This window comes from Telmatherina bonti, assembly GCF_933228915.1.
Source record: "Telmatherina bonti genome assembly, chromosome: 8".
In the NCBI taxonomy this organism is placed as follows: Eukaryota; Metazoa; Chordata; class Actinopteri; order Atheriniformes; family Telmatherinidae; genus Telmatherina; species Telmatherina bonti.
The window spans coordinates 27557389-27682558 of record NC_136626.1 but is presented as its reverse complement, the minus strand read 5'-3'; the positions used below and the strand labels follow the sequence as shown (position 1 = coordinate 27682558).

Genomic DNA, 125170 nt, shown 5'->3' with positions numbered 1-125170 from the left:
TGATAGCTGTGGTTATAACTTTTCACCAAATCTTGCAGGACGTCTATGTAACGTTTGGTGTTGTTGGCGGTGAAATATTTCCACATTCTTCCTTTCAAAGTGCGATTGAATCGTTCAACCACCGATGCTTTGAGGTCGCTAGCTGTGGCAAAATGTGTAATTCCGTGTTTCTTCAACAAAACTCTGAAACTTTTGTTGAAAAATTCTTTACCAGAATCCGTCTGTAACTTTTTAGGTACGCCGCTTTCTTCAAATACGGATTCGAAAGCTCTCACCACCTCCACCGCTGTTTTCTTCTTCAAGACACGTACGAAAGCCTTTTTTGAAAACACATCTATGACCGTTAATAAATAATTAAAATTGTCGTTATGTTCGGCTAAGGCACGCATATCGCAAAGATCTGCTTGAAATTGGTTCAAAGCCCGTGGGACAAAAACGATATTTCTGGTAAAATGGATTCTGGCAGGTTTATGCAGAGTGTAAGCGTCTTGTTCGGATAGAAAATCTCTGACATTATCAATTCCGACTTTTTCGCCCGTTTCATCTTGCACGCCCCGTCTAAGTCGATCTATTCCTCCGAAGCTGCCTGGATGCTCAGAGTTGTAATACACTTTTTTCATGATCCTTTTCTCCTTAACCATCCTGTCCTCTAAGTTTTTACTGAATAAAAGAAAAAGCCATGAGAGCTCTTCTTTTATGCCATTTCTTTATTTTATTTTATTTTTTTTTTCATTCAACATCATAATAATAAAAACCTAAGAATAAATGATGGTGAAGACTTGCTCTATAATGGCGTCTTCCAAGTGACTATGAATAATACGTTGCAAACTTTTCAATTCAGACGTGATATTTACCCTCAGATTGTTTTTCACACAGTAACACATCACATCGACAAACAGAGCATAAAGTGTAAATAAATGAATAGGTGATACAACAACACAAACTCTTGTCCATTCCCTGACAATGTTTTCAAATGTCTCTGACATCCCAGATGCATCGATACACGCGGTACATTGTACAATCGTCTCCCAGGGTGTCAGGATCGAGTGAGAACGGACTTGGTGTAAAATGTTTTCCAGTCTTTGAGTTTCTAACTTTACGGTAAACTTCTCCGCACCTTTTTGAGTTAAAACTCTGTTTTCGATGACTCGCTCCAAAACATCCATCAGCCAGTAGTCAATGACACACTCCTCCGCATATTTAGTTAGTTTCCTCCAGTAATTTCCCATAATTTTTTTCCGCCTTCTTTATTAACTTTTCCAATACTCACTCAGCATTAAGAGCTGTCCTATTTTAACAGGATCCTGCTCAATCAGATCGTCTAACATGCTGTAAAGGTCCTCAATCTTCTTCACCGATCTCAGTTCGTATAAAATAGTCTCCGCTGCAGTTTTTACTCTGCCGTCATCAGAATTAATGTTGCGAAGGGTCAACAGATGCTGGATGGCTGGAATAAAACGAGGAGTGCATAGCCCTCGTATGATGCCGTGAAAGTTGTCTCGGTAGTAGTCGTCCTCCACCGCCTCTAGACAAGGATGCTCTCTCTGGCTAGGATGATTGATCTCGCAACCGTAGCAGTTAGCTCATCGAAACTTGTGAAGGGTCATCGTGAGCAGATGGAGTACCGCTGTTTTCACAACTTTAATGAAGGATGAAAACACCCATCCGTCCGGCTCATCATCGTTGCCATCCGTGCTCCCCTCGGACGGGGTCGGGGAAGTCGGCGGTGTGAGTACTGACTCGCTCAGCCACGTAGCCAGAGACCCCGCCTGCTGGGAGTCCTCATACCCCTCATCCGTGGAGACTGAATCCTCCAATGCGCCCCTCGACTCCTCCGCGGAGGAGGGCTGGTGCGGCTGCTGGTGCTCCATCTCGCTCGACAGGACCGCCTCTGGAGGACTCTCCACCCCATCACCGATGTCATTCGCGGTGGCTGCAGAGGTCGGCTTCAAGAGCATGGTTGTCAGACGTCTCTGGCGCAGGGTTGGCATCTTGGTTCAACAGTGTTGACGTACATTCATGCGGTCTACTTATATCATGCTAAGGGGGGGCTTCCTCCAGCACACATCGAAGGTCCAATGAGAAAAGATTGGAAAAGCAAAAAGGGGCGTGGTCTACAAAAATAAGGTTTTTTTCACCGCTAACGTGTCTTTCCAATTTCGACACTCGCGGAAAAGGGAGTCAAACTTGTCCTTCATTTCTTCCACCCTGCTCACCCAGGATTCGCTCGGCAAAACTAACACCGGTCTAAAAACACCGCATTCTGAATTAAAAGACTCCAAAACAAAGTCCTCTTGACCCATGCGCTCCCCGGAGGAGCGGAAGCTGGCTCGGAAGAACCACCGACTTGAGGCGCTGGTTTTTGACTGCCATATAGCGCTGTAACGAGGGATTCTTTGGCTCTCTGTAAATAATTCCCTTCTCGATCGTTTGGCTGGAGTAGCGAATGCCTGATCAGCCTCTTCTTTTTCTTCTGCTTCTTCCCCACCTTCTTGTTCTTCTTCTTCTTCTTCTTCTTCTTCTACCAGAGAATCCCGCTCAATCTCTGAGCTGCTGCGCGGCACCACCATTTTTAAGACAGCCCAGTCTCCTGATGTCAGTGAAGCGACATTCGCTAAAGGCCCAAAACTTTCTCCATCGCACGCCTGGTACAGGCAGAGCTCACCGGTTTCATACTTGAAATAATACCCCCAGCTTCCACGCACTCCGTATGCAGCAAGAGACCATTCATCCCGCAGAGATTTGAATGAACGCTGCTGGACCCGCTGGACATACACAGTACTTTTTGCAGGAGCTCGAGGAATTAAACCGTTGTCCTCATAGACGGTCACTGCCGTTTCGCTAATCACAGACGGCGGCGGTGTAGCATTCAGCCTGATTCGATTCTCTTCATTTGCCATATTGCAGGTCCAAAGAGCTGATTCTCTTCTCTGCTGCTCCATGTCTTTTTTCTTTTCCTTTTCTACCCCAGTAAGTAAGTAAGGGTTCTTTTTTTCCCCCCAGACCCCTCTTTATACCTCTAGACTCGTTCGGACATGCCCCTAACATGTCCAGGCACACCGCCCAGGCATGACGTACGTCCAGAAGACATGTCCGGGCATGTCCAGGCACACCGTCCAGGCATGCCGTACGTCCAGAAGACATGTCCGGACATGCCGCCCAGGTATGACGTACGGACATACGTCATTTCCGGACATCACGTGGTCCAGGGACCGCCACCGGATGACGTCACTTCCGGACATCACGTGGTCCAGGGACCGCCCACGGATGACGTCACTTTTAGAGCCACGCCTGGGAGGAGGGACGTCACTTCCGGACGTCACGTGGTCCAGGGACCGCCCACGGATGACGTCACTTTAGAGCCACGCCTGGGAGGAGGGACGTCACTTCCGGACGTCACGTGGTCCAGGGACCGCCCCTCACCCAAGTTACGCCCACTTATGACGTGGCACACGCTGATTGGGTCACAGAGGGGGAGGGACTTCCGGTTCATTAAGATACGCCCACTTATGACGTGGCACACGCTGATTGGACCACAAAGGGGAGGGACTTCCGGTTCATTAAGCCACGCCCACTTGTGACGTGGCAGCTTCTCATTGGATGACAGGGGTCATAAATCACTCTTTGGTATAATTTGACATAAAGTGGGTCCCTTCTTCTCTTTTGTCATTTAAGGACGCATTGTCTCACTTTAATTCCACATTATGTCAACAGCAGTATGTTTCCCTGAGTTATTGTCTGGCACGTGTATAGTCTCATAGACCAGAATGCATTCAGTGTTCTGTTGTGTTGTGTTGCTGATGATTCACTGCTGTTATAACACCCTCAGCATATCTCTTTGACACCCACGGAGACCCGCTATGCATTTGTTTGTGTGCACATTTTACCATCGTAATACTATGTGTGTGTTGAAATCCAGAGGTTCTGCTCTAACGTTAACACAAAGCTGGAAATTGTCGTGTGCGAATAAGGATTGAAATGGCTGTTTTTTGAAAGAGACTAATACGAGAGTATGTGGCAACAGTGAAGCAAATGCTAGAAAGGTTTCAGGCCATGAAGCTGCGACTGTGCACCGTATCACTTCCAAAGCAGTAACTTAGGGAGCTTTTCAAACACGAGATCAAAGAACTTTACCTCGCTGATTAGAATGCAGGGCAGCTCAACTTTCTGATGCCGCTGCTCCAGTATAAGAGGATTAGTGAACAGACTTGTTAAACTGCACAACAAAACCACAATAACTAAGGATCAGAATGTGGAAACCAAGTTTGAAGCATGGAAAGAGGCATCCATGTATGAAACAAATAGATTGGGAAAGCTTAAAAGGATTCTTGACACTTATTTCAGAACGTTGGAGGTCTGCACTTTGAATATTTAGATGTAAAACTGCAGGATTAAATCACATTTCTTTCATTTATCTTCAAATGAAATACCTGTAAACATTTCAGTTTTCTCATCCACTCATTAGATCCAATTTCAACTTAAATTTCCCTCATCATCATCGGTCAGTGACCTTGCCCTTTGGGGTCAGTGGCTTCTACCAGCCGGCACCCCATTTCCACCATGTCTGCAGCCCCTCTGTCACCCTGTGCTCTCGCCAAAGGCCGGTGGCGATGGTCAAGAACCATTGATCAGCCAGAGGTGATAGTTCACATGGGGGCAGCATTTCCAGGGATCAGGGGTCAAAACTGAGCAGGTCAAGTGAAATTGAATGTGCACTTCTTGTCGCCAGGAGCCATGAAGGTCGACCGGGTCCAGTTCATTCTGCGACCCCAACTGGTCAATAGCTCCTCACGTCCATCAATTGAACTCTGATTCATCATTAAAGTTTTAATTCTCAGCCTGTGCATATTATTTCCTTGAAGACAGAGGAACGGCCATCCAGATGCACAGAATATTCCCCAGGATTGATTTCTGATGGTAATCATCTCGGCTTTCGGGCAGGGGTCTGGCTAGGGATTGGTCTTCATCAATAGTGAACAATGGTTGTTGATTGGATGTTGTTTGAGAGTTTTCTCTGTCCAGCTAAACTACGCAGCTCATCAGCTGGGTCAGGAGGCCAAATGCAGATTTTGCATGGATAGACAGTTTTCATCAAATACTTAAGCTTCGCAATCAGTCAGAGGGCAGAAAGAAATGATCCTTTAACGAATGTTTTTCTTCTTTCATATGATCAGTACGACAAATATTATGCTAAGTGATCTGATCCCAGATGCCTTTGTGTTCATTTAGTTCAGTTCAGATCAGCTTTTCTGGATCTACATTTAGGGATCCATTCCCCAGACCACCACAAAACCCACAGACAGTCACACACATATCAATAAAAGATGCTGACATAAAGATGTTAGCTTTGATCCAGAAAGACAACACAGTTAGCATAGTATGGGGATGTGAAGAAGTATAATTGTGGATTTAAAAAAATAAAAAGCTACATGCAGATTACTAGAAAAAGAATGAAACATTTATTCGGCGTTGTGCACACAGATATCCCAGAGGAGCATATTACATGTGTTTGGTAACAGAAAAATTTGCTTCTTGTTAACATATTTATATTAAAAAGAAAGAAAATCAAAATCACATATTGTGATTATATTTATAAATTTCAGTTGCACGTTTTCCTGCCGACGTTTCTCCAGATTTTTACCCCAGTATTCTTTCCTTCAAATCTTTGTTCATTTCTCCTCCTGCCCCCCCACCTCTCTCCTCGTTCACCCGCTCTGCCTGTCACTGCGAGGTGTGTGTAGGCAGCATTGTGATAGGAATAGATGTTCCCCCTAAGCGAGACCTGCAAGAGCCATTTGAAAAAATCAGCTTAATGGAGAACAGTAGGTAAGGAGTGGGCAGCTTGTACTTTTTTTCCCTCAGCCTTTTTCTTCTATTTTTTTTTCTCTGCTGCTCCCACTGTCTGTCATTTGCTGGAGATCTGTGTCTTTTGTGCTCTCCCCTCCCTCTCTCTGTTTTGTTTCCCTCTCTGTGCCCTCATTTTCACCCCCGTCTTTGACTTGAGCTTGTCTTCCTCCACTCCAAATGTTTCTCTCTCAGGTGGCTCGTCTCCCCTATCTTCCCTCTACCTCATCCTCACCTGCCACACTCCCAGCCTGCCCTCTCTCTGTCTATATCTGTGTCTATCTTGCGCTCTCTCCACCCCCTCTCTTTGCTCTGTTTTTCTTTCACTTTTCTTTCTTTTATCCGGGCGCACATTCCTCTCCTCCCACACTCGAAATTCTCACTAAATGATTTCAAGTGTCTGGGCCCCGTGCCTCCCTGAGCTGGCAGCACAGCAACCACATACACAAGTACAGTTACACCCACCAAAAAGATGTACGTAAGCACAAACTAGTTTCATCGATGGGGGCCGCAGAAAGGGGCTAACAATGTAAACAAAAGACGGACATATGGGAGGTCTATTTTGTTGAATTCTGTGTTGAGAAGCCCAGTTATTCATCTTTGTTGGGTTTCTACAGGTTATGAGTCTGCAGTTTATTCGTAGTTGCTTTTTTTTTTAAAGACATACCTGCAGCATGTACATTTGAGTCTTCAGTTGATGTCTGACGTTGAGTCACACAGTTTTTTTTTTGTTTTTTTTGTTTGTTTGTTTTTTTACCAGAAAAAGAAGCAAATCAATTAAACAGAAACAGTGGTTATATTGTACAGCTACAAACTTTCTCACCTTTGTTCGGTTGGTCATTCAAGCTGTGAAAGTCAGATTGTTGCTTTCAGAAGGTTACAGAAACTAATTACATTTAATGCCAAAATACCATAAGGGGAGGGAGTTCCCAAAAATGCTCGACCTTTAGTTGAACAGTCCTTGTAGAGTAGCGGTCTCCCTCTGCAACGTTAACCTCTTCATTACCGCCAAGCCGCCAGCGATCCACTAGTGCACATTATCACCACGGTGGTAATGAAGAGGTCAAGAGAATAGAGTCATGTGCCGCTCTGCGATCCTGTAATATGTCATTTTTAAACAAAATAATGCAGAGTTAAAATGCTGACACCATTCAAATTTACTATTTAACATGTTCTTCATGCTAGAAACTCATCCAGCATCTGTTCTGCCAACAGATTCCTTTCTTTATTTTACTATTTAAAGGCAGGCTATGTCTGCTGTACTTTTGTAATGTGCATGACATTTTAATGTATATGGGTTTTATATATTTATTTATTTTTCCTAAAGCATATTTCATCTAAATGTTATATTTTCATTACAAACGTCTCTGGTTTCAACTTCTTACTTGTTTAAACAGGTAAATGTATTCAGTGAGAATGATCAAATAAGCTCTTTTTTTTAGCACTGAGTACCAATGCCACAGTAGCATTTGAAAACTGCAAGTCATCTTCACATGACAGATAAGAAGGAAGCTCAAATGCCAGCCTGTGTTTGAAACAATAAAGAATATGGGTATTTTCTTGATTAGAAACTCAAGGTTACAATCTCTAACTTCTGCATTTATCTCATTCCTAGAGAAATGACATAAAATCCAATAGCTCAACAATTCATTCTTTTAAACACAAGCAAAAGACGGTTAAATGAACAATTTAAATTTGTTGCTCTTTAAATATAAAATGTGTCTAAATATAAAAATATAAAACAATGTGTCTATAACTACTTAGTACGACCAGAGGTTTAAAAATGATTTGTTTCCAAATGGCGACTTGCCACCGAAAATGTTCATCATGCGCGCAATCAGTAACATGTATGAAAGTCAACCACATATATGTGGACAGGAAGATTCAACACAGCATATTCTCTTATCATAGGTATTCTATACAAATCAAATTAGGTGAAACCCAGCAACTTTTGCATGGGAGTCGATTAAAAATTTTTTTGAAAAGCTTGAATTGATTTAATCGCAATTAATCGTGTTTTAATCACCAAAAAAATTTGCACCAAAAGTAACATTTTATTTAATTTAAATGGATTTTAAGAGATTTTTTAATCAAATGTTAGTAAGAAATTAATATTGTAAGCTTAAACTCTATTAATGTCTGGATAAATGCATTTAACTTTTAAAACAGTAAAAAAGAAATAGAAAACATCCCTGACCAAAACTAAATAAACACAAAGTTAAAATGTCATTTTAAATACTTTAACTAACAGCTGCAGCTCCAGTTATTCTCTACTCAAGAGTCTACAACATGTTACAGTAAATTTAACTTCATAAAAGTTTCATCCACAATCTTCATTAATAGACTTTAATATCTGATAGGAAGCCAAAACGGGATCGCTTCATGGCAACTTCATTCTGATCATGCAGCAGATGTGATCCCCTCCTGCTCCGACTGCAGCTTGATGACGGATGCTGCGTGAGGACCAATCTACATGTGTGTTCTTCTGGATGTGGGAGGGGGGAGGGAGAGAGAGAGATTCCCAGCTGCTGCTAACAGAGAGAAAACTACATGTTATTTTAATGTTATTCACTAAAAGTCCTCCATACCACCAGAAAAAGACGCAAGACCTGTTGAAACTTGCTTTGTTTTTAAACAGACTCACTGAAGGGTCTGAAATAGCACTAAATAGAGCAGAAATGGAGTTAAGTCAGTAGCGGAGGTACTCTGTGCATGAGTGTAATTGGCGTACCAGGAAATTGTGCTCTGATGAATGTTTCACGATTAAAATGTGTCATTTTTTAGCAGGTCAGTGTTTCTGTAATTGAATAATTGTAATTACCACGTTTAAATTCCCACCGCAAATTTAAATGCATGATGACAGCGTCTTTCAAAGGGCTTTATTTTACTTTTATATTTAACATACATTTCACTTTCAGTTAGGTAAACTATCTAAACCGGTGAAGCAGCTTTGATCTGTAGGCTGTAGGGGCTTCTTGTGAAATTGTGTTTTGTAAATTCCTTGTTTTTACAGCTGAAAGCAGAATGGCTTCATTACCTGTAGTGTCAGCTCATTTCCAAACCCTTTGCAAGGATGATTTCTCTTTATCATAAACTCAGGTGATTTTTGAGCTAGACTTTTAAAAGATACTTAGACTTTGACCAAAAATCACTTTGGCCAACAGACAAATGCTGTAAATGTGCTTTAATGTTGATATTGTTACATATTATGAACTATATCGACTAAAAGAATCATGGAGAATATAATGTATATTTCAAAACCTACATCAGAAAGACTATCTGAGGGTGGGTTGGAGCAGCAGTTTAGGCCCAGACTTCACTCTTCCTGGCCACTTCTTCTGCTCATATGAGGGGATTCCAAGGCATTCCCAGACCAGCCATACCTTTTCAGCGTGTCTGGGTTTCTACCTGGTTCCTCCTGATGTGACATGCCTGGAACACCTCACCATGCAGGCATCCATGAGGCATCCTAACCATATGCATGAGCCATCTCATCAGGCTCCTCTCAATTTCTCCTCTGTAAATTACCACCTAAATGTGCTGGAAGAGTTTCAGTGCCTCCATTAACCTGAGGGCTGTTTTCTCACGCGCATCAGCCCCTGGTAGGGTCTTCCAAGGCAAAGTGGTCTCTTGGGAGGGGCCAAGCATTAAGCCTCATTTATGCTCCCTCAGAATTCACTTCCAAGTTACAACATCACTTACCTCAGCGGCTGCCAAAGACATCTGCTATAACACTGGCTGGGAGCCAATTAGTTAAAGACTATGGCATGGCAGCAATGGACTGGATAATGACAATGCACATTCTTGATGGCAATAAAAAAAAAATGTGAGTAGCTAAACTGCGCAACACTACTCGTGTAGTTTCTGGCAAAACTACTCTATTTGCCAAACTTAGGTACATTTCTCCCAAGCTTTCTGAAAACAGACTCAAATATTCACATAAAGGCTGCAGAAGAAGGACCGGAGGTTCCATCTACATGCATAAGTGTGTTTAACACACGGCGTAAATTATACGTAAGAATGATTCAAATACTATGATTGATGACCAGCAAGGTGAATTAGACACTTTGCCTTGACAAGCAAAGTGGAACACCTTCCTAAAGTTTGCTGGGAAATGCCTGATGATCAAGCTGTAGTACCGGGGGCTTGGTAGGGCCACAGGTGACCACCTCCACATGGGCTCACCTTTTGTTCTGAGAGTATGTTCATTATAACTTGGTGAACCTAATTTATCTCCAAATTACAGCTGTCTATAGGTCATAAGGACAACTCGTGTTCATCAACAAGTAGAAATTACAATGAAAAGAGACTGAAGATTTGATAAAATGAGTCAAAATAGTCAAGTAACACAAGAATATTAAAAAGTCGTGAAAAAAGGATCTATTATGATTAGTTTGCATCTGTTGTGCCAGTGTCATATTTTTGTTATTATCCAGATGCACAAGCTTCCCAATGCATTAAACTTATTTTCACATTTTGTTTTGTTTTCTAGATTAAATTTGCTCAATTATATTGCTCGAAACTTTATTGGTTTGAAAATGAGAGTCAGCTAATCGCAAGATATATTAAACTGCAAGTTTTCTTTTCATGGCAGTAATCCGTTTTTATCTGATTAAACGTCACATTTTTCATTTGGTGACAAACTCATGTTGGAATGAAACAGTAAATAATGATGAAATCATAATTCTTTTCTCCATCTTGCATCATGTTCCCTCCTTTCACACTGCTGTTTTCTGCTGGCTGTTTCTGTAATCTTTCAGACATCAATAATTCAGGCATGAAGTTGAGGATGAATTATTCACATGCTGATGTCAGACATAAATGCACCGTGCTCACGGTGTGGGCCTGCATCCCATTTTAAAATGAACCAAGTAGCAGGAGGCTACCTGTGCAGCATGGTGTCAGCTCACATTCAAACTATACCATCCCTCCCTCCTTCGTCTATCCTTCCAGCCCAGATGCATTCTTCTCCCTGTCAGCCATCCCATTTTCACTCCCTTCATACACATTCAATTCTCTTTTCATTCTTTCTTGTCACCTAGATTACATGCATGTAGAGAGAGGCGCTTCTGTTTGAAAGAGACAACACAGGGACAAGGATAAGTAGTTGTGGCTGAAAAAGGGATTTCACTGCCTATCCTCTCAGCACACAATGCAAGCCAACAATCCTACAAACTAATCCCATCGCTGCTTAAAACTGGAGGTGTAAAAAACATTGGAGGAACTAGGCAGGAAGGAAGGGACTCAAACGCACAGCAAGTGCAAAACATTACGTTGCCCCCACTTTTCTGTCCCTTTTCTTACTTTCCATTTGTCTGATATTTTCTTTTTTTTCTCTCTCTCTCTCTCTCTTTCTCTCTCTCTCTCTGTCCCTTTTTTGTCTTTTTCTCATTAAAATGGTGCTAGTGTGAGTCATAGGCTATTACTGTATTATCTAGCCCCTGGCTCTATTTAGACACACACACTGCCTCCTTAACAACTGTTCACATTAATCATTTGATTCAGCATGACACTAATTAGGATTTGTCAATACCATTAATCTGCTCTTCCAGCCCTCATGTGGATCTGAATATCTCTGCAATTGTTTACAGTAGTCTAGCATATGATAGAATATTACCTGTTTCCAGGCCAACATTAACAAATGGTGAGCATCAAGGAGAAAACAGTGAACCTCCCCAAAATGCAAGACGCCACCATTTGTATTGTAGATCAAGATTTAACAGAAATTATGATCAGACGAAGGTGAAATTACAAACGTTGCAATGCAAACATTTTAACACTGTGATTTTTATATGTCTGCACTTTTAAAATGGTTGCAATACAGAGAGTAAACTGCATTCAAATAAATACTTGACCACTATCTTAGAAAAAAAATAAACAATTTAAACATTATTTTTCACTTAAAACTAAAGAAAACATCACATACGTGTAGCTTTCACAAGTAAGTGACAGAGATGTCCCAAACTAAATGGTTTTGTTCCAAAAACTTGAGTTATTTAAGATTCAACACAATGGTTCAGCCCATTGCATTTTCTCTGTACAAAATGTGTTGTAGGTGAGGGGCTAGTAGGATCCAAAGAGCGGACACTTTGAGTATAGAGAGAGATTTATTGATTTCCCACAGATTCCTGTGAATTCTTCCAGCGGAACCTTCAGAGACTGGCAGACCGGCGAGCATCAGGAGGCAGGCAGGCAGGGGAGCAAACGAACGAGCAGGCAGGCAGGCTTTCACTGGCAGGAGGAAGACAGGACAGGTTACGAATCAAGGTCAAGCACAAACAACGTAAGCTGAGGCCGAGAGCTGTTTTACCGCAGGGCAATCAACAATCTGGCGCTGGATAGCAGGCAGAGCTGGTCTTAAATAGGTGGTGCGTTGATTGCTGAAATGTGGATCAGCTGTGCCTCCAGGTCCCAGCTGACCACGCCCACCAGGGAACAGGAATCACCACAAAATGACAAATAACACACTTATGTTAAAACTGTTGAAATATGTATTTTCATAAGCTAAATAACCATGTAAGATGACATAAATTCAACAATCTTACAATATGAAAAATACATTTTCACTTATTATTTAACCATAAAAGCTGAGCTTCCTCTTTCTTGAAAAATAATTTAACATCTCTAAGTTAAGATAACAAGGATTATTTTCTCGTAATTAAGGTTTTTGTATGTATTATCAGTTAATATTTAGGCAGCTACTTAAACCGTGTCTCTCCATGTTGGTAAGTTAATTAGCATATGGCTAATTAACACTACAGTTCAGTATCATGAACCCAATATTGATTATTTTGAACAACGGTTTATTTGAAACTCAATCTAAAACTTTAGTAACATTAAGAGATGAAACATTTTGCTGGGAAAACGATGATGTGGTTGCTATTGTAAAACATTTGAACACATAGTGAGCCAAGAAATTAGGAAATGACATAAAGTTGGTCAAAAAAAGAGAAAAAGATTAAATAAATAGATAAATAAATAAACCAGAAGTCAGCCTTTACACTCAGATTTACATCAAGTATAATCAAGTATACGCATAGGCAGGATTTCAAGTGCGAATCTCAGAAATGTTCCTAATTTCTTCATGATTCCCATGATTTGGAGTTATCAAAATATTAAATCGTAAAACATTTGGCGTCATTTATCTTCTTTCCAACCAACAGAAAAGTATACACTGTCATCAAGCTAGTGGTTAAAAACACACATATATGTTCTTAGGTGAGATGGACCAGGACTGTTCTTTAGTCTCTCCACCTCAAATGATTTTAGGACATTAAAGATGAGGACATGTGGTGTAAATATGGGAAAAATAAGACATTTAAAACAAACTATGCATTAAGCAAAATGCTGCTGTGAGAAGTACCAACAAAACTGTATGTTTGATATTAGGATATAGTGAATGGAAAGTCTTTCCAAATCTGCTCCAGTTTTAGCACATTTATAGACAATATTGTGAATTTAAACAAGCCAAGCACGTCATGATTTTTGCAACTGCTTGCTGAAAAAAACTAAAGCTCACATTGAGTTTGATAGCAGCCAAACATCTAAAAGATATTGGAACAAAGCCAACAAAAGACTTGGGAAAAATCACTGGTACAAATGAAAAACCATTAAAAGCAGAATTAACTTCCAATTAGGTTGATTAACAACAGGTCAGTACAGTGACTGGGTATAAAAGTAATATTCTTTGGAGAGGCAGATTCTCAAAGATGAAGATATGCAGAAGTTCATCAGTTTGCAGCAATCTGTGTCTAAAAATGGGAAATAATTTCAGAAAAAAAAATGTCCTTCAATGTAAAATTGCAGACTTTGAAGGTCGCCCCACTGTACATGGTATAATATCATCAAAAGACTCAGAATCAGGAGGAATCTCTGTGCACACAGGAGAAAACCCAAGGTCTAAGTTAGATACCTGTGATCTTTGAGCCCTCAGGCAGCACTACATTTAAACAGATAGGATTCTCTACTGGAAATCAATGCGTAGACTCAGGAAAACATCCAAAAATCCCTGTCTGTGAAGACAGTTCACCGACCAATCCACAAATGCAGGTTAAAGCTCTATCATGCAAAGAAGAAGCCAAATGTGAATCTATTCCAAAAAGCCATATACAATATTTCATTCATGGATAACAAAGTCAACCTAGTAATTAAAAGATGTGTCATGAAACAACAAAAACACTCAGCAGAACTCAGAAATTTTCATCATAATTGTAAACTGTAATAGTTACTTATTACACTATGTAAGGATGAGTGGGACTGAGTTTGATCCAGAAGGCAGGACATGTGCACCTGTGGTTGCTGCAGCAGTTGCTGTCTTCCTAGGTCTCAATCCAATCGCTGGAAACACCCAAACTGCTGGAAGTGGCTGATTACTGCATGATACCTGACACATGTTCCATTCTTGATGTTATAATTGGACCACTTTCTCATGTCCATTGTTCACATGCATTATTCTGAACGTGAAGCTAACCAGTTATGTGCAATAACCTAAAGGACACATTATCGTCTTTGATTTAAGACACAATTTGGTGATTATATACACATATAGACTAAATATACAAGTACACACACACAATAATGATTTAGTGCAACTGGAAATGATCCTGTTAGATCATCATAAATTAAAATAATATTTAAAAGTATATAAGGAAAATAAAACTGTTGGATGGGAAGGCTGGATTTGTAAGTGGATCAGCCTCACTGGGACCACACATTGCAGAGGGTCTGGGTTTATGAGACAAAGCATTTCATTCTGTTTTATTTACTTTAATAACTTTGTGTGTTTTGTAATTTGGGCTCTTCTTAAGATTAGAAATAGATAAATAAAAACAAGAATTAGAGTTCATCTTCATCAACACATGTACACATTACATGTTCAACAACATAGCATAAAGCAGGTTTTGTCTCTGTAAGCAAAGGATTAATGCTGCGACTTTTCCTGTTTGGTTTCTCATGTCGAGATGTCAGACAGCAAGAGAAAGATGGAAAAGATGGAATAAATCTGTTGCTTTTCACCTCCTGCTCACCATCTACACTATTTTCCATCACAGAAAATGAACAAAATATTGGGGTGAGCCATCCAGCCATAATGTTTAACGTCAGATTAATTTCATCTGATAAAAGTCAGTTTAATAGGATGAAATTGGGAGGACACCTTCATGACGTTGGTAGACAATGGAAGGAGCCGAACCAAAAAGCTATTAGCAAATGTTAGTTCTGCTAAAAGTTGCTGTGAAAACCTCAAAACCACCCAGATAAGTAGCCAAATAAAAATGACTTGAGAGATAAAAGACCCCCCCCCCCCCACAAAAAAAAAAAAAAAAAAAAAAAAAAAAAGAAAAAAAAATCCACACTGGTGTTAAAAATGTACTTCACTTCACAGACGTGCGATCTCCAGGGAGTGGGCCGAGGTGTGACATAGCCAGACATTAAACAGAAGCTAGGCCAGGTTAGAGGGGTTAGGCGTGGGAGACAGGAGAGAGCCTGTGGGATAGAGCCCTGTGTAGGCACCAACTTAACCTGCCCCCTCCCCCTCATCTCTGGTCCTATCTGCTCACCCACACACTCTCCTCCATCCCCACTCCCCCTCTCTGCTCTCCTCTGTTTTCTCTCCATTGTATTCATCACCCTCTGCCCACACTGCAAACTCCACGCAGAGACAGAGAATGAGAGCTGGGCCTGTGTTTTGCTACAAAGTGACACGTAAGAATGTGCTGCAGCACTCCCCCTGATTGCTGCCGCTTTCATTCCACACTGAGGACAATTTGAAGTGGTCTGTACTCCTCTAAACATCAGCAGACATATACAGAGACAGCCAAAGCTCAGACGGGAAGGTAATCAGTCCCAGGCCAGTGTTTAGTAAATTCGTACAGGCAGAGGTTAGAGGAGGCTGCCCTGTCAACTCCAGCGCCGAGATAAAACTCCTCACAAAGGCGCTCTGCAACGTGGGAGTGGCTGGAAATATGTGTTAACTTGTTCATCCAGAACAATTTTCATTAGGATTGAACTTTATAATTTTATAGAATTATAATAACTAATGTGAGGTGGGGGTATTTTTATTCTTTCATTTTCTACACCTGCTTCATCCAAACCGGGGATCTAGACCCTTTTCTAGCTGCTATCAGGCATGAGGGAGGAAACACACTGGACAGCTCACCAGTCCATCAAAGGGCCAAATATAAAGATCACTTAATCTACAGTTAAGATGGTTTCAAAATAATACTCTAACTTTAATAATATGCATGTAATGGACCACTGTGGGACTTTTAAAACATGTATGTCACAAGCTGAGATGTTTATTTCTGCATTAAATGTGAAGCTGTTGATAGTCTGTTTGGGTTAGTTATGCTACTGTAGGCTTATACTTTTAAAGGTCCATTACTTCTCAGCAAGTACTACTGGATTGGAGGCATAGTGTTTGTTGAGCCCTCTTTCCGGTCCCCTCCATCCCTGTCTAGTCAAGGCAGATGACTCTCCTGAAGGTTGATGCCCTTCCTTTTAACAGGTTTTCCTTCCTGTTAAAAGGACATTTTCCTCTCCACTGTCCCCGGCCCGTCCATGGATTGGATTGAGACTGAAGTGAAGAGAAGATTTGCAACAATCCAGTGGTTTTCTTTAGGCAATTATATTTTTAAGTGACCACCTCATTCTAGTGGACACAGTCATAAAATGGACTAATGGAGATCATGTGATGGATCTGGTGTGAGTGAACTGAACTGCGTCTGTAAAAATGCATAGGAATGAATATTTCTCATAAATTGGCACCTTACACAAAAAGCTGGGGGGGGGGGGGGGGGGGGGGGGGCGGGGGGTTTCTGTGTATGTGTCTAACTATGCATATAACCACAGAGGACCATGGTACAACATGATGTAATAAAGTGACTGTTGTGTCATATTTATCAGGTAAAAAGTCCACATTTTGATCTCAGAGAATGTGTACAACTACGATGTGAAAGAAGCACAATCAAATCCCATCTGAGTGCCTGGCAGTTTCAAATAACTTTTCTTAGAAATACTAGCTGTTTCCTGTGATTTTCACTTTCTGTTTTTACCCACTTCAAACCCTTTGTTGTGTATAATTGACCTTTTAAAAGACCAAACCGTAAAGGAGTAAAAGACAGCTTTCAGAGAAAGGTTGCTGAATCGTATTAAATATTTTCTGTCCATGTCTCACACTCTGAAATGTACAGCCTTAGTCAAGTCCGTCTTCTTTTCTTTTAAACTAAACTCCAGACACCAGTTTGAAGTGGCTTTAATGTGAAGGTCATGCAGAAAATGTTTGCACCGTAAGCTAAAGGCCTGTGGTTGATGTGGTCAGCAGTTACTCCACCTCCTCCAAACCAAACACAAAGGGCAGTGAGCGCTCTTCACCAAAGGGGACAGCACCTCTCTTCTCTTTCTGCCCTGCTGCTTTTACAACACGACCGTCAACCTCAGAAAGCTTTGTTCAGCTTGACGCTCCTCCTTCCTTTTCTGTTTTCACTCTTTATCTTTTCTGCTTTCGACTACCGGTTCATTCATGTGCACTCACTGGTCAGTGATTAATAAAGTCTTTGCTCTATCTGCATTTTCTCTGGCTATGTGTCAGCAAAGTTTGTACACTGTAGACGAACGTATCTGTCAGAAAGATAAAGGAAAGCAGAGCAGCAGAAAAGGTCAACGTCAATAGGAAATTGCCCTGAGCCACAGGTTGATTGAGCTGGATGAAACACTTGATCGTCACCATGTCCAAATTTAGCACAAAGCTCAGGAAATAACCTAAAGAGAAAATGTTTATCTTTTTTTTTTTTTTTTCTTATCTCAGAAAAGCCTCTCTGTCTTGTGTGATTACGCACTGGATTCGTAATAGTGTGTCACACTTGCTCCCAGCACCCCTTTCCTTTGACAGGCAGCTACTTGTGTGGTGTAATCACAAGTGTTTTGGCCCACGGCTGTTCAGGTTGTGTGCAGGTTACTTCTGCTTGGTTTAAAATATGAAATGTGCATGAGTGTGAATTTTGAGAGCTGTAACTTCATCTTGTGTCGTCAACAAAACAATTTCTGAGAACTTGCCGTGTGAAAAAAGGGAGGATAAGGTTATGATTGCCATTTGTCTTAGCAGGCACATTTTCCATATTGCATGTGTGTGTCTCAGTCTGAGTGTTGCATGCCACTCTGATCACGGACAGGGCCTTAAGCCAAGCCCGCAGCAGGTCCTGCAGCTAAATTCATAGAACTAGAAGTCTTTCCCAGCAACTGGACACGGACTGACACAGAGAGGAAGGACGTTTTGGCAGTGCTCGCAGGCTCACAGGTACATTAACATATTTCTATGGTGAAGAGGCAACAGGTTTGCTGTCATCACAGGACTCACATTTCCTTTAAAATCTGCATCCATGAAAATTTATATATTCAAAATTCCGTGAATGAGAATGAAACCATGTGGAATTGCATCACCAGAAATACACACAGCTGTTACACACAACTCTCCGGACATACTTTCTAACACATGACCTGCAGCCAAACCACATGCACAAACACCCATGTCCAAGCCATCATCGCAGAGTAGAAGAGCAGGCTTTTGCTCTGTTTTTGCTCCCTCGAGTGAGGAATAATGATGGAGTGGAAACATAAACAGCAAAATCAACCAAAAGGAGGGAGGATGAGAAAACTAAGAGAGGACGGAATATAACTAGCTTTGTTATGACACAAAACAACAGGCGGGGTGAAGAGAAAACATACAAAACTTAGGAATGAGAGACAGGAAAATGTTCAAATGAAAGGCAAACAAAGCCTGACAGCTAGACAAACACCCACAGCAGTTCTTTGACCGTACTTGCGCTCCTTGGGCAAGAGTCTGCAATATCAATTTACGTTTGCAATCAGAAGCTCATACGTAGAGAAGGAAATGGTGTTTCCTGAAAAATGACCAAAACAGTGATTAAAAGAATAGATTGACCTTTTGGGAGTATGCTTATTAGCTTTGTTCGTGAAAAGATACCCCTGCCTTATCTGTTTATTAAATATAATTACGGAGTTGATTAGCTTTGCATAGCATGCTCAAAAAGAAGAAACAGCTAGCTCCAGGAAAGCTGGTAAAATCTAGCAAAGCAACAAACAGAGAGTAACATGCTCTTTACTGGGCTTTAATGGCATATTAGGCAGATTTTGTTAACTTTGGATAGAGTTACATTGTTATAGCTTCCAGCCTAACAGCCCCATTTAGGCTAACAATTATTTGGCTAAACTGATTTATCTTCAGTGTTGCTTCCCAAAACACAACACAATTAAAAAAAAAAAAAGGTTGTTTTGTGTTGAATCGTAGTTGGACTGATTGTTTTTAATGATGTAGATGGTAATTTTTGTTTAACACAGACCCAGTTTGTCCAGTTTGAGTTGAGATATGAATGACAGCTGCGCCTCACATGGCGCTTTGGCAAACATGCAGATGCTTCCCATTGTTTGAACACTCACAGGACCTCCCCAGCCAATCTGCCTAGCAACAATTAATGCTGAAATGTATGCTATTGCACACAGGCTATGTCATTTACCATGCATTGCAATCTCTCTGAATTGATTGGAACAAAATCAATGTTGTTCTGGGACTGACTGCCAGCATTTATAGAGTTGTCAGCTAGCCTTCCTGCGTGAGGGGAGTGGCATAGTGTACAATGGCTGTGCTGGAGATTTGTTTAAGGCGAGAGGCCTGTGGATGTTGATACAGCTGCCAGGGGAGAAGAGATGAAATGATGGAGACAGAAAACTTTGTATAAAAGTAATTCAAGCGTCTGCGTCACAACTTTGAGATGATGAACTGTGAGAGGAAGTAAGTAAGATCATATGACTAAGTTTCGAATGGAAAATGCATTAGATTCTTAGAACATGAGTTTTAGTCCTGAAATGCATTGACCATAATTTATGTGCTGAGCAGATAAAGACTTTCTATGTGTGGCATCCATATGTCTGTGTGTTTATTTATCTGGGTCTATGTTGAGAAACTGTTTTTGTCATTATCAGCAGTCATACCTCGAGGTGACCCCTGGCTCTATCATCAGCCAACTTTTGATGTGTGTTTTACTGAATGTGCGTTCATGTGTGTGTGTCAGCAAGTTGTTTGTCCTCATCAGGATTAAGGGACTTTTCAGTGAGAGGAAGTGTTCACGCTACTTAACCCATGGTGCCTTAACCCTGCAGCCAGTGACCTTTGTTCTCCAATTCTGGTACTTCCGGTCTCACACAACACAAATCTTCCAAGAAGATATGAAAGTGTCCCAGAAAACTTGGAACAGACTTTAACTTTTCATGTGACAATGACCCAGCTATGAAAACACACTGTGACTGCGCCTTTAACAGGAAACACACTTAATCCACACAGACGGAGCAACACTTGTTTTGACTTAAGGGCTGCAGGCAAAGAGGGAGGATTGTATCTTTTTCTTCGATGAAGTAACTGCTCTTTTGTTATGCCCTTAGATCAGCCACCCTCCACACACTCAACACATACACACATGACAACATACAACAAAAAAGAAGGCAGTCACAGGAGTCAAACATTTGTTGCACCAAGTACCAGGGGCTACAACCTCCACCAGTGAAAACACTAGACAAACCCAACACACTTACATAACAGCACTCCCAGACTGTAATGCATCTTCTACTACAACTCATAAACCGATGTTATGAAACTGCAGCCAAAATAGTCTCATTATAGTGCAGCCTGGAAACACGAAAAAGTCAAATTATTTGCTATCAATAAATATACAATACTTTATAGGATGTTAATAGAGTGATATTTCTGTAATTACAACGTCATTAAAGAGACATACGAGACCTGGCAAAGTCATTAATTACAATGTTGCTGTAGTTCTCTGGTTAACAGCTCTTAAGGAGGATGCAGTGGCTGTTTAAGGCTCGCGGTATATCATTAAACAGACATAAAAACTCTGCAAGCCTCGTAACGCTTGTTGTTTTCCTGACAGATAATAATGAATGAATCTGTAACACTCGTGTAAAATAATGCGTAAGATCAAAACATTCACAATACCACAACAAGCTATTTAATAAGTATAATTGCTTTTTTTTTTTTTTTTTTTAACACTCTTGTCCTTGTGTGTTTATGGTTACTGACTTTTCTACCTCCTTAGGCACATATTTTAAGACTTAATCATTTGCCAAACAAGACAATAGAAATAAACTGCAAAAGATACAGTAAAGATACATTTGACTGCTTAAAAAAACTTTTTTTTTCTTTTTTTTCAGAGGTTTTTTTTTTAGCTTATGTAGCAGTAATCTTAAATCATGACAGGCAAGTACACACCCTTCATTTCTCCTTTTTTGCGGGTTAGATGACAGGAGAAGTACATTTGAGGGTTTGCAAATTACTCAAAAATATAGTTGCTGCGACTGTTTTCCCTGTTAAATACCAAGGACCTCAGATAATTGCAGATTTTAATATCTGCTGATGACAGACATCACCCATGGCATCATTAACCCTGCAGGTACTCCACACTACAAAGTCTTGATTATCACCCCGTGAACCTGTGGATAATTTTCATTTACTGGTTTACCAATACAAAAGTATGAAAACAGCTATGGTGAAATGGGACCAGAAGTACAGCTCTCAGTCAAATTAGCCTCTGGAAACTAATGTAATTATTTAGCACTTCAGTGGGTCGTGGAGGTGTGCAGATGAGGGGGAGTGAGGGGGAGGGGGAGGTAAGCTCGAGCTGACATGATTTCATGCAGAAAATTTATTCAGCTGTCAATATCATTTAGATCTGTGCCGGTGAGCACCGGAGGTTATGGAGTTGGGGGAGGACTGCAGTTTGTGAGGGGGGGGGGGGCATATTGCAGCTCAATTATAATGACATTGTCTTCAATCTTTACTCCAATGATGCCAAGGCCATGTCCGTGCAATCTGAACATATCTTCATGGATGTGCATGAGTAGGGAATATTTTGTGATGGGTCGGCAAGAAGACGGAGGGTCTTAGACATAAATGGTCTTTGGTGTGATTCACACAACAGAACTCAGTAAATCTTTGTCAGGTTCTCTGAAAAACGGTTGTCAGCATTTCCTGATGATGACGGAATGATCAAACCACTTATACACCCACAATCTCACCATTTCATCTCTGAATGGCCGGTGTCACTCCCATCACACCACCCAAGATAACATCCCCTCAGATCTTTTCCATTCCAACGGTGAACTCTGTCTGAACCAACGCCTTTGCAGAAACAAAGATATGACATCAGAGGGAAAGAAAGCGAAGGGATGAAGAAGATTTTCATTCAGAGCATTCAGGCACCAGGTCAGCAATCGGACTTGTGTTCTAAGTTCTCACAGTATGAGAGGCATCGATACGAGATGGAAGAACCGACTTGCATTCAAAATGCTGTCGATGAAGGACTTCCGAGACATGAAGAAGACAGAAAGGAAGAGTCAATGTACAGACAGTGGCAGGAACAGTCAACAAAGCAACGCCCTGCTAGAGAATGGATTCTTTGTATTATTTGCATGCTTAAGCATGAAGCGTTAAAATCCACAAAGAAAGATATTTGCATTTTCTTTCCAGCAATTTGCAAAGGCAATTCAGGAATGACAAGAGTGACTGTAGCTGAAGAGGATGCCTCGTGTCCACTGTCAAAGAAGTTTGTCTCAAAGCTGTCTCGTCATTAGACTGGCTGCTTTACAAGTGGAGACTGGTGTCAGTTTGCCTCTGATAGGACATTTTGCAAAATTAAAATACTTGTCAGGTAGTTACAAAAACTAGTGATGAATGCGTCTGCGAGTACTTTGCATGTGCATGTGTTAGCTTTTTCCTTCAGGCTCTGTGAGGGTCCTGACAATTATATCCGTCTGTGAGGCCTGAAGATTACAAGGAGGGGAAGCAACGCAGACAAGAAGGCACAGGGTGAAAGAATGGAGGAGAAGATATGATACTGTTGAAAGAGTGAGCCCACAGGATCGCCCATAAACCGACAGGAATCTGCTTGTTGTATGACTGTGAGAGCGCAGAGACAAACACTGTCAGGTACATTTACAGAGGGATGATCCGAGGGGGTTCGAATGGGTGGGGAATTTTGAAAAATATTATACCTTCATTTAGTTTGTTTTGCTTTCACACTGCTCAAGTAGACCAAACTGCTCACTTTGGGAAATACTCCCCGAAGAAGGAAGAATCGGGCTCTTTGACTGGCAAGGAGCAAAAAAGGCTAGTTTAGCACAAGTAAACAATTAAGCAACACCAAGTTTAAGCAGTCTTGGGGTTTCCGTTTGGTGTTTAAACCTAATGGTGATTTCACCAGAATGTGTCCAGTATGAGCAGCAGGAGGGCCAGTCAGTTCATTCATTATCCTAAGCGCATAGTCGGATGAAGGGTCACAGGGAAGCTGTAGCCTATCCCAGCAATCTTTGGGCAACACCCTGAACACCTACACCCTGAACAGCTCGCCAGTTCATCGCAGGGTGACACAGAGACAACAAACCAGTCACACTCATGGGCAATTTAGATTAACCAATTAATCAACATGCATGCCTTTGGATGGTACACTGGCTTCCTCCCAGAGAACCACAGAGAACACACACAGGGAGAACATGCAAACTCCAAATCCAAACTTACCCCTGCCAAGGATCGAACCAGTGACCTTCTTGCTGTAAGGCCACAGTGCAAACCACTAGCTAGTGAGTTTTCCAGCACAATTATATGTGCTTTATTATATCTTACTTCCTCACTTTGGTCCATCGGATGTCCTGTTTACTTTCACACTCCGAGGGAAATGCACCAGAGTTCACTTGCAAATGAGCCAAGACACCCGGTTTTCACAAGGACCAGACACAAAAACAGAAGAACATGTTTGGTCGATGTTTTCTTTGTAAAAACAATGCTTGAGCATGAAGACTGTATCAATAAAGAACCCCATATTGCTTCTGCCAATACCAAACAGCTTGTTCTGCTATTGATTCTTGTTTGGTGTCATTTACTGGACTGGATGATTGAAGTTATAATGAACTAGACTTATTGGCAATATAGACATCTATTCATTTAACAAACGAGGGCGTCAGTCGTATGTAGAAGAATCATACAGAGCCACTCGGCCTTGCACCCCCCCCCCATGCTAGTCACCAGCATGGTCACACACTCATGTGGGATTGCTTCTGATTCTTCAAGCTAGCTAAATGGTTGTAAAGTGCTGGTCACACTAGTATGAATAAATGGAGAAAATTAACTCTATATGTTTGCAAAATGTTTAAACTAATGCAACAGTGTAAAGAGTGTAAATTAATTTGCATATTACTTTTGTGGGTATTGATGTGTGTGTAATATACATAAACATACATATAAATACTCACATCCATCCCCGTAAAAAAAAATCTTTGGGCATTGTTGTCTTGGAGGATAGAGCTCATCTCGATATCTCTTTATTGAAATTGCCTCCAGTGATGGCAAGCCTTGTTTTTCCCATGAGAGAACAACAAAGCCTGTCATCTACATTCCCACAGTGTCACACTGCCTCCACCAAAAGCTGTTACCCTACCTCTGCAGCAGTCAGTGTGGTATTTTACACACCTTTTCCACACTTTTACACTAATTGCAGTTGGCAGTATCTGGAAGCATAACACTGCTTCACATGTCCAGGTTCCTGTGCACACCAGCATAAATGGGGCATTCACTGCAGTCCATAGCAAAATAGGTTGTTTGGCATCAGAATAAAAGATTTGGCAAATTTTCCATCAATGCAGCCAACATACTCAACTCTGCTGCTCATTAAACAAATTTGCTGCCATTTAAAATAGAAACAAACAGGCTTTCCAATAAGATTTACTGACAACCAGTACATTTACAAGAAAGAAATAATGGACCAAACAATATGGCATTCTATAGCTTGATAAGTTGTCACTACACATTTAGCACTTCAAACAGCAGACCGAAATTTCTTTTAAATTTAACTAAGTATAAGTTTTCCTGTTTCTCAACAGGGCTATGGTTGTGAAAGATTCATCAGCCCACCAAAGATTGTATACAGTCTATGACGCATACCTGATGCAACAGCAGACAGACAGACTGGATATGGTTCAGAGTGAATGAATCAATCTGCACCATTGTTCAACTTGTCCCTTTAAAGAATTCTCAACCAAGTAAAATGTATAAACAACTTGAATTGTTCCTTGATATGAACAAGTAGGTAAAAATGTCCTTTTTTCATCTTTGGAATGTCACCCCCTCTATCGGGAGCCAACCTTTGTGAGCATCCTTTCCTGATTATGTCAGGTCTGACTTTTAATCTAATCTTGGTTTTACTTTAAATAAAATTAATCATGAAATCTGGACTTTGAAACCCAAATATATATACTTTGCATTGAAGAGTGAAAACCCTGACATCATCAAGATCCCATCTCTTCTTTCCTCCTCCTCTTCTTTACAGTCAATTTCTTTCACTCAACACTGTTACATGTCTAACTTCCACCCACACATATTCTATTTTATGAAAGACATACTGTGAAATATATATAAAAAAAAAAAAAAGAAATTGCAGGATTGCTGACAGTTTTTCCAAGTATCTTTTTTGTGGCCTAATTTGGAGTTTAGTGGTTCATTGTCCACTCAGCTTCGGCCACCATCTGTCACCCACCTGAGACCATTGTGGGCACTATCAGCGACTGCGGCCAGGCTTGCGTCACTCGAAAGCTGAAAAAAACTGCGTAAATGTCAGAGGAATTAGCTGCTTTGCTGGCGCCCACAGAGCCCGGCATGACAATGGGTAGGAGAGGAGAAAGGACAGTGGTTGCAGAGGCTGCAGCGCATCAGTAAGCCATACAAACCTGTTCTGCTCACAATTCACCTCCACAACCCCCCAAGTCCTCTTATTTTCCCTTTCTTTCTCTATTTCATCTCTGTTGCCAACTCTTTCTTTTTTAACTTGTCCCCCCACCATCCCCCCCAAAACTCTCTCCTTCCCTTGCTCTCTCTCTCTCTGTATCACTGTCTCGCCCACCTCGCCTCTGCCCGCAAGCAGTTTGGAGCAGATTATAGCCCTACCACCCCCACTCGCCCATATACACAAACATTCACCGGCTCTGACGCGCACACATACACTCACACACACATATAAATGTATGTAAACACACTTTGAGACTTTGTGTATCTCTACCACCTACAGTGGCACTACATCATCCTCTCCCAGCGGTGCTCAACCGTGAACTTGTTTAGAACATGCTGTCCACTTCAAATGTGGCCAGCGTGTGATGAAATGACCCAGCAAGCCAAATCACTAAACATAACCCACTATCGAAGTCAAACACACACCTCTTCTTATAGTTATGATGAAGGAAAGTGATATCAGGGTGAACCGCAGTGCAACCAGTGATTAGATGTCCAACCAAATCAAGTTGTTTTTGTAATCACATGTTTACTGTGTGTTGTGGTAAAGGAAACCCCCAATTAAGACCCATAGACCTTAATACAGCTGCACCTGGCCATTTGTCAGGGGAAAAAATGTGCTGTTTTTAATGACAGAGAGGATCCTGTTTCGAGATTGAGTTATCACACCTTTGAGTGGACCTTTTGGGAGAGCTTAAAGTGTAAATCAGAACCTTTTCTTTTCCACTTCTTGCATTTAGATCAGGCTATAATAGACTAGAGAATAGAGGCTATAATATAGACTACAATATACTTTTTTCATGGTGCAAAAAGGATCATGTGTCTGACTGAAAGGGGGCAGTAATGCAGAGGAGATGCAGGTTACAAGAACCTTGCTTGTGTGTGCAAGCTTTGCTTCCTTTGTGTGTGCATGCGTGCGCTCCTGTTTGCTCTGTCTGCCGTCCTGGCCAGCGTGTAGCCGGTGCATGCTGCACACAGTACAGCTGAAGGGGGGAACTGCGTGGGCCTGACCTGCGATCTCACCACCCACTATACATATACACACGCAGCTCAAGGAACTGCTTTGGTTTTAGCCTGAAAGAAAGAGCGTGCACTTATTTGTGTGTATTTGCGGGGTAAACATAAACCTCTGTTTCATTTTCCCCTTGGCCTCACTCTTTCCCTCTTTCTCTGTGTACGTCTCTATCCCTTATTATAAGTATTTCTGCACCCTCCTCAAGGGACACTAATGATTGCAGCCATCCCTATGACAACCTTGGTGTAACTGTCAATCACCAGGGTTGCCTTATCCTCCTTGGCTTACACTCTATACATGCAGCTACTTCAGCTTTGACAGGTGTGTAGATGGCATGTCAAGACAACTGTATGGCTCAAATCAACAAATTCATGCCACATTACTGCCACAGTGATATTAACCGATTCATGCTTTGCATCTGTAAATGTTTGCCATGACTGATCTCATTTTTAAACTCAGTAATGCACACTTTAAGTGATTGTATGTGCAGCATTAAATGTTCTTGTTAGATTTAATTGTTTAATTCACTTAACTGAAAAAAGTATTTCACAAATAAAGACACAGATCAATGATTTGTAATGTGTAACAGTTGCTGTTGATGCATTAAAAAACTGGTGAAGATGCGAATGCATGTGTTAGTGTGTTGTCTGTGTGCATACCCTAAACTCTACAGTCTGCTGGTAATGAGTGCCCTGAGTGCTCCCTACTACACCTAACTGATCCAGTAATTGCTTTTCCTCCTCTGCATTTATCATCATCTGCCTGACTTGTCATGTTAGCCTGGCGGAGCTGAGCTGAGGAGGGCGAGATGTAGAACTTTATGGTGGAGATATTAGTGAGCCAGCCTGAATGTAGCAAAAAAAACAGTCCAATGCCTTGGATAGGGAGGTGGGAAAGAGATGAGAAGGGAAGCTAAGTTTTTATGATAGTTTTTTGCAAAATAAAAGCAAGAGTTGTAAGTTTTGACAAACAACAATTGCTATTTGCAGGTGTTTCCATTGAACAGTATTAAAGCAGTTCTCATAAAATCTCATCCGATTGATGAGATTTTATGAGGATTGTGGCTTATGCAAGGTAGTCGTGAAGTGTTATTTTGAGGGTTTTCCAGATGATGCAGATAATTTACCACAGCTTTTTGAAGCCTTTCTCCTTACTTTCCTAATTCATTTCATTGTAAAACTTTCGCTGTTGTTTGTTCCATAATGCGCCATCTTTACTGCACGTGAATTGGTCACATGACCGCCTACGTCATGTCCGGGGACACTTGAATGCAAAAAAGATGTTTCCATTACACTTGTGTGATATAGGTCAATATCAAAACGTCTAAGAAACCACTGCAAAAAGTTTCTTGAGATGTTTGAGGTTTTTTTTTTTTTTTTTCAAAATGTAGGCATTTCCATTTGTGTTTTTTTATTGCATTATTGAGGTTTCGCCCAATTCCAGGTGCAATAGAAACACAGCTAGAGAAAGTAGAGGTAAAATAGGAAAAACTGTGACCTGCATCTGGTCATTGCTGTGAGCCTGTAAAATAAAACTCAATAACAAATAATTATATTCCCTTTGTAATGTTTGTTTATATGTTTTTTCTGGAAAATTGTCTTAGTTTCTCTTTCAATCATTTAAAAATGACACACACTGAAATATATGTCCGAACAAATAATGTTTTTAAGGAAGAAAACTTATCAGCTCATTGTCAGAAATGGGGTTGATGATATGAGCAGATATTTTTACTACAAGCACAAAATACATGTACAGTATATGCTCTAACTCAAAAGAGACTGCCCAGAAAATTTAAATATCTTCATTTTCCAAGGCCTGCAACTGTGTGTATGTGTGTATTTACATGTGTGAGACAGAGGGAGCTTACTGTATGTGAGGGGAGGGTGTGCCACTCCTGCTGCTAGTGGGGATTTGACGCTGATGAGGTCTGTAATGGGAGTGAACAGGGAGCGTGAGGAGAATAGATTGGGACTTCATTGGTGAGCCCACTCTCCCCATGCACTGCAGCATGCTTGCCTATTTATTCCTGTATTTCAATGCGCCTTTGCTGTGACCTTTCTCCAGCCAATGACAGTAAAACCCCATTGCCACTAGAGAGCTACACATCAACTGCTAAGCACCTCTCCTCTTCATGACTTCCTCCCCCCCCCCCCCATTATTCCTCACAGTCAGTCTTAACCAAGAGAGGAACCGAAATTAATTGCATCTTTACTATCATGTAAATGATCACTGGTTTGACAATGTAAATTTAGGAGTGTGTAGAGGATGAGACACAGTTGGAAGATGGTGTGATTATATATTCAGGTCGACTTTGTGATGTTTATGATGCTTTGTACAGACAAGGACATGACAAGAAGTATTTTAAACACAGGAAATTAACATTTTTTTTAAACCATTTTTATTTGATTATTTTCATGACCCTCCCTGGATTCAGAATGTTTGATTTACATAACTAAAATATCAAATTTATTGAAAGTTGTATGTCCAACAGTCAACATTTAAAGGTGAGTTTGTTTATTTAATATTGTCCACGACACAAATCTCCAGCAATGGATAAAAATGTTCCCACAAATATTAGCTTCACATCAGCGAGCAATTCTATCTGTTGCATGAATGTCATTTATGTTGGAGCCTGAATGCTGTAGTGTATTTTAAGTCAGTCCTACGTGTACAGCTCTGGTACCAACTATAAATCAGTGGCATCTATCAGCTGCTGAAAGTAGACCTCATACACAGTTTCATTAACCTTTGCTGCAAGAGGCAACCATGTTTCAAAAGTCATTTCTATACATGCAACAAAAGATTCCATATTTCCATAATTGATCATTTGAAGTCCAAACTTCCAACGTTAAAACCTTTTGCTTTTCTGGCAGACTTACATTAGTTGTGCAATGGTATCGTTGCCCTGCAGCATCCTGGAGCTGAGAAGTCCTACTAAGTTTATGTTCTAGCATTACATGAGTGGTGTGTTTTGTGTTAACTTCAAACACCAGCAACTGGATATCAACATGTAGCCATTGGCTGATTCACAAAAGAAGAGTAGATTATCATGGAAAGTAAGAATAAGAAAGTGACAGACAGAGTAACAGAGAAAACAGCAGTCAACATCAGACTGATTTTTATCAGCTGGAGAGAGCTCAGAGAAGAGATAAGATGTAAGATGGATCTTGAATTCATGCAAAATTCTGGACTAATGCTTATAACTTCATGCAGTTGAAATAATGTGTTTTTATCAATGTTATTTTTGTTTGTGATAAGCTGGATATCAGGAGCAACGCAAACTAAAACTTTGCATGCTGGATTCCTAATAAAAATTTCCTGTTTAAATACAGCAAAGCTATCGTTTGGATCCAACTCTTCCAGACGGCGTTTCTTCCTGAATTAAAGATGATTATGCATTCAAGCCCAATGTGAAATGCTATATGGATGTTGTTAGATGGACACAATTACGCAAATGGAGTGTAAATGAAGACAAAGAAAATATTCTGTAATAGGTAATAATCCAGATGGTAACACAACCAGATTCAAAAACAAAACATGCTGCCTGGCATGAAAGCCGCAGACAAAAAGAATACATTCAGCCAAAAAAACAGATGGAAAACACTCCTTCTGTCTCTTCTCCTCCCTCATTTTCTTTCCTGCTGTCTTTCCTCGCCTCTTCCTGATCTCCCTCACTAACATACACGCACACACACACACACACACACACTGCCACCATGCTTCCTTTTGGTTCTCCCATGCGGTTCTGTGGAACAGATGCAGGCAGCACAACAGAAATAGATAAAGGTTAAGCAGCATTCAGTCAGTAAGAAAGGACAGGAAGCACTAAAAGACACTAAAAATAGATTAAATTCTGGCTGAGGGGGAAAAAAAAACAAAAAGTCCTGAAATAGCTGGTCAAACAAAGGTGTGAATAAATGTAGGGAGTGTGAGGGCTTTTATTATTTTCAAGAGGAAGCCCCTCTACTTGCTTTGTGTGTGTGTGTTGTATTTGTGTGTGCACACTTGCTCAGCGACTTCCTGGTTGCTAGGTAACGGCACTTGTGGCCACCATCCATAGTCTGAAGGTGCTTTCATGCATGGGCAAAAGCCAGTCCTCCTTTTTTGCCCATCATTTGAAATTTAAAAGCGCAGGAATGGAAACATGTGCGTTGTCAATTAGGGGAACACCAGGCACAGCATGAGGGACATCAGACAGTTCAATTTGTATAAAGACGGCTTGTGCTTTAGATGAACCCTGCAAAAAAGAGACGACTTTAAATTACCTCCACTAACAGCCACACCAGGGAGGCATTGAGGAAAAGTGGAACAGTGCAAATCCACCTTGTGAGTTTCTGTGTTCGTTATTAATAGTTAATATCATTGCCAATTTTGACCTGTTACCCACCAAATATTTTATGACATGAAGCCGTAATACCTTATTACCAACTGTGCATTTGCAGAAATCTTGCACCCTGAGGCATATACCTCAAAGCATTTGTGCATCTTCTGCCTTGTTATACGACTGCCACAAACTAGCAGGCTGTTTACCAGCAGCTCGGGGAAAGTCCTCAAAGACGCGGATTAAACTACATTAAATAAAGACTGCCTTACACACTTTTGCCAGCAAGATAGCGCTTTAAATCCTCACAAAATGTCACAGTTCAAGTGCATGTACACAGCTGATTCAGACAGAATAAATCCTCCCTTATCTTTGAATGAAAAGCTGCTCATAAGTTAAGCAAAGGTCACTGCTTTGCTGACAGATCATGTGCCAAGTATCATGTTGAATATGAATGCACAGAGTAACTCGTGTTACACACAGGTCATCTCCAAGCACATGTATCAGAGCACCAATGAGGCCTGTGTAAACATATCTCATAACCCCTCTCAGCCTCTGCTAACTTACTGAACGTAACTCTGCTCGTAGACTCATAATGGCATAGATTCATAATTAACACATCAGAGAACTAAATTGACAAAAATTCCCTGAAATGCCATCACTGCTCTGCCAAAACCAGTATAATAGTAAATGTACAGCGTATTCTCATTTGTAGAGTGAGTATGAAACCTAAACTGCTCTGGAACAAATTACTTTGGTGAAGCAGAACAACAATCAAAACATGTATTCCAGTAAGAGAGTCATTGTTTCATACATAAGTGTATTTTTTTTTTAACTCCCCAGAGTTACACAAAAATGTGCTTAACACAATGGCACCATTTAGGTTAAAAAAAGAAAAAAAAGATACACACCCTTGCCCATTAGAGACTCGAGTTCAAACAAAGCTAAACCACAGGGCAAAGCCCATATTTCATTAGGAGAGGAGGGTCAGAGTTTAAGTCCCAAGGACATGCCGTTTCCTCTCCCTCCCAGGGTTGCAGATTGTGAGGCGGACATTGTTTACTGGACGCCAAGTCTCCCTGGTTTCCCTCTGGGCAGGAAGGAGTTGGCTCACTTTTAGAGCACAGCGAGTCAAGGTGATTTAAACCAGCCAAAGTCCGAGTGTTGCGGACCAGGCCTGGCTCCTCATTCTTCCAGTTCCTGTCTTTCATTCGTCCCCTAGTAAAAAGATCACAGTGCTTTTTTATTTCTGTGTTTTCAGGAGGTTGTTATCGTGTCCTTGGGAGCTGATTTATATGGTAACCTTGTGTGCTGGGAGCTGCTTTCACTGGTATGCTCTTCTGTCTTTAATTGTGGGCTGCAGTACAGTGGCCCTGAGATGCGAAACACATTGCAGAAGAGGAAAAGTCTGGAAATGCAAAAACACAAAATTATGAAATTATGGAGAAACCAGAAAAGATAGATTATTTTTTTATAGGATGCATGTGATATATGGTGCAGAGGGCTGAAGCAATAAGTCCAGTATCCTTTGAGTTATTTCTACTAAATTTTTTGCACACCTCAACACGTGATTCACCCCGGCATGCCCCTTTTTGTTCGTTTGCGAGGTAATGCAAGGCAGAAGTGCTGCTAAAACACAAAATCATGAGCAGGAAATTAGAGAAAGACACAAAAACCAGTTGTTATAGTGCTGCACTTTGAAATATGTATTGAACCTTTAATCATACCCCTTTCAATAATTAATATTGCAAAAAGCTATTTACTGTATTCATTTATTTATCAATCTTCAATTATATCACATTTTCCTGTGAGCTGCTGCTCTGTAGCTCAGTTTGCAGGAGCATGGCAGTATACTGTACGAGGTACAGTAACCTCCAGCTCAGACAAACAGACTGAAAGTAGCAAGCTTCTTGTTGCCCCTCATGGGCCCGACGCCTGTGGGCACGAGGCACTGAGGCGTTCATTTACATTCTCCAGCTGGGCAGTTATTTTCTTCCACTACCCCGGTGCATGACAAAGTAGTTCATCTCCGTTGCACCATTTCTCCTATTCAAGTCTTAGCTTGCTCGTTTAAATTGTGTCATTTATATCCTTGAAAAAAAAAACCTGATAACTTTCATCCTTACATTTTGCAGAAAGTCATCTGAAAGGATATTTTGTATCGCTTAAAAGCATCAAGGCCACCGTAGAACTGACACCAAAGTGCACGTACAGTACAGAGGGAAGAGGGAAGCTTTGCCGCCGGCGTGTAGGGCAGGTAATGCAAGAGATGAAACGTCTTAATAAGACGCGAATGGGAACCAGACGGGCCTGGGCTGAGCCAGGTCTTATATTAACCTGTCCTTCCAAGGGAAAGGCTCGTAAAACAAGGCCAAGATGGCAGGATGTGGCGGGGAGTGAAGGAGGAGGTCGGCGAGATGTGGAGGTAAAGGGGAGGCCTTTGTGAGGCGCAGAGAAGGTCAGTGCGAAGGAGGGGCTGCCACGGGGACAGCACTTGCTCCTTCAAAGGAAAGAGGAGAGAGCATTGATCTGTGTGATCCCTCTGATGTTGAGGGCATAAACACAAAAAGGTACAAACACATAGAGACAATCTGGATGACAAGCTGTCACACTCTTTTAAGTCTCTGCTTTGTGAGACGTATTGTTTGGGGGAGCGGAGACGAAGCCATCCTATTAGCCCGTGGCGAGGACTTTTAAGACCAATAAAAATCACACCGACAATCTTATGATTGATTCCAATCAAGTGGAAACAGCAGTAGTTCTACCCACCGCTCTGTATAATCCATCCAGCTCCTATCTTTTCTTCACAAATATGCCAACTCATACCCAACCACAAACACACACACACACACACACACACACACACACACACACACACACACACACACATATGAACATTAAGCCATTTCTCCAAAATGCACCATAGCTTGAGAAACTGTTTTTTTTTTTTTCTTTACTTAACTCCCAACAGCATGAGCAAACATGCAGCTAAACAAACAGACGTGGACATCACCAAGGCTGCTGAATGCCAGGTCAAGGCTTCTGGGTCATTTGTGGTACTTGTGCAGATGAAGAGAACAAACATGGCAGAGTCCAGAAATTTTGATGGAGTGTACGTACTGTGAGCTGGGAGGAAAATCAGGACACTGATGGAGCAAAATGGAAAACAAAGGTCTTCTCCTCTCCTCTCGCCCCCGCAGCCTCCTGAGCACAGCTGTCTACATGGCTGGGCTGTTTTCACTGACAGCCTGTGAGAGCCATGAAACAGGAGGGCACCAGGGACCTGGGCCACCTCGACAACACGCGCCCCCACAATCTGCTGTTCACAGAGCACCCCAACCCTCTCTCTCGCTCTCTCTCTCTCTCTCTACCTCCCCCCCACTCAACAATCTCCTTCACTATTTCAACTATTCCATCCCTCAGGCTCTCTGTTGCTTTGCCTCTCTGCTGCACCGTACTTTTCTCCCCCCTCTGCTCTATCAGATTTTCTGTTTGTGCCTGTCATTTTCCCTCCCTGATTCTCCCTCCTTATTTCTGCCCTCCAGTGGCCCTCTCACACTGTCACATCTCCGTGTTTTCGTCGCTTGGCTGTCATGTCCCATGTTTTTGCCTCAGCCGCACATCGTTTCTCACAAAGATGAAAGGAAGGAGGGGGAGCACGAGATGGGAAAAAATAAAAACAGAAAGTCCGGGCTGATCCGGAGGAGGTTAAGAAAGCATGTGGGATAAGAGGGAGGCAGAGTGAACAAACCAACAACAAACAATTTCTTATTTTGACTGGCTGCGCAGTGCAATTGCAAGGCTGCCTGGGATTTAATAAGCACTTCTTTGGCATTAGGGGTCTGCTTGTTTTCCTCGTTGCAGAGGCAGAGGCGCTGGTTTCTCCCATTTTCAGCTGCAGACAAATGTGTGTGTCTGTGCGTGCGTGTGTGTGTGTGTGTGTGTGTGTGTGTGTGTGTGAGCGTGTCTCATGCAGCCAAGGTTTAAGGTTTATGAAAGAGGGAGAGTCTTTTAGCCCCCAACCCCCTTCTCTTTTCTGTCGACTCTAACTGAGCGAGCTTAACTGTGAGGTTTATGACTGGAGGGAAGGTGCAGAAGCTGAGGTAGTGATGATGATGGGGACAAGCTCCCCTGGAAAGCCCTGGAGGGAGACAGCTACTTTACTGTAAAAAAACAACCTTGCCTTCATGCATTTTAAACCCTGAAGGACAGCCACACATCGCCGCTGTACCCCTTTCCTCTCTATACTTCTTTCAATGTCCTCTCTCGTTTGCTTTTCCTGCATTCCCCCCCCCCCCCACTTTCTGTCATGACACACTCAAGCAAACATTGTCACCCCCCCCCATACACATACACCAACTCACCAAAAAACCTTCTCTTAACACGCCAGATCAAAGGAGATGAAAATGAGATCTTTGTAATTCCATTTTTTTCCCATCTCAGCCCACATCATTGTGGTATTTTTCATCTGCCTTATTTTTCTTTTTTTCTCAGAGAAGCAAACAACAATGAACAATATGGGGATCTGTCGCATTCTTCCCGCGAGAGAAGACTTCTAAAGGCATCTTCTATTAGGTATAGAGAGGAGAGAAGAGAGGAAGAAAGGAACACCCCCACTGTGCAAACAAAATCAAAGTGAGAGCCGTAACTCGGCACTTAACCTCCCCGTGGTATCAGATTTGCAGCGAGTTTACTGTTAAACTAATTTTTAATCCAGTAAAAAAAAAAAAAATCCCTCATGCATGCTTCAGCATGATAAGTCTGCAGGTCATAATATTAATCCTTATTTAGGTGTGAGGTTACAAAAATCCAGATTCAAGATGAATTGGCAAACTCCTTATTTGTTATTGTGATGCTCCACCCTCAACCCCTTCCCTTGTCCTTCTGAAACGTGTCTAAATCAGGCCATGTGTGACAAGTTGCCAATTGCTGCAGCATGAAAGTGAGACTGAAGGTCAAAGGCAGATTTCGCACATATCCTGTGTGCAGCCCTGCTTTCACCCGATACACATAACACATCTGATTAGCTTGCTGCTCAGTCCACCCACATGCAGCAAGCGTGCACGCTGCACACGCTGTGTGTTTCTAGAGGAAACTGTTCCATGCAACGGTGCCTGTGATTCACAGAGGCCTCTGCTCCTCCTTCTTCTCCCTGCCTCTCATAGACCTGCCGCTGCTTGACTTTCACCGTTCTGCGCTGTGGGATTGACCCACTTCTTACACTAGTGGGCTCAAGTGAAGGTCCCCAGGAGAACCAATGAAAACACAGAGACACACACACACTGGCATAACGACGTCAGAGTTTATATGACTGTGGATATAAGATAACATACAGCGATGAATGCCTAATAATTCCATCACTGGAGCGTGAGATGCGCCCACTGCATATGGAACACAGTCACAAATATGTACACTCCCACTCCAACGACAGTCGACGTTTACATTTCAACTGAGCAGATTTCTCCCACATCTTATCTATTGGTTTGGTCAGTGTGACTTTATTATGACTCATGAAAATGAACCAGAACTGCATCAATCAAAGAAAAAAGAAAAAAGAAATGGACTATGGAATAAAGGACAAGGATAAAGATTACTCATCTGCATCTCTGTCCTGACCCTGGAAGAGCATGAGAATAAATGGTTGGACAAGAGAAAAAAAAACATGCATCCTTTCAAATGATGCCGTATAACCTCTCTCATGCTAAAAAATAAAAATAAAAAAAAAACATTGGGCCTTTTGTCTTCAGTGGAAAAGTTTCTAATCAGCATACAGATCTGTGTCAGATGACTGCAGCTTCAAACTTGCAGTGATGGAAACATCAGCAGCCGGAGAATACGTTCAAGTCTGCTGCATTTGTAGCTGCAGGAGAACGCAAGCCCGAAAAACATTTTCCAAAGCATGTTTACTAAAGTGTATCACATAGAAACTCTGGAACTTGCAGCTCACACACACTTTTAAGTTGTTTCCACACCTCCCAGTCCAGACTCGGTATCAATCGGAATTTAGTTGGAATTGCGACAGTTTGCTTTCACACAGGAATCTGTCAAAAAAAAAACAAAAAAAACAAACCTTTGAAAATAATAAACTCCCTTCTTTGTCTGAGATGGTGCCATGTCTGCAGGAGAAGAATGGTTAAACATAATAAGAATAAGAAACAAGAATAAGAAACCTTGGTTGAAGGAGGGCAGCGTCCTTTTCACCACATAAGCTGTAGTCCACTTCCTGCATTTAGGTCAGCTGAAGTGGACTGTGACCCGTGTTTTCACTGGATCCACTTTAAAGGGGTGCTATTATGGTATTTTAAGTTTTCTGAGCTTACTACAGTGTTACAGTGTTGAATCCTCATCAGACATGTGCACTGTTTTTTATCACCTGAATGCATGTTTGAGTTTGAGTTTGAGTTCCAGCACGCTCTCCGTTCGGTTTCCATGGCGACGAAAAATGTGTCGTTTTAGAGAATTTTTTCTACTTGGAAATCCTTGTGACGTCCCGGGGGATAAGGTTCGGTGATTGGTTACCTTCTACTGGTTAACAAGGGCATGTACAAACACATCAGGCAGGTGGAAAACGTCGGATAAAGTTATTTCCAACGATGGCTGGTGAGTTTACCAAAGAGAGACATCCTGCTGCATTCGTTGCTGTGAGTTGCTGTTTTCCACTTCGTTTTCAGGGTCTGATTCAGGTTCCAACATGTAGGGCTGTATGCTATGTGTTGACATTGTAGTTTTTGGTTTTTTTTATTGAGTTCATATTAGCCTAATCCTTCTGTTTATGAGATGTTACAATGACAGCGAAAGCAGGTGCGGTGCGCGCTCCCGATGTAGTGCAGTGGTGGGAGGCGGGGCTTAATGCGGAAGAGTCTCAATCCACTCGTTTTGCCCACAGGCTGATCTGACAGCCTACGGAGAGGGTTGGTCTGAAGTAAATAAAGCAATTTGTGACAATAACTCGATCAATCCCAGCCCTTCTGGGCTCAGAAATAAAAATAAATTAGCCTGAAATGCACAGAATAGTTCCACTTTGAATGAAGTCCAGTCCCTAATAAAAGTCATTTGGATTAGCGTGAAGGCTCTTTTGCACTCAACCAAACAACAGAACTCTGGTCTGTTTGGAAACCAGAGCACTTCCAAGAGCACTGAGATTCAGTTTGCTTGCAATCTGAAGGCAAACTGATTACAAGCAAATCAAAGAAAGAAAGTGATGTGAGCCCATCGTCCACTGCATCTCCAGCCACATGTTAAAACCATATTAGGGTTAAACATTCAGGTTTTCTTCTTTCCCCTGCCTTTTTCATCTCGGTCAGAATCATTTCAGGCAATATCTCCAAAAGCACTATCACTTTGCTGAAGCAGCTGATTTGGAGACATATCTTCTGTGGGTGTAGTTCCTATATTAGTTTGTTGAACAGTTGCATAGCTGTGTGTGCCTCCACCCTTTTTCTAACCAACTTTTGTGTTTAAATGACTCCACCTATCCATTAGCTTAATGACACAGAGGTCTGGCTGCACAAGATTAGGACTGGACAGGAGACACTCTATTTCCTGACCAGAGGCTACTACATCTTCTACTCCAAATGGATGTCAGCGTGCATGCACACGCTCATTAAATGAAAAAAAGTCTGATGTTACCTCTGGCAACTGGACATGTGAAGAGGCCATGATACGTATCTGGGCAGCCCAGTTGAAGAAAAAATAATGAGAGCATTCCTAGAGCATAAGCGAACACAAAGGCAGCAGTCGGGGTTCAGATTTAAACAGATATTCGAGCCTTACAGTCCTCCCTGGTTTAACATTCATCAGATGTCTTCACTTGGAACACACAAAGCCATCAATAGTGATTCAGAAGAGGAATGCTGTTGTGAGGGGGCGTGCCGTGGTACACTGTAGATTTTTGGATCAAAAGAAACATATGGCTTCCACATGTTGGTGTCTTATATTCTGTCTCAGTGATGCAGTCATGACAACAAATCTCTTTTAGTTTCTAACATTTCGTCTTACTGGATAGAATTTTGTGACTGAAGTGTCTATCCGCCACTGGATAGCAAATATTACTTGTGGCTTTAATGTTTCATTCTTAAGATAACCCTCTGCTCTTATTAAACTTGCTGTATTTTACCCAAATAAACAGCAAGGCGGCTGTAGCTGGTAGTAAACATGAGTAACCCAGTGATAGATGATGCTTTCCATCCATGTTAAAAGATGTTTTTAATTAGAGAAACGTTTAATTAAAAATGATCAGATGTAAGATGTTGCTCTTTTTTAAAACATAATGTTATGTAATGTAAAACATGATGGTAATAGTGAATGTAAATCACAAGTTTGGTGATGATACAATATTGATTCAGTGGGTAGTAATTTCATGTTTCACAAATTCTGCCACAGTATTATATTGATAGAATTTGGTTCAGGAGTCAGCAGTCATGAAACGACCATATCTGATGCAGATGTAATGATACTATTTATTTGTATCAAATCGCAAAATAGAACAAAAATGTCAAAATATAATTACATCACTTTACCCGATCTCATTGTACAAATCTGATATTCTGTAAATACAGTGTTATTTGAATTCCTTTGTTAATGCAGTTAAATGTTATTCTAGTACTTTTAACCTTTTATCGGCATAGTTTACCACTGAGTGGAGCAAAGAAGTCACTATAATTAATCTAATTAAAACTAATTTTGGAAGTAAACCTTCTTGATCCACGACTGTTACTTGGCTTGTTTATGTAAAAGTAAGTGTTTGTTATGTTATTACTGCTTTGATCATTTACACATTGATCCAATATAGCTATTATCTCAACCATAAGTTAACAAACATTGATTCAAATTTTTGCCCAATGGCAAAACAGAAACTATTTCCATCCCAGTCTTCTTGCTGAGGGTTTTTGAGGGGTTACATTGTTGCAGTATTTACATACCAAGTTCATACAAATCTCTGTGTTTGTCTATATGCCTCATTTAAATAAACTTATCAATTTTCCATTGTCAGAATAAACCACTCATCAAGGCCTAATGCTTACCTGAATTTAGAAAGGTAATAACTAGTAAAACCCAGTCCAGATCAATGTCTGCTAGCTAGAGATTTTCAACTATATATATATATATATATATATATATATATATATATATATATATATATATATATATATATATATATATATATATATAGTTGAAAATCTCTAAAGAAAGAGACAGTGAGCTTTGTGATATGATAAACACTTTGATCATGGTATAGACTTATAATAATATTGACATTATATATGTAATCGGTTGATATTATTGCCATTAGCCTGGGAATATAGCCAATATTTCTGTTATTGCTACCAAACATATGCTACACACAGAGGAACAAGCACTTAACACTCACTATCAAACACCTGTTCAGTAATTCCTAAATTTCCCACAACAATAACTTTGAAACCCATTTTTGATTTAGAGTTTTACAATCATCAAAAATTAGAGCTCATTAGTGCCAATACACTGAGGAATCTGGCTAAGCTAAAACATTATAAGTAATGAATAACATTGATCTGCTCATCGGGCATCAAAGAGTCCAGGAAAAGACAAGGAATATGAGGAAACATTGTTGCCAATGACATAACTACTGGTGTGATGAGAAGAGAAATTCTATAAATACAGACGCAGGCGCACATCACGTGCAGATGATTGAAAAGTAAAGGACAAGTTGCAAGTTGTCTAACCTTGGAACGCATAGCGTACTCTGAAAAATGATACAATAAGGGAAGCTGCGTGTTCAATAAGAATTTTTAGAAGAGTTTCACAAAATGCACCTTTGAAACAGTTCTAGCATGGAAAACATAAAACACAAGACATTTCAACTGACTGTTTTTGAGAATTTGCCATTTTGTCCTTGACACAGAGCTGCGAATTTAAATTATCTGAAGTATCTGAAAATATTTTAGAGCTTGGTTACAACTTAAGCTGTGTTGTAGATTCTGATAATAGTTTTGACTTCTGTTAAACATACACACCTGAAGGTGTGACTGTTTCTGCACCATGTATATGTCGTCTATATGCTGTGGTAGCTGCAGATTTCCCAGGTCTTGGGTCCTTTTCTTTCTGAGTATTCATCATCAAACACAACTCAGTCCTCATATTTTGCACTCACACATACATTCATGAATGCACATGCTTACACAGCGACTGTATTGTTTATAATAAGTTAATTATACCTTTTGCTGATGTTTACTTTCTGAACAGTGCCCTTGATGATTATTTGCTTCGTTAAAACGTTCTCTGTTAAGTTTCCTTACAGGTATTGTAATTTCAATAAAATAAAATAAAATAAAATTGCAGTGTATAAAGCACTGCACTTGTTTGTGCTCTTGAGAGATAAGAAAACACTGAGGGGTAAACTGCCGGAGGTATTCTTATGCCAACTTTATGCAAATGCAAACTTCAACCAAATGTTCCTTAGTATCCAGCAGCAAAGCAAGATTTTCTAAGCAAAGGTGTTATTTAGTTGCACAGTCTCATATTAGAGTCATTAAAATTACTTTGCTGATTTAAAAACATTTTATAAACCAATAATTGGATCTAGTAAATGATTTAGTTGAAATTGTAACTTATTGTGCGTTGGTTGTAGAACGCACACAGCTGCAGGGATGGTCAGACAATGGTTATATTAAAAACAAACTGCCTATCAGTGTGCCTGTCAAAACTCCCTGCAGCTTTGCCCAGCATGTTGTTATTAGTATGTGGAAGTGAAACCTCGCTGTTTTCCCTGAACCTTAAAGTGAGACAACTACTACAGCTCCATGTGGTGGCCCAGGCAACATGTTCACGTGAGACACAAACACCCACGGTTCATGACTAACTCTAGCCAGCATGATTCCTCATGCAGCTTAGCAATGCTACAAGTAAAAAATGCTTATAAGGGTCAAACAAAAAAGACAGAAGTGGGAGAACAGGAGAAGGAGCAGAGGAGTGGGAGGAATGGAGGATGTAGGAAATGGAGTGAAAAACACAGTGCATCACTAAAAAAAATAATGACTTCCACTAATTGTGTTTCCTATGGCCAGTGTGAGTGTGGTGACATTTCAGTTCTGTGTTTGTCGGTCAAAAGATGAGCTAATTAATATGGTAATTCAGCTCCAACGCCTCCACTGACAACCACACCCCCTCATTAGCAGCTACAAGGACAAGGGTCGGATGCACCAGGAGACAGAGAAACAAAAAAAAAAAAAAAAAAAAAGATGACAGAGAGGTCTTTTTCTGGGTTTGCCTTCTCAGCAGCCCCGGAGTCACACAACACTCTAACGGGAACAAGTGATTATTTCTTAAAAATGAGGAACTTTGTCAAAACATATACCACCCACTCTCTTCCTGGCTTTGTCTCTCTCTCTCTCTCTCACTGACACACACACGCGCATGCACACACATACACACGCACAAACTTTCATGTTGAGCATGCGTGGGCATACACATGCATTGGTGGATATAAACACACACAGCTGTGCAAATATGCAAACACGTAGTTGGAAGCACACACACACACACACAGACATGTGCGCAACGCGTAGACAAATACAGGACTTACACTTCGGGGGAACTTTATTCTAAAAAGCCAAGGGCATCTTTGTGTGTTGTGAGTCACGTGACATTCATCATTACTCTACTAACTAACAAACATCCACGATGATGAATTAAAAGAATATCCAGCTAGGCTTTCCTGGATTGTTGCAATGTTGTACCATAAGAGGGAATTGTTATTTGTTCTTATCTGTAGTCATGTGCAATAGCTGTGAAAATGTGTAAATGCATTGAGTTCCACTGGTGCAATGAGGAATATTTGGCAATTTATTATGTAAATGTTCTGAAGTTTGGACAAACAAACTTGTCACAGAAAACATCCCCTACAATGGCTCAGAGATGTTGCATGCCATCAAACCTGAATATCCGGTGTACAGTTTAAAGTCTCAGTTGGGTTCTTATACAAGTTGCAAGAAAGACAAGTAGAAGCCTGACTGCTACCAAAAACCACTCACGTTTTCACTACTGCAAACAGTTCTGGAAATCTGAGGAAGCACATAAATGTTTGCATGAATACCTTACAAACAAACAGAACTGCAAGGCGGGTTGTCCATTTAGAAATGTTATCTAAATGTCACATGAGGTAAAACTTTGTTTTGGAATCATGTCAGAAAGAGACAGTCAAAACTCAATATTTCATTCAGATAGATTCCCAGCGCACAAACTTATTTCCTTTCATTTTAACACAGCTGTGTTTTTGTTTCTGATTTCTTCTGCACGTTTTCTCTTATATCCCTATTTATATTATGTATTGATAATAGTATAGTTCTTTTGGGTGCAAAAGTGGAACAGCTAAGAGGGTTCACTTTAACATTCTCTGCGGCTTGAAGGCTTTAAACTGGAACAAATAGAGTATCTGTTACTGTGCAACCGGGTTCTGCAGAAATGAGGTTCAATTATATGATAAGGCAACTGGATTACTGTAAGATTTTCTAAATCACGATATATTGCCAAGGTACAAGCATGCATGTGGCCAAACAACAGAAATACCCAATACTAGCTGTCAGTAGCTGTTTCCATAACAGTTCTTTGCTAAATCAAAGTGACATTTGTAAGTTTCAATGGTTTCAACAAATAAGTTGATGTTTGCAGGTGTTTCAGCTTTTCAAGCCTTTCTCACTCATTTCCTTTTCTAATTCATTGTAAAACTATATAACTCGCTGTCCTTTGTTCATTACTGTGCCATTTTTTACCAGAAATTAACTGGTTACATTACCCTCTATGTCTTATCTCAGAACACGTAAATGCAAATAAAGTGTTTCCATTCTACTTTTGCTTTATATTTCTGCATCGAAACATCTGAAAAACTACCACATAAGTGTCTAAAAACCATATATATATATATATATATATATATATATATATATATATATATATATATATATATATATATATATATATATATAGATAGATAGATAGATAGATAGATAGATAGATAGATAGATAGATAGATAATTAAATATATATATAGAATTAAACAGGATTTAAAACTCCCAGGTAAACGTAGCAAATGTTTCGAAGGTCCGACTCATTTGAGAAGTGCAGAGTGAAGGTAAGCTCTATCTGGAGGACAACAATGGAGCCAGTCTCAAATTAGACTAAGTCTTGCAGATTCTAAATATGAATGGACCCTAAGCAGATGAGTTGGAGTGTATATCATTGTAGGAAAATCGCAACAAGCACAGACTTTTCTCTCTAAGAAAGTTTATTCTTTCTATCCTTTCAATTTCCTTTAGTAAGAACTTACTGATCAAATGGCTCAACAACTGCAGAAGGCTATTGATTTCATTTAACGAGTTAAATTTGTTAAATGAAACTGATAGATGTGTATTTTTTTTCCTTGCTATGTCTGTTTAATTCCTTGTGAAGCACATACTTTCCAACACCACAGAGGGCTCCAGATGTTTCCAAGTAACAAACCACCTGGCACACCAATATGTTTGATCACATGATCGTTATATAAAAGGTATCTGTTAGTGTTGAATTCACACAGAATTTATTTGCTGTCTTTGCAACATCCCTCAGCTCTGTGAAGCTTTGCATCACCATTTTAGGTACTAAGAACCTACCAACAAGTCTTCCAATCAAAACAGCTGTATAGGCTAATTAAATATGATGCATAATGATGCCTTTTGGGAGAGAAAAAAGACCTATATGAGCCTTTTTACACTGGATCATATATCATTCTCAAGTATTTCCCGTGACTTTTAAGGAGGGTGGAAGGACTTTGTTGGCACAGTTGTACTTATTGTTTTCAATCATGCACTTTCAAAGGGCTGAAATACAGAATTACATGACAGCTACAACAAAACTTCGCTAAAATAACCTTGCCATACAAAAGTTTGGACACCCTTCTGCATCAGATTTAACAGAAAAAGGTGTTCACACTCTAACATATTTAGGATTACAAAAACAAAACTACTTTGTTTGGGTTAGAAAACGAAAACGCTTCAGGCTAACCGTGGCAGGCTAACCGTCGCAGGCTAACCGTGGCAGGCTAACCGTCGCAGGCTAAACGTTGTAGGCTAAACGTTGCAGGCTAACTTAACCGTCAGACGTCGATGTAATTTTCACAGGGCAGTGGTTCTTATGGCCACTAGAGGGCACAAATTCTTCGAATAAATGTAATTTAGCACCAACATGAATGGATGACAATCGGGCACATTTTGGATTGTATGGCAGAGATTCAAACGCATTAACATGCTTATGCAGCCAGAGAAATTGCAACAACACAAGACTCAAAAAGACAGAAATACAGAGGGAGAGAGAATGTGCTCTTTTGTGGGGATTCACTGACTTCACCATGTTGTCATGGTTGTTTACTGTTGTATTAATGTCAGTAATATCCATATTTGACCTTGAAATTATGTAAAGTTTTATCAATATTTACAAAAATGGGTCTAAACTTAATAAGCAGCTGGTAAACGATTTCATTGCAGATAAATACTGAGAGATCAATGTCTGTATCCACAAAGGAGAGCTACTACCCTAAAGAGCTCTACCCACACAGCATAAGTCAAAGTGTAAAGTCTAATAGAACAAAAGACGGTGCCTCCCTGATCATTTTAATAGGCAAGCCCCTTCCTTTACCACCCACCACATCATTCCTCTTTACATCCTCTGTTCTTTCACTCAACCATAACCCACCTATAGCACACACACACACACACACACACACACACACACACACACACACACACACAAACATTTGCTTGGTTCATTAATTAACAACACAAACAATTTATGGAGGCCAGCTCTTCCAGCTTCCAGAGCTCTTTTTTTCTATCTATTTGTGAAGGAATGTGTGGCGTTCTAAGCCTTCTTGTTAATGTAAATAATTTACCTTCACCTTTATCCTGATGGAATCTTAATTGTGCCTCTCCAGCTCGCCTTGCGGCAATTCATCAATGTCCTCCTTGGCTGGAAAAAGATGCGCTGCCTGTCGCTGGGAGAGGAAGGGGAAAAAAATCTAGCACTTTGAAACAAAATGAGGGTGGATGCACAGACAATGGAAAGTGCACACGGTATGAAAGAAACTCACACAGATTAATGACAACTCCTCACCAATTAAACGAGTGGGTTTTTTTGGGGTTTTTTGTTATCTTAAGCTTCTGGTCATCCATTGTCTCTGGATATTGATCTATATTTCAATGGGACAAATACAACAGAGAACAATAAGGGCATTATGGACTGAGGCTGTGTTGGTTGGAATGGTATTAGTGAATCCATTCATTCCATTCCTTCCAATGCAAGGTATTCTTTATTCTGAGACTGACTAATGCAAAGATGAGATGGGACTAGGAGGCATTCAGTAGGCAAGACACAGAACTGTGTGCATGTGTGTGTTTTTGTGCCTGTTTGTTTGATTGCATGCAATGGGGAGAGTCAGAGTAGTGGAGGAAGTAAAGGGAGGGAGGAGTTTTATTTTTCATTCTTGGCATATCAGCCTTGGAGGGCCTCAATGGCGCAGTAAAAGGCCATGCATCTCAGTCATGTGACCTACAGAGCGTAATTGCAAGTTTCTCCTCTCAAAATGAAAGCAGCGTTTGGCCATTTCTCAACACTGAGGCTAAAACGAGACCGCAAAAACCTACCACTTCCCTTAGCACGAAATGTCCCTGCACTCCCACAGCCTGTGTGTTTTACCAGAAGCAGCAGCAGCTGACAAGGCAGCAGTGGCTCTGTTTGAGTGTATGTGTGTGTGTGTGTGTGTGTGTGTGTGTGTGTGTGTGCTTGTATTCACAAGCAAGGCCTACGCTGGTCTCTGCTGATTTATCTACGCTTAATTATTGTTGCGCTGTGGAGTCACAAGCCCATTATTTGCCCTTTCAGAGCTTTTGAGCATACAGTACTCAGAAAGACAAGTGCAAGAAGAGGAATATTTTTAGCATGCTTGTATTGTACAGATGTGCTGTCACAGAAATATATTTGGCTCCAATGAAAGCACATGTACCATTTCACTCATCTAGTGATTTTGTAAGTATGAATGGTTTGGTACTAAATTTGGGCACACATTGCAGTCAGATATAAAAACTCTGTTTCCTCCTTCCTCTGGACACACATCAGTGCAACATAAGAAAGATGAACGTAAAAAAGAAATAAAAGGTGTGGGTTAATAAGCTGTACTTGACATTAGACCATGCGCATGTGTGTGTAGGGGGCAAATGACATGCTTTGCGTGTCATGTTGATGAAGGGTCAGCTAAGGGGCACAGTGATCCACTTATGCTCACCTCTCCTCTCCATTGATTCCACTGATTCCTCTGATACACTGCAGTTTCTATATTGACATCTAAACATACAGACAAATGCTGGAAGGCATACAGTCTTCCAGTGTCTGAGCTCTTTATTGAGCCACGCGAGAGACGCTAATGACCAAGATAGCTTCCAGTAAGACTTGCAAGGCGTTCTCCTCCACCTACTGTGACCTCTGTTTTCATCTCAGCAGTATATTTCTGTCTTTCAGTCTTTTTATCAATACTCACCCCTGTCTTTCTGCATTTTGTCTTTTCATTCCTATTATAGTCTCCATTTCCCTGTCTGTCTCTCGCTCTCTCCCCCTCCTCCCGCCTTTCCTCTGTTTCCCCACCCAGCACACCTGCTTAGGGACCCAACCCTGTGCCTCCCAGCTCAGGCTGGGTGGAGAACAGACGGCCCCTGTGTTTTCTGATAATCATCACATAGCTTGCATGCCTGCTCCTCTTCTGTCTCTTTCTGTTCTTTATCCTCTGCTCTGTGCCCCGCCTGCCAGCTTACCTCAGCCCCCCTCCCATGGCTGCATCTGTCCTGCCATACATCAGCTGTCTGACAGGCTCACTCAGCACCCACAATGCCTCGGTTTCATTCTTTTCACCTTCCGTCATCAATTTAATCAATTGCAGCTGTCATTTGCAAAACACATATGCAGGAGGAGAGCAAGTGGGAACAAGAAAATGATGTGCACTTGAAGGATTAGCTCAGATAACTCGATATTAGCTCGATAACTTTACTTACTTATTTCCAAAGTCCTCTTCAGACATTCACCTTTGCATGCATTTCATTAATCCGACAGGAACTGAATGTGTTTTTAGGACGGTTTTTTTATTCATTTGCAGCAACCATCAGATGTACTTCCACCCAGTGTTAATTATGGCTTTCAACGAGGAACAAGTCTGAACACAGAGTTACATAAACAGATAGGCATCCAGAGAGGAGTCTAGCAGATTGCATCATCAAATGCATGACAATGAGCTGCACAAACTTTCCTACTTGGTGGTTTTACTTACCATCGTTAGGTTCACCAACTAAGCCCTTTTCCACAGCCAAACAAACTATAAAACTGAACTGTAAAAACTAAGCTGGTTGTTCCATTCTGAGTTTAAGCTGTTGAGGAGCCCTTTGTTTAGCACTGTTATGAGTTATGAGCTATAGTTCATATCAAATAATTCTTTTTTTTTATTATTTGAAGATGATTGTACTTTAGTGGATTTATGACACTTTGTCCTTTTAGATAAAGTGATTAGTTGTTGCCAAATAATGCAACTCATTTAAATCTGCTCATTTTTCCATGCATATCTGAGTGACTAAATATCTTTACAATAATAGATTAATAAAGTTGTAAATGATACATCGCACAACTCTGAAAAGTTTAATAAAAGTATGACTAAACTTAACATTATAGCGTAGTATTATAAGGTCTTGAGTTTAACTTTCTCGTATGTGTTTTGTACTTAGACATGTAAATAATCCATTACAGGAGCACAGCCTGTTAAACTCGTATGGACAAAAAGCCCAGTTTATGCATATTTACCATTTTCTGAACTCCCAGAAACAGCAGAGGATGAAAAAAAAATAGTGAGTGTATATTTCTTTGCTATTTTACAGACAGCAATCGTTTTGAATTCTTTCAAATTCTCAAGCAACATCACATCTTTCACTAGAAATGACTTTTCTCACAGAAAGGAGCAATGCAATCCATGACCTAAAGTGTGGAATTGTGTTTCGTGATTTACGGCTGTCATAACAGACTTGAGCTTTGATGATAACTTCTACCTGACAATCAGAATATGTGTTTTCATGCACGCTGATGCAAATGAACAACAATGTACGTGATCATTTTCGAATTTTCCAAACAGTCTGTTTTCATGAAACATTTTTATTTTGATCAGGCATTAATCTAAACACTTGTGTCCATGGAAACATCGCTGTTGGGATATTATTTCTATAAAAGCCAAGGCTGTGTTTAATAGAAACATTTTTCAGTCAAAAGTGCTGAGGGTCTCTCTAGACATATTACAAACTGAATTTTCAAAAGCAGATTTTTATGGTAAATGATGACTTATTATTGAGTTTTGATAACATTAATTGATTCGCTTTCCCCACCTCCAACCTTTTAGCATGGTAGTTAACATGACATAACTTGTTTACGTAACCTGTTACATATAGGAATAAAATGTTTTGAACTTATGGGTTTAAAAAGCTGCCTGTCAACCAATGAACTCCAGTTTGCCGACCACCTCCTAGCCTTAATATTTAAGAATGAAATGTGTCTGTTAGAAAATTTTCCTGACCAACTCTTGGCAAGAAAGCACATGCCTCCTTTTGTTCTCCTTATTCCCACCCCCTTCTTCACCTGTCTCCACCTCTGAACCCTGACAATCCCCTTCCTCTGTCCCTCCGATCCTCCCACTGTGCTGTATCTTGACGCAGGTGTTCCCATTGCCGGCGGTTTGAAAAGCAAAGATGCAAGAAGAGGCTGAGCTCCACTTCATTCAGCTATTGAGCTAATGGTTCCTCATCCACCGCCCACGCTTCTTATTAGCCCCGCTCTAAATAACCGAGAAAAAAAAGAAGCAGAGAAGCTGCAGTCGTTGCCTCCCAAATGCTATTCACAGATTCCACTCTGCGTATTACTCTGATGGTTACATGAGCGAGGAGACCAACTCTTGGTTGGTCATTATGTGATCAAGTGGTTCTCAGTCATCCAGTGGTCTGTGTAGTTAGTACTTGAGGGAATGAACACCCCTGTGGGCCCCTCTAAGTATCTATTGTGTCTCTGTAAAGAAACCCAGATGGAACAGGGGCCCCTGTTGTAGGCAAAATTGTTCATTTATTAATTCATGCTATCAGGTTGCTGGGTTTCATGTTTTACAAAAAGCGCCAGCAATGAGCAGATTAGCTATCAACACCAGCTGTCCAGGCTAGACAGGCTAGACTGTCTCTGTCCCCTCCCACAGCTCCTGATGTACCAACCTATCTGCTTTCGTATCTGTTTATTTTTGCTTTGCTGTTCTTTTCCGCCCTCCTTGTCGCTTCCTCCTGCGTATTTTGCAGCATTAAAGTCCGGATCGGGCAGATGGACTGAGAACTTGGATCAATCAGAGAGATCAATATTTCCCAGACAGGCTGAGAAGATCTGTCCAGACTGACAGACATCTGACAGCTCCAATCAGATCCAGCCTGGGCAGGTTTCTTTAACTCTGGATCAACTTAGTTTCGCTTGGTTTGGTTTAAATCCTGTCTGATCTCGTTCCTGTTTGACATGTTTAGATTTAAACTGAAAGTGTCGTGAAAATTTCCATGAATGTTTCCAATTCATGGATATATATTCCAAAAACAAATAATATCATTCTTGTTTGGAAGCAGCTATAACATTTTGTATTTTCTGTCTTACCTCCATTAAAGTGATTACTTTATTCTAGACAAGAGCACGGCAAACAGAAACCAGCAACGAAATGACAAGCGGATTGGTTTGGTGCAGCTACAATCAGACATATTGCCTCTCTCTTCTTTTCATTCGCAAGTCATTAAATAAAAAAAAAGAAGACAGCTCTGTTAAATGTCAGAAAGCTGCAGGGGAAAAACAGACACAACCTGGTTTCATTGTTATGCTCTTTGATTATACACAGGTCAAGTGGAAGTCTATCTTCATCCACTGAAAGTAACCTTTTCTCTTGGAAAATTGGCACGTGCAGCATTTTTGTAATTGCCCTGCACTGAGAGAGAGAGCTGCAGATGAATGAGAATATTGTTGCTCCTTGACATCTAGCCTGATATTCTCATTTTCGCTTCTTTTTATCTCTCCTTCCAGACAAAGCTGAACATAGCAGCCTGTTGACAAAAAGCAGTCTGCATGTGGCCTACATCCCTCCCCACCTGCCTGACACCACCATCTATGCAAAGCTGCTTATTCTAAGGCTTTTTTCTCTCTCTCTCTCTCTCTCTTGACGATAGACAGTCACAGAGTTTAGCAGAGCTTCATGGTTCCTGCCCGTCTTCCGGCTGCAGCGTCTGGTATACGTTTGATGTAGTCCAGGCTCACCACCGGCCCCGTCTCTGACTGTTGGCCCATGACACCAAACTCGAAGAGAGCTGAACTTCTGAAGGGGAGGAAGGAAGGAAGCATACTTCCAAGACAGTCAACTCAAAGAGCAAAATAACAGGCAGTTGTCGTCAGTATATGATGTGATGTTGTTTAAGAGCTTTGCTCAGACGTTGTTCATTGATGCTAAAAAAGGCAAAGAAGCAAAAGTTAATCCTTTCAATCCTTTCATTTCACTCAAACTAAAAAGTAATGGTACTGCTCTGATTAACACATTAGTTATCACTAAATTGATATAAACACAATGACTCGAAACATTTTTAAACATCTCCTGGAGTTTTTTGGGCTATTTTAAATTTTTCTTTGGTAAATACAGATCATAAAATTCATCCTGTAAAAAATCCCAGCATCACTTATATCATCTGGATTTTCGCACAACAACTCAACTCTATTTATGTACCAGTGTGTCCTCTGTTGTGCATACATGTCTGCTTTTTATTTTAAACAAAAAAGTTTTAACTGTGGAAAGACTTTCTGCCTCAAGGAAAGTAAATGTATTGGAAAAAGCTCTGGTCTGTGTCAGCTGTGAGGGAATTGGGACAAACTATATGCAGTCTGGGAAGCTGTTTCAGTGGAGGGAGTAAGGAAATATGCAAAAAGGGTGCCTCATTTTTGCAATATTCAAAAAAGTCTTAATGAGCACAAATATGAATGAATAGTTGTAGTTTACAACTCCTAAACATTTAGGATACTGTATCAAATGTCACTGAAAGCAAAATGCAAGGATTTACAGATATCATAAGACCACATTTTATTCCCAAAGGAACATAAAGAAGTCAGATGTTTAAACTGAGGATTTTTTTACATTTCATGAGAAAACATTTGCTCATTTTGAAAAATGACAGCAGCAACAGATTTTAGAACACTTTGAACATGGTGATATTTACCATTGTGTAGCATTCTCCCCTCTTCTAACAATTTTCTGTAAAATTCATGTAACCCATTCTTGTCTGTTCATCTAGGCCTCATTTCTGCACTTTTTGTTTCATTATTTGCTAAAATGTTTCTATCGGTAAAAGCTCTGAAAGCCGCATCGGGACCTGGACTCTTTTTGCTGCAAAGCCATGCTGTTGTGATGGATGCAGTCTGTGTTTATCACTGTCATGCTGAAACATACAAGGCCTTCACTGAAAGAGCTGTTGTCTGGATGAGAGCAGATGTTTCCCTGAAACTTTGTTTATTTGTCAGTATTTATGGTGCCTTCACAGATATATAAGCTGCCAACACCATGTCAAGCTGAAACCATTAGAAATGGTTTTTGAACTGTTCCTGACAGAACGCTGGACGAACCTTCAGTGTCCATCTTCAAGATTCAAACTCCATAATTTCCAAAAGGACTTTTCAAGTTTAATCCATGTGAATACCGAACCATTTTTCCTAATTTCTGGATCATTTTCACACATAGCTACTACTTTGCATGTATATGTTGATACCAGGGTGAAGTGTGTTCACAGACAGTGATTTCTGGAAGTGTTCTGGAAGAACCCGTGGAATGACTTACAGTAGAGAAACCTGTTTTACCAACTGAAGACGCAAAGATCTCAATCATCCAGTTTAAACCTCCTGATTTGTTCTTTGCTCACAAAGACTACGGCCCAAAAATATCGATGATATTATATAGAATTCAAAGACTTGTAATTTTACACCAAGTAACAGTCATTCACTCATTCATTTTCTATTCGCCGTGGTCCAATAAGGCTGACAGGGAAGCTGGACCTCCCAGCAGTCACAAGGCCAGAGGCACATCAAGAAACATTTTTCTGGAACTGAAGCGCAAGTTTTAGATGGAGTTTGTTGCAAATGATAAAACTGAGCCTATCTTTGCATCTTAGAGGCTCTGCCGCCCTAAAACGCCTCCATTGTACCCATTCATATTACTGACATCTTGTCAATTTACCGAATCAGTTGTCAAAAACTACTTCAGTTCTGGTGGCCCGTTTTCAAAATTACAGAATATTTGAAGTGAAATGGTGAAATCTTTCAGTTCCAGCATCATATATGTTCTTTATTCTCCAGTAGGTTTGTGAGATTTGTGAATTGTTGATTAAACTGCAAAATATTTTTATTTACATTTTATTTACACTCCGGTTCAATTTTTGGGAACTTGAAGTTGTGTAAGATGCTGAGAGTCAACATTTAATTTATTTTATATAGGTAAGCGGGTCCAGACCTACCTGCTCGCCGCCCGTAATATTTTCCCATAGCAGAGGGGTTTGGAAAATTGTATTAGATGAACAAAAAGTGAGAAAAGTTTTAAATCTTCTAAGTCACTTTAGTGCTGGTGTGAAACAGCAGTTCAGGTGTTTCATCAAAGCCTTTTGACAAAAAAAGAAGAATTTCTAAACTCATGTGTGTCATCATTTCAGTCGAATAACCTTGAACAGACAGTAAAGGACGCAGAATTATTTTATTATTTACGAAAGCTGTGTCAGCTTCACGTTGCTACAATCGGAAGCAAACAAGGAAAAGTAATATTTTAAGAAGTGCAACTAATTACCCCTCGCTAGGACTAATGATATTTCTTTAAAGTGAAATGGGTAAGAAATGATGTTTAAATGCTTCCCAGCGGCCTGAGAATCTACATATGCGGATATTAGACACAGACTGCAGAGGTTTTTCATTATGTTCGTAATTAGCTGCATACATCTGACTAGCCTGTAGCAGTAACCTTTATACGCAAGCTCGGGCTTTGTGGTGTTTTATGTCGTGGTTCTAGTCACTTTGTTCATAGTCACATTTCAGCTACTTAAAAATAATCTGCTGAGCAGATACTTGTCTCATATTGTCTGTTGTTCTTGTTGTTTTGCTGTTGTATGAACATGAATATTTTGCTAAATGGGTGCAGGTTTTATCCATCTAGCTCCATATTCACATACTCCTGTGCTGTGCGTAGAATATTTGTATATAAGTACACCTTTAAATATAAACACAAAAAGAGTTATGGGGTAGGCTATTCCTTTGGTGAAAACACATGGAAATTTAAATTCCAAGTTTTTGTTTTCTTGCGTATTCTGCTTCTTGTTTTTCTTCTCTTCTGATTTTCCTTCACTTCCTTTTATTGTGTTAGGTGTTAGAAAAAACTAAGATTCATGTAGAAAGTATTTTGCTAGTCAACAGAAAGCTCTGTTAAATTCTGATGAATGCTAAATGTTTAGCACAACAAGTCCGGTAGGCAGTTTATTTTGTTAGCTTGTTAGTTGTTCTGTTATTTCACATTTGGACAGAAACAGGCTGTCCATTTCCTCCTGTAAAAAGATAACCAACAGCTGGTTGTTGTAGTTTTTTTTTTTGTTGGTTTTTGGGTTTTTTTTTGCAATTCAAACTTAGAACCTCTTGAATCTGTATAAAAAATTTTAAAAGATAAAAAATCTTTGCACTGAGATTTCATCTTACACTGACTTATTAAGTGGTCACTGTAAAATAAGATAAAGAATAATTAGATAAGGAATAAAGAAAACTCAGATTGTAATTTTCAATTATTCAGCATCACTTTTAGATGAGCCAGTAATGTGACAAGTCTCCATCATGGTAAACACTGAAGCTCTTTGCACTGACATATATCTATATAATGTCTCCCCTTGAGTAATCTAAGCATTTTACTTCTACTAAGTACAAAAATATATACATAGAGAATTAATGGCACATCAAAGATGAACTGCACAGTACATAAAACTGGTAGAAGCACTTTTATAAGGAGGTAGGAAGGGATTATTGGTGACACCAGTCAGCAGATCATCACCTTTCCAGCTTTGCTGTCACTTTAAGTTTCACTTTTTAAAATTGGTTAAAGTTTAAAAATCTAAATGATATAATCGGGGTTCGCTGATATGTTATGGGCATGATGGGTTACAGAACCATAGGCAAAGTAAAATGTCTCACAGTTTTAGACATTTCTACAGTAAATATCAAAATATAAAACAATGACATGTTATGGAGTGAGACTGGCTTTACTTGTTTATTTCCATTTGACTGTAAATTTTAAACATGCCTTAATCTATTTGCAATGCAGTACATGCTCATTCACTGTGCATACATTTTAAATTGAGTAGATCATTTTTCATTTTTATGTTGTTATTTATCAGCATGCAAGTTTTCAATGTTTCCAGACTCCAAAACACCTGACTCAACTTGAGTCATTGTGCAGACCATAAACTTTTGGATCCATTTAATATGAGACTTAGTGTATTAGTGGAGCAGAATCACCAAATCCTGTCCTTGAGGGTCGGTATACTGAGGGTATGAGATGTTTCCCTGCAGCAACACACTTGATTCACATGAATGGATCATAAACAGACTTGTGCAGAACTTCACAACAAGCTGTGGAGATCACTTTGGTGTGAATCAGGTGTGTTTCAGTAGGGAAACATTCATTACCTGCAGGACACCAGCCCTCAAAGACCAGATTTGGAGATCCCTGAAGTAGCAACACATAAAACCTGCAGGACTTCAGCCCGAAAGGTTGGGAACTGGTGATCTCTGTTGTAGGAAATATAAAAGCCTGCCTAGTTCTGCTATTACTACTACCTCTGTTTCTGGTCCATGAAACGCTGCAAAGTTTTCCTCAATGAAATAACTAGAAAAGGAGTGTGTGATATTACTGTTTGTTATATTTTCACTCGGCTAAATTCACACTGCAGTAACGTGGTATTGTTCTTCACAAATAAAAACTATGAAGTGCAACCCTCAAACAAAATAAAATCAACTTTCAGCATGTTTTGGCACATTATACTTCCTCTTGGGTACTTCCACATTCTAAAACAGTCGAGTGGTGGAGGTTTGGCTGGAGGTTATGGTGAGTCACCAAGCAGAGCAAGTTTCATGTTTCCTGCCAGAGGAGTCACAGAGTGTTTCATGCTTCTTTGCTGGGACAGGAAGTGGAAGGGTAAACAGAGGGAATCCCACACGACTAGGAAACTCCAACAGTGCCGTCCCACACTCAGCCAGCAGGGACTCGTGTGGCTACCCCCCGGTCTTCTTTCCTCTCTGCTGAGCGCATCCACGCATGGTTGCATTGCTGTTATCTTAAGAACAGATGTGCACGCACATCTTATCCTGACTTTTGTACCAAAGCATTCAGTGTCAGGTTTAGTAGGGATAAGAAGTAAAATCGCATTTGCTCTTCAAGGACTGCTGCTTTGTTTCACTCAGTAACTTCAACAGAAATCCACTTTTGGAGCTTTGTTTCAGTATGCTCAGCATGAAGCGCGGTAATTTAGATATATGTTTGCTGAGACGACGGCTGCTTCACGGACAAAGAACATTACTTGGTCCAGGAGCAAATGAGCTGCAGAGGGAGTTAAAAAGAGTGATATGCTTTGAACACGATCACCATCGTGATGCAATAATGTGCAACTTGCCCTTTCTAAATTTTCTGGGGAATTAGCCTAGTTTGTGAAATGTCATAGCCATTGCTCACCTTGGCATGGCGCTTTCTCCCCAGTTAGCGCATGACCTTATTTCTGTTATCTGCGGCAGCCATGCAAGACCTCTGCTCATCTATTTTTGTGTCAGCTGTTTGTGATGCAGCAAAGTATATTTGATAGAATCGAGGTTTCAGAGCTCATGTTCATTCCTGTGCTGCCATTTTCCTGTTTTGGGGGCTCCAAGCTGAAAACGCAGTGTTGTTTTGACAACACTGTAAAACCATGATCTACCTAATGGGAAAGTGATCGAGCCTCCTGAATATTTGATGTAAATGTAATAGGAAAGTCATAAAAGCTTTGCAGATCTCAATTTATCCAGTCGGAGCAGTCATTGATTCAACCTGCAAATTTATGGACGGCACCTTCCCCCTTTTTCTCAGTTCATGACAGTGAATGTTATGCTCGTAAATTGCACATCCAAATCACAATGAGGACACCCCCCCCCCCCCCCCCCCCCCCCCCCCCCTTCAACCACCTATAATTTATATTCCAAGGGGTTTAACTATCTCATTTGAATTATTTACTTGTGGGTTTGATGGAGAGGCTGGGGAGCAACTATTGATCTGAAAGATTTAGAGTCTGTTGGCTAAGCTAAATGGCAACATGAAATGGTCAGTGGAAGAACTGGGGGGTCTGGTTATCCTTTCTCAGTACAAAATACACTACATAAAGGAGAAAGCGGCCATTCTGCAAGATATGCTTTTTGTAATACACAGAAGAGGCTTCAGTCATTCCAACGGTCATTTCCTTTTGATTGTTGTTGTGTTTTTCATAAGAGAGCTTTTGAGTATTGACAACCCCTCCTGACAGATATTGTGTCAGGTGCTGTGTGGAGGATCTTTGGCAGCAGATGTAACAGAGGGTCACCAGTAAAAGCCTAAGGCCACCAACTCTAATACTGGCTCAGACGGCCACTCTTCTGCGATGATGATGATGATCCAAGGAATCGCGCATGTGGGTCAATAAGCTTCACTGCCAGGGCTTCACAGTGGGGTTGGGAGGGGGACAGGACGGAGCACGGGGATCAATACATAATATCTTACAAATTGAATTCGACCTGGATCGACCCAGAGGGCGTGTGTGACCGGCTGAGAACTGTGGACGACTGCGCGGTAAATCCTACTGATCAGTACATAGAGGTAGACGGGAGGGGGGTGGCTGGAGGGTGGGGTGACCTCTCATAGGGGTGTCTGCTCAGAGGAAGGAGGCGTGAAGAGTTGGGGTGATGGAGAACAGTGAATATGGAGAAGGAGACCTGATGTAGCGAGGGGGAAAAGACAGAAGTAGTATCGGTTTATCACCTCCAGTCAGGGGGTCGCTCACTTGTCCCGGTCATTATCTTCAAGATGCTTCACCCCCATCTATCTCTATAATGGTGCGCTTGTTTGGACAAAGTCAATTTTATGGTCTCATCCATGTTCTTCAAATGTCTATTTGAGTGTGTGAGTGTGTGCGTGTGTGTGTGTGTGTGTGTCTGTGTGCATCCATGCATGTCGCCTTTGTTCAGATACAGTGGAGCGGTAACGTTTTGAACTGTAGCTTCAAAGGGAAGCACTTTGGGAATCAACCAGACTTGCTTTCTGGGAAGAACGAGATGAACACTGAAAACATACCTGCCCTGCAAATATCACCTGTAAACTATGTACAAAGACAAATTCCCACAAACTCTAAGTGGCGCGGTCAAGTTTTAGGAATACTTGGTTATATTTCATGTGCTGCACAAGTTTCTCACCCTGGCCTGCAAATTGTTTCCTTGTTACAAGATTGCCTGTTTCTGTTCTTTATGTTTTGCCCTCCCACACACACACTGACACACATGCTTATACAGGCATCATGTTGTCTTGCAGGTCTTGTTTTTGTGCATGCATTTCTGATGAGTCTGATTCTGTTCTTTGTTTTCTTATCTGATAAAGAAAAATGGTGTGACACAACGGAGCAACTCACCAATCTGTTCGCCGTGATGTCGGAGAGAACAAGGTAAACCTAATGAAATTAAAGCTAAAAACCAAATTCTTAAAAAAGAAAGGGATGCAACTTGCTGGATTATTATAATCTGAACATGAGTTTTCTTAAAGTGGAACTATTATGTGCATTTCAGGCTAATTTATTTTTATTTCTGAGACCAGAAGGGCTGGGATTGATCGAGTTATTGTCACAAATTGCTTTTACTTCAGACCGACCCTCTCTGTAGGCTGTCAGATCAGCCTGTGGGCAAAACGAGTGGATTGAGACTCTTCCGCATTAAGCCCCGCCTCCCGCCACTGCACTACATCGGGAGCGCGCACCGCACCTGCTTTTGCCGTCATTGTAACATCTCATAAACAGAAATATTATGCTAATATGAACTCAATAAAAAAACAAAATACAATGTCAACACATAGCATACAGCCCTACATGTTGGAACCTGAATCAGACCCTGAAAACGAAGTGGAAAACAGCAACCCACAGCAAGGAATGCAGCAGGATGTCTCTCTTTGGTAAACTCACCAGCCATCGTTGGAAATAACTTTATCCGACGTTTTCCACCCGCCTGATGTATTTGTACATGCCCTTGTTAACCAGTAGAAGGTAACCAATCACCGAACCTTATCCCCCGGGACGTCACAAGTATTTTGAAGTAGAACAAACTCTCTAAAATGACACGTTTTCCGTCGCCATGGAAACCGAACAGAGAGCGTGCTGGAACTCAAACTCAAACTCAAACATGCGTTTAGGTGATAAAAAAAACAGTGTCATTCACATGTCTGATGAGGATTCAACACTGTAACACTGTAGAAAGCTCAGAAAACTCGAAATACCATAATAGCACCACTTTAAGCACAACCAAATAGGTTTGTATCCTAAACCAGAATAAAATAAAAACACGGAAAGAAAATGCTACAAGGTGTGTTGTGCTCTGTCCGCACCAACAACGTGGATGTAAACTGTGACGTGATTACAAGCTGAATAAGTGTTGTATTTACAAACTGTGCATTTTAATGGTTTGTCTGGTTGGTTGCGCAATTATATAAACATTAATGCGAACAATGATAATTGGATGACGGTGTGAATCTTATCATCCAAGGACCAGAGTACGTTTGAGGACATCATTATGTTTTAAATGTTTTCGTTATGAATTTTCTATTTAAGTAAAGATCTTGGTTTCACAAAGTTAACAAGCTCCACTTTCAATACTTCAGCATTGCTAAGATGATAAGCCCTGTTCCAGTAACATTAATAACATGTTCTGTGTTTTTTAAGATACTATAATTTTGGCTGTGGTTAAAAAGTATTCTGCATCTAACTGTGTGACTGCCTCGATGATGCTTCATGGCTGTGTTGCTATTATTAGAAACTATTTCAGCTTATCTGCAGGGTTTTACCCTTTAAATGTTTTATCCTTCTTTTTTAGGAAAGCATTAAATAATAAACTTGAGGCCTTTCTTCTTCTTGCTAATTGTATCTCATCTCTTTTTGTAAAACATCAGTGAAACTCATTTTCACAAAAACTGACAGCACTGGTTTCCTAATCTTATTATCACTCTTAAAAAGAAAAACAACCTGCCCTGCTTTCACTTTTGTAAATGGCAGATGTTTTTCTTTGAAACCAAAGCCAAAGTGAGAGCCATAAAAGGTAAATCACCTACATGATAACTGCAGCGTCACAGACATTGTCTGACTTCTCACACGCAAAAGCCGGGGTCAAAGTGAAAAACAATCTGTGCTGCAGAAAAGCTCTCTGTCAATTCGAACTCACAGGGCCTTTTGGTATGGCCCAGGCTCCGATGACACGGGGGTTGATGTGTGGGTGTCGTTTACATGGGAAGCTCTGCGCACGGCCAGCTTGCTGAGGTTGAGGGCACATTTATTTGAGTCAGTCTAATTGACATGTTGGGATCGATGGGGAGAACAGAAAGCCTCTCTACAGAGTCCACCAATACAGAGTCAGTCCCCTGGGTCCTTGCACACCAGGACCCACCACCCTATCAGTCACAACTATAGCACTAAACTAAAGAGAAACCCACCCCCTTCTTCTCCTGCCTGCATCACTTAAATGCACACACAGATGGAAACACGGCACTGCAGGCTGGAAAACAGAAACCGACCACTCCAGACACACATATGCACACAGACAAAAACACAAAATATCCATTGATCATTACCCCCCATGTCTTGCACCAGAAGCCCCCCTGTTGTTTTGGGAGAGGGAGGCGGTATGGCAGCATAGCAGGAGGTTCCCAGATGATCCACTGATCCCACCGTGGACAATCGGATCACACTCAGTGGTATCTACCGGAAGGCTGATGATGTGTCACTCATGCTTCTTTTGTTACTTGAAAACCCTGAAAATCTAAATTATATCAAAATTCTTACATTTTTACATTCACACTCAGCCAAGATAGATCAGTAAATCATACATATAAGTGTCTGTTGAACCAATACTTTTTGCAAGGATAGTTCTATTATCACGCATTTTTCATTTAATCCTTTTAAAACCAACCAGTTATAAAGTGCATTTAAAAAGGTGCAACTTTAAACCTGCTATCAAAAAGTATGGAAGCCTTTTTTTTGTTTTACTTGATGAGACCGGAAACACTACAATGTGAATTAAGTTGGTGTAATACTGATAAGGTTTTCATATAAAGTCATTTTGGGGGGTTTTTTTGGGGTTTTTTTCTTACTGTATATGAATACCTCTCTGGGTTTTTATGTTTTTTTTTTTCCGTGAGTATGCGTGTGTGTGCGTGTGTATAAATATATAAAGATATATATATATATATATATATATAATATATATATATATATAAATATATATATATATATATATATATATATATATATATAAAATAAATAAATATATATATAAATATATATATTTATATATATATAATATATATTATATATTATATATATATAATATATATAAAATAAATAAATATATATATAAATATATATATTTATATATATATATTATATATATATATATATTTATATATATTTATATATATATTATATATATATAATATATATATATATATATATATATATATATAAATATATATATATATATATATATATATATATATATATATATATATATATATATATATAAATATATAATATATATATATATATATATATATATATATATATATATATATATATAAATATATATAAATATATATATATATATATATATATATATAAATATATATATATATATATATATAAATATATATATACATATATAAAATAAATATATATATATATATAAATATATATAAATATATATATACATATATATATATATATATATATATAAAATAAATATATATATATATATATATATATATATATATATATATATATATATATAAATATATATAAATATATATATATATATATATACATATATATAAAATAAATAAATATACATATAAATATATATATTATATATATATATATATATATATATATATATATATATATATATATATATATATATATATATATATATATATATATATATATATATATATATATATATACACTACTCACAAAATGTTAGGGATATTTGGCTTTCAGGTGAAATTTATGGAAAATGCAATATGTTCATGCTACAGTGATTTGAACGTCTCAATATCTCATGTGCCCTTGAGCATCAATTACAGCTTGACAACAACGTCTCATGCTGTTCACAAGGCAACTTATTGCCTGCTGAGGCATGGCATCCCACTGTTCTTGAAGGGCAGCCCTCAGGTCATTGAGGTTCTGGGGTGCAGGGTTTCGAGCCTCTACACGACGGCTCAGCTGATCCCACAGGTTTTCAATGGGATTCAGGTCTGGAGAGAGTGCAGCCCATTCCATTTGAGGTACACCAGTCTCCAACAGCCGTTCCCTGATGATGCGGCCTCGATGAGCAGGAGCATTGTCGTCCATGAAGATGAAATTAGGCCTGTGCTGTTCATGTAGGGGCACAATCACTGGATTAATGATGTTATTCAGGTAGTATGGGCTTGTCACTGTACCATTCACAAAGTGTCGGGCAGTTCTGTACCAAGTGGACACCCCTGCCCACACTGTAACACCGCCACCACCAAAAGCTCGCCTGGTTACAACAGTGGCTGATGCATAGCGCTCTCCCTGACGTCTCCAACATCGTTGCCGGCCATCATTTCTGCTCAGTGTGAATCGACTTTCATCAGAGAACAGCACTGAGGCCCGCTGGTTCCTCGTCCAGCGTAAATGCTCCCTGGCCCATGCAAGACGATGTTGCCTGTGCCTGGTGGTGTGGTCAGGTACCCGTGCAGGTCGTCTAGCACGCAGACCACGCTGATGGAAACGGTTTCGAATGGTCTGACGTGACACTTGGGTGCCTCTCACCTCTCTTAAATGTGCCTGGAGTTGAGTGGCATTCATCATCCGGTTTCTCAGGGCAGTGTTCACAATGTAGCGGTCATCAGCACGGGATGTGGCCAAAGGACGTCCACTTCTAGGCCTTTCTGTGACTCTTCCAGTCTCTCGATATCTCTGTTGCAACCTGCTGATGACACTCTGTGACACTCCAAGCTCAGTGGCCACTTCTGTCTGAGAACGTCCTGTTTGAAGCATCGCAATGGCAAGGGACTGTTGTTCCATTGTTAGGTGTCGTCTTGGTCTCATGATGTCAAAATGTGAACAGCATGATGAGGACAACTGTTTAAACACAAGCTCTAATTGAACCAGGACATTTATTGGTCAATTCAAGGATCACACACCTGCCGTGATTTTTGCCCGTTAAGCTCCTTGTTAGAGAACAGCAACTTGTGCAAAATTTATTGAAACATTTAACAGTTGGACATGTGCATTTAAAAGCTTAGAGAAGATCACTGTGGTGATTCCTGTTCCCTGGTGGGCGCGGTCAGCTGGGAACTGGAGGCGCAGCTGATCCACATCTCAGCAATCAACGAACCACCTATTTAAGACCAGCTCTGCCTGCTATCCAGCGCCAGATTGTTGATTGCCCTGCGGTAAACCAGCTCTCGGCCTCAGCTTACCTTGCTTGTGCTTGACCCTGATTTGTAACTGTCCTGTCTTCCCCCTGCCAGAGAAAGCCTGCCTGCCTGCTCGTTCGTTTGCTCCCCTGCCTGCCTGCCTCCTGATGCTCGCCAGTCTGCCAGTCTCTGAAAGTTCCGCTGGAAGAATTCACAGGAATCTGTGGGAAATCAATAAACCTCTCTCTGTACTCAAAGTGTCCGCTCTTTGGATCCTACTAGCCCCTCACCCACAACAATCACATTAAGTTCACCTGTACAGGTTTGAATGCATTTTAGGCTTGTTGTGAAATTTCACCCAAAAGCTGAATATCCCTAACTTTTTGTGAAAAGTGTGTATATATATATATATATATATATATATATATATATATATATATATATATAAAATCTATCTTTGGGTTCTCTACCAGAGTCCTGGGAGCTTGAGGGTCCTACACAGTATCTTAGCTGCTCCTAGGACAGCGCTTTTCTGGACAGAGATGTCTAATGTCTTACCAGGTATCTGTCCAGTGTGGGGGACACGGACCCCAGTGCGCCGATCACTATGGGTACTACTGTTGCTTTCACCCTCCAGGCCTTCCCCGGTTCTTCCTTAAGGCCTTGGTACTTCTCCAGTTTCTCATGCTCCTTTTTCCAGATCTTTCCATCATTGGGGATGGATACATCTATCACTACAGCTATACTCTGCTGCTTATCCATGATCACTATATATTGGTGATCATGTATATATATGCTTTTACATAAATATACATATATGTATGTATGTATGTATATATGTGTGTGTATATATATATATATATATGTAAAAGCATTTTTAAGACCTGGTAAAGCAGAATTGAGAGGATTGCAAGTTTAGTACATAAATGCACGTCCTCATTTTGTTCTTATTCAACTTGTTCTGAGTGTAACAGCCCTTAATTTCATGTGAACTGGGTTTATTTATTTTAACATTTTAAAGATCTTTATCTTAAAGAAAATTTGTCTTTTGATCACTAAGATCTTTACAAATTGGTTAAAATGGATTTGACAAAACCATGCCTCAGAAACCTTCATAATGCTGCAGATACACATGTTTAATGGTGTTTCTGAGCTTGATCACAAATTATAACCACTGATAAACATATAACACTCCTGTATTTTCACCCTTGCGTCTGTACATGTATTCATTGGTTGTATAAGAGACCAATGACGCATTCTGCAGACCTAAAAGCTCATGAGGCACCAGCACCTGTTCTTCGTCTTTCAGGGGGTTCTAGCAAGAGGGGGTGGGAGATAAAGGGGGGAGTGGGGGTTGATTATTGGTCCAAAATGGCAGATCTTTGTCACTACATATGTGTGTGTGTGTGTGTGTTTGAAATTAGAGCCAGGCCTCTCATCATACGAGCCAAACAAGGTCAGTGTGGGTGGCGTTATGCTTGGGGTTTACCCCATTTGCATTCATACACACCCCCTCTTAAGCCTCCCTGTTGCACGTGTCTCATTGTCTATAACCACCCCCCACCACCACAACTCACAGACAAACTATTGAAACCCCTCCCCTTCCACTATTTAAACGAGGTTTGTTGGGAGGATTTGCCTTGAGGGTGAAGCAAAAACCGATCCCCACCTTTTCTTTAAATCTCTGTGCAGTACGCAGCATAAGCAACAGCTTATTAGAGAGGATAAAGGGCTGTTGTGCTTAGTTGTTGGACACAGAGTTGGATAAATCTGTATGAATTTTTTAATTGGATGACAAAGGGAGAAAGGCGAAATAAAGATGTGCTAGGAGCACACTGAATCATGCTCTTAGCACTCTAATTATCTTATTTGGGAGATGGAATGCCATGTTGGTTAGCATGAAACTTTTTGGAAGTTAATTCTTTAGTTTTATATGTGTGTTTTGTGGCGAAATGGATTGGGAGAATGAGTAATAAAATCTAAACTTGTCAAAGCTGAAACAAAGTGCACTTTTGAGGTAGTTACAGCTATAGATCATTTCAAAGAAGCTCTTTTGCAAACGACAAATGCAGGAATAAGTTCAATGTTTCTGCCTGTGGGGTATCAAGGGCTATGACAGCCTTTTGAGCCATGACCTAAAAATCTAATGGTATGACACTTTTGCCCCTGGCAAAATCTCTTTTTTTTTGTCAAACCCCATCTTCTCCAACCATCCCTAATGCGCGCCCATAGTGCTCTTCCATTTCATTGTTGCAGTGCTTCCAGCTGGTGTTGACATTTGTTTTCTTCCTTTGTTTTGTTTGATAACGTTTTTTTATGTTATCTGAAGCCACGCAACATCATTTCACAAAAATTAGCAAAGGCGTTTTTGGCACCTTCTTATCTTTTAAAATGGAGGCGTAACTTTGGATATGTAATTAGTGAAGGTGTGTCTAATGGAAGAAAAACACTTGAAAGTAATTTTTGAACAGTCACTCTTTTTTTTTTAAGTGGCTGAAATAACCAATGAAACTGGTCTAGATTAGCGGTAAATTTTAGTTGAGGGTTGTTTTGGCAAACAAAACTGAAAAAATTAACTAGACTTCATCGTTAAGGTCTGTCAATGTGTGGTTTTGTAGTTGCGATTCACAGCCTCAGCCTATTGACCTAAAAGAAATAATTTTTTTGATCATTTTTGATTGTCTCATAAAAACGTAGACACTAAATACTTTAATATAGTCAAAGAACATTAATTTGAATAGCATTATGACAATAACAATTTACTTGCCCTTGACTGTTTGCATTTGTTGTGCAATGTTTTGTTGGCTCAGTAGGCTAAGAAAAAGTTCTTAATTATGGCAAAAACATCAAATTCATAGCTTATTTTAAACTGCTAAAGTTAGTAAGTCCAACAACTCATTCATGTTCATCGTTACGGACATTAAGCCTCCAGTTGGTCCTCCGCATTCATTTAGCATAAAGCTAACTACAATGTGTTGTTTATAGCTGGGGGAGGTAATCTTGCTCTGAGACATTTTTTTATACTCTAGATGAAGTGGTTCCTCATCCTGATGGCAGTCCGTACATTTTGTAATCATGAACAATAAGAAATATAGTTAGACCCCTCAGTTTACCGTAAATCTGTAAAAATAAAAAAAAATAAAAATAAAAAAAACTCTGACCAATCAAAACGTTTGGGTCGAAATGAAGTTGTCCATTTCTTATATTTCAAGCTTCTTCTCCAGGGTCCCTCCTCCCTTTCCCGCATTGCACACCCTGCATATAAATAGTGTATTAAGATGAAAATACAAAGTACTGAAGAATAAACTTGGAAGGCAAACACGGCTGAGAAAATGCAGGAAGGATTTCCCGACCCGGCTCGGTTTATTTGCCTCATCCCTCTAAACAGCCGAGAAAGAGAAAATCGTTGGTGGAAAGAGCCGCTAACTAGAAAAGCACTAGAAAAGCACTAGAAAAGAGCGCTAACCTCCTCTAAGGCCTTTAAAAAGTTCCTGGATCCAGACCACCTAAATTAAATCAATTCTTCTTTTTCACAATTCCAACAACTCCTGAAAATGTCATAAAATCCGTCCATAACTTTTTGAGATATCTCGAACACAAACAGACAAACGTCGGTAAAACACAACCTCCTTGGCGGAGGTAAGAAAAAAGCCTTGGATCACAGAAGGAGCAAAACCAGAGGGGGAGGAGCCAAGACAGGGCGCCACTTTCACATCTTGCTTTCTCTCTAACATTACCTACCCCAGCTTTAACAACCATGCCGACATGATATATGTACGAGGTTATGTGGGCCGTGACATTTGACAACATTTGGCAACATTAGAAAAGAGCAAACTTATTTACGTAGGAAACATTAGCCCTGCCAGGTTCAATATTTCTTTTGTTTTGTTGTCAGTAGATGATATCATTTAAAGCTATTTTCTGCATGTAACTATAGAAACTTCTTAAATGTTGCCCATGAACATTATTGTGTCGTAAAATTAAAGAACTTGAACCCTAATCATGATTGTTTTTTTAACCGAACAGATGTGATCTTTATAATAAACCGAACCAGAGGCCTGTAACTACAAATCTAGATTTTCTCTTAGTGAGGAAATTTCAGGGTTAACACTAACAAACCTCTTGCCAGGGTAACTCAGCATGGTAACTTAACCTGCACAGCTAACCTGCTTTGAAGCAAATTATGTTCTAGATAAGAGAGTATAAAAACAGCACATCCTGACCAATCAGTTGTCTTGGAAAATGGCCTTTTCATTCTTAAAACATCTTGTCAACACTGGTACACCGATCCTGACAGGAGTGCTTGTGAGAGAGTTTCTAGGGAAAGAAGCGATTACATTAATGTTGATCCCAATGGCATCCTATATGAAAAGCATATATAATATTTGATGGACTGCAGCTACATTTGTCCATATAACAGAGACAGCAAAGAAAAAAGCTTTGCTACTGACTACTTTGAATGTTTTTTACTTGCTGTTCTCAGGTCTGTTCAGCTTCACTAGGGTTGCATCTGAAATATTGACATGTATAATAATTGGTCACAAATGGCCTAGCTATAACCATGGAATGTACAACAGCTCACCCCATCATAATGAGGAATTAATATTTAACACTAAACATGCTCACATGGGTGCACTGACCTTCAATGGAAAATATTCTATTCTATCATCATTTGACAGAAGCTTTTATCCATGAATTGGCCAAAAAAACTTGTATGTCATAAGTGATTAATTGAGCTTAGAAATTAACCTAACATGCATGTATAGTGGGTGGGAGGAAGCCAGAGTACCCGGAGAGGACCCTCACATGCACAGGGACAACATGTCCCCCCTCCAGCCGAGGCTCGACCCAGCGACCTTTTGCTGTGAGACCACCTGCGCCGTGATAAAGTTAAATGAAATGACCACAGTTTTATCTGTTTATATTGTCCAATGAAATTAATATTCCATAATCTCACAAATTATGTCATCATAACAATCGGCAATTCCTCTCTGGCCGTTGCTGCGGCAACAGTATTGCTCTTGCCTGGGTTGATTTGTTTAAATTCTCTGTATCTTTGAACAATTGTCTGCTTCTCCATGATGAGGTAGCTGCTCTGCAGGGTTTCTTCATGTTTGCAATTGCACGGCAGAGATGTATAAAGTAGAAATAGAAGTAAACTAGAAGTCCTGCCATGTTTTTGGATGCATTTAGAACTGGTGTTTTCACTAACAGGCTCATGTACCTTGCAGTGGAGCTGAGCTACTTAAATTTAACCGAAAGAGCTGCCGGACAGGACTTCTACTTTCTGTTTCTACTTTATACGCCTCTGTTGATTAGACATTACAAACACCATCCGTTTTATGTGAGTGGGCACTAATCAAGGTTTAAAAAACCTGGGTTTTAATTGACGACCAAGTTGATAATCAGTTTCAGTGTCACTTATCAGGATTGTGAATGTCTGGGTAAGTCAACCCTGGGTATGTGACTCCTGTTTTAAAATACAGACATCAGGAAGTGGTAGAAGTGTTTTGATAAAGTATTGTAAAACAACTTTTGTTGGTTTCAATCTCCTGTCAAACAACAGCCAATCATTAAAAGACCCTTCATTTTAGTGCTCCATCCATCCCCCTCTTTTTTTCATGAGGTCAACATTAAAATAGATTAGGAATACTTAAATATGATAACAGCATATTATCATAGTGTTTTAAGCTGTATGGTGTGTGAGTAAAACCATAGAGGTTGCCATCCCTTTTCTTGTTACAGAATGTTGTTGCATGCGCTAAATATTTTAAAAAAATGTGCTGTGACCATATTGTTAGCTTGCCACTTGCATACTCATCAGCCACACTTTCCATAATCTGTTTGCTTTACGATTAATGCTAGCTGTGTTTCTTTTAAGCCATTGTCTGACTGTGTTGAGCATATGGGGATTTTCCAGTACACTACACAATTCTTATGAAAGTGTGAAGCTGCACAAAAATATTTATTCAGCTTCTTCGTTATTTTTCTTCACGCAATCACAAGTTCCCTGTATCTTTCTTTGTTCTGTGAGTGCTCTGCAGCTGCTGCCCTTTAGTCATAGTGTACTTGAAATGACGTCAAGGCAGTGAGAAAGGCGAGTCTCCCTCGCTGCTTCAGGTTTCAGTTTGTTACCATAGCAGCAGCAGCAGCAGCCACTTCCTGCCAGAGTGAGTCTTCCTGTGTTCATTCAGTTTTGTGTGCACGCTCCAGAGGAGTTACGAAGCACTGTGTTTACATTACCATATATGGGGTTTTATGAACAATGGGCACAGGGCTTTCCCCGAAGTTAAATAAACAACATTAAAAGTATCTACACACACAGACAACACATATGCATGTAAAAGTCTGTGCACGTGCACATCTGTAGGCCTGTGCATGCTCCTTATCAGTCATTCGAAACTGCACCCATTTGCACACAATTATCTCCATTTGCAGTAAAAGGGAATGTAAACGCCAGCAACTGCGGGACAAACACAGAAGAATCACGAGGCAGATTAAGCAAGGTTGGAATTTGCTATTTGATCGTAATGTTAACAAAGCAGGGGGATTTGTAACCTGCCCTGCATGATTCGATAACAACCGCTTTTTTTTTTCACATGCTAACAAGATAGCACTTAGCAAGCACCCATAATTGAAGTTCATATACCTCACTCTGCCTTTTTTTTTTCAGTTGCATGTTTCTGGTGGGGGGGAAGTAAGAAATTCATTCATTTTCAGTGGAACCTATGATATAAGCCCACGCATGCAAGCGGTGTTTCCTTTGCTATGTGCACTGCAAAGATAAAAGAAAGGGGAAAAAAGAGAGTTTAATGAAAACATAAATGAGGTAACTGTAAAAAAACAAAAAACAAAAAAAAACACTGTTCATAGAAAAGAAGGCAGCATCGCTTCTGAGGAAGGATTTCTGTGTTCCTGCATTATTAATGTTCATTTCTTACTACTCTCACATATAGAACTTGACTTTGGGCTGGTTGGCAGTTCTTGGCAGGGTTAGCCAAGAACAGGTACACCGCCTACCTGGAGGAAGGCCAACTCATTGACATTCAGGACACAATGCTCCATGTACTCTGTCTGTACCCGTGACCTGAACTGTTTCAGCACACCGTAAAACCACTCCTTAGCTCACAGCATCACATTCACTAATAGGGGCCAAGGGTGGATAGATGGAAAGGTGGTTGAGCATGTGGGCCGAGAGGGATCGCGGAGGTGAGGGTGGATGGCAAAGAGGAAGAAGCAAATACGCCCTGCTGAGTCCAGCAGTCAAGAATACCCGTTGGAGGGCATCCAAGCTGCTGGCCTGCCCTTTCGATTGTGTGATTAGCATGAGGAGTCATATTGTTTGGGCAGGAGGAATGGTCAGCACAGAACAGCAAAAAAGGCACCTTTCACAATTAACTCAGACAGGTTTAATTTAGCAACTGCACTCAAGTGTCTGTCTCTGCTAGAGGTAAGGCTCTAAAAGTGTGCCAGCCCATGAAGGAGACCCAGCATACACTTAGTAAATACTGCAGTGTATCGACATGGTTCACCATGCTAATATGTACTCTGTAACAATACAGCAAGGATTATTGTCACAGTGAACTTTTTTTTATGTAAATAATGTGCAATGATGTTGTGTATCACACTAAATAGAGGCTGTGAAAAGTAACTCAATTCACACTGTAAATGATTAGCATGGCCAAAAAAAAAAAAAAAAAAGAAGGAAAGAAAAAGTAGAAGCTCAGCCAATTTCACCTCCACAACTGCTAAAGGTCACTGGAGCAACTGTTGAAAGGTACCTGATCTTCCTCTCAGAGGAAAAAGAAGTGGAGGACTCCAACTACAAGAACATTTGACATATAACAGCTGCCAGAAACCACCCAAGTGCTAAATGCATAACGGCGGCATTTAAGGTGCAGAGACCGCGTTGTGTTGATGCTCAGCTCAAATTTTTCACAATTTCCTTTAAAAGAGTGCTTTAAACATCAGCTGCTGAAGATTGTTTGACAGGATTGAACATGTAAATGTCATATAAACAAAACATTTGGCTTCCTTTAATCATAGACATAAATAAGTCTGAACTGACTTTGTTCCGAGTCAGTGACTCGTTGCCCACACATCTCTGATTCATTCAGTGATTCACCACATATTTAATCAGTATTTATTGATGATTATTTCCCTGCATTTGGAGACAAAACTAATCAATCGCTTTGAAAATAAGACAAGGAAAGGTGACATCACCTTCATAAACAGTGCCAAGATTGGATTATTGAATAAATAGCATGGGTACAAGGAAAGGATTCTACTTGTCACCCTAACAAAAGTAGAAGAAGTGTTAGAAGGCATATGAGTGATGGCAGAAGTGCTTGCGCCATTTCATTAACAGTATATCATGGACTTCTGTGATTGGCTACAAGAGAACTCCACTCTCTAAAAGTAATACCTTGACATTTCTAATTCACTCCCACAATTACTGTGTTAGTCTTAAAATAAACTACAGTACATTTGATCAAAGAAAATCCTCTCTGAGCTCCAGGAGCTGGTTTTGTTGCTAAGCAGCTTGATCCATCATAACAGTACATTTGTGCTAATACTTTGTGGCTTCCACAGAGATGATTTCCACTTCTATCCCTCCCAGAACAGTGGGTTTTGATTAGTGAGTGCCATGTGCTCGGGAGGGTGCACACGTCCTGTTTACCCAGTCCTGAGTGTTTATTTTAACCATGACCTCTGTGCTATTTCCCACAGGGTCTAACTCCAAGGTCAACTCCACATTGATAGGGATAGACAGGTGTACACCTTTTGAGTGTAGCTTGTTCTTGTGTGCATTGTCCTGCAATCAAGGCTTCTTCATCTTTTTTGCTTAAAGATTGTGTGCATGCATGTGTGTGTTAAAAAAAAACATATCAAAGGTTCTCTTCACAGCCTCACAGCCGCATAAATATCCACCAGGTAATGTTCCAAACAGAAAGCCATTCTTCTTCTCTTTCAAGCATACAGGGAACAAACAAAAGTAGACAAAAGACAACGAGGTCCCTGCTGACCATGCAAATGGCCTGAGGTCTTGCAGAGGAGACGTGAGGACATGTTGTGATGTCTATGCCCTGACCTGATGTGAAGAAAATGCATCTTCTGTGTTCGCTCCATTACTTTTGTGTGCAGAGGGAGCTTTCATCAGAGCAAAGAGGTTGTTTGTTGTCCCTATGTAAAATGCTGAAAGCAGGCACTAAAACAAACAAGCAAAATGGATAGAAAACACAACGCAGGAAGAGGGAGGAGGGGAAGGTTAATCTAGAGGATAAAAATATACATGAACCCAAATCACCTACTGCTTTTTTGTCCTGCAGTTGGTGATTTGTGCAAATACTGTGGTTTAAAAACATTATACAAGAAAAGAGATGCAGACTTTCATGTATTCAGACTTTCTTAGGGGAGAAATTTGCAGACAGTTTGGGCTCCTGCAGGCTTGAACAGTTAGATAGAGCCCAGCTAGCTACTTGCATGTTGCAGTATTCTTTCTATTTCCTGTAATGTTTGTGTCATTGCTTGTTCTACCCAAACAGTTAGTGTCGCTACAGGAAATAAAACCCCTGCTAATTCACAGGAACAGAACCAGGGGAGGTCATTATAGGAAGTACTTTATTTATGAATTATGTGCTTTGCATATTTGATGCCTTAGTTGCACTTATCATAGACCGTATAAGAAAGATAGACAGAGCCTTCGGCGGTTAAGTGAAGCCTACGTGGAAGTGCATAAAACTGCAGTCCCCCCTTCATCCGCTAGGGGCTGCAAAACAGAGCAAATCCCCATAGACTCCCATGTTAAAAAGACCAACTTCACAGCAGAAATAAACATGTTTACAGCCTGGTTCAAAAATCCATTTTCAGTTTAATAGGTCAGGTTTACCTAAATTAGAACTGTGGGGGGAGTGAATTTTTTTCTATCTCGCCAGTTTAGAAGTAATTTAATCTTGAAGTTCGGCATATTTAGGGGCGTGTCCTTTTGTTTGACAAGTACCAATCTCCCACTTCAAGTCAGAAGAACGTAAAACAGTCGCGGTTTTTAGCTGGTTAACAACGTGACTTCGATTTAGCCCGCTTACCTCCGTTAACTGGTTAGCTCTGGTTATCTCCAGGCTAGCTTGGTTAGCTTTTAGCTACAGAAAACTTGGAGTTCGCTCGATGTCAATCATCCACCATGATCCACCAATCATCTCACAACCCACCTCTCAGCACCAAGTCACATAACTGAAAAGGTGCAAAACTTGGGAAAATATGCATGCCACAGGCGGTTCTAACATGAATTTAGGCGCGTCTTATGGTTGAAAAAAAAAAAAAAAAAAAAACTTTAAAAGAGCTTCCAGAATTAATTAAATATGAGAGCAATATAAGTTGAAAAGGCAAGTTTTGGACAGTGTGATGCAAATGATAAAGTGACAAATATCTTGTCCTCAGCAGCAGTTAAAATCTGCAATCTTTTGGCCTGATATTCAACACACGCAGTCAGCTAAATTATGCTCATGGGTTGTAGTTTTAATGTTTTGGGGAATTCAGTAGTAGTTTTTTTTTTCTGGTGAAGACAATAGTTTTCTTTGGCTGATGTTTCTCTGCAGACCATTTGCGAACAGACATGTATGACACCACCGTTAGTGGTTTGAGCCAAAAAGCATAATATGTCCTCTTTAGATATGCCTATCATGTGCAAGTGCCTCACAACAGGTTTTGCACATACATGCACAAATGCACACAAATGGAGATGAATATATTTATACATGCACTATGAACTTTTGGGGTATATGTCACTTGTTATCTTGCAGCATGGCATCCTGGAATATTTTCCGTTATGTTCGTGTGTCTATGTGTTTTAAGTGAAGGAGGGTGGGGGTTACAGCTGAGACTGTCTTATCTATGATCACACAACAACGTGTGAAACCCCAACTCTGCGGAACTCCTTTCAATCCTGGAGCCACAGGGTTTCAGTTTGCGGTGGCAGCTGAGTACTTCTCTGTCTCTGAAGACTGTTACATCCACAGAGAGCAAGCTTGCAGAGACGTGTGGAGGCTGAGACTTGACAGTCAGACGCAGTCAGAAATAGGCAGCGACTTCTCAGAAGAGGCTCGGGGTAGTTGCAGTATGACTGGAAACCATGAGAATTTATCAGCTAGGCACTGCTCTTGTTGTATCCAGTAAAATGTAAAACAGTAAACACGGAACAGTCAGAAAGGACAGAACCGGTATGAGGAGTCTGTTAGATGCACCTGCAGTAGTCACTGTAAATGTGTGTCAACATTCTCACTTGTGGTTTGTTGTGTTTGTGTCTTACCTAACTGACAGATGGAGGGGTAGCCCACTCTTCAAAGCAAGCAGCTTCTGGATTAAACTGGTACCTTTTATTTTCAGCCTTGTTTTGTCAGGATTGTTTTATACTGTGCATCCATGCAAAAAGAAGTGTCAATTAAAACCAAGTTGATCATGTGCACGCATGGCCACAAAACATTTTGTTACATGTTGCTCTTTATATAACACAGAGATAATCCATAACATAACATCAAAACTAAAGCTCCGTTTTCATTTAATATTTCCATCGTTTAACAAAAAAAATCTGGCTCATTGTCTGTTTGTCGAATCTTAAAACAGAACTGCAAATTACCACCTATGATACATAGCAATAAGTAACCCAGATGGTAGAGGTCATCTTTCAACCGGAAGGTTGACGGCTGGAGCTCCATGTGTCTCAGGGAATGAAAGTCATCATCGTGAGGAAGGAGGGGGATGATGGAGCAGTTTTTGGAGACATGATAGGCATGCAACATGATAACATTCTTTCATTCCTACTTTTTTTTTTTTATATATAATTAAAGGGTAATGGTGTTTTGGGTTCAAATAGACAAAAGATAATAAATAAATGGATGCCATTTAACACATTGCCATGGTAGCATGCAAACACAAAATGTTAGATGAAAATGTCAGCGTTTCCTGGTTCAATTTAGGCTGCAACACAACCTGGTTTGCTTTGAAAATGATCCGTAGTAGAGCTATAATACATTCTTTTTACAATGCAACCATCATTTATGTCTTTTTTTTTTTTACCTTTGACATGCAGTGGTGCACATAACTACTAGAGACAACATGTCTTTCAAATGTAAGTCATGGTTGTACCATGTAGTGAACTGCAAAACTACATATAAATCTATATACAGATTTATATCACAGCTGAAAATGGTCCCAAGCAAACGAGAATTATGCAAGAAAATGGGGTGGGGGTGGGGTGCATTGGCAGTGGTTTCAAACTGGATTTTGGTTTATTAGAGCAGAAACACAATCAAAATCAGAAGCACTGTGGTTCTACTAACACATCCACCATGAGGTTGGCTGTGTTGCACATTGGGTATTCTCTTCCCACCTCTCTCATCCACAAGGCATTTACACTCACTGAGCCTGTTTTGTTTCTCGCACCATTCTGAGTAAACTGAGACTGTTCAGCAGCTTCTGAGCTACTCAAACCAGCTCATTTTACACCAAGTCATTCACCAAAGCTTCTCATGTGTGTCTGCATAATTTCATATAAAGAATTTCTGCCATGATTGGTTGATTAAAAGTATAAATAAAACATGGTTTGATAATCAAGTGCTCAGGGATTGAGAGCCATTTTTTACAGCATCAGATCTCAAATCCAAACCATTGATGAGAAACTGTAAGGGGCTTGTTGGTTTTGGGTTTTTATGTTTTGTTTTTGTCACTGGGTTTGTTCCAAGCCAGTCGGTCGCAGAACCGCACCAACCTTGTCCTCTCAAAACAGTTGGAGGTTTGCGAGGGGATTAACCCAGCTAATAAGTTAAACATCAGTACATGGATATGTTTAGTTTGGAAATGTCCTATATTATCAGCATACCATTATTATTGGCTGATATCAGTTATTTAATTATCAGTATCAGTTTTTACTTTTTTAATGGCATAACCTTTATACAACATGCATGTATTATATATTTATATATATATATATATATATATATATATATATATATATATATATATATATATATATATATAATTATTTAGCTAATCAATGAATCAATCTTTATTTTTAAAGCACTTTTCATACAATAAAAAAATGTAGTGCAAAGTACTTAACATTAAAAGCAAAAGGAAAAAAAAAACTATATTACATATCATATCCTTCCACATAAACACCACCCAGCAAACACGTAAATCATGTCTCAAGAGACACTGTCCCAACCCTATTAATTGTATGGGGACACTAAGAAAATGGAAAAGATGTAAAGTCAAAATAAAGATTTAGAAGAGTAAAAAAAAAAAAAAAACCATACAAAAAAAAGATATAGTAAAGAATAAAAAAGTTAAGATGAGAGTACAAATTTCAGACAATAAAAACATCGTACATGAAAGTTAACATATACTAAAATAATAAACTAAACTTATAATAAAATGAAAACAATACAGGTGAAAAAGCAAATATCAACGATCCCTAGGACGGTTCCACAGATACCCTAGATATCCTTTTACAGTCCAGGTTTATATATGACTGCTCATTTCATTTGTACAATTGAAATTCTCTGTTTAAATGTGATCCTATGGTCAGACAATTAATTTTATTTAGCCATCAAAATTTAGTCAAATTTCAATCGTGGCAACCAAGCAGTGGCTCCTCAACCCACTCCAATAACAAACATTTGAATCAAACCTTTTTAGCCTCATCTTCATTAAACTGGTTCCTTTGCTTCATATTTGTCCATAGATTTTTATTCCTCTCTTCCTGTTGTTTCAGAAAATGGCCATTGCCTATGCATAAGCTAGTTTATGGATCCACTTTGTCTCGCAAAAGTCTTTTATTTAAAAAAAAAAAAAAAAAAAAAAAAAAACTGGTGGTGCCAGCATAGGCCATAGACAGAATCATACAGAAAGAAGAACGGAGGCCAATATTGAGAAGAGGCTTGTTCTTAGCTCTTATCATGAGTAGAACTATCTATAACAGAGATATTCTCATAAATGCAAAGTTTATATATATATATATATATATATATATATATATATATATATATATATATATATATATATATATATATAATACACACACTTACATAATTTCTAGTGTAAGGTTCAATGAGTCCAAGGCAAGGAGCTACAGGAGCTGACTGAAAACATCTTTCGCTCTTATCCACACATCATGAAGCAGACTTCACACAAGGCTCAGCTTCTTCTTTTCACATGCCTGCCACTACACTTCCATATTCCGTCTCATCTCCAGACAGGCTGTCTCACACATGAAGGATTTTTCTGTTGGTTCCCTCAATGAACTGCCTTCTGCTCTTTCAACCTGCTTATCCAAACACAGAAATGTCTTGATCCCAGTGACTTCTCATCCTGACTTGGAGGCTAATCAAATAGAAAAGTTTTTTTTTTTTTTTTTTTTTTTTTTTTAATATTGTAAACTGCATGCGGACTATCCACCTCAACACAAAGAAATTTGAGTCCAAACATTGGTTCTATTGGCTTTTGATGCAGGCCAAGGCTATATTTCATCAATGCAGTTCCAAGCTTCACCACTTTTTCACACGCCACTCATATTAGGTTACTCCATGAAATGGATCTCACATGAAATAATAGACCTAATAGCAACTTTAACTCCATGTTATTGAACGAGTCGGTAAATAATACACTTGGAGGCAAAGCAATGTACTCATTTCAGATTTTTTTTTATTCATTTATTACCTAAAAAAAGAAAATGTTCTATCACAAGTCACACTGAAATGTATTGCTTAAGAAAAAAAAATATATTCATATATTTTTTCAGTTTTTTTTCCTTACTTTTTCTTTTTTTTTTTTTTTAAACATTTTTCAGAAACTCGTTTTGGTTTCCATTATATTCCACCAAAAAACAAAAAGAAAAAAAAAAAAAAAGTTTGTTTTCAGACATGAGCAGCAGCTGCTGCCGCATCCCGACAACCGTCTCCCCTGCCTTATTTGTTTTGTTTTTTTTCGCTTTTTAAAAAAAAAAAAAAAAAAGATAAAAAAACAAATGCACAAAGAAATACATAATTCACAGTTACCATTTTGGTTTCATAAATTAATACAGTCACACATGTGCTACACCGGTCTAGAGCTAGAACATTGTAAATTGTATTCTTGAATCCTGTTATTTTCAATAGTTGGCTACAAGAAAGAACAGGCAACTTAAATGACGTGATCAGAAGTCCACCAACGTACTGGTTTTTTTTAAATCCCCTCTGTAATGCTCATCTTTTTGTTTTCTTACTTCTTTTTGAGTTTCACACAGAAGTGAGGCACACACAGAGTATAGTTCATACATATACAAAGAAAAAAAATTAAATAAAATTTGGGAGGGGCAGAAGGTTCAATTCAGTCTGTGTTGTATCCAAGGAAACAGGAAGTGCTTGTAGTCTGAAGTCCTCAGAGGACTTCTCATTTGTGACAGAAACGGTTTCTTTCCAAGTACTGTGGTGTAAACTTCCTCAGTTACAAGTTTTTTTTTTAGCTTTTTTGCAGCTTGTTGGTGGGGAGACTGAGTCAAGAGGGACGTGAGGTTCAAATAACAGACCAACATGCATGGCAACACAATGAAGAAATGGGACAAAGACATCATTTGAGGACCAACACCTACTTTTAAGATTAGCATTTGATTCACTCAAACAAGCTTTAACCCCTAAAATCTACAACTCTACAGTTGTGTGTATCAATCAACAGAAACAAGCTCAAATCTGACACTGACAATGCAAGGGCAACATTTTTAAGGCACAGAAGCCTTGACATAATAGAGACTCCACCAGCTAAAAGCACTAAACGACAGATGCCCATTGTCCTCAGTGACAAAAGTGGCGCCTTGATGACAAGTCCGACATCGATACACAAAAAATTTAAAAAACAGAAACGGAGGAAAACAAAAGGCAAAAAAACCACAAAAAAACAAAGAAATCCCACCCCCATTGTCCCCAAGTGTCTCATTTTTTTAGTGAAAGGTAAGGCCACTTAAAAAAAAGATGAGGTTCACCAAAAAGGTAATCTCTCACTGCAATCTCTGGGAGTGCAATCGTGGTAGGGTGGTCAGTCAGACAGACAGATAAAGAGACAGACCAGACGCTTCTCTCGGGTAGGTTACACGGAAAGTTCTGGAAATCCACTGGTCTGTTGGGTCCGAGGTGCGAGCCTCTGTCGGTGTTCAGGCTGGGAGGAGGAGGGATAGCTAAAAAAGTTAGTTGGCTGGCTGGGTCCTTGTGAGCCACTGGGGGGTAAAACCAGCATTTAATAAGCTGAGCGAGAGAAAGAGAGTCATTTTTGCTCTTTGCTCATCATCATCCTCAACTGTCACACAACAGGAATGTTCAGTGCTGAGCAACAACGCGAGTCCACACTTAAACTTCATCCGTTTTGGTTTTGCATTATAATACTTTAGCAGGACACTGTTGTCTTAACATTGAAAAGTAAAAGATACAAAAACCTCACCAACAAAAGCAGCATTATTTTCTTCACAATTTCATGCACGTTGTTAACCTTCATTCCTAAAGCTCCAGTTTCTTTTTTTTTTTTTCTTTCTTCCATCAATGTAATTTCAAACTTCTGCATGCAAAGAAAAGTCACTTTTTTTTCCCTCCTGCTTTCTCTTTTTTTTCATTTTTAGCTCCCATGTGTAGCAGCGAAACCATGAAAGGCCTAACCTGATATGTCAATGGATGTACTGGTGGAGGCACTATATAATGCTGGAAAAAAGATCCCACTGCTCCTCGCTCTATGCCATAAAACACAGATTAACTACCATCAGGGGTTACACATCAAAAGGACCTAAATCTGGGTGTTTAGAATTCACCGTCTTAGCCTGTTGCGGTATAAAGTAATGACTCATGCCTTCACTGTAGCTGATCGTCGAGATTTTACAAAACTATGGGGTCGTTTGGGAGAAGACAAGTGGACATAAAACATGGGATATTCTAAATCAATTTTACAGTAAAGTCAAACAAACACACCCTCATAAACGTTCACACATTTATGTACATAAACTCCGAATCCCTCAAACATGTCCACTTGGGTCTGCAAGACATCAGGCGGGCGGGATGACGATCACCTTTCCATATCATTTCCTTGTGGCTAGATGAAATAATTCACAAATGAGCTAACGGATGATTGAATGGATGCATGTATTCGTTGGTAGTCAACAACTTGACTAAAGCCACAGAGGGCTGCTGTTTTTAGAAAACAGCAGATAGGAAGAGAAACAAAAATAGATTTTTTTTTTCCATATATATTTTAAACATTTTAAAATCCTCTAAAGCACTTTTTGTTAATATTAATTCATTTTGTTTATTTATTAATCATTCCTATCAATACCCTACGTCACTGAGGTTGATATCAATAATTCCATATTCTTCTTTTTTCCATCTCATTTCAGGCCCCACCTCGTCCTCCTTGCACATTTTGAACCAGCTGTTATAAAACAAGAAAATGTGCAAATAAACAACTACTTTGAAGTTTTTATATGAAAACCTGAATGCTTTGTGAACAATGCTACATTTTTTTGTTTGTTTGCTTGTTTATAAAATATAATATGTTTAAAAGTGGAAAAAGAAAAAAAGGTTAAATCGCCCCGTAACAGGTAAAAACTGGACTCTGGTTGGTAAGTTATGAGATCAGTAAGAATGCCCATTGGAATATATCCCGCAGTCTCCGGTGCTCCTGTCAACTTTTAGTAAGTCCAGTGTGGATCTCTTCATTTCTGCCCAGAGTATGCTTGGAAAAAAAAAAAAAAAGAAAAAGAAAAACTAAAAAAATCAAAAGAAAAAAAATGAAAATACCACCACCCACTAAATTCTGGTATGCTCAAGTACAGGTATGATCTTGGTTATCACCCCCCAACAAAAAAAAAAAAAAAAAAAAAAAAAGAGTCTTGTACACATTAAAGTCCAGTTGCTGCCTGTTCAAATCCAAGCTTTACACCAAATGTCTTTTGCTATTGTTGCTGCTTTTCGCAATGTCAGCTGTGAAGGTCAGAATGGGATTAAAGTCTGCAGGGAGCCAGCTTTTTTTTCTTTTTTTTTTTTCTCTTCTCTTTCATGTGACAGATAACAGTCACAAGGACGCTGATTTCCTCTTGGGGTTGTATCTCACCTCCTGCCAATCCACTCCATCCACACATATCTGTAAGGAAATCCCAAGCGATGATTTTCACATCTCTGGAATTCGATGAGGGTTCAGGCCATGACGAATTCGGACTTCAAGTCAGCCTTAACGTCAGGTTTCCACACCGAGTCGTCAAAGTCCAGGTCCAGGGAGCCTTCGCTGGACATGCTGCTGTTGCTGTTGCTGCGCCCGGCCTTGCGGTTGGGTAGCCACTGATATGGAGCGCGTTGGTCCCGCCTGGCCTTCCTGCGCAGACGCTTCTGCTGCATCAACAGCTGCAGCCGTTCCACCTTACAGCGAGTTGCACGGTTCTCGGTCTGACGCATACGGTCGCCTGGAGAGAAGCAGACAAACACAGCGAAGGGATGATCAGCCGAGCTTTTCTCTCTGAGAAGCGGGGAATTTTTTTTAGTTGAAAGAAGTTTGAGAAGCATGTTCATGTGTGTGTGTGTAGGCAGCAGATAAAGCCCTAAAGGATTAATGGTGATGCAAGGACACGCTGGGATCATTCCCTTGGCACTGACACACACACACTCCGTGCACACAATGTTCTACTTGAATGTGCTGGTTAACCTCCTTCGCTGAGCTTCATTAGCCTCCTCATCCCCTTATCACTGAGCAAGGAGACCTTCTCAGACCTGAATCTCCTTGAAAACCAAGAGCAGGGTCATAAAACAGAAAACACAACAGCGACACATTATGACAGCTGACTGCCATATCTGCAAACACAATTAAGCCCGTCATGTCTCACTGACTAGATGTGCACTTAAGAGCATTTCTAGTTGTTGATGTGCCTATAGGGGAGTCCGTCCTCAAGGGAAGGGCCTCGCATTGCACTGTGAATGCTTTCCAACAACGGCCAAGTAAAGTCTAATTCCATTTATACATATATTCGAAGGCTTGGAAGGAAGGGAAAGCAACCGCAATCTATTAGCTAGCTCCATTAGTATCTGTCTGGGAATGAAATAATTAAATAATGGGCTAGAATGTCAATAAACCGAAGCAGAGAGGCCATCTCTGGCTCGGCTGCACACCAGAACACACACAAACACACTCCAGTCCGCATTCAACTACATCATGTATTCACACAACACACGTGCACAATGTGTATGTTCATGCACGTACGGGCATGCAAGTGCTCACTCCAAAGTGCGTGCGCACATGTACACACGCGCACGTGCGCGTGCATGCAGCGACAGCATCAACAGCCGCAGTAGCTTTTAACGTGGATCGATGGCAAATTAAAAAGACCTATTGATTAAACCTTAGCTCTAGTGCAGCCATCCATCTCAGGCCCAGGACAACGCTATTGGCTTTCAATAGAAAATGCAAGCGAATGGAAATTGTAAGCTGAGAGAAAGAGAGAGGGGGGGAAGGGGGGGGCAGAAACTGGGTTTTTATTCCATTTCTTTCCCTTTTTTTTTTTTTTTTTTTTTATGGCTCTAGCCTCCAACTTTCAGCTCAATGAACACTCCACCCTGCTTCCCCCACTATTCCACCCTTCTCACCCCTCTCATACACAGTGAAGCCCCCCCCTCCCCTCCCAGCTCTTGCCACTCCCCAGAGACAGCTAGGTAGGTCCGGTGCAAAGGAGGGGAAAGAGTGGGCAAGAGGAGGGAGGGGGGGGGGGGATGGCATTATGGGTTAAGGAATTCCTCCCCCAGGGCAAAGGGGGACGGGGGAAAGGATGGAGGAAAAGGGTGGAGGGTAAAGGATCAGCCGTAGGTGTCAGTTTGCAGAATCGATCGTGCACTCCCCCCCCCCCCACCCCGCTATCGGAATGAATTCCAGACTCCGTGTGGGCTTAATTTACCTTTTCCCCTCATTTACTTATCGGAGTGCAGAGCCTTTTCTCCAGCTAGAAATATTCCCTCCTGTCTGGCAGTGCAAACGGAACTGTTGTCTTTCTCCCCCCCCAACATATTCTGCTCTCATACAAATGTGCACTGTGTCCAGATGCCATGTGCACTTTGTGTGAGGGTAGTGTGTCATCACTAGAGAACAGGGAGGGGGTACACTAGTAGAGGGTTCACCAACATTAGAGCCATTGTTCTGCTGCCTCGGCTCCATGTGACATCCATACACGCCGTTTCAAGGCTTTGTTCCCCGTCTGGTCCTGCCTTTCTCGTCTCTTTTATACCCCGCTCCGATGAGCCAAAAAAGAAGGGGGAGGCCATATAGAATGAAACAGCAACAAGCCAGCACATGCCTACGAACAAAATCTGTTTGTGTTGTCGGCTTTTCTTTGGAGTCCCTCTTCATTTCGTCAGGAGAGTTCCTCAGTCATGACCGTGGTTTCTAGAGTGGCTCATCTACACTCAACTCAGCATTATACAAGAACAAACACACACACACACACACACATACACACACACACAGTAAAGGGCAGTTTGGTGGTGCGGCAGGAGGTCCTGGCCTTTGGCTTGGCAAGAGCTCTCGGAATGTGCTTGGAGCTCCACCAAACTTACGAGCACAGTGACTGGTGTCAAGTGTGTGTGTGTGTGTGTGTGTGTGTGTGTGTGTGTATAGCCATTCATCAGCGTCACTACCGGAGCCCTGGGCGGCTAGGCCGGACACAGCTGGCCACAGGGATCTCCAGACTATGTTTATGACAGTAGAGCTATTATTAGGGCTGGCTAAGAAGAACAGACTATACACAGCACATGCACACATAAACGCACACAAGCTGGCCCAGAGCCTGACTGGAGAGGCTTGGGTTTGACGTTAGCACAATAACCTTGGAGGACCCAGAGAGAGGTAACTAAGAGATGTAGGGAATGAATGAGCGGAAAAATAGAGAGAACCCATTCTCAGAGATCCTCTAGAGAAAATAAAAAGACCAATGAGGATGCAATAACTGCTCTTTTCTTGGAAACCAACAGGGAAAGATATCAAACAGAAGACAGGTCAAGGGCACACAGAGGAAGGAAATGCTAGTCTCCTTTATCATTTTACCACTCCCCTTCCTGTCACAGCGACCAAAACTCCTGAACTGTTCCTTTTAATTCTCCTTTCCTACATGCTCCTCTCCAAAGGCTCTGAAGCAGGCCTTGTAGATATTGCTGGGCATTGCAGAGAAAGCTGGTGGAAAAACAGGCAGAGAAAAAAGGGGCTGATCTATGAATAATCGATGCGTCAGTCAGTTTTCCTCGCCTTTGAGCCCAGCCCAGCAACACAGCAAGGACTGAGATAGGGAGCACACAGGAGGGAGGGAGAGAAGGGGTGGTTGGGTGGGAGGATTGGGTGGGTGGGTGGGGGAGGAGAGCCAGAGAATGGAGGGAGAGAAAAAGGGAGGAGGGCTGCAGTGTGCAGGACGCGGGGGGAGATTAAAGGAGCTTCTCCTTCTATTGATTGTACAAAGATTGGCCTTCATTTGCAGTTGTCTTATTGCTGTTGTTTGTTTGTTTGTCTTGATAAATCTTGTGATCTTGGAGAGAGAACATTGTGTTTGCTCAGCATCCAGGGAACCAGGGGGAAGAGGGAGGGGTGGACAGGGGCAGAAAGATAGAGAAGGGAGGGAAGAGTAAGAGGAATGAAAATCACATTGCAGCAAAGTCAGCCTCAGTTCGCTTTGAGTGTTACCGTCGCTAATATTGGAGCTAAATTAAAGGGTGAAACTACAGCGGGATTTAAAACTCATTAAACAAATCATCATTTTTATTGTAGAGATAGTCAAAAAGTTCACTTAGTTTATAAAGATGATAAAACATCATATGTAATTACTGTAGTGCACAAACTGTTAAATGAAATAAATTTCCAAATTTAAAACAAAAACAAAAACAGAAAGCATGCTCTCCCTATTCTTATACTGGCTCGGTGAGGTGAAAATGAATGGCTTCGAGACATCAAATTAGCTCAAACACTATGGCAAATAGAACAAGTTTCAACTGCTCGGGAGCACAGCCCAGCCGTTTAGTCACGCGGCCCAGAAAAACCTAGCTATTTGAAAACAAATCGCATAAACAAATCCAGACATGAACATCAACAATTAACCTGACTAATTAGACACATACAGAAAGAACCAATCAAATCAATATGAGCTAATATGAGCTCTGTGACAGCCAGTGAAAGGGCACCGACAGCCCTGCAGGGACACAAGCTCTTCAATGACTTTTAGAGTTCATTTGCATTCTCTCTCCTCCTCTTACTTTCCTTGTTGACAATGAAAGGGCACCTGATGTGCTTGACTGGCTTTCCTGGATACCTCGGCAGTCGTAGAGCATCGCCAGGGCATTCGCTGAGTTAAAGGTGCACGTGTATCCTAGCGTGCATATCGATGAGCGACGAGAGAGGAGTTAAGTCTACTAGTGGATCAAGTGCCGAGTCTTGGCCAGGCAGGTCAGGGTTTAAATACAGGACTCAATGAGGTTAAGGGCAAAAGATCTTTCTCACCGTCTCCCTCATTCGCTGTGCCCTCCCCCTTTCCCATTTGCTGGTCCAGTTTTAGCCTGCACAAAGCTAACGCGACCTGACAAATCAAAAGGAGGCAGGGGGTGCTGCACGGGATGTGGGAGAGACAAGAAAAGAAGAGGGGGTTCTGGAGATGCTTTCAGAGCTAAATTTTGCCTCTGCTTTGCTTCTCTCTATGTGGCTTCGTTGAACTAAAGCAGCTGTGGTGAGAGTCGGGCTAAAAGGCAGCCTTATAATCCCCTCCTCAACCCCATAATAGTCCAGCATGGAGCCCTGTATGCAGTCCCTGTCCCCAGTCTCCGCACAATGCAAGCCTGTCAGGGGGCAGTATGGGGGGGTGGGGGGACCACCTTCCCTCTGGGTAAAGGAATGCAGCTAACAATCGCTTTTTCCCGACAATCCTAAACCCTCCACACAAGTCCTGTGTGGACAAGCCTCCCCTCGACTCAGCAAATAATATTCAACAAAACCAGGAAACCAATCTAGCCGTACAAGCTTTTCACTGAGCATCTGTGGTTAAGTGTGTGTGTGTGCGTGTGCTTCAGCTTTTTGTTTACGCTTGTCATCCCTACCCTGCGCATGAACTTGAAGTGGAAAAGGTAAAGGCTCTTGGGAAACAGCCAAGCAATGTGACATTTTCAAGAGGCTGTCTCAGCTTGAGTTTCACTGTGCTCACACTTTTCACGCAGATGAGAGGTGCAATCTTTCCCTCTTTTTATTCTTTTCTTTTTTTAGGTGCAGAAAAGGTGAATGACGGCATCTTTCTGTGAAGTAGTTAAGCCGTAGTTTTAAGTCCAGTAAGTAAGTCTTCCATCAGGTGTCGGCTGATAAGACCGACTGAGAGCGCTTAGTCATGGGCTTCCTTAGACCCCATGTTGAACAGGATACAAATAGACACATGGCCTATGTCCACACCAGTACATCCATTGTCTCACAGATGTAAACTCTTCTATAAGTTCACATTGTAAGTGGGAAGATGGATCAAGGCGGTTAAATGGGGAACCGTCATTAGACAGGCTTCACCCTTTGCCCTTGGTTAAGAGGTGAACAGTTGGTCGACTGATGGCCAGGATATAAACAACCATATGATGAATGGAGGCTTAGTGTTGTAGTTTTAACAACCCCCGTCTTCCGCGTCTTCCTCCTCCTCTCGCTGCCCTCGACTCCACAAAGCAAATTCTTTTCAGAGCAGCATTTTGGAATAAATCTATTTAAAGGCCAAATGAACACAGACAATGTATTGATGCACAACACAGACATGGAAAAGGACGGGGGTGATTAGGAGGAAGACAGAGAGATGGATTTTACAGACAAGGCTGTTTTTGGACAGCAAATGGGGGGGGGGGAAACATTGGCGTGAGTTGTTGAGTGCAGATGAAGAGAAATGGCAAGAGTGGGAGAGGAGGAGGAGGAGGAGGAGGAGAAGGAGCAGGAGGAAGCATGTAGGTGGGACCAGAGACGGAATGGTCTTCCCTGAGTTTGGAAAATAAACTTGTGTTGTTCCAACTGTCCACTGAGCCCTCAGGATGATGTGGGGGATAGTGTCCATTGCTGGTGAGCCCGTGCTTATTTCTTGCAAATAAAAAAGGCTCTGTCATGCTTGCAACATGGGACGAAACCCAAACTACAACAATAGAAAACAATGAACTCCTTTTATCAAACAAATTGAAAAACATTAAAGATCAAGCACTACCCCGCAGGACCCTATCAAGATGTCCATTGTGCAAAAAGTGGCAACATTTTCCACTAACTTTTCCAAAGACTTGTTTGACTTCCTCAGCACCAGACTAGCAGAGTCAGTCTAACCATACAACCTTAACTGAATGTTCTGGACATCTGTCTGACGATGTCACTACAAAGACTCAGCACTACACCTGAGTCAAATCAAGTTGACCCAAAAGCTTGTTTTTAAGTTCTGCAATGATCCTTTTATTTGTCAGGTGTTGAGGTGGGGGTTTATCTGAAACCGTCAGTAAAGCAGCCACAGAGGACCTAGAGTTTGACACCTCTGCTCTAAATGTCATCATCTGAATTTTGGCACCTACTCCCGACCCAGCACCTCGGGGATGGGTATGCCAAAATGTGTCCAGCCCTTACATGCCCCAACTTCAGCTCATATGTAGGGACATAGACCAAATCACCCAAAGCTTAATCTAATCTAATCTAAACATAGCCCAGCCCAGGCTTGGAGGGGCAAACCTATCTCCTTGATGTAAAAAAAGCAAAGCCAACTCGGCTCACTGATAAATGAAGCCTGACTGAACAGGCCTGGAGAGGCCTGTATTGCCTTCCTAAAGAGATTCCTCTCCTCCTTCTTTTCTCATCTGCTTCAAAACCCAAGAGACATGTGTGCATGACTGTTTTTGTTCTTTAATCTGACTTTTCTGTTTTTACTTTGTCGGTATTTTAAAGATGAAAATAAGCCCTTGCAGACAGTGATGTAAAATGATCCCAACAGAGCTGAGCTACTCATGATGTGCTACGAGAACAGATACAAAAAGACAAAGATGGCAATGAATTTTTCAGTATTTTGCAAAGAGCTGAACTCACCGAAATGGTGGGTTCTATTGTCATTTGACACAAACATGCACATGTAGGCACGTATGCACACATCTCACTCATTCAAAGCTGTGGCAGCTGCTTCATAAAGGCATAACAGCTTCAAGGGATGCACATTGACTTTGTGTTCAAGGGAGTTGATTCTGTTTGCGTTCATCACATGCTTACATGAGGGGAGGGTGTGTGGAATAGACTAACTCACCAGGGGGTCTGCACATGCGGATCTGGCTCTGGCACTGCACCAGTGGATGAAGAGTTGGAGGAGGGCTGTTATGGCTGCCAGCAGGCACAGAGGTAGCTTTGGCAGAGAGGCCTGTTGTGCCAGCAACTGAGGGCGAAGGAGGCGGCGAGGGGGATGGGGAGGTGGGTGAGCCACACTGGGTTTGGTAGCGGAGCTGAGTAAGGGAGGGGGGCATGCCCTGGTAGTGGCGTGTGGCGCTCAGGAGGTCGTTGAGGATCTGCAGGATGGTACCAATATCCCGTCGTGGACGACCGTTGCTGTCCTGGCAGTTAGGGTGCAAAGTGCCTGTTAGAGGAAGCAATAAGATCATAAAAATATTAGTTTATAAATGTTCAGATTTAGTTAGAAAAAGGCACACAAACACAATAATGTATTAAAACAAAACCTGAAACCAAACAGAGGAGCAAAGTGTTTAATGTTCTCTTTAATCATTTTTTCAAGCAATCATATTTCAATGAAAGAAGTTTATAGCTAGAGCTAACGGTGTGTGTTAAGCTACAGAACAGCATTAAATCAGCGTCTTCTCACCTGAAAATGTCCCTGAGAAGACTCCGGGAGCGTGGTTAACAAAGCTCTCAATTATGGCACCAGGTTTACGGGAGCGTGGCGAGGAACTGGTGCCACTGTTGGGGCTGTTGGTACTGCAGTTAGCCTGCAGGAACAATTTTTGGACACATAAGCAAGAAAGACAACAAATTTATGTTTACATAGGATATAAACTTGAAATCCTACCCTGACCCCTGACCCATATGCATTTAAACAAATATCTATAAAAAGCCTTATGAGTTCTGAAAGTGACCTTTACTTCAGAGTGTTGCAGCCACCAATTGCAGTGTGTGATTAACCTTTGTAGATAAGGCTAATGGCTATGTTTCCCAAGAAAACAAGAACGCCTGAACGCCATGCCATGCACCTAAAGACGCAGTGTATCAAGTTGCTTTAAGCTGTGAATGGAGAAATCAAGACCCTCCTGTGAAGTCAACTGAGCTAAACTAAAGTTTATCAACTGACAATGAGAGCAAAACCAAAAACCAGACAAACATCTGTTTGTGTTCGAATGGCAGCCTCATAAGGAATTGCCATTTCCGTTTTCCAACTACTAAGTTTCCCCGTCTGTTTTTTTTTTTTTTTGTTGTGAACCCTCTCTCCCACAAACTCCACCGACATTTGGTTCTTTTTTTCTGCTCTATCCACAAACAGGAACTCAGGGAGGGAGATAAAATGTAAGAGTTGCTCCTGGCGTTATCCATGGTTAAATAAATACTTATGAAGTTTTATTACACAGTTAATGAGTGGCAGAGAAAAAAAAAATGCTCTGATTCACTCAATCTTTCATGCTCTTTATCACAACTCCAATTTATTCAGTACATCGAATGTTTCTAAGTGTGAAAATACCCTAATGATGACTAAATTTATTGTGATTAGCGAACACACGTACACACTCATGTGCAAGCCCTCTACAGATCAGACTAAACAACAAATTTATCCTTCATTAGGCTGATTAATATAATGGAGAATGATTTTGTTGCGAGTATGCAGGTTAAATGATCGTAATACATCTATCATCCATTCATTAGAGGACTCAGAGCCTGTGATACCATCACTTGCTGAAATAATGAAACAGGACAATATTTGTTGACATTAAGAGGTAAGAATCTCTTTAGTCCTTACCTCAGGGCAGAGGACCGGGGCTACAGGGCTGACCTGGCCAACGTCGTGGCTGGGTTGGCCCGTGGAGGGCTGGTGGTAGTGGTGGTGGTGGTGATGGTGGTGGTGGTGATGATGATGGTGAGCTGGAGAGCGGAAAAGACCCCCAGGGATGTGAGAAGGGCGAGGGGAATGGGGTGGAGGAGTAGGGGGGCTACAGTGAGTGGAAGAGGGCGACTGGTGATACAAGGGAGGGAGCGGCTGATGGTGCGTGGAGGGCAGGGGGAAGGAGGGGGAGCCTGGGGAAGAGGGGGAAGAAGGGATGGATGGAGGTTGGGACAAGTGAGGACTGGGGTGATTGTGTGAATGGTGCGGGTGGTGGTGGGAGTGCGGGAGAGTATGGGGAACACAGGGCTGTCCTGTGGGCTGTGCCGTGGCAGCCTCGGTGTTGCCCCGGGTGATGAGGTGCCTGTGCTGAAGCTGGGGACCTCCAGACTGCTGCGCCGCCAACTGAAGCTGGACGAACATCATGTGATCACCTACACGCAGCGCCAAGGTGAGGGGGGAGCGGCCAGATAGGAAGTCACTGACCTGTGCAAACAAAAAGAAGGGGACGTTTAAGCATATCAGGTCATTTTCTAATATACAAATCACAAATGCAGCTTCGATAGATGGGATGATGCAGTCTGAAAACAAGCTCTACGTGTTTTAGATGCATTTTGGTTCTTTAAATAAAATTATGGAAAGAAACTTACATGCATACAGTCTTATTAAATAAATAGTCTGCGCCATGGATAGCAGCTCAGAAAGACACGACACTGCTTTGAGTTTCCCCTCACAGAGACATGGACAGACAACATTAGACCATCACGCAGCCATTCACTATTCTGTAACAGTGGTCCATTTACTTCTGGATAAGAGCCCTATTGGAAAACGCACACACAAATAGAGCCCACTCTTGCTTGCTTTCAACTGCCCAGCAGTCTGCTCTTAGTCAGCAGTGTCATTCAGCTCAGAGACAAAGGCCACCCTTCTGTCTGGCCCGTAGCCTGAAAAATCAGTCCCACGTTCAGGAAATACACCCGCCCTGCATTTTAAAACACACAACACGCAATTGTCTGTGGATCTGCAGCGGATCTGGAAGGGCTGCCCATTTTTGGAGCTCTGGCAACGCTAACAAGGGCCAAGTGTGGAGGCCTTCACTGACCCACCCATGGCCCGGATGGACACACACAAATACACACAAGACAGCAGAGTTGTCACGACTTGGCTGGAAGATTCACACTAAATGACAAACATTCTTTTGTTTTACTCCTGCATGCTCCACAGTTTCACTCGTGTGTATTGCCGCTTGCAACTAACGATTGTGCATTTGTATTTGTGTGCCTTTGTTTGTATGAGTGTGTGTGGTGGTGGTGATGGTGGTAGTGTCACTCAGGGGTCAGAAAGCTTCTTTGACTCTTGAAGACTCAGCAGTAACAACGTCTAAAGTTAGAACAGGCAGTAACAGCCAGCAGCGGCAAACAGAAAGGGACGCCTCTATCCAAAAACATTTTTAACAAGCACTTCTTCCTGTGTGCTTTCAGTCCCCAGAGAGGGAGGGAGGATGAAACAGGAAGACAGGGAGTACCTTAAATCTACATGAGGGCAATGGCAAGCACAAAAAAACCCAGCAGAAGATTAAGAGAATAATGGCAAAGCAGAAAAAAACAAAAAAACAAATAAAGATCCAGATACAAAGCCAGCAAACAAAAGCAGAGGCCCCACTCTCCCCCAAACAGTTTTTGGAGCGTGCTTCTAAAATGCTGGCCCGTAGTTAACCCTGAAAATCACCCTGCCATCACTCCTCTCCCCTTTTTTCTGCTTATTTATTTCTATATCGACCACTGCCTCTCTGTTGCCAGGGTGACCTTTGCCCATTGGTATTGACATGGTGTGGAAAAGAAGATGGAAGGAGAGGAGAGGGGCAGGTGAAAGGACGGTGGGGGCTGGGATGATCTGATGTCTGCAGTTGAAAATGTAAATAATCAAAACACTAAAGCAACCAAAACAGCATGCAGAAGGTTGACAAATAAACAGAAACTCAGCTTTTTCAGAAGAAACTCAACCATTAACAGCTTGTTGATACAGTCCACACCTGCCAGGATTAGCCATCATGGTGAGGTAATGAACCCAGCAGGCATGAGGTGGGGTGTGAAGTGAGGAGGAAAGGACAGCACACTGCTCTGTGAGATGGTCTAAGGAAACCCCACATTCAAAAGGTTGCATGATAGGGAGGAGGTGTGTAATGTCTCCAAAGGTGGGTGGGGGGAGAGAGAAAGAAGAGAAAACTAGAGGGGGAGGAGGAGACAATGACTGTGCCGGTGACTGACAGCTGTCAGGAGGATGAGTCGGCAGTTTGCCAGCCCACAACACACAAACACATATGCATACAAATTCAAAGACCCTCCCCCCACCACGGGAGATCATCAACCCAGTGTTTAGAGAAGTGAGTGGAGCAGGTATCGAGTGAGTATCTGTCTGTCTGGACTACTAGACCTACTGGTCGTGTATTTACATAAATCCAGTCTGAGTCAAAGTCCAGTTGACATGGGCTCCATTTCCCATGAGGCATCCGAGTGTGTCTCTAGTAACCATTTGGGATCAGGTTTTACTGACATTTACAAATATGGTTTTATCTTCGGAGAGGCAGCAACGGCTCCTAAAGAGAAAGTCATACATCAGGAAGCAGGAACAATGTGTGTGTGTGTGTGTGTGTGTGTGTGTTTTTACGATATAAACTTTCCAAAAAGGATCTTATAAACGCCTTTGCTTTACTCTGTTTTTTGTTTGTTTTGTGTGTATGTGTATGTGTGTGTGTGTGTGTGTGTGTACACATCTGTGCAAAAGAAAGTGTGAGAAAAAACGATGACAGTGAGTGGCAGCAGGAGAAACAAAGAGGAGGCTTGATTACCCTTATAATGACTAGTGTGGATTATTCAAAACCACCAAGATGAAATTCATGCACTCCTACTGAGCTCCCAACACCACATGGCAGGCTTCAAATTAGCCCGAGAGAGAGGCAAGCATTCTTCCTCACACCTCATTTTTGGTGGGTTTTTTTTGGTTTTTTTTTTTCTTCTTTCCTCCTCCACTTGATTTTTTGTCACTCCAGGTCTCGGGCTCGCTGTCGTTGACTCATAAAGTCAATTTATAAAGTTGCTCACACAAGTCGTGTTAAGTCTCACATGCATGAGAGCTAAAAATTTGTGTAAGCCTCGCATGTGACTCATATGGGGTCTCCAGAAATACATACACACACACACACACACACACACACACACACACACACACAATGTTGACTTTAGGCTAGAAATTAAAAAGGCCAAAAACCCACATAAACATTAGCAGTGAAAATTACAGGGGGGGGGGGGGGGGGGGGGGGGGGGGGCATTTAAACGATGAACTGATCACTTGCTTTCACACCCGTTTGTGGTTAACGTTTATTCCACCCCAAGAAAAAAAAAAAAAAAAAAAAACTTCAAGTGTGAAATTTATCTTTTTCTAACATGCTGCTTCAATTTTGAACATAGAAAGAGAAAAATACAGCAAAAAGGGGGTAAGTAAAAGAAAAAAAAAAAGAAAAAGTGAACAGCTTGTGTAGCTGGAAGCTGTGGAGTGGAACACCTGAAATAGTGCCTGTTTCCTGAGGGAAGGGAGGAGGTGGAGGATGATACAGTAGGGCCTGCCTGCCAGAGGCTAGATTGGCTAGTGATCGTGTAACAACAAGCCTCTTCCAGACGGACAGAGCCTGTGAGAGAAACAAGGGGAGGAAATGCATTGGAGAGTATGTGTACATGTGTGTCTAAAGGGGGGGCTGAGGAGAGGGAGCGGCTCTGTGGTGCTGGAGAGCTGGCTAGCAAGCGGATGATTCCCAGAGGTCTCGGCTAGCAGCTCAGCTCCAGTCCAAACATGCCTGTCTGCTCTCAAGAGCACAGCCAAGACAGCCGATGTAGCTGGCTACCATTGACGTCAGGACAAACACCACATAGTGCTTTCTGGAACATCACAGACAAACAAAAGGAGGGCTTTGTGGCTTTTTTTTTTTTTTTTTTTTTTAAATTCTCCAACCCTTCTCTATTCATGTTTAAACCTTATTCTCTGCAGCACACTCAGCGAATGGTAGCCTGTATTGGCTTGTTAAAGAGGACCACAAGACAAGAAGGGTGGAGGGTCCCACTTTGGTTGTGAAATGGGGAGAGGGAACCCGGGTCGTCATTGTTCTCTTTCTAATACAGCATCAGTGACATGCAAAGACAGGAGGAACTGATGCCTGAAGAGCCAGGTGTGTCTATCTTGATAACACAAACAGTGGATTATATTCAGCAGAAACTGCATGGGCGAGTTCATTCTGCAGCAAACACCCACATTGAAACAGTGTCCTGGTGCTGACAAAGAGCTCAGAGGATGTTACTACCACTATTTTAACAAGTGACCCCAGAGCTAATGCCATCAAGCCCTTTGTTTTAGTCGCTGTTGTCCAGGAGGTGGTATGTTGTTTAGCAGGAGGCTGTGGTTGCTATGCAATAATGGGGAAGAATATGATAAGGGGCAGCCACGGGGGGGTATAGTGGTGGAGAGGAGATGTACAGAGAGGGAGAAGAGGGGGAGGATGGCATGAGAGATGAGTGAATGAGGATAGTGGGGGTAGCTGGGGGATGCGGGCAATGGGGGTAGGGTGTCAGAGGGGTAGTGGTGTTGGTGGGTGATGAAATATTCAGCGAGAGTGTGCCTCTGGCTCCTTCCTCCTTCTTTTCTTTCGACATCTCTGGCTGACAGTTTTATTTATTGGGGTCCCTGTGGTTCAAGGAACTCATTTGCAGTCGTTCTTCCTTTGCACACTAAGCGAAGTAAGGGGGAGAGATAAGGCGCATGGGAGGAAGAGAGAAGCTGGGAGGCTGAGGGGAGGTTGAGAGGGGGTGGAGTGTGCTGGCAGCACTGAGCTGACATTCATGAACAACTGAGCAGCTTTGTGCCAGAGAAAAGAGGATAGAGGATTGGAAGGCGGGACAGGAGGGTGGAGAGAGGGAAGCCATGACAGAAGGAAGTTGTCTCCTCCAGCCATATTCTGGTTGCACTGCAGCTGTTCACCTGTCGGACAGACGGCTAGGTCAATGGCATGGTTCAAAAAGCTGTATTAACCTGCCTATTGACCAAAATGTCTTGATCACACCAGGACACTATTGATAGTATTTTTGCAGACATACACAAGCTAAATGTGAAGTAAAGAAAGAAGAATAAAAAAAAATAAAAAAAATCAATGACTTGCACCAAAACCATAAGTCAGACAATTATTGGGGATGGTAGAAACATAGCAAGTCAGAAAGGCGGTGAAGAAATTTCAGTGATGATTCAGTTTTTTTTTGTACCATCCTAGGTCTTTTGACCTCGACCCAATACCATTCTGCAGCAACATATTCTTAACAGACTTCATTAGATAATGTCAATGGCTATCAGGCATGGTATTACTGGCCTCCATCCTCCCACACGGTAGCCCCACTAGTCACGATGCCTGCTACTTGAATCACAAAAGCACTGTGTCGCTGGGGAATGGAAAACAATGACGGTCACGACTCTAATATGAAGAAATAAGACTCTCCTGGCTGCTCGTTGAGGGAACACACAAAGATACAGACATTAAAAATGGATGTTGGCACATGCACACACCCACATAAACCCATGCGACCAGATGCATATACACAATAGGACAATGAAATCCGCTGCAAAAATCCAGCTCTCCCTTGATTGCCCCACAACACACCTTGATTCCCTAAACCCATTCCAGCATCCCTCTCTGAGTGTGTGTCTAAGCATCACAAAGGGGATTACACAGGTGCAAAAATACTGCGTGATCATCTTATTAATGCAATTATCAAGGCCGGGATTTACATGAACAGGGACTGAATGGGCCTTTAGATCAGCATTGTCTTTCCTTCCGTACACAATTTGATTTAGACATTCAGCAACAAATTAATTTCTGTAGCTTTCATCGAGGTAACAAAAAAGGCAAATTACCATAGTAAAGAGCAAAGACTCCCTCTCTTAAGCCGCATGCATATAAAATGCCTTTATTTCAATGGCAGTGAGAAGGACAGAGGGGGGGCTGCATGCAATAAAAGGGGAGGATCCTCTCACATTGACCATCAGACTAACTCAGTCAGTTTTCAATTCCTTGCACTCCCAAATCCTCAATATAATTACTCTCCAATGATTTCTAGTAATGCTGATCTTACTGATTAACTAGCATCTAGATAAGGTGGTGCACAGACTGCAGGACTGCAAAGAGAAACATATTGACCATCTGCATTGAGCTGTTTTACACACACTTTTGTGCAGAAAACCAGACATGCACATATTCAAAGTTCACTGACTTAAAAAAAAGGCTATTCTTTAAATCATTTGGAAGCATATATGGTCTTCCCGCAAAATGTCCCCAAACTAGTTTTTTCACACACATAAATACGATTGGATGTGTGGCCAAATGACTTGTACAAAGCTCTCCTTTTTCCTCTCCTCCACCTGTCAGCCCCTGAGGGATGCAGAGCACAGGAAATGAGGTAAGGGTGATCCAGAGGTGCCTCCCGACAGACTGTTAAATCCTGTTAGTATGCATCTGTCTGCTCTTAGACAATGTGACAAAACTGAGCATCATCCAGGCCTAAAGGGGAGGGGAGAGTATTAGGACAGGGGGTGCTTGTAGGTGGAGGCGAGAAAAGTGGATCAGATATGTAACTGCATATTCCAGTGGGACATATATGGAATGGCAACAGACGACCTCCTCCCAAAGCGATCTGTGATACCGCTCAATCTGCAGCCTGCTGAGTCTCACCCCAGCTGGGCAGACCATTGATTTTGAAAGCAGGATGCAGCACTATGGCTGTACGCAGCTAGGTATGGCTGCAGCCAGTGGATGCATGGGAGATAAAGACGGAGCGTAGGGGTGAACCAAACGAAAAGAGCGGCCCTCAATCATTGTAGAGTGTTTGCCAGCTGGGCAGGTTTGGTGCTCATGCTTTAAGACAGGAACAAAGAGGTGGCTGTATGGGGGAAGGGCAGCAGGAGGGGGATGGTAAGGGTGATGCCTGCCTCCCTGCCTGCCTGGTTGGCTTTTATTCTAGCATCAATGTGCATCAATGAGCAAATAGTCCCTGTGTGCTGAGAAGAGCATATAATCCTTCACTTTCTGTCAAATAAAAAGATCAATAGACAAAGAGCTGGGAATTAGTAAATACTGCCTTAATTTTCCTTTCACTGTGTGTCATCTAAGCATACTTTCATTTTACTACAAGGTACAGGCATTTTCTGATTCTCTCACCAGGATCAGAAATCCTCTTAAGTACATCCTTTCAATTCTGGTGTATGTGTGTGTGCAAATATATGCAGCACACAGAAGCTCTATTTAGCAGACAGAATGAGAAGAAAGTTTTGCAAGCAACTGTATTTTGATGGGCTGTCAGGAGGAACTGGCTTAATGCAGCTTAGATGTCATGCAAAAAAAACTCAAGTGAGATGCCAGATGCGGAATTAAGGCAGCAAAAGGAGCCAGAAACTGTTGGTCCAGAGGCAGCCATAGCTGAACTTGCAAGCCACAGCACATTTAAATTATAGTGCCCTGGGAGAGCTGTTAAGCATAAACAAGAGAGGGAGAAGGAGGAAAAAGAGGACGCTGGGCAAAGACGGGGGGGAGGAGGAGGAGCCTGATTTCAGTAATTGAGGGATGTCCATTTCCATTAAACACTTTCACCTCTAACTTATGACACAAAGTCAAGACAACACTGGACACGTCTACAGAATCCTCATGAAGGAGAAGACAGAAGGTGATCCGCTCAGTCCAGTATTCAATGAACACACACTTCCTGGAAAAAATACTTGCTCTTGAAATGAGACCTTACATAACTCAGATATCTGTAGAAGTGAGCTCTTATTGGGGGGGTTACACACACTATCTATGGTAACCACTACCGAGAACCACCCCAAATTTCCCTGAGGCTATTTTTGGGTGCATGGGCATATCAGTTTCTGCGTCAGACACTTTTAAGAGCTAAGTGCATTGATTGATTTTTGATAGCCCCACAGTTGGAAGGGAGAGAGGAAATGAGGCAAAGCTTTTGTGTTCTTACTTCCTAATCTTACTCAGATCCGTAATCTCCCTGCAATCTATATCATTCCATTTCACTTCATGAATTATAAAATGGGATCAATTTGTCTGGATATAAACACACTAAAGCAGCTTCAAGCCTTTATTTGAACCCCCGTCTCCCCAAATATCATTTTTTTCCAGAGCCCTTTATTCTCTCTATGCCCCCTGATAATTAACATAAACATGAAAGTCAAACGTATGTATGGTGTATGGTAATGCCTGATAACCAAGTTTTGAGAAAAAGTATTTAAAAAAAAAAAAAAAGGGGGGGGGGGGGGGGGGGGGGGGGGGGGGCGGCATCTGACTCATAATGAATCTCTTTAACAGAAACAGGGTTATGTGGCAAGAAAGAGCCAGTCGGGTAGAAAAGCAGAGTGAGAAATTTACTCTTCTGGTTTGGCTGCTGAATTATCATCTGCCTCTGGTGAAAATGACAGTCACTCTTGGCTGCCCAGCAAAGGCATACCACATGATGGGCAAGGCTTGCTTCCAGCCCACTAACACTCTGACATACACACATACACTTGCAGTAAAAAGAAACATGCACATGTCCACACACCTACACACACACACACACACACACACACATACAGTCATCTGCTGTCAGTGCTACGAGGCGCACGCTGAGTTCACACACACACAACAAGATCAGGATTTCCACTGCAAAATTATCAGTCGGGAAAGGAGCCATACAGAACCACACTTGGGTATCTGAAGAGCAGCCCACATCCTCAGATAAAGTTTCAACGTAATGTGCAGCGTTGATCGCAGGGCAATTTCATCAGGACCTAAACCTCTGCTTCCTTCCTTGCATCAGCGCCCAGGTTTCACCATCTTGTACTGTTTTGACATCAGTCAGCTGCGCAATGCTGATGCAGTTACATACGTCTCAGTGTTAACCAATGCTACAACAGGAAGTTGATCTGAGTCAGTCAGTCAGCTGCAGAGTACCTCCTACGTCACACTGTTGTCTATGTGCATTCAGCCTTATCGCCCCTTTTCTCACTCAGTTTCTCTCCGCGGCCAGTATAGAACCAGTTTTTTTTTTTCTTGCTTCGCTCTCACTATCGATCATTTTGGTGAGTCATGCCGCACTGACTCAAATACATACTGTATTTAAGCAAGTCGACATAGCCGTTTCACTGTAAGCACAGGGTGTAGGCCCCACTCGGGTCATGTATGCAGGCAAAGCTTCCAGGAACCCTATGCTAATACAGAGTTAGAGGGCTGCATTCTGATGATCCAGCATTCTGTTTATGAGTGAGATAGCTCACCCAATCTCCATTCAGCCACAGCGCTCTTTCCTGGAAACTGACGGGGCATGTGTGTGTCTCTTAGTGGGCGAAATATAGAAGGAGTGGAGATTGGAGATAAAAGGTATAAACAGAAAGGTGGAAGTAAGTGTTGGCCCTTTCTGCAGCTTAAGAATAAACCTTGTGTGGTGCTTCATCCTTATTTCCTGCAGTGCCATGTATGCACACACAGACACACATAGTGAGATGTTACTAGGATACAAGGGGGGGGGTTGCTTCTTATTATATCCTAACAGCTCACACTGGACAGCTAGCATGGCTTGGCTTGTTTAAGAGCTTGAGATTACACAGCAAAGAGGCTTGTGCTTGCACAGGCTGCCCATCTCATCTAATCTATGTCATATCTGGTCGTTGCCGTGACTGAACTATGGGCTGCAACCTTTTATACTCAGGGTGCACAGAAGATCTGCAGCTCAGGTCACAATATTAGACAGTAGCTTTGCGAACAAACAAGATGCTTACCTGAGTTTCTGTTAGACTCTCCAAGGCTTGCATTACGGACTGCTCTGGTCTTGATGCTTGAGACTGCACAATGGAAAATTAGACAAAAGGCTTTAAAATGACTTTAAAATAAAAATGCATTTAAAAAGTGAAGTAAATTTGATGATATAAGCTTCATGAGATCCAAATAAACATCTCTTATATCTGTAATTGGACTCCGAAGTAGAAGAATACAACAGTAAGGAGAGTCTTACCATTAATCCTGCTTCAACTGTTGGTACAAGCGTCAACTTGCTCCCATCAGAGATGCCTAGATCCTGGAGTTTGCCTGAACTTAGTCGCCTGCAGGGTTAGACAGAACGAGATAATTAGACTGTGCTGACAATATCTTCTCTCTTCAGACACACAAACACCCTTCAGTCAGAAGGGGAGGCAGACAGACTTCAAAACTAGTTTGGAAAAGAGCCGTGGGTGAAAGCTTTATGAAAGAGAAGTATTGATTGGCCCGTCATATTTCAATTTCAAGTATAGTAGAGCTTGACAAGTGCTCACAGTGGATATTTGGCACTACTGCCACTTGCCTAAGTGGAGGTAAGTATTTTCTTCTGCTTGCTCAAATGAACAGCAGAAAATCAATTTTAAAAAATTTAAACAAAAAAAAGCTAATGCTTTTAACAGTTCTTGTGAATAGTATCACCACATCTCAACTAGTTCTGAGGATAACTTAAGCAAAAAATATTTTAATAATGATAACTTGAATAAAATATATTTTAATGTCTTTAATGTTTATTTTTAACAATAGTAGCATAACGGTCTCATATTTTCTTGCAGATCACAATGCTACACTCTAAACACTTAAATCTTTGTCTGCTTCTTTCCTCCCTTAAGGGTTGCAAGAGATGGTTAGGACAGTCTGCTAGACAGGCATGACCCAAATCTCACCCCATAGAGCTGAACAAAGACCTTCAGCTCTGACTTGATGTTGGTCTACAGTTTGAGGCACAGGAGTAGGATTAAAAGGGGGTATTCAGGTTTTAAGGGATGATGTGATTTATAGGGTGATTACAATGGGTGGGAGGGGAAGGGGACCTGAAAAAACAATGCTGACTGTATGCATGTACTGAATCCCCCCCACCACATGTTTCTTTTTGCATAACACCACCTGCACAACTGTAATGTCATTTAGTCTGAACCTGAATCATTGGAGACCTTTAAGATTTGGTAAAGTTTAAATAATAATAGCTTTAACTCCATGCTCATGCAGCTCTGGTTTAACAGGCATGCTATTACAGAAGCTTTATTTGCATGCTCAAAAAACTGGCCAGCCAATACTTAACACTGGGATATGAAGTAGAAACCATTAATGGTATACTTGCATTTCACTCCTCTTGCTTTCTATCTTTCTCCTTCTCCAAAACCACAATCTCTGATACAACTAACACTTTACAACAAGTAATGTGCAGCCTATGTCGGCACAATGTACATGTGTGCTATTAAAGCTACGGCAGCCTACTTGGTTAAACAATTCAGACAGACTTCTACCATTTTGCAGGTGGGATTACAACCCCCCCCCAAAAAAAAAAAAAATCACCAGTGCATCCCTTGTGCGACTTGGCAGAGGAGTTTCCTCGACCTCCAAAGCATAACTCTAAAGTAGCTACACGTAGAGAAATATCCCCTCAGAGCCAGAGTGGGTTTTATTTTTAAAACACGGAATGGTGGTGTTGCTCGTACATGTCTAGAGCCCACAGTACCGAGCACCAGTTGGTTCCTGAAGACAGACGTTAAGGTTTGTTTCCGCGATTTAAATGTAGGCTATTTTCGAGGTTTACTCACGTTTCTTTGTGTAGCAGAGCGAGCCTCTCTTTTGGTACTTTGAGTCTTTGAGACAGCCTCCTCTTCAGTCCCTCCACGGTCTCCTCAAGCGGCAGGGAGAGTTCGAAGCGTGTGCCGGTGGTGGAGTGGATGTACAGATTCATGGAGGGTTCAGCCGGGACGGCCTCGCAGGACGAAGCCCCGCGACTGGTGCAGCTCCGGGCGCTGGGATGCTGGTCCATCCGATAACCTGTGGTCAGAGAAACGGGGGGGGGGGTTGGGGGTAGGGGTGTAAGACGAGCTGAGTCGGGGATGAACAAGGTGAGGAGGATGGTGAAGCGTATCCGTCGCTCCGACGACCGTCTCTCGTTCAAATCAAAGGCAGCATTCAGAAAGCTTTCTCTCTAGCTTTTGGTTTGTCCTCTATCTTCACCCCCGAAGAGTTAGTAGAAAACAATTTCCGTCTTCTCCCCGATCGATATCATGAGAATATTCCCCTCGGGGAAAAAAATAAAAATCAAACATACGAAGTATGGCTCGTCTCTTTGTTTGATTTGTTTTTGTTGCGTTTTAAAGCGTGCAAGCAAATCTTCCGATGTGCTACATAGTTGGGCAAATGCCAGACCAAAACGCAAGTATGCTGTCAGCAAAAAAAAGCCATGGCCGCTTTTATGCAGACAGTTAGCTTTTTTTTTTTTTTTTTTTTTTTAAAAAAAGAGAGAAAAAAAATCCAAGTCCTTTAAAAATTAGAAAAGAAAAAAATAATATGGAGTCCTTTAGAATGTTTTAAAGGCGCACGAGCACACGGTCCCGAGCTGCACAGCCTCGTTCGGGTTAGAGGCTCTCCGCTGCGCTCTCCTACCGACAGCAGCCCCACTGAAATGTCCACAATGAACGTTGTCACAAAGTATCCCACTTCCACCATCGATAAAATACGCCCACAACCCCCAAGGCAGTCCGACCAATCACAGGAGAGCTCTTTCAGGACGCTGATTATGCCAGCCAATAGAAATGAGATCCACACCCACTTGGCGTGCAGACAAGTTTAGGCCATTCATAATAAATTACAGTATAGAACAAAGTATGCGACCAGAAATCAGCATGCCAATGTGCTTTTACGGCTCATAAATAGATTTAAAAGAAAATTTGAGAAATGTGTTTTTTTTCCTCATGATAATTAAGGGTTAATAATTTCCAATGAGCCAAGTTTATTCAAAATCAGCAATACAGCTACTTCTTATTGAAGACTGACATCTTCTCACTCACAGCTCTGTGCCAGGACGTAGTTCTTTAAAATAATCTGTATTTGAAGATCCTCGTGTGTGGGAGCTGTGCAACGGGCTCAAAATAGTATTTGTCCTTAAAATAACAAACACGTCAGCTAAACCGTCTGGCCTGGATATTCCGGCGTATTGCTCTGCGGACTGAGGGCCAAACAAGTCAGTTCAATAAATGAATGGTTTAATTAGATCTTTATGGACAGTAGACGGTTTAAGAAGATTCCTTGTCAAGATGTAACTCTCTTTTTTTATAAATCAGCTGCGGTACGATCCTTCAGCATTCCCAATAATGACGCTGTTTTATATGCTTTGTGTGGAAAAACAAATCTTCCCCGTGAATCTAGGCTATCAGGTGTAAGGTAATGACATTAATAGTGCTGACGCCATCCTCTTCCTTCTGACCTCAGCAGCAGGCAGAAACCATTAAAGTCACCGTAAGCACTATGCAAATTACATGTTGGACAAGGTTGACTATTCCCTTCAGGAAAAGGGATACCAGATAATTCGTGGTAGGCTATATCCAGTATGTCCGCCCCCCCCGCACCATATTCCAGTGAAAGATGACAAGAGTTTCCGGATACCGAAAGCCAATGAAACACAAAAAGTCGCATCACACACTGATGCAGCACAAGTAAATATTTTGTTTAGTGGTTTATTTAACAATACATGAACGAGCGAAGACATATTGCTCAGGAAGCACCTTCACTGAGAAGAGAGGACTTCTCTGCACACTTCAGTGGAGCTTTTGACATAAATTAAGATGCTTAGTCGCCACCCAGTGGCTGAAAAACAAGCTTTCGCCACATAAACTTAACAAGTGATTCGTAATTTTAGTCTAAGATTTTTATATTTCTATTTGTGGCATGCATCTATTCAGGGAATATAGAGCTTAACATATGATCTAATTCTTAAATAGTCCCACCAATTGTAGCTACAGTAGTGCTGATGTGGTTAAAAGATGCAGTTATCATCATCCTAAGGATTTATTATCACCAATGACTTACTGTTAACTCATAATAATAATTTATGGGTACAATGGCATTCTGCTGTCGTCAGTAAATGCTAAATTAAGTTATTCATGTCGTCACAATTTACATGCAAGCTAAGCAGTTGACATAATGATCTCCGGTCAATGTCTTTCCTCTTCATAATAATAGGCCTGAAGCTGATGGAAAGCTGTGCTAATATGTCTCAACTTAATACAAACTGCTAAAAACTGAAGAAAAACAAGCAAACATTTAAAAAAAAAAAAAAAAAAAAAAAAAAAAAAAAAACTTACCAATTATCGTGGCGAAAACTATAAAGCCTCGCGGAAGAGTTTGTTGTCTTTCAGTCCGTTCCCCCAGGTTTGGCATGCAAAGTAAAAACCCAAACAGTAAGGAAACTCTTAGCCAAATCCAAAGAGTTGAATATCCACAAAAAAAGGCTCAGTAAGCTTGTGCGTGTCCTGCGCGCGACTTCACGCGCTCGAGCCGGCGAAGTCCTGACCAATAGCAGCAGTTATGGCCCAAAGCTTCCGCGTGCTCTCCGTACACCACCGTCTTTCTCGGCAATAATAGCGTAACCGGGAAGGTGAGTCGGCTTTAATAGGCTCCTCTCGGATATGGGTGGAGAGTAGCGTTCTTGTTGTGTCAACTTGTGATTTAAGGTGGCCTTGCTTCTTTGCCACCGCATTTAATAGTCCAGCGTCGTTGGGAAAGAATGCGCCTACGCAAAGCACTCACCGACAAAGATATCCGACTGTGTCAACCTCGTGGCTCTCTGAGCAGCAGAGGCGACTCCTAATAAGTGCGGATACCCTCCGGAGAAATTAAATACGGACCGTCAGTCGCCTGCCACCTTAACAAAAAGTCAATGAAATTAATGCTTAATGTCAGGGGTGTAGCCAGTCGCTGACGACATAAACGTGTCACCGGGCAACGGAGCAGGTAAACAGGCTCCCTGGATACTGAGCCTGTGCTCGAATAAACAAAAACTTTACTGGCAGTTTGAGGAAATAACTAAAACACCTCTGATAAGACCAGCTGTGAACTTTTCATGAGCGGTAGTCAGTGTGTTTTGGACAGTTCCGTGAAAAACTCTTCACACCCTTTTTCACATTTTGCCACTTTACAACTACAAGCTTCAATGTATGTTATTGTGATGCTGTCTGCATAAATACAGCTTTTCTGTGAAGTCACAGTCAAGTTATATAAATATATGCATCTCATGGAGCGCTCTTTAATTCATCATCTGACAAAGGAGTATTGCCCAACTGCAATCCTGACAAGACAGTTTAAGTAAAAGCCCGTCAGCTGTGTGCTTTGCAGTTTGTTACAATCCATGTAGGGGATACGCTGAATATTTGATGAAGATGAGATGAAACCAAAGCTGATGATTTAGCCAAAATGTAGAATGCAATGTCTAACACACATCACTCTGAACTCATCATTCCCATCAAGGTGGTGGCAGCATCATGCTGTGAGATTGTTTTTTTTATTATTATTATTCAGCAAGGACAGGTAAGCTGGCCAGAGTTGATGGGAAGATGGATTGAAATACATGATAATTCTGGATTTTAAAAAAGATCCTTTTAAAGACTGTAACAGAATTTAGACTAGTGTGAAGGTTCATCTTCCAGCAGGACAATGACCCTAAACATACATCCGGCTACAATGGGACAGTTTAGATCAAACCATGTTCATCATTGACTGGCACGGTTAAAGTCCCGACCTAAATGTCTATGAGAATACTGTTGTAAGTGGTGCAGCTTGAGGTCTGACAATGTCCTGCTTAAATAACAACAGATTTTCACAGAAGACATCATCTTAATGGTAGTTGTCACTTTAAAATTGCAGTAAAGGCCTCTGCGTCAGTGTTACTTTCATGCGTATGCAAGTTTTCCTCCTCATGGACATTACTACGTTCCATACATCCCAGAGGCTGGAATTTGTTCTTGCTGCTGCAAAGGTAGTTTTTCCTGTTTGGTACCAGAAAAAAAACACGGATTTATCTGATCACAGAACATGTCTGCCTTTCCGCCCATATGAGATAAACTCCTACTCAGAGAGCTGGGTAACCTTGGTGTTAAGTGATAATGGTTTTCTAAGGAACTGCTGAGTCAAGTAAATGTATTACTCGCCTTGGCGTGACGGTGTCCAATGCAAGTTAAAAGTCACATGCATCCTACACTGGTTTCCGTCCATGCCCTTTATGCAGAGCCATTTCACCAGACTCACTTAACGCTTTCATAACAAGTGAAAAAAGTGGGTGAAAGACCAAACTACACAGATTTAGGACTGAGTTTGGTATAGAGCGTAGGACCACAACCCATCTTTGCTTGAAAAGACATTTTTTATGGCGTCTTCTTATAGTAGTGTGTTAGTTTCATCTATTCAAACATCACCTGTCTTTTTTGCTTTTTATTTTGAGTCTAAAGTACAATTTATTACAATTTGCTTTTGTAATATATTCTAAGTATAGGACGCAACAATGATAGTAATAAGGTTTACCTCAAGGTCGAAAGAGGCGATTGTGCAATTTGTAACAGAGAAAAATAACCTGACACTGCCTCAGAAAATGCCAACACACACACCAGCTAAGAACTGTCCTTTCTTCCTGCCTCAGGCTCAGGACCAGCACAGACTGTCTGTCTGATAACAGACACACTCCTCTCCACTGTGCAGGGGACGCTGTGTCCCACCAGCATATTATCACACTGCCTGAGAACTGAATCATCCTAGTGTGTTTTCTCTGTGTGTATTTGTGTGTGACAGAGATAGAGAAGGTAGTGTGTGTCCAAAAGAAACACTGGCATTATCTCACACAGGCTGCATAAGCAGACAAAGGTGTCTGTCTTTCCTTAGCCCCAGTGGCTCCTTCTTTCTCTTTATCAGTCTCCATATCTTTCTGCCTCTTTGGTAGATGCTGACTCAGTGGAAGAAACCGAAAGGAGTTGAATAAACTCCCACTTGACACACAATCTTTTGTTCACGTCAAACGGCGCACTCTGTAGCTCGTTTTGATGCTGGCAGAAGAGCATGACAGGAGATGTGTGTGGAAGATTCTAGTGTAGCGAATGAGCTAATTGGCATCGGAGTTTGCCATTCTAGCCGCTTTAGAGTCAAGTTCTTCTTTCAGGCACAACATGTCCTGGCTATGCTCGTCAGCAGGTCTGGCTGTCAACACAGCTCAGGTCATACAGAACACCGTGACCTGCCTTGCCCAGATTAGACCCTGCAGTTTGAGCTGCCTCTCTGACATGTTGTCGGACATTACTCTACACATCTCTCATGTCGTCTTTAGCTTGACTTTTTCTTGCAAATCGGTGGTTTCTGGGCTCTGATTCCGGGTATTTTCAGGAGATATCTCCTTTCACTGTGTCATTTGTTTTAATCTACATTAGCTGGCGCAGTATGTTTCCTCATTCTGTCTGTGCTAATGTTGACAAATTGCGATGTGATTAAGTAAAAACAAAAATGCCATTAATGCCCAAATTTGTCATCATGCAGCCTCATGGGCAAATATGTTTGAGTATATGTGCTGCATGTTGCAGCAGGATGCACACGGGTAAGTCTGTGATGAAGGATGTCAGTGCAACCCCCACATGCAACCATCTACATGATAATACATCACACATACTTCTGGGAAGAGTTTATTGACAGAGGAGGAAGGGCGTGTGGGCGGGTCGTAAACATTTCACATTGAACATCGGATCTGCTCGGACAGAGCAGCCTGTGTGTGACTGTGCGTGTACCCGTCTGTGAGTTTGTGGATGCGCGTGTTGTTGTGTGAGAGACTGAGTGTGTGGGACATGTGTGGGCGTGTGTGTGAGTGTGGGTGAGCAGCATTCCTATCCATCAATGTCACCCGTGGGCCGCCCTGAGCCTCAGGAGAAAAATGAACCGTACCCAGTGCGCCCAGCCTGCTGTTGCTTTTTCCCCTGCCACCATTTCCTCCTGATTCACCCTGAGTGGCTGTGAGTGGGACAGACACACCTAAGTCACAGCACTGCCACAGGAATCTGACACATGCAGTGAAGATGCTCACATGGCTTGCTTGCTGATGATGGATGGAGTGGAAAAAAAAAAAAAAAGAGTCATACAAGGAGAAATTATTTAATGAAAAACCTCCTTATTGTGTTACTTTTTTAAAGGCAGGTCTTTTAATTTTATTGATTATATAACTATAACTGTAATAACGGAGAAAAGTGTGTCGTTGTGGGCTTTTAAGGTACCAGATCTTAACCCAAAGAAATAGATCTGAAAAGTCTAAAATGGTCCTATTCATCTTCTGTTCTCTAAAATGTCCCATTCTGTCTTTGAGATTGTATTTAGTTCCCTCTGAAAAGCAACTTTGGAATGATGAAGCTTCTGAATTGTGTGGATGTTGAGTCATTTGACTAGTTTAACCAGGCTGATGTGAGATATAAGGTGTGTATGTCAATGAGGAACATCCTGGTTTACCATAAGATTCCTAGGTTACAATAAATAGCTATGGCTTTGGCGCTGGACGTGAAGGTGCACGAGGGGCCGAAATACACAGTAAAATTAAATATAAATTCAAAGGACTCATTCTGAATGGCTGATTTTTAAAACAGAGATTGCTTTTGTCTAAACACAATTTTTTTAATCCAAGCTCTTAACCTTTGCCCTTTCCCTCATTTCCCAGTTTGCACATATCCTCATCGTTGTCCATCTTAATAGAGATGCTAGTGGAGGAAGCCAAGAAAACATACAAGAGTGGAAATAATCATTTAGCAAACTAAGCCGTATGCTGCTGAGCTTTGGTTTTAAATCATTTATTTTGATAGTTTGCACAGCTGCTGCATCATCCTCCCGGTGTTCTGTCGCAGCCCATCGTTGTATTCAATGATCTCCCTACAATGAGAATTAACAGCATTCATGGCAACCAACCCAGTCTCACAGCAAACCATGAAACTGTTCACTGAACTTCTTTTCAGTTGTCATGCTCAGGCATGCTTTTATGCTACACGAAGGAACACACAGTCGCTGAATTTGTGAAATTGTCAGGAAGTGACCATTACATTCCATCTAATAGTGGGGGAAGTCTGCATTTAAGGGGATTGAGTTGCAAACATGACTGTGACTGAAGGACTATGAGAGCCATTCTGACCACACATGTTTTAAAATAGTTTCACTTTAAGATAAGTCAGATCAGTATTGCAAGAGTTGACACACTGACTTTTAATAATACAAAATCATCTACAAAACAAGTCTTCACTCCCATGATTTAGATTTCCATCTCCAGTAAAACAGCTAAAGTATGGTCCATCTTTCACTCGAATTTTCCGTCTAAAACCAAAACTCCTACAGAGGTGATACAAACTGTGGCAAACCACCCAGTCAGGCCAGATTTGACTTATCTAAAAAGTGGGTAGGACTCAGTAACTTCTGTTTTTACAGGAAACTTGTGAATATGAGGAAGCAAATTGCAGCCCAAAGGTTATGTTTCATGGGAACTGTAAGGTGTGTATAGTCACAGACGATATCTGCCCATGTCAGCATGTGAAGGCAGAGCGAGACAGTAACTGGAAAGACGTAAGTAAAGCATACTGGGGACTATACGGCATTTCTTCACACATTTTGCTAGAGAGAGCACTCAGGAATGCATTACACAAGCCAAAGATGCCTGGTCATAATAGTAGCTTGTAGTAGCACATGTGGTGTGAGAAAGTGTCACATTTTTTTATACATAGCACTAAAAGAAAACACACAAATCACTGAGTAGCATAGGAAAAAATAGAATTAAATGAAGTGTCACGTGCAGAGGGGCAAGTAGCTGAGTGGAAAGGGTTTCAGTGTGGACAGCGCCTCTGATCTCACACCTGCAGAAGGAGACCTGTTTGAAGTGCCGCTCATTTGCCCTCCCGGCTCACAGCACAGATGATCGATGACACATCTCAAGCTCCACGGCTTTGCACACTGACAACGTGCCAGAGTGAGTGTGGTCGGAAGAAAAAGAGAAAAAAAAAAATTGTGCAAAACATTTGATAACAGTGGACAAGAAAAGAAGACTATGATTTAGTCACAGTCACAGCTTACTGTAACTTCTGAACATCCAAGCCAGGGACATTTCAACCAGACCCCCAGATCCAGAGCTGTGAGTCACGACGTTCCTCTAAATTTTGTCTGGGGAAACTTAACCAAAACTTCTCAGAAGCTTTGGCTGAATATTGAAACATAAAGGAAATGGTGAATAACAGAATTACACCATCAATTTTAACGCATACCATAAAGTGCATGCTTTATTTTCAATTGCTGGCTGAGCCAGAAATGTCTGAACCCAAAAACATCTGTAGACAGAACAGCAGCCAGAGGCGTATTGGATGCGGTCCAAATGTTTTGCTATCAACCTCATTGTACTCGGTCTGAGCAGACGGCAAATTTATCAAATGGTATCATATGGAGCGTTTAAATGTGTATGTGCAATGATGAGTAACAGTATTTGGTTTTTGTGTGTTTTTATGCAAGATTTGAAACGTGTTAGTCACTCCAGCCTTAGTCAACGCATTCCCAACCAAAAGCTAAAATGATGAGACATAGTTTGTAAGTGTGTAATCAAAATAGTATTTCTTGTTTCTTTGAACGCTGTTCTGCATGACTTATACCTGACTTCAGGGTTTTCTTTGCTGACTTACAGTAAATGAAAGCTCTCTTTTGGTAAAAATCAATGTTTTCACCTTGCTGAAATGCCCATATAAAGTACTTGTTGTCAAAGCGAATAAAATTGGATTTATTATGTGTTTTTCATGCCACAAAGCAACACATACTGCTGAACATGGTAAAAACATTGTATGGATATTAAAATGAAACCATTAAGATAAAGCCATTTAAACACACATACACACACACACACACACAGAACAACTCCAACATTTTCTGCCTCTGAACTGAATGTACCTATAAAAAAAATACTAATACTATTGAACTTAATATATATCTGTCTTGATGCTGCTGTAAGGAAAGAATATTTTGGGGATCCATCTACACCATGAGTCCGCCCACCAAAAACCAAAACGGACACCACCACAGGAATTACTCTGACCATGGCAGGCCAGGGTCCCCACCACAGCCATAATGCTGCAGTGCAGGACCCCAGTCATTCAGACAGGGAGATCGTTAGGACAAAAACCCTGCAGACCGAGCAAGAAGAGTTCTTTTGCTGCTGCTACAATCATGCTGTAATAACCAAACAGTAATAAAACAAAGATCTGGGTTGCCACTTCAGACTTACTGAGTGCAAGAATCACAGGCTTTTCATTTAAAGGGCTGCACTCGCTTGAGCTCAGTTCACTGTCAGCAAGATGCCGTCATGACTCCCTGGGTCTATCTGACTGAGCCTGAACTGTAGAATTGGTGAGACAGTCTCAAAAACCAAGGGGAAAGTCTCTTTCCAGGCAGACAGTCATTGAGCAGCTCTTCACAGACGTGTTGAGGAAAATGAATAGGGTACAAGCAGGTGTTGCCTCTTATGCCAAAAGCCCATGAATCGAATGCTCACTGAGCGAGTTAGCAACCCTTATTATAATTTCATTGATGCTTGTTCGCTATAATATGAGCATGCGAGTCTTGTAGGCCAAAACGCAGGTGGTATGACATGAACATAATCATAAATCACATTTGCTGAAGGAGGAGCGAGATGGAGACAAATATGTTACAGACTTTATTCAATATTTTCTTGGTTGGATAGTCCAAAAGAAAAGCAAAAAATACTCTTTTGCAAAAACACTTTTCAGGGACTGAGAACTGTTTGAATGTGAATTTACAATTAAATCAATTCATAATTTTACAATTTTTAATCATGTTTGTCTTTGTGAATTTAAAGACACGTAAAAGTCATAGTTTAACATGAAAAATGGAGAGGTTGGGCTTCAGACAGCCAAAGAGTTTGGCTCCAGGAGGTTGCCTCCAGGTAATAGTACCATCTAAACTGAAGTTTTTTCAGGTAAAAGCTCATGTATTTCCCAAACATGGGATTAGATATAGTAGTAATATTTACTATCAAAACTGTTCCACTGTAGTGATAAAACACGGATGTGAGCCTCCACACGCATCTTTAGTCAGTACAGTTTGCTGTTATGGCTTGGCCTATCACGCTTGTAACAGGATACTTCACACTACATTCCATATTCTGTGCATGAGCAGCAAAACATTTGCCTTGTTCACAGTCTCTCTTGTGTCGTGATGGCGCACTGCTCACAGGACGCTAGCTGCGCCGTGCTGCACTTCCCAAAGCCCCTCGATCTGGGGCTGTGAACCGCTTTCTGCACAGCCTATTCCAAGTGGTGTAACTACAACACCCCCACAAGTAGACCTGATAATTGCTGTCTTTTACAGAGTTGGTCTGTTCATACTAAAAGGCCCACAATAGAACAGCCTGGAACTGGGCTGAATGTGCTAAATAAGCTAATGAAATCCACCCACAGGACACAAGCCGGCCACGATAAGAACCTTTATAGCTGTGAAACTCAACCAAGCTGGGAGGGTGTTAGCTCTACGTGTTTGTTTATTTGTCTGTTTGACAGCCCACGGCTTAGCGCTAGAGGGACTGGTGGTCCGACGAAGGTTAGGTGTCAGCATGGAGAGTAGAAAATAGAACAGAGCAGAACAAAGCAGAGAGATAGATTGGAGAGAACAGGAGTGAAAGAGAGAGGAGGAGAGATAGACTCAGGGCAGGAAGTGTGGGTGGCTGGGTAGGTGGTTTTGGCAACACAGAATGGACTTCTTGTGAATTTCTTCTGGTAAAACAAAGATATGACTTTTGCAATGGCTTTGCCCATTCACTAAGAAGTGTCAGTTGTAAAATATTTGCTCTTTGAGGTCAGCGAGAGTGGAAGAGACACCAAATCAGCTTGCTAGCAACATGTTATGATGAGCGTGTACCTCCAACACTTGCACTGAAAGACAACAGATAGACTGGGAGATAATAGCCGTGAATATATCTGTATGTGTGTGTGTACAGTACAGACTGGTGATGAATACCAGATGCAGGCATTTCCTTTGTTAGTGCAAGCAAGTTCAGAACTTGCCAAATCGCCCTGCTCTCCACCCACACAGTTGAAAACTTCCACACACTCCCACACATACACTAGAATCCCAGCCCACTAATCCTCCTCCATCCCAGGCTCAGAGGTAGCCAAAGCTGCAGGCTAATTCAATCTTGGATGATGCTCTACTGTTCTATATCTTTTCCATTGTCTTTCTGTTCTCCACCCTTGGTCCTTGGACTCACACTTTCTAATTAGTTTTCTCTTTTCTGCCACTTTTACCCCTACTGTTTTTTCTTTCGCAAAGGACTTTTGACTCTTCCTGGTTTGCTTTATTTACTTTTTCCTGCTTTGTGTGTGTGTATGTATGTGTGTGTGTGTGTCCCTGCACACTACAGCAGCTATTCGCAGCTGACAGAGTAATCTAATTACTGATAGTGAAGGTCATTACAGGTCACATGATCAGGCATGCAGGTCATGCAGAGTTGATCTCATCTGTGACGTCTACACAGAGTGGTGCACAGCAACCTCCTCCCTTGCACACTCTTAATATAGCCCTCCGTCCCAACTTGCGACATCATCCATTCCTGCCTTCATTTAACTATACAGCCCCCCCTTCTCCTGTTGCTTATCTTGCTCACTCTTGCTCTCCCTCTCTACTCCTGGTCCTCCCTCCTCTTTCCATTTCCACCCCTTTACCCCCAATCTTTCCAAGCCTCGCCAACCCCACCCCTGTCCCATGCTCATTTTCCCTCTCCCTCTTGCTATTTCTCGTCGAGCACGAGTGTGTGTATGCATGTGTATGTGCATATGTTTCAAGATAATCACAGCAATTCCATAAAGGAGAGTTCATTGTACCATGTTTTCATTGCTGTCCTGCAGACATCTGTCTGCAACCACTGACTTGGGTTTGAAAACATGTTTCATCATCGCTCAAATCAAGGAAAAATCTTCATTTCAAGTTTTTTTTTTTTTCTAAATGAAACATAAAAAAAACAATGAACTCAATGAACTTAATGAATTGTAAATGAACTTGGCCGTCTGCTACCAGCCTCTTTTTCAGGAATTTCAATTACATGCCACTGTCATTTATTGGATACTGAATGCCACCAGTGACGTATAGTTAAATATTTACTTTGTCTGGGTGGATGACTGGGAAGCAAATGAGTCATACTGTAGTGTTCCTTTTTATCTATATAACTAATAATCACAGATAAGTTTAAATTCAAGCCCACAGATAACCAGGCAGCTGTGGCGTAACAATTTAGCTGCCCACACAGCAGCCATAACGTTGCCTTACTCCACGATTCTCAAACTGCCGTCATCGTATATTCAGCAGTTACAAAAACAGGGGAAAAGCCATAAAAAGAGTCATTTCAAGCTACTCCAAGCAGCTGACAGGATAAAGGAACAGTGCAATACATAAACACACCTTTCAGGAACCATATATAACCTACTTTTTCTTTTCTTCTTTGGGGTAAAAATCTAGTTTTTCAAAGCATTAAACGTATTTCCTAAAAGCCTCACTGTATTCATTTTTTCTGACAAAAGTGTCATGCCTAGAAATGTGAAATAGCAAGTTATTGCTCTTTTCATTCAGCTCTATTGTTACCACTATGCCTTGACAAATCTGCGGACACTCATAGTCCCCACTGAGAGGCTGGCGTTAGCAGTTCTGAGGAAACTGCTTAAAGTGTGAGGAATTCATATTCAAGTCACCCCTTAGCATGACATGTTACTTTTTATGTCTTTCATTTCTGCTCAGTGAGACACAAAAATAAATTTTATTTGTCCCATCATCTCTGCCACATAGAGAGTGACTAGTAAAGGAAATGCTAAATATCAACATATTAGTATTGTAAGACATCAGACAATGATTATATAAAAGACAGCCAACCATTAGCTTGCAAGCTTGACGTGGAGTTTAACCATTATCCTCTTGTCTGAGGCATGCAGCGACAGCTGCCACGGTTTCAAGAATAGCATATCAATGAAAAATTAGGTTTTTTAAATTTGTGTTTTCTTTTTACTTTCAAAATCAAGTCACTTTTGAAAACAGCCTCAAGTGGCCATTTATGGAACTGCAGTCCTTTTATACTGGCAGGGCTCCATTCCATTTCCAGAACCTTATATTGAACCAGACAGGGCAGGGGTGAGGGCCGTAGTCCTGCAAGAGTCCTGAACTTCCTCTCCTGCAACACACCTGACATATATCAGGATTAATTCGCAGACTGGTGCAGAGCTTGATGTTAAACTGGACTAGTGAACCAATGATTTGAGTCAGGTGTGTTGCAGTAGGGAAACTCCTAACATTTGCAGGACTGCAGCCCTGAAGGACTGGAGCTGCCCACCCCTTGGTTAGGGTGTTCTGAGTCCCCTGAATGGAGCTGGAGCCAGTCTGAAAGTACCAAAGCCCCCTCCTTGATATGGCAACTGCTTTAGGATTTGTTTTATACTCAAACACATAACATGGTTAGTGGGCTGGCACTGATGGCAAAATTAACAGGACAAAAATAATCATTGCTCCTTGTATGTGTCAGATATTAGGGAACATTAGAGTCTCCTCTGGACTCATCAGGGTGCTTATTGGCTTTTATTTTATCGTTTTTGCTATAATTCTGACATTAGCGTTCATCGCACAGCTTAAACCAAACAAAGCTCTTCACCTCACTTGGTCTACCAGGCTTCAGCCGTGTCTAAGTTTAGTCAGGACTGTTCTTTCTCATAAATGTTACTTGATATAGCCAGGCAGCCAAAAATGAGTTCACAGTAAATTAGTCAGTTGGGTCTATTTCTGCTGTACCAGATGACGTGTCTGGTGTTGACTGCTTGTTAAGGATGTGTTATTGAGCCTCCACTAGTGTTTGTCACACAATAGCAAGAACAAGGATAGGAATTTTATATAATCAGACACATTACATGGTGGGTTGGCGGTGATGTGCCAAGTTCAGAGGCAGTTTAAAGGGTAATTTGAGACTGCAAAGGGGGGCGGAAGGCAGAAATTGACTGGTGCACATTGTGTAACCATAAACCAAATTTTTGCTCAAGCAAAGTCAATGGTAGGTCAAGTTATCCAAGCCCCTGATCAATGTGATATATATATATATATATATATAGATATATATGTATATATCTATATATATATGCAAGACATTATTGTTTAGTGTATGTAGAGCAATGTACAATGCATCCACTCAGTGGTGAACATTGTTAATCAACAGAGATATGACCCAGGCAGTCAGTGAATCAGTGCTGTCTTTATGATCTTTTGTTTGCTGAGATCATGACTTTGGCCTCTGACTGTTCACATTTCCTCATTTGTCCTGACGCTTTGCCACTGAGAGAATAAACACATTTATTATCTCACTTTGGTCCCTGACTTTCTGACATAAACTCCTTGACATCATTATTGTAAATCTTCACTATATAAACAATCAGTATGATTCTTGACCCCTGAATTGCCAGGAGAGCATTAATCATTAGCTCCACTGTCTGCCAATGATTTCTATCAACATACTGTGTGGTTGGATTTATGCAAGTTAAGAGTTGTTTAGTGGTGTTTTTACTAGTAAGTTGTTAACTGTCTGATTGAAATGAGTGTTTTAAAGATTGTTTTAACGAATGGGAATTGGGAAAGGGAGAGTGGATGTTTTATTCAGCATGAAGCAAACTGATCCTTTTTGCATATATTCTGTCCACATGCTCCTTTCCTTTAGGCAAACATGCTAAAATTTTTAAGGCTGGCTGCTGATAATACATTTTGTCCACAAATAGTTGCCGTACGTAGAAGTGACTACACTGGAATCCATCTATCTGACCTTTTCAGAGCTGTTTAAAAAATACTTTGCCTTTCTATTTGGAGCCATGGAACAACCTCATGTGTCAAGCTTCCATGAGGGGGAATATGCATTCAGAATATGTCTGACCTCCGTTGAACTCATTCAAAACATGCTCCTGCTGTAACATGACTTTGTGTTGTAAGCAGCAGCCAAACACAGGACTACTGTGTGTGGGTTGCAGGTAAAGTGGAGGGAAAATCTGCTGAATTTCTGTCGTGTAAATTATTCTGCACATGATGTACATATGATGTGGGACATTTGATGCTCATTAAGTATCATCACTGTGCTGTTTCACATGCCAAGGTAGTGGAAAATCCAAGGTGGAGGAGACATTGCAGCCGGCTCAAGTGAGGAGATGGTGCATAAAGGAGGAGCAGAAAAGTGATCTTCATTTCGTTTTTTTTGACAATAGTTTTATGTAAATGTCTACAAATTTGAAATACGACAAATATAAATTTCAAAATAATAAAATAATAGTAAAAAAAAAAAAAAAAAAAAAAAATCAGTTTTGTTTTAATTTTTCCCTAATTTTTTCTTTTATTTTTGGAAAGTAGCAACTATATGAAGCACAATAACTTTCATAGATTGGTGAAAATGATAAATATCTAAAGAATTAATGCAACATATTGACAAAAGCAAACATGCTTGGATAGATGGATCACAAGACTATTCATCAGTTTGCTTAAGAAGAGCAACACATCCTATAAATGTTATCTTTAACCCACTGTTCGGATTCCTCATTACTCATTTGCCATTACAGCTCTTAGGTTGGACTCACAGAGGAACAGTTGAGGACCACCAGCACTGGAATACAGGCCAGAGGCATGGGAGTTATTGCTGGCGTCTTTGCGTGTCCTAGGTGGAAACAAGCTTGTTGGCATATTTTCCTACGGTGCCTCAGTGAAGAAGCTTGTGACTATGAAGCCACGATGAGCTGTCAGTCACTCTGGATGCAGGAACTAAAGCCTCCCAGCACATAAGGATTAACTGGATCCAGTGAAGGTTAAAAGGGGGAGCACAGTGGTCATCTTGCAAAAAATATGTCATGTTATTTGTTGTCATGTTATAGATTCAGGGTCAACTGGAAAGTTTCAAAGCAGCGCAGGTGGTGGAGCAGATACAAGTCAAGAGGAAGGAAGGCAACTCAGAGGCGCTCTTCTGATGTTATTTGCACTCTGCTTTAATTCCTCTTTTTGGCATGTTGTGACTGAGCACATGTATGCTTCACACACAGACACATAAGACGGCCCTCACCTGTGCTAACCGTGTACTTAAAAGGGTGCTCTTGTGCATGAATGCGCTATCACGTGCCCAGGCACATTCAGTATGTGTTTTGGAAAAAGGAGGGGGATCAGCTTCACTCAGGCTGCGGGAAAATGTGCACAAAACAGCCCCAGGTGACAAGGAATAAAAAAATTTAAAAAAAAAAAAAAACAAAAAAAAAAAACCACACTCGGTTGGTGGAAATATCTCTTGGGTGATTTGAGCAGAGGAGAAGGAAAAGTGTTTGCACTGACAGACAGGAAACTGCAATCACTCTGCAGAAGGACATTGGAGCAAGCAGATAGTACTTGTACTGAGGGGATAGTGTTTGGTCCCTTGTATGAGAAGAGTCATGAGTCCGCGCCAAGCTCAGTGCTGTTCAGATGGTACTACTTACTGTTAGCCTTGGTTCAGAACCACCAGCTCAGGTACCCCCCCCCCAGCCTCATACAGGAACTGTGGGTTGTATCATGAGTCTTATAAAAACTATGGTACAACCTACGTCATTCATCGTGTGATAACTACGCTGAGTGGTGTTTCCAAATCTTCCTTGATATAAACTCCCTTTTTACCGACAGAGTCGACCATGTTTTCAATTATTTCACACCTAAACTACCTCTACTGTGGATTCATTGGTCTTAGCTATTTTTACTGCATATTTGAACCCTGGAGTTATTTAACATAAAGAGAATTAATATTGACTACTGTAATTTCCTTCATCTCCACAATCTTTTAAACAACCAATAACAGAAAAACCTCTGTCTGAAGTACATCAGGACTGCATGTGCATCATGTGCTTTTTTTGTTTCTTATGATTTTAGGTTGAGTCATGAGAAATGTATAGCCAGAAGGGGCCTTCTCGTTGACTAAACATAGATCTGTGAATACTGTCAGCAAGGCCATGAAAGCAGCTCTTATCTCATTTCCTTGAAAACAATATGTGCTTGGCTTGACGTTTCACAGTCTTTGAGAGGTTTTCCCTGTTCAGTCTACACCATCTATGCCTCTAGAGCCTTGTTTGCAACCTCACACAAGTACTCACGCCTACTAAATATGCAGTGTACATTCTGTACACACAGGGCGGGTCCCACCGTAGTGATCCACTCCCCTGTAGCACCTCCAGCTGGAATGTCAAACAACCACAATGCTAACTGTCAACAACCTCCAGGGTAAGAATGATATTTTACACTTTAGTCTCGGCCAACGTTAGCCTTGCATCAGTCGCACATGCGCTGCTGGGAGCGAAAACATGGCGGAATGTGAAAGGCCGCATCAGATGGACGTAACTTTGTGAAGTTTTTTTTTCTCATATAGATATTTGGTATGAAGCCTAAAAAATAAAAAAGTCTTACTGCTCCCATGTTTGAATAGAAATGATGTCTGCATCTTTTTTTTTTTTCGCTTATTTGTCAAATGCTTTCCGCCCTTCTGTTAATACTGCAGGTGCATTCAAATACATGGAGCACCACAGGCACCACTCAGGAATACTTCCAGTCGGGAGAACACATATCATGCAGAGAATCTCCTGCTGCCTAGTAAATGTGTAAACGTGTGACAGCGCTCGTGGGTGATAACACTATGCTTTCATGCACTAATGCAATTTCGCTTTCCTTTTCTTCACCCAGCCTCTCCTCAAGGGAACTTTTAATTCCTTGTGCGTTGCCTTTTCTGCAGCAGCCATTGTGCACTTTCTTTAACATCTATGCATACTGCAGTAGAACTGTGCATGAAACCACTCATATTTGCTGATTAGAGCCTTCAGCAGACAAAAAGAAAGAGTGGATGCTTCTCTTCAGTAATGAGTAATTCAGTTAAGATCATCAAAAGGAGTGCTAAACTAGAAACAGGCTGTGGATGTGGAACAACTCCAAGTTCTAAGTTTATTTCTTTCTTTTTTTTTTTTTTCTTTTTGCATCTTTTATACATATTCCCCACCTGGGCTGCTTAGGAATTAGGAGAGCAGCTCTTCTTTCTGTCTTTTAAGAGTTGTTAAGCAGCTTCATGTTAGAACTCAAAAGATTTTCCTTTTCTTTTTTAGCTTTGACAGCCCTCTGTGGTCGGGCAGCAGCCACGCCATCCATCTGCAGTCCTCGTATAGCGGCGCATATTTGAGTCGGCAGCTCATTTTCTGAGTTGAATATGCATAGACACTCGCACAAGGATGGAAAAGCACTCTTCCCCACTCCCACAGAAGCACTCAGTGCAATGATTACCTGCCTTGCCACTCAGGGGGCCATTTGCTGTTACCACAAAGCTGATTATCTCACCCCTACAGCAGGCTGTTTGCGGCTTTGTGATTTTTCTCCCAAATGCCCACACTGCTATTTGTAGAAATGTTACCTAGCTGGCACAGGCTGAAATATGTTTGTGTTTGTGTGGATGTTTGCGTCTGGATGAGTGTTTGCGGTGGTGCCTGGCTCTGCGTTTATGTGTGTTTGGCAGGTGGGTGAGTGGGTGTTAATGTGAAATGGAGGGCTGTAAGAATGGATGGATAGATGACACAAACAGGGCAGAGTGGTGGGAGGCTGGTGTCAGGGCCCTACTCCCACTACCAGGCTGGATGCAGTATCTGACAGCTGACTGAGAGTCTGCAGGCCCCCTCTTTACACAGCCCCACCAAAAGGTCAACACTTCAATCAGCGCCACTCCCTGGATGCCTCTTTTTCTCTCTTACCACTGCAAAACCTCAATTCGCCCCCTTGATACGCACTTAGCCATCCTTGACCGTATCTCACAGGTGGAAATTTGCCATTTTAGCACAAGAGAAAACAGCCTCAGATTGTGTTTATATAGCCGAAGCATGTGACACCCACAGTATATTAAAGTTCCGAGGCAGATGATTATGCACGCTGGATCATATGTGTAATTTTGGTGCGCTTTGGTGTGTGGAAAATTGCCACCCTCAAAGTCATAGCTGGCTCATCAGTCGGAGCGTTTAAATTTTCCAGACCTTTAATTTCCTCTTAGTTCCTTTTCAGGTCTCTTATTTGCCTCCACACATCATGCACTCTTAATTTCCTGGAGCATGCCACCTGCCACTGGAAAGTATCTGTTTTGCAGAAGATCAAACTTATAATTCAGATATTATTTATTGTGCCAAGACTCAAGCTGATGAATATAAAGCACAGACCAGAAACATGTCAAACAAATCTTCTTTTTGTTCCATTTGTTTTTCCTGATTCATGTTCCTCAACAACAGTTCCAGTCTGCGGTCTTGTATCTTCTGATCAAGTCCAATCTGATCGAGGGCTTTGAAACCTCGTCTGCGAGTTGCAACGTGTGTGTTTAGCGTCACTTCCCCATTTTGTGCACTGTTCCCTTATTATTCACATGCTCCACTGTTTTATTTGTCATGATCATGACTGATAAATTAACAGGTCTCCCGGTACCGTCAGCTGCATGAATTATCATTAACACCAAGAGTTGAAATGTCAATGGGGTGCAGATGAAGTGTGTCCAATGCTTTCAGGAGGTTAGTAAGAGTACCGATACAAAATGGGATGAAGAGGGTGTTGCTTTGAGTATCGGCTGAGAGAGTCTCATGTACTTCTCAAGGCTGATGAGGCTAAAGTCACTCTGTATCTCCTATCCATACAGCCGATGACTAAGCCAGTATGAAAATGCACTGAAGGGATTTGGGAAAATGTCACGCTGTCTCACCACCAGTGTGTCACGTCAGTCATCTGCCAGCACATAAAGAAAATCTCATGCATCCACTCCTTCCATTAGATTCATGACACATTGCTTTTGCCCACTTTACCACTGCAGTGACACGTTTGGGTACAAGTCCAAAATTACTCGGTGATGGTGCAAAAATGAGCTTTGACAAAGGTTATTATAATAGGAGCAAAAAAAAAAAAAAACCACTTAGAGAAGAATCAGACTATAATCAAGTGAAATTATCTGCCCATGCAGTAAGATAATTACACTGTGAAAAATTAATTTCAAGTCCCTTAAGTTGAGAAAGAAAAAAAAAAAACATCTCAAAGACAGCCTGTCAGTGCTTTTCAGAGCGTTTTCTTTCTCCGTCTGAGAGAAAAGATCCTAAAACAATATGGTTTTTCTAAATCTGAGAACTGCTATTAATAACCTTTTTTAAAAGCTCTGTTACGACGTGAAGAATCGTCTTGTTTTAACGTCTTTTCTTTCAAAGTGAGGAGGAAACAACACTGAGAAGAAGTATTAACATGCAGGCTTTGAGGGTTTTTAGATTAATAAGGGGCTTGGAATGAGTTTTTTATAACTAGTATTGAGCTACTTCTTACTTGTCTACAGAGTAGATTTTTCTTACTTATTCTAGGAAAGTTGTGTGAGTGAATTTGTGCTGGGATGTCATATAACAAGACATTACAGTTAAAATGAAGTATGATAGATACACTGAGACTTAAACAGTGTCTTAGTGAGATCATTAAACTTAATATGCGTGTAAAATAGAGATTTTACACGAGATAGAGATAGACCTCCATTCTGTTGCTACATTAACAAAAAAAAATAGTTTCATGCTGAATATGAAAGAAAACAAAGTGATCAAAAATAGTCACATGCCCCATACAGGCTTAACAGATGATAATCAATGGATATTATTAATAAAGAGGTCAGACAGCTGTGCTTGCAACAGCTTGCACTTTAACCCACTGCAGAGTTATGAGGTTATCTCATTTTTTATTTAAAAAAGTCCAACTTTAGATATCAACAGAACTTGAGAAGGAAAATAAAACCATGAAATTAAATGTGTTTCTGTTCTCTGCAGCTTAAACAGGAGGAACACTGACGAATTTTGGACATGAGTAAATGTTGATGTTGCTTTTCGCCAACACCTTTTAAGCTGCAAAGGACTGAAATCTGATGCAGAACTTGCACTTTTTCTTTCTTGTTTTCGAAGCTGAACATGTGATGCCAACTCTGTTTAATATACATGTTTTACCAAAGCCGCGTCTTTTTTGTGCCAACGAGGCAGAAGTTGTGGAAAGCTCAACAGTTTTAATACGTTTGCTACGATGCTTGTGCCAAAAACTAAACAAATAGGCTTTTAATGTAAAGTAGAAATAGCTGTATGATTGTGTTTGGTGTTGCAGTTGAACCTTCATTTTTAACGTTAAGTGGTTAGCTCAATGCCAGTGGTGTCCCCTGACCCAACCCAATACTTCCTGTAGCTGTTTACTTAGTGCAAATCAAACTTTATTTTATAAAGGACTTTTCAGACAAGCAGAAACACTAAATGCTTAACATGAAAAAAAATCTGCAAGCTTCACACACCGAAATATAATGTATAACACAGCGAATTAAAAACACACATCTCATACGACCACACCAGCCCCCCTCCTTTCTCTCTCACTGCCTTCCTATTCTATTTAAACATGAACTCCCGTCCCGAGTTTTCTTAGATCAGACTCCACATTATAACCATCACAACCATGATTTATCACATCGTCATGTAATTAGCACAGGAGCCATGTTGGACCTCCTGCAGTTGTCCTCTCAGGCAAACAGGTCAGCAAAAGATATAGTTTACATGGGTCTGCATTACATCTTCCAACACCTCAACTCCCCAGGGACCTGTGCAAGATCCTGTTTGTAGACTTCAGCTCGGCATTCGATGCCATCATCCCCCCTTAAAATGCTCTGCACCAAACTGTCCAGTCTCACAGTCCCACCATCCATCTGTCAGTACATCAACAACTTCCTGAAAGACAGGAGGCAGCAGGTGAGGTTGGGAAAATAATATCTGACATCCACAGAACAAGAGTTGGAGACCCAGGGGGGTGTGTGTTCTCCTAAAAGCTATACACACTCTACGCTGACTGCACTTTGTGGGATCCATCCCTAGGCTGTTTGCAGATGACACAAAGGTCTTCGGCCTCATCAAGGATGGCAACAGGTCTGCAAATAGGAAGGTGATTGGTTGGCTGGAATAATAAGAATAATGTGGAATCCAGGATCCATAATTTCTCAGGAAGGTGGACTGCGGTGAGGAGTGCAAGGTGCATAAACATCTGCCAATTAATTAACTTCAATGTTGACTTAAAGTGTTGATATATATTCTTCATTTCCTTTGCAAATGTTAAGAAAGATTTAGAAGTTGGAACAACTGTAAGTTGGATCCTTTTAAGGAGTTTAAAATGTAAACTGAGTAAATATCCTACCTCATAATCATGGGTTTGTTTTTTGTTTTTTTTTAATAAATATAATTATATTACATTATACAAGAAGAGCCATAATTAATAACTTGGCCATTAC

At 41.1% G+C, this 125170-nt stretch overlaps 1 protein-coding gene across 1 annotated transcript; it reads right to left on the bottom strand.

Moving 5' to 3' along the window:
- Nucleotides 1-78506: 78506 nt before the first annotated feature.
- midn (midnolin) lies at nt 78507-105384 on the bottom strand. Its single transcript, XM_079244782.1, has 8 exons — nt 105123-105384; nt 102585-102813; nt 101003-101090; nt 100770-100832; nt 90840-91406; nt 89697-89820; nt 89130-89453; nt 78507-82292 (listed from the first exon to the last, which is right to left on the bottom strand). Exons 1-8 carry the CDS (start codon nt 105196-105198, stop codon nt 82030-82032), a joined length of 1734 nt encoding a protein of 577 aa, XP_079100908.1. The 5' UTR covers nt 105199-105384; the 3' UTR covers nt 78507-82029.
- Nucleotides 105385-125170: the final 19786 nt, after the last annotated feature.

Coding starts and splice junctions, on each gene's coding strand:
- midn (XM_079244782.1), bottom strand. CDS start 105,198: ATGCCAAACCTGGGGGAACGGACTGAAAGACAACAAACTCTTCCGCGA. Junction 101,091..102,584: donor GCTCTGCTACACAAAGAAAC/GTGAGTAAACCT, acceptor CTAACCCTGCAG/GCGACTAAGTTCAGGCAAAC. Junction 89,821..90,839: donor CCCCGGTCCTCTGCCCTGAG/GTAAGGACTAAA, acceptor TTGTTCCTGCAG/GCTAACTGCAGTACCAACAG.